Source organism: Tamandua tetradactyla, chromosome 12 (genome assembly GCF_023851605.1).
Source record: "Tamandua tetradactyla isolate mTamTet1 chromosome 12, mTamTet1.pri, whole genome shotgun sequence".
In the NCBI taxonomy this organism is placed as follows: Eukaryota; Metazoa; Chordata; class Mammalia; order Pilosa; family Myrmecophagidae; genus Tamandua; species Tamandua tetradactyla.
Genome location: NC_135338.1, coordinates 6,057,497 through 6,189,315, shown reverse-complemented (window position 1 = coordinate 6,189,315; position 131,819 = coordinate 6,057,497). Strand labels below are relative to the sequence as shown.

The window sequence follows — 131,819 nt, the reverse complement described above, 5'->3', positions numbered from 1 at the left end:
TGAGAATATGGCTCAGTCAAATGAACAAACCAATAGCTCAAATGAGACACAAGAGCTGAGACAACTAATGCTGAATATACGAACAGAAATGGAAAACCTCTTCAAAAATGAAATCGATAAATTGAGGGAGGACATGAAGAGGACATGGGCTGAACATAAAGAAGAAATAGAAAAACTGAAAAAACAAATCGCAGAACTTATGGAAGTGAAGGATAAAGTAGCAAACATAGAAAAAATAATGGATAGCTACAATGATAGATTTAAAGAGACAGAAGATAGAATTAGTGATTTGGAGGATGGAACATCTGAGTTCCAAAAAGAAACAGAAATTATAGGGAAAAGAATGGAAAAATTTGAACAGGGTATCAGGGAACTCAAGGACAATATGAACCGCACAAATATACGTGTTGTGGGTGTCCCAGAAGGAGAAGAGAAGGGAAAAGGAGGAGAAAAACTAATGGAAGAAATTATCACTGAAAATTTCCCAACTCTTATGAAAGACCTAAAATTACAGATCCAAGAAGTGCAGCGCACCCCAAAGAGATTAGACCCAAATAGGCGTTCTCCAAGACACTTACTAGTTAGAATGTCAGAGGTCAAAGAGAAAGAGAAGATCTTGAAAGCAGCAAGAGAAAAACAATCCATTACATACAAGGGAAACCCAATAAGACTTTGTGTAGATTTCTCAGCAGAAACCATGGAAGCTAGAAGACAGTGGGATGATATATTTAAAATACTAAAAGAGAAAAACTGCCAACCAAGACTCCTATATCCAGCAAAATTATCCTTCAAAAATGAGGGAGAAATTAAAACATTCTCAGACAAAAAGTCACTGAAAGAATTTGTGACCAAGAGACCAGCTCTGCAAGAAATACTAAAGGGAGCACTAGAGTCAGATACAAAAAGACAGAAGAGAGAGATATGGAAAAGAGTGTAGAAAGAAGGAAAATCAGATATGATATATATAATACAAAAGGCAAAATGGTAGAGGAAAATATTATCCAAACAGTAATAACACTAAATGTCAATGGACTGAATTCCCCAATCAAAAGACATAGATTGGCAGAATGGATTAAAAAACAGGATCCTTCGATATGCTGTCTACAGGAAACACATCTTAGACCCAAAGATAAACATAGGTTGAAAGTGAAAGGTTGGGAAAAGATATTTCATGCAAATAACAACCAGAAAAGAGCAGGAGTGGCTATACTAATATCCAACAAATTAGACTTCAAATGTAAAACAGTTAAAAGAGACAAAGAAGGACACTATCTACTAATAAAAGGAACAATTAAACAAGAAGACATAACAATCATAAATATTTACGCACCGAATCAGAATGCCCCAAAATACGTGAGGAATATACTGCAAACACTGAAAAGGGAAATAGACTCATATACCATAATAGTTGGAGACTTCAACTCACCACTCTCATCAAGGGACAGAACATCTAGACAGAGGATCAACAAAGAAATAGAGAATCTGAATATTACTATAAATGAACTAGACTTAATAGACATTTATAGGACATTACATCCCACAACAGCAGGATACACCTTTTTCTCAAGTGCTCATGGATCATTCTCAAAGATAGACCATATGCTGGGTCACAAAGCAAGTCTTAACAAATTTAAAAAGATTGAAATCTTACACAACACTTTCTCGGACCATAAAGGAATGATGTTGGAAATCAATAATAGGCAGAGTGCCAGAAAATTCACAAATACGTGGAGGCTCAACAACACACTCCTAAACAACGACTGGGTCAAAGAAGAAATTGCAAGAGAAATTAGCAAATACCTCGAGGCGAATGAAAATGAAAACACAACATATCAAAACTTATGGGACGCAGCAAAGGCAGTGCTAAGAGGGAAATTTATTGCTCTAAATGCCTATATCAGAAAAGAAGAAAAGGCAAAAATTCAGGAATTAACTATCTAGTTGGAAGAACTGGAGAAAGAACAGCAAGCTAACCCCAAAGCAAGCAAAAGGAAAGAAATAACAAAGATTAGAGCACAAATAAATGAAATTGAAAACATGAAAACAATAGAGAAAATCAATAAGGCCAGAAGTTGGTTCTATGAGAAAATCAATAAGATTGATGGGCCCTTAGCAAGATTGACAAAAAGAAGAAGAGAGAGGATGCAAATAAATAAGATCAGAAATGGAAGAGGAGACATAACTACTGACCTCACAGAAATAAAGGAGGTAATAACAGGATACTATGAACAACTTTATGCTAATAAATACAACAATTTAGAGGAAATGGATGGGTTCCTGGAAAGACATGAACAACCAACATTGACTCAAGAAGACATAGATGACCTCAACAAACCAATCACAAGTAAAGAAATTGAATTAGTCATTCAAAAGCTTCCTAAAAAGAAAAGTCCAGGACCAGATGGCTTCACATGTGAATTCTACCAAACGTTCCAGAAAGAATTAGTACCAATTCTCTTCAAACTCTTCAAAAAAATTGAAGTGGAGGGAAAACTACCTAATTCATTCTATGAAGCCAACATCACCCTCATACCAAAACCAGGCAAGGATATTACAAAAAAAGAAAACTACAGACCAATCTCTCTAATGAATACAGATGCAAAAATCCTCAATAAAATTCTAGCAAATCGTATCCAACAACACATTAAAAGAATTATACATCATGACCAAGTAGGATTCATCCCAGGTATGCAAGGATGGTTCAACATAAGAAAATCAATTAATGTAATACACCATATCAACAAATCAAAGCAGAAAAATCACATGATCATCTCAATTGATGCAGAGAAGGCATTCGACAAGATTCAACATCCTTTCCTGTTGAAAACACTTCAAAAGATAGGAATACAAGGGAACTTCCTTAAAATGATAGAGGGAATATATGAAAAAACCCACAGCTAATATCATCCTCAATGGGGAAAAATTGAAAACTTTCCCCCTAAGATCAGGAACAAGACAAGGATGTCCACTATCACCACTATTATTCAACATTGTGTTGGAGGTTCTAGCCAGAGCAATTAGACAAGAAAAAGAAATACAAGGCATCAAAATTGGAAAGGAAGAAGTAAAACTATCACTGTTTGCAGACGATATGATACTATATGTCGAAAACCCAGAAAAATCCACAACAAAACTACTAGAGCTAATAAATGAGTACAGCAAAGTAGCAGGTTCTAAGATCAACATTCAAAAATCTGTAGCATTTCTATACACTAGCAATGAACAAGCGGAGGGGGAAATCAAGAAACGAATCCCATTTACAATTGCAACTAAAAGAATAAAATACCTAGGAATAAATTTAACTAAAGAGACAAAAAACCTATATAAAGAAAACTACAAAAAACTGCTAAAAGAAATCACAGAAGACCTAAATAGATGGAAGGGCATACCGTGTTCATGGATTGGAAGACTAAATATAGTTAAGATGTCAATCCTACCTAAATTGATTTACAGATTCAATGCAATACCAATCAAAATCCCAACAACTTATTTTTCAGAAATAGAAAAACCAATAAGCAAATTTATCTGGAAAGGCAGTGTGCCCCGAATTGCTAAAAACATCTTGAGGAAAAAAAACGAAGCTGGAGGTCTCGCGCTGCCTGACTTTAAGGCATATTATGAAGCCACAGTGGTCAAAACAGCATGATATTGGCATAAAGATAGATATATCGACCAATGGAATCGAATAGAGTGCTCAGATATAGACCCTCTCATCTATGGACATTTGATCTTTGATAAGGCAGTCAAGCCAACTCACCTGGGACAGAGCAGTCTCTTCAATAAATGGTGCCTAGAGAACTGGATATCCATATGCAAAAGAATGAAAGAAGACCCATGTCTCACACCCTATACAAAAGTTAACTCAAAATGGATCAAAGATCTAAACATTAGGTCTAAGACCATAAAACAGTTAGAGGAAAATGTTGGGAGATATCTTATGGATCTTACAACTGGAGGCGGTTTTATGGACCTTAAACCTAAAGCAAGAGCACTGAAGAAGGAAATAAATAAATGGGAACTCCTCAAAATTAAACACTTTTGTGCATCAAAGAACTTCATCAAGAAAGTAGAAAGACAGCCTTCACAATGGGAGACAATATTTGGAAATGATATATCAGATAAAGGTCTAGTATCCAGAATTTATAAAGAGATTGTTCATCTCAACAACAAAAAGACAGCCAACCCAATTACAAAATGGGAAAAAGACTTGAACAGACACCTCTCAGAAGAGGAAATACGGATGGCCAAGAGGCACATGAAGAGATGCTCAATGTCCCTGGCCATTAGAGAAATGCAAATCAAAACCACAATGAGATATCATCTCACACCCACCAGAATGGCCATTATCAACAAAACAGAAAATGACAAGTGCTGGAGAGGATGCGGAGAAAGAGGCACACTTATCCACTGTTGGTGGGAATGTCAAAGGGTGCAACCACTGTGGAAGGCAGTTTGGCGGTTCCTCAAAAAGCTGAATATAGAATTGCCATACGACCCAGCAATACCATTGCTAGGTATCTACTCAAAGGACTTAAGGGCAAAGACACAAATGGACATTTGCACACCAATGTTTATAGCAGCATTATTTACAATTGCAAAGAGATGGAAACAGCCAAAATCTCCATCAACAGAAGAGTGGCTAAACAAACTGTGGTATATACATACGATGGAATATTATGCAGCTTTAAGACAAGATAAACTTATGAACCATGTAATAACATGGATGGACCTAGAGAATATTATGCTGAGTGAATCCAGCCAAAAACTAAAGGACAAATACTGTCTGGTCCCACTGATGTGAACGGACATTCGAGAATAAACTTGAAATATGTCATTGGTAACAGAGTTCAGCAGGAGTTAGAAACAGGGTAAGACAATGGGTAATTGAAGCTGAAGGGATACAGACTGTGCAACAGGACTAGATACAAAAACTCAAAAATGGACAGCACAATAATACCTAATTGTAAAGTAATCATGTTAAAACACTGAATGAAACTGCATCTGAGCTATAGGTTTTTGTTTTGTTTTGTTTTGATTTTACTATTATTACTTTTATTTTTTTCTCTATATTAACATTCTATATCTTTTTCGGTTATGTTGCTAGTTCTTCTAAACCAATGCAAATGTACTAAGAAATGATGATCATGCATCTATGTGATGATGTTAAGAATTAATGATTGCATGTGTAGAATGGTATGATCTCTAAATGTTGGGTTAATTTCTTTTTTTCCGTTAATTAAAAAAAAAAAAAGAGAAGGGATAATTGGAGATGAAGGGATACAGACTGTACAACGGGACTGGATATAAAAACTCAGAAATGGACAGCACAATACTACCCAATTGTAATGCAATTATGTTAAAACACTGAATGAAGCTGCATGTGAGGTATCGGTTTTTTGTTTTTGTTTTTTTTTGTTTTTTTTTCTTTCTATTATTGTTTTAATTCTTATTCTGTTGTCTTTTTATTTCTTTTTCTAAATTGATGCAAATGTACTAAGAAATGATGAATATGCAACTATGTGATGTTATTAAGAATTACTGATTGTACATGTAGATTGGAATGATTTCTAATTGTTTTGTTAATTCTTTTTTTAATTAATAAAAAAAAAAAAAAAAAAAGAAAGTAGAAAGACAGCCTACACAATGGGAGACAATATTTGGAAATGATATATCAGATAAAGGTCTAGTATCCAGAATTTATAAAGAGATTGTTCATCTCAACAACAAAAAGACAGCCAACCCAATTACAAAATGGGAAAAAGACTTGAACAGACACCTCTCAGAAGAGGAAATACAAATGGCCAAAAGGCACATGAAGAGATGCTCAATGTCCCTGGCCATTAGAGAAATGCAAATCAAAACCACAATGAGATATCATCTCACACCCACCAGAATGGCCATTATCAACAAAACAGAAAATGACAAGTGCTGGAGAGGATGCGGAGAAAGAGGCACACTTATCCACTGTTGGTGGGAATGTCAAAGGGTGCAACCACTGTGGAAGGCAGTTTGGCGGTTCCTCAAAAAACTGAATATAGAATTGCCATACGACCCAGCAATACCATTGCTAGGTATCTACTCAAAGGACTTAAGGGCAAAGACACAAACGGACATTTGCACACCAATGTTTATAGCAGCGTTATTTACAATTGCAAAGAGATGGAAACAGCCAAAATGTCCATCAACAGACGAGTGGCTAAACAAACTGAGGTATATACATACGATGGAATATTATGCAGCTTTAAGACAGAATAAACTTATTAAGCATGTAATAACATGGATGGACCTAGAGAACATTATGCTGAGTGAGTCTAGCCAAAAACTAAAGGACAAATACTGCATGGTCCCACTGATGTGAACCGACATTCGAGAATAAACTTGGAATATGTCATTGGTAGCAGAGACCAACAGAACTTAGAAACAGGGTAAGATAATGGGTAATTGGAGCTGAAGGGATACAGACTGTGCAACAGGACTAGATACAAAAACTCAAAAATGGACAGCACAATAATACCTAATTGTAAAGTAATCATGTTAAAACACTGAATGAAGCTGCATCTGAGCTATAGGCTTTTTTTTTGTTTATCTGTTTGTTTGTTTGTTTGTGTCTTTTTTTTTACTATTATTATTTTTATTTTTTCTCTATATTAACATTCTATATCTTTTTCTGTTGTTTTGCTAGTTCTTTTCCTAAATCGATGCAAATGTACTAAGAAATGATGATCATGCATCTATGTGATGATGTTAAGAATTACTGATTGCATATGTAGAATAGAATGATTTCTAAATGTTGTGTTAATTTCTTTTTTTTCTTTAATTAATAAAAAAAAAAATTTAAGAGAGTGCCAAGCACTCAGCCATCAGGGTAATAAAAAATATTTTAAAGATGCATTTTGAGAAGTGAAAATTTATACAAAAAAATTTTCATGAGAACAAAATACCAAAATTTTAAATAAAATAAAGACCATGTTATTGTTTTTTTCCTATTACCTCAGACTTAGTATGGCTCAACCCAGTTCTATTACAGCTCTTATCTTTCTTTTAAATTTTTCTACTTTATTCATAATAGATTTGTCTGCATTAATTTTTATTTTATTAAATATTGCATTAGAATATCATTTATTTTGATGACAGAATTTTTTGGTGCCCACCTCTTTAAAATTTGTGCCTCTCCCTTTAGCCCAGACCTGACCTGACCCTCTACTGCAGTGTGTGAAACACTCTGCATTCACAGAACCATTTACAGGATCATTTACTTTAACTTGATCCAGATTCATACACAGATCAGATTTCCAGAGGCATTTCCAACTCACTTTCCAAGTTCTCCTTTCTTTGACTTTATGACAAAACATAGAATAATGGTTAATTCATGGTTTGGAAACTGGTTGTCTTGATTCAAAATATGGTTCCACCACTGACAGGGCAAATTAGTTACCTTTTCTGGCTATAGATTCCTTGACTATAAAATAAAGAAAATAGCAGTTTCTCAGAGAATTAGTGTGAGATAATGTATAAAGAGTTTATCACAATACCTGACACATAGTAGTCATTAAATAAATATTATATCTATTATTATTGCCACTATTTTTACCTTCAGTTCTGATGAAATTTTGTCTTGCAATTGATGAAGTCAAACCATTTTTTATTAGATTATAGTTTCCTCTTTAGTTTCTGTTTGAAACTAGGCTAAAGTCACCCAAACCTTAATTTTCCTGGATGTTTCCCAAAGACTCATCCTTCTAGTCAAAAAATGAAATAAAATTCTGCACACCAACAGCCATTAATTGTTTTATTCTAAAAGTTTTTTCAAGAGCCTGTCTTTCTTTCCTTATTAAACTTTTTAGTATGGAAAGTTCAAACATGCAGAAAAATAGAATAACGTAATAAGCCCCTCTTTGAACCCATCACACAACATTTTCTTAAACTTATTTCATGTTTTCCCCCTCCCACCCACGCATGCTTTGTTTTCCCTGGAGTATTTGGAAGAAAATCCAATCCCAGACATCATTTTATTTCACCCATCAATGCTTCAATATCTGAAAGCTTTTTGAACTGAAATTCTTCCTGCAAAAAGTGTCTTTTTGGGGGGGCAGGCAGTGGAATAATCCTGGTGTTATGCAATGTAACACCAGGTAAAGCACTCTCTTTAACGCAGGCTGGGGAGTAGAGAACACAGAACAGCTGGACTTCTTCCTGAAGTTCAACAAATGGGACATTCAAAAACGGGTCTTAAGCTGGGACCCAAGCCAGAGAAGACCTGGGTAAAGTGAAAGTGACACTGGAAGGCGTTTCACATGGACATTTTGCAGTAGTGGGTAATATTGGACTGCCTAGGCAGAAATAGATGTATTCCATTTTTATTTCAATAAGAACAAATAGTTACAAAAACTCAGCTTTACAGAAGCTTCCAGACAAGCCGTAACAAAACAGTCACAAGGTTTTTTTGAAAAGATGATTCTACACTTGACATTAAAGTCACGGTGTTATTTATGAGGGTTCCGATGTTTGTTGATTGCTCCCATCTTGGTTAAAAATATCAAGCTTGTCTGCCTACACCATCTAAATAAAGGTAGACTTGACTAGAGTGTCTATTCTAATAAACAACTGATTGACTTCTCTTAGAAAATGCAGTAAGATCACTATAAAAGGGGGGAAGGAGCGCATAAAATTAAAACTACTTCCACCCTCAAAAATAAAAATAAAATAAAAACACCCATGCCCTTGCAGCTATATCCATCAACCACCTTCATTCATGGTGCTTTATGCTTAAACCATAATGGGGAAATGAATAAAGGCAGAGAGGAGTCACTATTTTTAAACGTTTCCTCTCCCAACAATCAGATGCTACTTCTAGCCTCTGCATTACAATAGTGGATCTGGATAAGTCATCGATTTGTTAATGTGTATTTAATCACCAAAGGACCAAAGATCCTGGGCTTTTGTTTTGTAAAGTTTCTAAGACTATGGTCATTAAATACAAACAAACTAAAAAAGAAGTCTTGGCAGAACTGGAGAAGTGATGCCTACTTGATAGTCAGATTGATTTAAATATCATTCATGGCATATAGCCCAGTCCATACATTAGCTGTTTCCATGGTTCAGCTTCCTTGGTCTTCCAGTTCTCCATTACATCATTTGCTCATGTGTCATCTGTATTGTGAGCACTTATCAGGGTCTAGATCGATAACAGAACTGTGGGGATCTGCAGTGATGGGGACCACTTATTTTTCAAAATATTTAAATATATTCTTTCTGACTTGTCTACATAAAAGTGATAAATTCTGGTGGCAAAACCAGACTTGAGGGGCTGCCATTTGGTGTTGTTCTGGAAAGTTTAAAAATCCCTCTTTCAAAGGGGGACTCTTGGGGGCCATCTATGACTACACAAAAATGACAGGTGTTTCTCTCAATAGTTCTGTGTTAGTGCCGGGAACTGGTTGTGCCAACCATTACTGGGTTTCCTTGATAATCCTGTGGGGCAGCCCACCATGTTGTTACACCCTAAGTTCAGCCTCTGGTCTCATCTGGGATGTATCCCATTTTAAGGAGGGTGATGAAAGACAAATTCACCAGGAACAAAGTAAGAAAGAAGGGGTTCAGGCAAAGATTTTATTTCAAGAAGAAACAACCACCCAGGTAGTGCTCAGAGGGAGCGACTGTGCCGGAGCGGTGGGGGACAGGGTTTTTATGGCTTGGATGCGGGGAGTTGGTGCAAAAAAAAAAAAAAATCTTGGCAGGATGGGCTAATGATAAATTTCTGTTCTGCTATGTGACATTGTTTTCAGGACAGGCTGACCACGTGTGGTCACAGGAGGTGGATTTAGGACTATGGCTTTCGATTCGACGTTGTGTTCAGGGCAGGCTGACCATTTGTGATTGCAGGAGTGGACCTAGGAGTATAGGTTGTGATTCCATTTGGTGACATTGTCTCAGGAGGTGGGGGCAGTTTCTGTCCTCCAGGCCCAACGTTCTGGTCTTTCTGGTGGGGGGGGATAGAGATGATGGTCAGTTTTCTGTAGCTGCTTCCTGCTGAGGCAGGATGTAGTTGTCTTTGAGGGGACAGTGGGGGCTTATGGGGTGTGTGGGATAAGACTATAAAGCAAGGGGCAAAAAAGGAGCTCTCGAAGCAGGAGACTTAGAGAGGTTATTAAGGGGAGAACCCATTGCGTCCAGGGAATAGAGAAAAGACTCGGGGAGTGTTCTGTGAGGGCTCTGGCTGGTTTTCTGAGTGCTTCTGCTCCTTCTCATACTGGAAGACACTGTTCACATATTCTTGAGTTTTTGATTATAAAACTCAATGTACGAACTGGAAGAGGAGCTGTAAGAGACAAGGGCCAAAAAGAAGCAGTAACAATAGTAATAATAGTGGTACTATAATGGCTAAAAGGATTGATTTTTTAGGAGTGAAGCAAAGTAAGAAAAAAATAAGGATAGCCATGACTGGTTCCTTTTCTAATAGTGGGATTTCTACAGACCAAAACAGGCTGCACAAAATGATGTGTCCTATGTCAGGTTTTTCTAGGATAGGAATGTCATGAGCATTGAATATGCAGAGGAGATTTCAAAAAAGAAAAGTGGAAAGATTTGGGGGGTCTTTTTGGGTTCTATTGAGCATATGATTGGCCCAGTAATTAAAGGGGGAGACAGTATACCCATCAACCCCCATGACAGAGATAGAGGAAGTGGGTAAACGAACTGAATATTCAAGGAGAACCAAATATGTGGTCCCCATCTCAATTAAAAAGGAGATCGGCTTCCCTTCAACCTTGATTGCAACCCTTGATTTGGACTTACTGATGGAGATATGAGGCCATTTCGAACCAGGGACCCATCCGTCGTCTGATGTCAATCCGATGAGGTCTGGAAAGGAAAATCCCAGCTCTGGGTCTGTAGGGTGTGCTAGAGGAACTTGCCTGGAAACAGGGTTTTCAGGATGGCTTGACTTCAATGACCCTCATGGCAGTGCACAGGGCACGGTCCCCGTGGGGGCCTGGGATCCCTGTCAGGACCGTCCGATTTCCAGTGACCATCATGATGACACACTGGACATCATGGATGTTAGGATCAGGGCAGGGACGTGCCCAATGCCCATTGTTTCCCCATTTGGAACAGGGTCTGGGCAGCCGCTGAAGAGCAGAAGGGTTAAGTTTCTGAGATTCAAGCCTGAGAGCAGCAGCTAGGAGAGAGGCTTTGGCCTGACCTTGTTTGTGTTTTTCTAATTTGGCTTCCTCCTCTCTACTGTTAAAGATTTTAGAGGCTGTTTGAATGGAGTCTTTGAGGGGGTTGAGGGCCTGACTCCGGTTTCTGTAACTTTTTCTTGATATCAGGAGAAGTTTATGTCATGAAGTGTATGGTCGACCACAGCCTGGTTCTGGGTCTAAGTTAGAGTGTTTGAGGAGAGAGTCCATCAACCTGTTCATCAATGCAGCCAGATTTTCACCAGGTTTTGTGAAATTTCTTTAGGTTTATCATGATGAATTGCCGTAAGGACAGTCTTTTTCGTGTCTCCTATCACGCAGGTTAAGAAGTGGCCATGTGCATTGATTCTAGGGTGAAATAGTGGCTGGAACCACTGTGGGGTGGGTCCTATGGGGATCTTGAGTAGGCATGGAATCTGCAAAAGTGGTAGCAGCAGCTCAAATGTGACCTTTTTCTTCTGGAGAGGTAGAGGAGGTAATGATAACACATGTGTCCTGATAACTGAGGCCACAGGAATGAGTGAAGTGTTGGAATTCTTCAATGGATGTGGCAGGGTTTTCAGAGAAAGACCCTAGTCGGTTTTCTATTTGACTTAAATTAGAGAGTGAAAAAGGAACATGTACTTTGTCCCTTCAGCTCCCGCTACGTCTTGGAGGGGTAAGAGGGGAACCAGCATTCATGCAGGTGGGGTGTTAGGGTTTGCTGCGTCGACAATGGGGTGGTGGTAATGCAAGAAGGGGGAGGTCGCAACCCTCATGAGCAGGTATGAGGAGGGGAGAAGGGTGGGGCAAAAGGCAGAGGTGAGCAGGGGAGGAGGAAGTGGGGATGGAGGGAGAATGGAGATTACAGCCCAGGTAGGTTGGAGGGAGGTTCAGGAGAAGCACAATCCGATGGATCCAAGTCAAGGTTTTCAGAGGATTTAGAGGAGGGGAGAGAGGAAGAGGAAGGTTTTTGAGAGGGTTTTTGATGTAGGAGAAGAATTTGGTAAGAAGAACAGGATTGGCAAAGAAAAGGATTGGTTACAAAAGTAAAAGAAAGCTTGAACGTGAATCTCAGACCATTTGCAGCTGCACTGGATGAAGTTCTCTAAGTCTCTGAAAATGTGAAAATCAAAAGTGCCGTTTTCCAGCCATTGACTTTCATTATCTAATTTGTGTCGTGGCCACACAGAGGTCGAATAGAAAATGAACTTTTTTGGGTCTGATGTCTCCTTTTGGGTACAGAGTTTTAAGGTTATGGAGGAGACAACTACAACTAAAAGGTGTGGTTTTGGGGGGACGAGATTGAGTCCCCCATTTTAGGTAGTATGAATGAGACTAAGGAATCTTAAGGTGGAGGAGATTCTGAGGGAGACAGGCGTCCCCGAATCAGTCAGGAATCTCCCAAGAAACAGGAGACCATGCTTGGAACCGGACATCTCCGGAGCCAAGGGGTCTTTCTCACAAGGATGAGGGCATCCCGCCCGCGGTGGCCCTCGGGATGGTGAGGATTGCTGACCTAGCACTAGGATTTTTGGTGGTTGTCCTGGGGTGGGGGAAACAGAGAGAGAGAGAGAGAGATCCTCTGGCAGAAGAATCCTTAACTCACCCTGCTGTGACTTGTGTCTGGTGTTGGATGGGTTTTGAGCAGTGGCAGGGTGGAGGTCTCTCACCAATCCATCCATCCTAACATGATCCCAGTACTGGAAAAGGGCCCTAGGCTTTTGCGACATGTCCCCCAGGGAGAATGGGACATGTACGCGACCAGGCCTTCTGTACCAGCTGCCTCGTAAAGTTAAGAGGGGCTGTGGGGTGTATGTGGGGGGTGGAATTGTCTGCGCAGGAGTGGGTTTTGGAAGGGGCTGGAGAGGGTGGGCGGTGAAGTTTGGGACTGGAGGGGGTTGGTCATCTTGCTGAGTTGGTTGCCTGTTCATGGGGTGGGGGTGGGGGGGCCCTGGTCGGGGGGGTCTAAGTCATCAGATGGATTAGAGTGAGGGGGAGGTTGGGTGGGAGGTGGGGCTGTGGCTGGGGGGGTGGGGGGGTGCGGGCTGTGAGAATGTGGTTGGTTGAGCAGGAAACACCCTAGAGTGAAGGGAAGAGAAGGCCTGAATATACGGAACTTTGCCCCATCTTCTGGTATGATGTATGAAATTGTCAAGGTCTCCGAGTATTTTGTAATTAAAACCTTTTTGGCCGTCGTGAGATATTGTCGAATTTTTATCGCAGCCAGACAGTATTACAGTAGGATAGGAGACGTTTGGGTCGAATCTGATCTCGGTAATGTCATGCTTTGTACCGCCTTCGTAGACACCCAGGGGTGTGGCGGGGAAGGGATTGCCCACACCCACGCCACCAATGAACGCGAAGAAAAGGTGCCCTTGCAGTCGGGCACCCCCAAACTCAAGGGGAACCGGACAGATCAGAGAGGCCTCCGGGATGGAACCTGCGTCCGGAGTTCCATCTGGGGACTGGGCTCCCCTCGATTGGAAGGATTGCTGAGGCTGCACCAGAGACAGACCAGTCTGCTAAGTGCATGGGGTTTTAGGGCGACAGGGGTAGGCGAGGTGGATTAGGGTTTGTTGAGGCGGGATGGGTGGAGTTGCCAGTTCCTGCACGGGTGGCGTGGCTGTCGTGGAAGGTGGAGTTTGAGGGTGAGTCCAGAGGCGCCCAAGGGCCCGAGGAGTGCCCCAGACCCGACCGCCAGGGTTGGGGAGCCAGCCAGCAGGACAAGCTGCCACTGCCTGCTGCTCCCCGGTTGCAGGGCGGAGTTAGTCCAGGTGCCCTTCACCTCGCGGATTCCCGGGTTTCAGCCCCAGTGGAAAGGCAAACGCACCAGGGTCGAGGCGAGAAAGAAGGAGGTCAGGCAAAGGTTTTACTTCAAGAAAAGGCAGAACCACCCGGGCAGGGCTGAGGGAGCGGCCGCACTGGGGTGGCGCGGGACCGGGTTTTTATGGCTTGGGTGCGGGGAGTCGGCGCGACAGAAATACTTGGCAGGGGGGACTAACGGTAAATGTTCATTCTGCTACGTGACGTTTTCGGGACAGGCTGATCGCGTGTGGTCCACACGTGTGGTGGGGGTGGACTTGGGACTGTGGATTTCGATTCCACCTTGTGCTCAGGACAGGCTGACGGTTTGTGGTTGCGAGGATGCATTTCCGTTCCACCTGCGGATGTGGTCTCGGGAACTGGGGGGAGTTTTTCTGTCCTCCAGGCCGCACAGGTGTTTATTGGTCACCAGCATGATGAATGATGTCTTGTTTGCGGGGAGGCAATGTACTGAAGTCAAAAGTCAGAGTTCTGCATATAAAGATGGCAGTGCAGAGACACATGGAAATTCCATTTAAACAAATACAAAGAGGGACACAGCCAGTTCTGAATGGAATAAGAGGATCAAGTGTGGGGCTGGGGCAGAGCCTGTGGGCACACTGGCCTCTTCCATCACATTCAGCCATAGGGCAACCTGCTATCAAGAGTCCACCCCCCTACCGCTGGGCCAGGGTGAGAATTAAATGCCTAAAATATGCACAGCCTAAAGTGAACAGCATTTCACCCTGACTCCATCTGCCTGATAGAGCTGAGGATGAAAAGCACAGGGGCTTTCACTGAAGGCAAATAAAGCAAGAACTGAATTTCACCAGTACCTCTTGCTTGTCAGAGCTTTGAAAGGTACAACCTTTGCAGTTAGTTTTTTTTTGGGGGGTGGGGAGGAGGGGGGAGGTGCATGGTCCAGGAATCGAACCCAGGTCTCCTGCATGGAAGGCGAGCATTCTACCATGGAACCACCCATGCACTCTTTTACCATTAGTTTTAATCAAAATTTGGAAGTGTGTCAGTCACTTGAGATCCAGTCACTGTTACATTATGGAACATATGTATATACACAAACACTGAAAACCTGAACTGGTGGTTTTAAGATCAGTGAAGCATTAAAAAATGTAGGATTCCAGAGTAAATATAAAGTTCTTTAGCTTGGGAATGAAAATCTGTTGCAGTATTTTGCTGAGGTTTGTTTGGTCACAACAAACTTGATTTTCTGTGTCCCATAAAAATTCCTCTATCTCCGTATTTTTCATGCTGACCTATTCCTATCACCCTTCTTTTTGCAAGATTATGACATAAAGGACATTCTTTCTCTTCATTTCAACTATAGTTTGTTCCCAAGTTGCAAGCCATTAGCATAAAATAATGATGCCATTTTTTTAGAGTTAACTTGAAAACAACTTCATTCTTAAATTAGTAGACCTATCCAGGCCGCTAAAGCCACAAGAGATCATCACTTGACCAACAGCCTTTACATGCTCCACTGGTAGCCCTTCCTCAACCTGCCATAGTCTCTAACTCAAGGGTATTGCAAGAGCCTCCTAACCAGTCTTCCTGTTTTAATCCTTTCCAGTCTTCCCACCTATTCTTAACAGAGCAACCAGAGAGATTCTCTTAAAACATTATTCATTATGGCACAACACTATTAAAAAAAAACCCCACACAGATTCCCGTCTCACACTGCATGAATCACACTAGCCTTCCTTCTTCCTGCTTCTTGTGTTACTGGACAAAAACCATGAATTCTTTTGCCCAAAGTGCTCAATAACCAGTTCCTGAGGTACTGGGATTTCAAAGAGGGAAAGAGTTTATTCCTAGGCATGTAGTAGAAGAGCACATGGCCTACTGACCCAAAATCTGTCTCCCCCAAGTTTATGGGGTTCGAGGTTTTTAAGGATTTTAGCAAGGGGAGATGAGGACATTTCGAAAAGCAAGTTCAAAGCAGAAAAGGAGGCTGTTATTGTTACCATTTCAATAGAAAAAACGTAAATTGAAAGGAAGGGAGGCAGAGCTATCACTTCAGTACAAAAGGTGTAAGCCAAAAGGAAGGGAGACAAGTTATCTTTCAATAGCAGAATCTAGCTGATATGATTTACAAATGTCTGGGGCTAAAACTAGTTAATGGCTGACTTCAAATTCTTCAGTAGCTTTAGGGTCGTTGTCTTACAAGAAAATGACCAGATCAAGGGAGGAACAGCTCTTATAGTCATAAACGCACAAGAAAAGGGCTTTTACAACATTTCAGATATCAGGGCAGCTGGATTATAATTTTAGGGATTTCAGGTATTCCCCTCAGTCTACTCCAATATCCCAAAAAACAAAAAGGAATATGATTCAGTAATCAAAGTCATCCCTTAAATGTTGATTTCTCGGTCACAATTCGCCTTTGCCCTTGCTGATCCCCAGCTTGGAGTGCTTGCTCCCTCACTTCTTTCAAGGCTTTGCATAAATGTCATCTTTTTAGTGCAGCCCACATTAACCACTATATTTAAAATGTCTCCTCTTCTTTAACTTACTCTGTAACACTAAACTATTTTACTTGTTTGTCAATTATTTATCGTGTTTATTGTCTATCTCCCTTCCCTGTGCTGTGAGCCCCACTAAGGTAAGCATTTTTGTTTATTTTTCTGTTCATTGCTGTATTTCCCAACACCTGAAACTTCCCTGGTGCATAGAAGGTGCTCGATAAATATTTGTTGAATGAATTAAATGGACATCAGCACCCATTAAGAGCACTATTTTCTTTAGGTGCATGGTCCGGGAATCGAACCCCGGTCTCCCATATGGAAAGCGAGCATTCTACCACTGAATCACCCATGAATTCCCAAACTTCTGTTTGAGAATTCTGTTCTGCAACACCCATAATATATCTAGGCCAGTTTGTAGGCTAATTTTGTTTACATGGTTTTCATAGACATGAAACTATTTTTTTTTTTTTGGTCTCATTTACCTTTCTTGAGGAGATGGCTCTAAATGTCCAGAATGTTAAATGTGGCCTCTGATTCTCCTGAATAATTTTGGGGAACTCAAAAAGATAGTTATCACAATCATGGAAATAATTTTATCCTAAGAGCAAGTGTTAAATTTTACACTCTTTCCACATTTTTATTTGTAGTTAAATGTGTCCAACTTTCTTGCAGTGGCATTTCCAAATTCACGTCTTTGTTGCGTATTTTCCATACCAGCTTTGTGGTGCAGTAGATTCTGAGGTCAAAGAAGCTAATCCATTCATTACCTTTGAAAACTTGAAGACTGGCTATTGTACATTTGCAATGATTTTTAATACATAAAAGTAGAGGAGCTTTCACCATCCTAGTTTAGAGAGTATAGCCTCAATCCGTTGAGTTCACACTGACATCTGGAGGTTGAAAATTGTCACTACATGAGAACTCATGAAATGTCATTTACCTATATGAGTAATTAGTGCTTCCATCCCTCTTTAAAATAAGTAAAACATCTGAAAAGTTAAAAACATTTTAAAATATTGTAAATGTTTATTTTGAACATGTTTGGTATCATCTAAAAGGATCTCTGTTGCCTGGGAAAAGAATAACAGTAAGATGGCTAACACTAGAGCTTTACTTGCAACACCTCATTTCATTTTCAGGCACCCCAGTAAGATAAGGGACTATTAGTGAGATAATAAAAGTTTCACAGTTGAGATTAAGGTTCGGAAAGTTTGGCAATTTCTCAAGGTCATTTAATTAGTACCGGCAGAGTGGAACTTGAAGCCAAGTCTCTGTACTCCAGGACCAGGGTTCTTGGAGATGACCTCAGCTTGCACTACTGCAGAGGTTCTCCAGCAGTGTTACTGTTCTGGGGTCAGAGGAAATTCCTGTGAAGAATAAAGTGTTCTAGGTCATTCCCACGAGAAGCCAAGGTTTGTAACTTCCTAAGTCATTAAACACTCAAAATATACCATCCAAAATATTTCTTAGGAGAAAATTTGGTGGGAAAGGGCAAGTGTGTCTCAGAAACAGTATCACCATTCACCAAGTAAGTCCAAGGTCTATTTGGGAAGTACTTTCTCAGGTTAAGTGAATTGGACCAAGCCCTATCTCAGCGGAGATCCTACCTTTGAGCCCAGAGCCACATATGTGAAGAACTGCAAAGGTGGATCTCTAAATGGTATATACTGATGGGAGTAAAGGAAGAAGATTATCGTTAGTTTTAAGCATGTACCCATTAACTTAGTATTCCACCGTATCACATATTATGAATAAATACATTTTGCAAATATTGTGATTATCTTTTATACTGCATACTTAAGTTGCATTCTATTTTTGCATTGAAAGTATTAATGTATTAAGTGTAGACATATACTTAGTGTTAGAGCTCTATTTTAGCATTTAAGAACTTTCAATATTCTAAGCATCTTGAAAGATGGAAGGGACCCAGTTCTCTTTTGCCCTTTTAAATGCCCAAGGTGGCCACCCCTACAATGCCACAACTGTGCTTAGAACATTTAGCCAAGAAAATGTTCATTTTTGCTTTAAAGACCCCTCTTCCCAAACTCAGCCTTCCTTCCTAGGGAAAAAGGACAATACATTCTCTAAAGCAGGCAGGCCTTTGGTGATAGGTCAGAGTACCTTAAAAGCTAAAGGCAAATTAGAAGATAATGTCTTAGAAGTTAGAAGAGGGTACTTTGATTTTGGAGTTTGACTGATTAAGTAATGAACTTCAACCAGAGTATATTTGCCTTGTGTGGTTCCTGTACTTGGCCAAAGGGACTTAGCTGACTTCAGTGTCTTCCAGTAATAAGTGCATACTTATTTTAGAAAATGCAAATTATGTTTTTGTTATATTCGGAAGGTGGCAATTAATATAAATCTCAAAAGAGGGAATGTTAGTGAACTTTTCAGGGAAAATTCCTTTCAGTACTGTCGAAACAGTAGACCCATGTTTTCTCTCCTCCTGTTTGTAGCCATATACCCAGCAATCATAAACAAGGGGGTTACCCCTTACACTTCACCCTTCCATGTCTTCCTCTGTTACAAACTCATCAGATCAATCTGTGGATAAGAGCAGACTGGCAAGAGCCAGTATCTGTCTACTGGCTTGGAAAAGGAAGGAAAATGAGGACTAAAACTGTCCACTTCTCAGAAACTGCATAGGCTGTTTCTGGGAATAACTGAACACATTCATTTTAAAGCCTTTTATGTCTCCTGTCCTGGGTAATGTAATCTTCTATTATCATTGTTTCTTATATAAGAATCAAGTGTAATAATGCAATAGTTGGGGTGGAATATGTCCATGCTGGAAACCTCAGTCATTGCTGACTCCTTGCGCTCCTTTTCATATACCCACCCAAAATTCACCCACAAAATATTAATTGGTCGCCTAGTCTTTTCTTATTCTTTTTCCTGAAAGCACTCAAATTATTCCCATATTTCCATCCACATTGTCAGTGATTAAGTTAATATTCTTTTTTTTTGCCTAGATAATTGTAATTGAGGTAGTTCATAAAAGGGACCTCAGTATTATTGCTGTATTCATTTACTGAAATGACTCTATGAATTTGTATATGCTCAAGAATGTGTAAAAAGCATGCTTTCTGGAAAAGATAGTGAAACAAAATGTCCACTGCATCTGCCCAGTCATATTCAAGCATGCCCAAGAATGTCCAGGCCTGCCTGCTTAGCAAGACGAAATGTCTACTGTCCAGATAAGAGAAATCAGCCCTGAGCCAGAGCTGATAGCACAACCCCTGTCTGTTCCCATGGTAACTCCCACCCTGCAAATTCTGCCTCTGCACTCTCCACTTGCTAGCTATATAATCTGGAAACGAAGGATATTTGGTGCTCAGATTTTGGACAGAAGTCCTCTGAGCCTGCCAGCAATAAAAAGCTCATCTACTTCTCAGAGGCTCCTGTGCTTTCTTGTGTGGTGTTTGGAGTTTTTCCCGACTTCATAATAGCCTACCTGCTTCCAGTACACGATCCCTCCAATGTGCCATCCATACCACAGCAGAATGATCTGGTGAAGGGTGGTTTCTCTCTTTTAAATAGATGCAAGCTTGATCTACAACACTGCTAATGACTAACTGCATAGCCTTGGGCAAGTTAGTTACCCCGGATTTCTACAGCTGTCAAATGTGAAGAACTGTACTTTGCACATAAGGTATGGCTGTGACGAATAAATGATGTATCAGGATCACAATGGGAAATAGCATCCTCAAATGGGATTACTGAGGATTATTTAATAAAGAAATAATTACAAAGTTGTGGGAAAAGACACTATATAAGATATGGTGAAGCACCTAACATTAGAAAAATCAAGGAGCCCTTGCCATCTTAGGCCAAAGGGGAAAAGGAAAAGAATGGAGAGCAGAATCCATAGGAAGCTGTAGTTGTAGGAGAGGGCCACTAGCAGCAGCTTCAACAGATGAATGCAGTTGACCCAAGGGGACCTGGCAGAGGTAAAGATGAGGGATTAAAGCATTCTGAAGTGGTGACTCCCAATTGCCACACCAAAAGCAAAAAGATCAGTACAACCTGCTGAGCTGGGCACCAAGTTCATTCTGCCAGGGGCTTGGAGCAAGGTAGAGAAAGGGGAAAAGCAGACCTGAAAGGAGTATCAGAGAACATCTAAAACGTAATGCTTCAAAGTTCTTAATACATCTGCTTCAAGACAGGAAATTCTTTATTGTGGTAAGAAGGACAAAGGGGGAAGAAAACGAAAGCTATGGTTTTCTGCGATGCTACTAAAAGGGCAGTGGACACAGGAGGTCCTGAGGAATGAATTAGGTTATCACAGAGGAATGGCAACTTTACCCTTGGGGCAAATGCAGATGTGCCTGGCTGAGGACCTGCCAAAAATGAAGAGACCTCAGCAATGGGGAGAGAACAGCTGAAACTTTAACAATAGCAGGAGCTGGTGGAACAAATCTGAGGATTCTAGCTCCAGGACAAAATCCTGTGGGCACTCTTTCAAGTTTGACCATAGGCAATTACAAAGGCTTTGCATGAGGAATAGTTTCCTATTGATACCAATCAAAAGCAGTGGGTTTTCTGCCCTTTGCTTTCACATGACCAAACCAGGGTTTCAAAGGGAGAAAGAGTTTATTGCTAAGCCTGACACAAGAGATCAGACAGTTGGTGGGCCTAAAAATCTGTTTCCCTGAACTGCAGTAATTCTAATAGTTTATAATAGCAAAGGCTGGGCAGGGTTTAGGATACCGAGTACAGTGATTTGAGATGATGAGTTTAGAGTTGATCTATTTATTGAGCATGTGCTCAATTGATTATATACTTAGTCACAGAATATATTTAAGAAAATAGTGGCCTTAATATGATGATGGGCATGGTTTTTAGTCTATAATGAGGTATAAGTCACCTAGAGGTTAAAGTTTAAGCTACTGGACATGTCAGTTGGCCAATTTTGGTTCTAGCTCCATCCAGTAGAACAGTTTTGGAATTGCTTGGGTTAGTTCTCGCTGACTCAAGGCCCTTCATTAATAAACATTAGGGGTTGACTTTTGTGATCATAAGATTTTAAAGTTAAAAACAGGATAAGGGAGTACAAGTGAGGGATAGCTGAGGCCAAGGTTTCCTATCCAGAGGCCTTGACTAAGATGCTTTTCGTTGACTCAATACTTTCTACTTCTAGACCTTCCTCTGCTACCTTTCTCTGGGCCCCTGTATCCATAAATCACAGGAAAGTTTTGTTCGGAGCTACTAGGCAGTGAGACTATCACCCTGTCTGCACCAATCCACTTGACCCTCACCCAGTGCCATTTTATGGGGGGGGAATGGAACTTTGAGGAGCTGGCACCTACTTTTGCCTCTTGCTCATATAATTGCAGTAAGTGAATAAAGGCTTGACTGTGGCTTTCAGTTTTACTTCTTTTTCTAGTTAATTACCTCACTATCTAGCAGCTTCACGAAATTAGAATTTGGAAGAGGCCCAAACACAAAAATAAATCCATTGCCCTGATAATTCACCCCTACCCGGAGAGTTTTGCTGAGGAAGCAGCAATGGATGAGGGGCTGGAAAGTCACACATTTTTAAGCATTCTCATTGTGCTAGAGTTCTGGGGTGAGCCCAAAAGTTTTTTAAAACTAATTAGGATTGCAGCCCAAGTCCCTCCCAGCTTAAATACTGACAGGATCAAAGAGATTTGGTCCTTGGGGCTTTCCTATGATCACGATTACAAGATTGTTGAGGACGTGGACCATCTAAAATGGTTGGCTTATTTAAATGACTTAGGATGCTATATTCTCTATATTACTGGGGAGAATCACTGGGGCAATGCCTGTAATTGTAGGCTCAGGGCACTTTCAGACTGCTCAGGACAAGTCCTGATTTAGTTTTTCTGGGCCTGGCAAGCCCGTCAATGTTGACACAGATGCCATCCTCAAAGATCCAGTAACAAGTCGTGTCTCTAACAAGAAAGCAATGAGTCATGAGTCATCTGGAGATCAGTGAGATAGACTAAGCGGAGATTTTTTTGAGAGGGAGACCCAGAAACAACTCATGAATTAAAATTTCTGGACTTCAAGGGATCATTATAGGCTAGTTTCTGGGTGACAGATATAGGATGCATTTCTGTTTTTCTCACTAGAGGACTTCTTAATGGCAGTGATTGACTGTCACATCCATCTTTATAACACTCAGTGCCAAGTAGTGTGCCTGGCCTATAATGGGTAAGCCATACTTTTCTATGGAATAAGTGAATGACGGTGATATTTGCATATAATTCCCTGTAAGTAACAAGCAGAATAACACCTTTATGCTGGTTTGAATTTGTCATACACCCCAGAAAATCCAAGTTCTTTAATCCTCACTCAATATTTCTGGGTGGGATCTTTTTTATTGTTTCCAGAGAGATGTGAACCACCCGATTGTGGGTGGTCACTTTTGATTAGATGGTTTTCATGGAGATGTGTCTCCACCCATTCAAGGTGGGGTTACTTACTGGAGCCGTTTAAGAGGGAACAATTTTGGGAAAAGCTTGAGAGCCACAAGAGTCCACACAGCCAGAGATCTTTGGAGGTGCAGAGGAGGAACATCCCCAGGGAAGCCTTAGGAAATGAGAAGCCAGGAGAGAAAGCTTGCAGAAGCCAGTCACATGCCTTTCCAGCTGACAGAGGTGTTCCGAACCAATCAGACTTTCTTGGATCAAGGTATCTGTTCTAGTTTGCTAGCTGCCGGAATGCAATATACCAGAAATGGAATGGCTTTTTAAAAGGGGAATTTAATGAGTTGCTGGTTTACAGTTCTAAAGCCAAGAAAATGTCCCAATTATAACAAGTCTATAGAAATATCCAATCAAAGGCATCCAGGGAAAGATACCTTGGTTCAAGAAGGCCGATGAAGTTCAGGGTCTCTCTCTCAAGTGAGAAGGCACATGGCGAACACAGTCAGGGCTTCTCTCTTGGCTGGAAGGGCACATGGCGAATACGGTGTCATCTGCTAGCTTTCTCTCCTGGCTTCCTATTTCATGAAGCTCCCCGGGAGGTGTCTTCCTTCTTCATCTCCAAAGGTCACTGGCTGGTGGACTTTCTGCTTTGTAGTGCTGCAGCATTCTCTGCTCTCTCTGAATCTCTCTGAATCTCTTTCTCCAAAATGTTTCCTCTTTTATAGGACTCCAGTAAACCAATCAATACCCACCCAAATGGGTGGAGACATGTCGTCCCTTAATACAGTTTAACAACCACTCTTGACTAAACCACATCAACCAGGGAGATGATCTCATTACAGTTTCAAATATACAGTATTGAATAGGGATGATTCTACCTTTATGAAATGGGACTTATATTAAAACATGGCTTTTCTTAGGGGGCATACTTCCTTTCAAACCAGCACAGTATCTTTTCCTGAATGCTTTAGTTTAGACATTTTCATGTCTGTAGAACTGTAAACTTGCAACTTAATAAATTCCCCCTTTTAAAAGCCGTTCGATTTCTGGTATATTGCATTCTGGCAGTTTTTACAAGCTAAAACAACTTAAACATAAAAACTGAATTCTTCTGTGCTGGTTTGAAAGTATCATGTACCCCAGAAAAGCCTTGTTTTCATCTTGATTCAATCCTGCATGTTGGAAACTTTTGACTAGATTATCCTCATGGAGATGTGGCATGCCCAATTGTGGGTGTAACCATTTGATTACATGGAGATGTGACTCCACCCATTCAAGGTGGGATTTGATTGGTCTACTGGAATCCTTTATAAGAGGAAACATTTTTGAGAGAGCTCAGAAATGAGGGAGCCAAGAGAAAGAGCCGACACAGATGTCAGCACTTGGAAAGTGGAGACACGAATGTTTGGGAATGCTTGGGGCCCAGCAGGCACCTCTTTAAGATGCCAGGCAAGCCAGAATCTGGGGGGAGCCAAGGGAAGCCAGGAGATGAGGGCCAGACTTGAAGAGCCAGAGTGGAGAACCCCCATAGGAAGAAAGTCTGGAGGCAGTGGAACCCAGGAACAAGGGACCAGCAGGGCCAGCCACATGACTTTCCAGGGTGTTCCTGACCCATCAGCCATTCTTGAGTGAAGGTAGCCTCTTATTAGTGTCTTAACTTGGACACTTTCACTACCTTAGAACTGAATTTGTAACTTAATTAAATTCCTGTTTTTAAAAGCTGTTCCAGTTTTGGTATATTGCCTTCTGACAGCTTGCAAACTAACACATCTTCCTTATTTTTATTTTATAATGAAGAATACTACTGGGTTTTCCAATATGACATAAAGACTCAATCTATATTTACATATGGAAAATATTTTTTCCTTTGAGTTCCATTATGACAGACTTAATGTTGCCAGAAATACACTATTTTTCAGTGATGTAGAATACATAAAAGAGGTCTTAGATGACAATAATTTAGTAGAACTATACTTCTGTGACTTGCTAATAAATATTAATGATCACAAGACAGTCCATTACTTTGAACTTCTTTACGTAATACATTTTGAAGAAACTTACTAACCCAGAATAAATGCATCTTTTCACCAGTATAAATTGAAAAGAAGGGAAAAAAATTTTTGATACAGAGGCAATACTTTTTCTTTGCATTTATTATGAAGCAAAATTATTTATTAGCTTTAGAAAAGAGATGTGGTCTATCATAGAAATATGAAGCAAAGTTTATTTCTTTTGTCAGTCTAAGCAGTATTTTCATGGAATTTTGTCTGAGGTTCAGGTGAAGAATGCTTATTAAATTAAAACTTCTTTTTTTTTTTTTTTTTTTTTGTTAAAACTTATGACTTTTTTTTTATTAATTAAAAAAAATTAACTAACACAACATTAGAAATCAATCCATTCTACATATGCAATCAGTAATTCTTAATATCATCACATAGGTGTATGGTCATCATTTCTTAGTACATATGCATCGATTTAGAGAAAGAAATAGCACGACAACAGAAAAAGAAATAAAGTGATAACACAGAGAAAACACAAATAAAAATAAAAAGTACAAAAATATATAAGAGAAAGAAAAAAAAAAAAACAAAAAAAAACTATAGATCAGATGCAGCTTCATTCAGCGTTCCAACATAATTGCATTACAGTTAGGCATCATACCATTCTACATATGCATTTTTTTTTAGACATCATACCATTCTACATATGCAATCAGTAATTCTTAACATCATCACATAGATGCATGATCATCGTTTCTTAGTACATTTGCATCGGTTTAGAAGAACTAGCAGTATAACAGAAAAAAATATAGAATGTTAATATAGAGAAAAAAAAATAAAAGTAATAATAATAAGAACAAAACAAACAAAACAAAACAAAACAAGAACCTATCGCTCGGATGCAGCTTCGTTCAGTGTTTTAACATGATTACTTTACAATTAGGTATTATTGTGCTGTCCATTTTTGAGTTTTTGTATCTAGTCCTATTGCACAGTCTGTATTCCATCAGCTCCAATTACCCATTATCTTACCCTGTTTCTAACTCCTGCTGAACTCTGTTACCAATGACATACTCCAAGTTTATTCTCGAGTGTCGATTCACATCATTGGGACCATACAGTATTTGTCTTTTAGTTTTTGGCTAGACTCACTCAGCATAATGTTCTCTAGGTCCATCCATGTTATTACATGCTTCATAAGTTTATCCTGCCTTAAAGCTGCATAATATTCCATCGTATGTATATACCACAGTTTGTTTAGCCACTCGTCTGTTGATGGACATTTTGGCTGTTTCCATCTCTTTGCAATTGTAAATAACGCTGCTATAAACATTGGTGCGCAAATGTCTGCTTGAGTTTTTGCCCTTAATTCCTTTGAGTAGATTCCCAGCAATGGTATTGCTGGGTCGTATGGCAATTCTATATTCAGCTTTTTGAGGAACTGCCAAACTGTTTTCCACAGTGGTTGCACCATTTGGCATTCCCACCAACAGTGGATAAGTGTGCCTCTTTCACCGCATCCTCTCCAGCACTTGTCATTTTCTGTTTTGTTGATAATGGCCATTCTGGTGGGTGTGAGATGATATCTCATTGTGGTTTTGATTTGCATTTCTCTAATGGCCAGGGACATTGAGCATCTCTTCATGTGTCTTTTGGCCATTTGTATTTCCTCCTCTGAGAGGTGTCTATTCAAGTCTTTTTCCCATTTTGTAATTGGGTTGGCTATCTTTTTGTTGTTGAGTTGAACAATCTCATTATAAATTCTGGATACTAGACCTTTATCTGATATGTCGTTTCCAAATATTGATTCCCATTGTGTAGGCTGTCTTTCTACTTTCTTGATGAAGTTCTTTGATGCACAAAAGTGTTTAATTTTGAGGAGTTCCCATTTATTTATTTCCTTCTTCAGTGCTCTTGCTTTAGGTGTAAGGTCCATAAAACCGCCTCCAATTGTAAGATTCATAAGATATCTCCCGACATTTTCCTCTAACTGTTCTATGGTCTTAGACCTAATGTTTAGATCTTTGATCCATTTTGAGTTAACTTTTGTGTAGGGTGTGAGATATGGGTCTTCTTTCATTCTTTTGCATATGGATATCCAGTTCTCTAGGCACCATTTATTGAAGAAACTGTTCTGTCCCAGGTGAGTTGGCTTGACTGCCTTATCAAAGATCAAATGTCCATAGATGAGAGGGTCTATATCTGAGCACTCTATTCGATTCCATTGGTCGATATATCTATCTTTATGCCAATACCATGCTGTTTTGACCACTGTGGCTTCATAATATGCCTTAAAGTCAGGTAGTGCAAGACCTCCAGCTTCGTTTTTTTTCCTCAAGATGTTTTTAGCAATTCGGGGCACCCTGCCCCTCCAGATAAATTTGCTTATTGGTTTTTCTATTTCTGAAAAATACGTTGTTGGGATTTTGATTGGTATTGCATTGAATCTGTAAATCAATTTAGGTAGGATTGACATCTTAACTATATTTAGTCTTCCAATCCATGAACACGGTATGCCCTTCCATCTGTTTAGGTCTTCTGTGATTTCTTTTAGCAGTTTTTTGTAGTTTTCTTTATATAGGTTTTTTGTCTCTTTAGTTAAATTTATTCCTAGGTATTTTATTCTTTTAGTTGCAATTGTAAATGGGATTCGTTTCTTGATTTCCCCCTCCACTTGTTCATTGCTAGTGTATAGAAATGCTACAGATTTTTGAATGTTGATCTTGTAACCTGCTACTTTGCTGTACTCATTTATTAGCTCTAGTAGTTTTGTTGTGGATTTTTCCGGGTTTTCGACGTATAGTATCATATCGTCTGCAAACAGTGATAGTTTTACTTCTTCCTTTCCAATTTTGATGCCTTGTATTTCTTTTTCTTGTCTAATTGCTCTGGCTAGAACCTCCAACACAATGTTGAATAATAGTGGTGATAGTGGACATCCTTGTCTTGTTCCTGATCTTAGGGGGAACGTTTTCAATTTTTCCCCATTGAGGATGATATTAGCTGTGGGTTTTTCATATATTCCCTCTATCATTTTAAGGAAGTTCCCTTGTATTCCTATCCTTTGAAGTGTTTTCAACAGGAAAGGATGTTGAATCTTGTCAAATGCCTTCTCTGCATCAATTGAGATGATCATGTGATTTTTCTGCTTTGATTTGTTGATATGGTGTATTACATTAATTGATTTTCTTATGTTGAACCATCCTTGCATACCTGGGATGAATCCTACTTGGTCATGATGTATAATTCTTTTAATGTGTTGTTGGATACGATTTGCTAGAATTTTATTGAGGATTTTTGCATCTATATTCATTAGCGAGATCGGCCTGTAGTTTTCTTTTCTTGTAATATCTTTGCCTGGTTTTGGTATGAGGGTAATGTTGGCGTCATAGAATGAATTAGGTAGTTTTCCCTCCACTTCGATTTTTTTGAAGAGTTTGAGGAGAGTTGGTACTAATTCTTTCTGGAATGTTTGATAGAATTCAGATGTGAAGCCGTCTGGTCCTGGACTTTTCTTTTTAGGAAGCTTTTGAATGACTGATTCAATTTCTTTAGTTGTGATTGGTTTGTTGAGGTCATCTATGTCTTCTTGAGTCAAAGTTGGTTGTTCATGTCTTTCCAGGAACCCGTCCATTTCCTCTAAATTGTTGTATTTATTAGCGTAAAGTTGTTCATAGTATCCTGTTATTACCTCCTTTATTTCTGTGAGGTCAGTAGTTATGTCTCCTCTTCCATTTCTGATCTTATTTATTTGCATCCTCTCTCTTCTTCTTTTTGTCAATCTTGCTAAGGGCCCATCAATCTTATTGATTTTCTCATAGAACCAACTTCTGGCCTTATTGATTTTCTCTATTGTTTTCATGTTTTCAATTTCATTTATTTGTGCTCTAATCTTTGTTATTTCTTTCCTTTTGCTTGCTTTGGGGTTAGCTTGCTGTTCTTTCTCCAGTTCTTCCAAATGGATAGTTAATTCCTGAATTTTTGCCTTTTCTTCTTTTCTGATATAGGCATTTAGAGCAATAAATTTCCCTCTTAGCACTGCCTTTGCTGCGTCCCATAAGTTTTGATATGTTGTGTTTTCATTTTCATTCGCCTCGAGGTATTTGCTAATTTCTCTAGCAATTTCTTCTTTGACCCAGTCGTTGTTTAGGAGTGTGTTGTTGAGCCTCCACGTATTTGTGAATTTTCTGGCACTCTGCCTATTATTGATTTCCAACATCATTCCTTTATGGTTCGAGAAAGTGTTGTGTATGATTTCAATCTTTTTAAATTTGTTGAGACTTGCTTTGTGACCCAGCATATGGTCTATCTTTGAGAATGATCCATGAGCACTTGAGAAAAAGGTGTATCCTGCTGTTGTGGGATGTAATGTCCTATAAATGTCTATTAAGTCTAGTTCATTTATAGTAATATTCAGATTCTCTATTTCTTTGTTGATCCTCTGTCTGGATGTTCTGTCCATTGATGAGAGTGGTGAGTTGAAGTCTCCAACTATTATGGTATATGAGTCTATTTCCCTTTTCAGTGTTTGCAGTATATTCCTCATGTATTTTGGGGCATTCTGATTTGGTGCGTAAATATTTATGATTGTTATGTCTTCTTGTTTAATTGTTCCTTTTATTAATATATAGTGTCCTTCTTTGTCTCTTTTAACTGTTTTACATTTGAAGTCTAATTTGTTGGATATTAGTATAGCCACTCCTGCTCTTTTCTGGTTGTTATTTGCATGAAATATCTTTTCCCAACCTTTCACTTTCAACCTATGTTTATCTTTGGGTCTAAGATGTGTTTCCTGTAGACAGCATATAGAAGGATCCTGTTTTTTAATCCATTCTGCCAATCTATGTCTTTTGATTGGGGAATTCAGTCCATTGACATTTAGTGTTATTACTGTTTGGATAATATTTTCCTCTAACATTTTGCCTTTTGTATTATATATATCATATCTGATTTTCCTTCTTTCTACACTCTTTTCCATACCTCTCTCTTCTGTCTTTTTGTATCTGACTCTAGTGCTCCCTTTAGTATTTCTTGCAGAGCTGGTCTCTTGGTCACAAATTCTTTCAGTGACTTTTTGTCTGAGAATTTTTTAATTTCTCCCTCATTTTTGAAGGATAATTTTGCTGGATATAGGAGTCTTGGTTGGCAGTTTTTCTCTTTTAGTATTTTAAATATATCATCCCACTGTCTTCTAGCTTCCATGGTTTCTGCTGAGAAATCTACACAAAGTCTTATTGGGTTTCCCTTGTATGTAATGGATTGTTTTTCTCTTGCTGCTTTCAAGATCTTCTCTTTCTCTTTGACCTCTGACATTCTAACTAGTAAGTGTCTTGGAGAACGCCTATTTGGGTCTAATCTCTTTGGGGTGCGCTGCACTTCTTGGATCTGTAATTTTAGGTCTTTCATAAGAGTTGGGAAATTTTCAGTGATAATTTCTTCCATTAGTTTTTCTCCTCCTTTTCCCTTCTCTTCTCCTTCTGGGACACCCACAACACGTATATTTGTGCGGTTCATATTGTCCTTGAGTTCCCTGATACCCTGTTCAAATTTTTCCATTCTTTTCCCTATAGTTTCTGTTTCTTTTTGGAATTCAGATGTTCCATCCTCCAATTCACTAATTCTATCTTCTGTCTCTTTAAATCTATCATTGTAGCTATCCATTATTTTTTCTATGTTTGCTACTTTATCCTTCACTTCCATAAGTTCTGCGATTTGTTTTTTCAGTTTTTCTATTTCTTCTTTATGTTCAGCCCATGTCCTCTTCATGTCCTCCCTCAATTTATCGATTTCATTTTTGAAGAGGTTTTCCATTTCTGTTCGTATATTCAGCATTAGTTGTCTCAGCTCTTGTGTCTCATTTGAGCTATTGGTTTGTTCCTTTGACTGAGCCATATTCTCAATCTTTTGAGCGTGGACAGTTATCTTCTGCTGCTGGCGTCTGGGCATTTATTCAGATTTCTCTTGGTGTTGGACTTAGCAAGGTTGTAATATTTTTCTGTGAAATCTCTGGGATCTGTTTTTCTTATCTTGCCCAGTATGTGGCGCACGTGGCACACGTTTGTCTCAAGTGTTTGGAATGGGTCTCCCCCAGTCACCGATCTCCGTGGCCTGGGGATTTCGGATCCAATTCTCTCCGTTAGTTCAGGGGCCGCGCGTGGTGGGGGCGTCAGCTGCCGCGGCTTGAGGGGACCCTGTGGCTGGTTGCGGGCTGCAGCGGGCCTGGGGGATTCCCCACCGGACCAGGAAGCCTCCCGTGGGGGGGGGTACCGCTGCTTGGATAGCCCTCCTATCCGAGACTCGCATCCGCGGACTGGAAGCAGAGACTCGAAGCTGCCCGCAAAAGAGAGGTGCCGCCTGCCTCGGCTTGGGAAACTTGCTTCTCCAATACTCTCAGCCGGCCCGGAAAGGAGGGAGGGAGTAGCTCGGACCACCGCAGCTGCCGCTGATCGGGAAATCACGCGCCGCTCGGGGGTCTCACCGCAGCCGAGTCTCGCAGTCAGTCTAGCCAGCCCAGACTTTGGATAGCCCTCTGATCTGAGATTCGTAGCTGCGGACTCGAAGCCGAGACTCGAAGCCGCCCGCAAAAGTGTGGCGCCGGCCGCCTTGGCTGGGAAGCTTGTCTCTCCGAGTCTCTCAGCCAGCCCGGGAAGGAGGGAGGGATTAGCTCGGACCGCCGCAGCTGCGGCTGCTCGGGAAATCGCCCGCCGCTCGGGGATCTCACTCACCGCAGCCGAGTTTCGCAGTCAGACTAACCAGCCCAGACTGGGTTACGCTGTGTGTTCATTCCCTGCTGTAGCCCCGGGAGCTGTTCTGTACTGTTTCTGTTCACCTATTAGTTGATTTGGAGTCGGAGGAACTAAGACGCATGTACCTTACTAAGATGCCATCTTGGATCTCCTAAATTAAAACTTCTAATCCATACTGTCATTTTTGTCCTTTCTGTAGAATAGTGTTTCTACTCATAACAACTTTATAAATTATTTTTTAAAGTCTATAAATAAATTAAATGGAAGAGCAGTCCAGAAAAGACCAAAGGTAGCCTAAAATAATGAAAAGGTGGTAAAATTTGAATATTTCTTGTAGGATTTGAACCTAAGAGTTAGAAATAAATGATATTCAAATCATCAGAGACTGAATTCTACTTCTGACTTGATCTACCCTTCATAAACTATAGGACACCAAACTACAAACTACAGTAGACCTCAAAAAATGTCACATATAAAAATATATACATTGGCAGTAGAAGATCAATTAGAAATGGCAATTCCTAGTTTTAAAGGAAAAACAACTTGAATTTCCAAAAAGGTAATTTATATACATTTTATTGAATATACTATTGCCTTAATGGATGTAGGTATTTATTGTTATTTATAGTTTGAAAAGTAGGCTTGTGAGTATATTGAGCTGAATCACTTGCCTTAGATTATTGGATTGTTGCTGCTTGAATATTTCAGTGAATATAACACTTTAATGCATATACCAAACAAACCAAGTTTAAAATTTTAAAAAGAATAAAATTTGATAAAAATAGATGAAGATGGAAAGTTTTTGCAATAAGGAATGAAAAAAAAGTACAAAAGCAATTCCAAATATTTGCTGATTACATAGTCATATCCAAAACATGAGGACATGCATTAAAATAATTTAAAGGAAAGCTAGACAGAAGGAAGCTGGTAGAGTTAATATCTAAATCATTTGATAAAACAGACTTTATTATAAAAAGCATTATTTGAAATATAAAGGAATATTCCATAATAAAAATAGTTCATTAGGGAAATAGAAAATTCTTAAATTTGTATGCACTTATAACATCAAAAACAGAAAGCAAAAATTGAAAGAACTACTGAAAAAAACAGACACACTCATAATCTAGTTGGAGACTTTAACACAGCTTTCTCAATAATAAATACAGAAAACAAAAATAAAGCAATAAAGGATTTGAATCGTGTTCTTAACAAATTTGATCTAATGAGCACACACAGAACATTTAACAGCTGTAAATAAATTTTTTCAAAGACACAGTAAAGAAAATTTGGAAAACTTTAACATAACAAGGCCAGAAAGCAAATATCAATAACTTTCAAAGGACTGAATTCTTTAAAAGGATATTCTCTGCTATATTATAGTTGTTAAAATACATAATAAAAAGATGATTTTAAAAATATCCCTATGCTTGAAAATTAGAAAACATACTTCTATTTATGTGTTACAGAAAAAATAATGACAAAAATTGAAAATATTTTCAAATAGCAGTAAGGAAAACACTATAAAAAAGGTCAATTCTCCCAAAATTAAAATAAAGATTTAATACAATTACAATAAAATTCCCCAGTGGGTTTTATTTGGGGGAGAGGGGGTGAGGTGTAGAGGAGTATGGAAGAAAATCAATAAGCTGATTCTAAAATGTATGTGGAAGATGAAAGTCCCAAGAAGTGACAAGACATTTCTGAGCAAGAAGAGGATGCAGGGACCTACCGTACCGGAGATCAAGACTTACTATAAAGCCATGATAATTAAACCATGTGATGATGGAATAGGGATAGACAAAATTGAATAAGTAAGCAAAATAAAAGGTGATCCTGACCCAGATCCATGCATTTATGCAAATGCTAGATGATAGAGGTGGCATGCAGTTTCTAAGGCAAAGAAGGACAATGTTTATTGTTCCATGGGCAAGTGGTTATCCAAATGGAAAACCATAGAGATGGATTCCTACTTTACATTAGATACACACATAAAATCTAGGTGGACCAAGGACTTGAGAGAAAGATTGAGCTCTTAAAACAAAATACAAGAAAATATGGGCCGCGGTGGCTCAGCGGGCAAGAGTGCTTGCCTGCCATGCCGGAGGACCCCGGTTCGATTCCCGGCCCCAGCCCATGTAAAAAAACAAACAAACAAACAAAAACTAATAAAAAATGATCTCTTTTAAAAAAAAAAAAAAAAAAATACAAGAAAATATCTTTGCCACCTTGGAATATGAAAGTATTTTTAAAACAAGATGAAAACTATGGTAATCATTTTTTAACAGATGAACTACATTATAATTAAGAGTTTGTGCTCATCAGAAGACACCGTAAATAGTGGAAAGATGAGCCACAAACTAGAAATGATCACTATAACAAACGTAACTGAAAATAGTCTACTTTTCAGAATTTGTTAAAACAAAATAAGTCCTACAAATCAATAAGTAGAAGACAACCCAGTACACCAAAAAAATGGACAAACTTCAGGAAGGGACAAGTTACAGAAGCACAAGGAGGACAGAAACACAAGATATTCACCCTGTTTAGTAATCAGGAATGCGCAGTGTAAAATTACAATGAGATATCATTTTATACCATTTTTGATGGGTAGAAATTTTTAATCTGGCAACAATTACAAGAGAAAATATGGAATAAGAGAAATCCAGATGCACTGCTGGTAAGAACAGAAGTTGGTTAAACTACTTTAGAAAATAATTTGGTAACTACATACCACCCACAGGCATGGAAAGCTGCTGCTTCCAGGCAGAAGGAAAGAGGATGCCATCAGAAGGGACACATGGGTAGCTTCAATGCTATTGGCATTAGCTGTACTTCATAAGTTGCATGATGAGTTCTTGGGAGTTTATTACTCTTTATAACTTAGGTGGTTACATAAATTATTTTAAATATATCAGATATTACATAATGAAAATGTTTTTAAAATGAAAAGTTGATAAGGACAGTGGAGATTATATATTTTTAAATAGTTTTTATTAAAATTCAAAATAAAATATAATAAAATTTCACAGTGGATGTGACACAGAAGGCAGGCTGATGAAGAAAATGTGTTTATGTTTTTACATCACTTTCCCCCATTATTTTACAAAAGATATTTGAGATGTATTTTTCATTCGATTATTCATGGTAGGCCAGAAATGTACAGAACTTTTCATAGACGGCAAGCTTTCTTTTTTGAGATAATGTCTTGGACGAGTCCAAAGTGAGTTTTCTTTCAGTGTTTTCCAAAGTTTTTGTAAACAAATCAAACAGAAGAGCAATCCAAGTAAGGCTAGTGACTATCCAAAGTAATATTATTAGTCGGTAAAGTAATGAATATTTCTTAGAAGGATTTATGCCTAAAGGCAAAAAAAAATCACATTTAAATCACTGGAAGATGGCTTTTGCCTCGATTTTCTCTTCCCTCTCATAAACCTTACCACACTTGTGTAAGCCCATTACATTGTCTACATTTAGAGTCATTGATTATTAAAGAATAACTAGAAATTAAGAGTAGCACCTCTGAACTGATTATCATATTCAATGAGAATATAGGATTATAGTTACAAAAACTTAGTTTACAATAAACTTTTTTGGAGCATATCTGTTACATGAAGAGTGAAAAAAAAGGAGTTATTTTTCTATGTATGGTATGGAAATTGTCTTTGAAAATATATTGAACTGAATTCTGAACATGTAAAACTTTGGGACATACATTAATAGGATCATTCATCTGCTTTCAGTATTGCTGGGGATTTTTAAAAGAAAAATAGATAAACTTAAGGGAGAAAAACCTTTTAAAGAAAGCTCAAATTTTGCCCAAAAGATGTTATGGCCGTGCACAAATATAAATCCCTCTCCTGCCACTGGTTTGTTCCTTGTGGCTACAAACATACCTGAGTATTTTTTTACCTAACTGGTTATTGTAAAAGGTGATTTGAAATAATAATCAGAAACAATAAAAAAAAAGTATTCATAATGCCAATAACCCAGAAAATACACTGTTTTTCCTTCAGGGAACGCTGGCAATCCAACTGTCAACGTGCATTTCAACAGTTGTAAATCACAAATGTGCCCTGAAGTCTTCTCGGCGTGACACAGAGAACACGGACTTTGAGACCAGAGTTAACCAAGTTCAAATTCCGGCTCAGCCAATTACCACTTATGCACTTTTGAGAAAATTACTGAACTGAGCTCCAGATTCTTCTACTCTAAAATGAGGTAAAATACCTTCTTCATAGACTGTTAGGAAGATTATGTGATGTACTACATCTAGTACTTATGATTGTGTTGACCCTATATTGGATTCAATAAACATTGTTCCATTTGCTCAACTTTTATGCTAGTTTTTCCCTCAAATTTCCTTAAAACTAATAATGTATATCAAAATGTGAGTAAGCACATGAACTTTGACCCCATTCTGAGATTTGCTAACAAACAAAATATATTCTTCAGTGAGGACTTGCCAGGAGCACAGGATAAACTTTGGCTATACAGCAAAAGAACACATTGTAACTGCATTTAGCATTTTATTGGGGCTGTTAACAAAATGTTAAATTAAACTGTTACATGCAGTTAAAATGTAAAAGACAAATAATGCAATTTTATTCACAGGGAATGAATGTTGAAAAAGCCTCAAGCCTCATATGTTTTTCAGTTTAAATTTGCATATTACTCTGTATAGGTATCCCACACTTCCTTCAAATCTCTACTTAAACACTGATGAAGTCTTGTCCAGGTAGAATGTAGAGGATATGGAAATTTTTTTATCTCATAGTAAAAGCAACCAAAAAAAAATTTTCAGTGGTGCTAGCAAAAAGCAATGGATAGGGGTACAAGGGTGGTTCAGTGGTTGAATTCTTGTCTGCCATGTAGGAGACCCAGGTTCAATTTCTGGCTCATGCAATTCCCTCCTACCCAAAAAAAAAACATTCAACAAATGGTGCTGCAATAATGGGGTAGTCACCTGGAAGAAAAATGAAATGTGACCCCCATCATACAGCATACAAAAAAAAGAATGGATAGGTGACATCATCAAGTTGATGACATAAGGCATCTAATGAAAACCTCTCAGCAAAAAAAAAATTCAGCAAAACAAGGACAAATCTCACTTGCTCAGAACTCTGGAGGAAGGTAAAGACTGGTGAAGGATCCCACAAATGCTGAATCAAAGAAAGAAAAATATCAGGTAGGAAACTTTTGTCCTGGACCAGCCCGTCCCCTTCTCTCCTCACTTGGTTCCATGCAGCTTGGGGCATGCCCAGAGGCAGTGGCTGGGCTTCCTCCCAGCTCCCATCAGGAATACCGCAGTGAGACACATCCCCACATGTATCCAGACAAAGAGACCCAAGTCCACAGGGACCCAAGCTGTGGGGGAGGGCAGAATGCAAAAGGTCACTTAGGAGGGGCTTCCAAAATAAATGATTAGGAAGGGAATGGTAAAATCTACTTCTTTCCCCAAAGCAGCAAGTAGCCAGGCAGAAATTGATGAAAACAACTGGTTAGGGTCCCGGGGGACAGGGGAGGATATTTCAACACCCAGGTCAGTGTGGGATAAAGGGACTGATAACATGGGGGCAGAGACTACAATTCTGGCCATGGCTCCTGGGGCTCCTCCTCCACCCCTGAGGGAAGCAGTACCAGGTTGCGGGGGAGGGAGTACAGAGGGGAACACAGCCCAACACTGAGCCAGACATGGAAGCTGCTGGGCTCCACAAGTAAACACCTTCTGAAGATGAATGCTTAACTAAAGATTGCCATCTGCTGTGCAGGCCAAAAAGTGAAGGGAAAAAATGAGCTTTTCAGGGCCCCTCCAGACCGTACCCCTCCTGGGCCATCAGAGCTGGTCTACACACCCTGCATGGGTACCTGGCCCTGGTGTGCATGGGAAACGCTGGCAATCCAACTGTCAAAGTGGTGCCCTGATATAAACCCAGGCAACAGCTAAATCATATACAAGAGAGAGAAACTGACCTTCAGAATAAACCCATCAAAATAACCAGATGACCAGATATCAGCAAAACAATCACAAGGCAAAGTAAAACAGAGAAAGATATGGCTAGCCAAAGATACAGATTAAAAAGATGGAAGAGACACAGAATTTGGAACAACTAATAAAAGACATTCAAACAAATATTCTAAATCCATGCAATGAGATGAAGGAAAACATGCATAAAGAGATAAAGGATATTATGAAGACACTAAATGAGCATAAGGAAGAATTTGAAAGATTACATAAAAAAACAGACATTATGTAAAATGAAAGACACTAATGAAATTAAAATATATTAGAGACAAACAACAGGAGATTTGAAGAGGGAGAAGAAAGGATCAATGAGCTAGAAACAGAGCAACTGAATTTGAACAGACAAAAGAATAAATAGAGAAAAAAAGTAGAAAAATTTGATCAGGGTCTAAGAGAAGTGATTGGCAATACAAAGTACACAAATAAACCCCTCATGAGTGTCCCTTCAGGAGAAAAGAAGGGAAAAGGGCCTGGAAGAATATTTGAGAAAATAATGGCTGAAAATTTTCTAATCCTTAAAAAGACATAAATATGCAAATCAAAGAAGCCTAATGTACTCCAAACAGAATGAATAGACCCATACTAATCAGACTGTTAAATGCCAAAGAGAAGGAGACAATTCTGAAAGCAGTGAGAAGAAAGAAATTCACCACATACAAGGGAAGCCAAAAAAGACTAAGTGCTGGTTTCTCATCAGACACCATGAAGGCAAGAAGGCAGCAGTACAAAATATTCATGATACTTAAAGAGAAAAATTGCCAACCAAGAATTCTCTATCCAGCAAAGCTATCCTTCAAAAACGAGAAAAACTTTAAAATATTCACAGATAAGTAGAAGCTTAGAGAGTTCGTTAACAACAGACCAGCCCTACAAGAACTACTAAAAGGAATACTGCTGGTTGAAAAGAAAAGACAAGAAAGAGAGGTCTGGAAGAGGGTACAGAAATGAAGAGTAATAAAGGATAAAAAGAAAGAAAAAAAAATCTGACAAATAAAAACCAAAGGATAAAATGATTGAAGCAAGTACTGCCTTTACAGTAATAACATTGAATGTTATTGGATTAAACTCCCCAGTCAAAAAACACATATTGGAATTGATTAAAAATATGAGCCATCTATATGCTACTTATAAGAGACTCATTTCACACCCAAAGATACAAATAGGGTGAAAGTGAAAGGATGGGGAAAGATATTCCATGCAAGCAGTAACTAAATAAATAAATAATTAATAAAGCTGGAGTAGCTATACTAATAACAGCCAAAATATATATTAAATGCAAAAAAATGTTTTAAGACATAAGGAAGAGCACTATATAGAAATCAAAAGGGGCAATTCACCAGGAATAAATAACAACCGTGGATTTTTATGCTGTTAATCAAGGTGCCCTTAAGTACATGAGGCAAACACTGGCAAAACTGATAGGAATGAGAGGGGGTGGGTCAAGACGGAAGCATAATGTGGTGTGGAGTTTAGTTTGCCATCCAGAGGAACAAGTAAATAGCCAGGAACTATAGAAAACAATTCCTGCAGGGATATCAGTGACCAGATGCACATCATACACCAGTCTGGAATGGGTTGAACAGCTGAGATCCCACACAGAACTGTAAGTTTCCTAAACTGTGGAGGCTGGCACTTTCCCCCACAGGGACAGCAAGCTCATTCCTTAAAGGGAAAGGAAACAGACTTTACTAGAGGCAAAGAAGTTAGCTTAACCAGCTCCAAAAATTCTGATTACTGAAAACAGGCCCCAAGCTCAGATAAACCTGGAGTAAGCACTAAAGGAAGCAGGAGTTTTTGCTCCAGCAGAGAGGGTGTGTGGCTTATGGGAAAAAGAAAAAAAAATAGGTTTTTTGAGTTGATAGCACAAAATACTGGAAAAGGGCTGAAAGCTAAAAAAAATAAAAAGTGTGAGGGACACATAGGGCCTGGGAACTCATGTACCAACTCTAGTTCTTGATTGGCAAACCTGGGGGATGGGATCCTGATCTGAAGAGGCTTTTTCCTCCTTTTAATTTTTTAACAGCTCATTAGATTGAACTGCAAGCCCTCTCAGTCTCTAGCACTGTCCCAGGCAAGGGTGGAATTAAGGCATGTCTGTGAGACAAAGTAAATAGATGAAAGGATCAATTCCCTAAAGGGTGCATCTTCTCCAAGAAAAGGGGAAAGGCCCAGCTCAAGTAGGGGTCCCCTTTCAGGGAATTCAGGCTCCAGGGGCTGGAAAAGAGAAGCAATCAAAGCCCACCTACCATCTCAGTCTTGGTCTCAACCACATCACTGGCAGGGGGGAGGCTGCTGGAATTAAAAGCACCACCTCGCTTTATGCCAGTGGGGCACTGCATGCTGACAAATGCAACATGCTGGGCAGGATAGGAAAAGCACAGAGATTAGAGGTTTCAAAGGAAAGTCTGAGAACCTTCTGGGTCTCACTCTCAGGAATCTTGATACTGGTGACTCTCTCCTCCTGAGACATGGTCCTGTCTGGTCTGGGAAAATCTGACTGGGGCTGATAATATCTGATGAGACCCTCCACAAATAAAGGCTCCACATAGACAGGGCAAGGAACAGAAAAGCAAGAACTGAAAAAAACTGATCAGTTAAACAGAACCTATGCTAGAGGTCTAGAATAAGTTGAGCAGAAAGCCAAAAAACAAACCAACCAAAAAGAAAATCCTAGGTAAAAGTGAGAAAACAATCTCCAGAATAAATGAATTAAGGAAATCAATGCATAGATAACAGCAAAAAATAATAAGCCATACCAGGAAAATAGAAGATATGACCCAGACAAATGAACTAACCAATATTTCAAACGAGATACAGGAGTTGAAACAACTGATTCAGTATGCTTAAAAAGATATGCAAGGGCGGGCCGCGGTGGCTCAGCGGGCAAAGTGCTTGCCTGCTATGCCGGAGGACCTCGGTTCGATTCCCGGCCCCAGCCCATGTAACAAACAAACAAAATACAATAAAACAAGAAAATGTTTAAAGATGTTTCCCTTTCTTCCTCCCTTCCTTCCTTCCATCCTTCCTTCCTTCTCTCTGTCTTTCCTTCCCTTCCTCCCTCTTTAAAAAAAAAAAAAAAAAAAAAAAAAAAAGATATGCAAAATCTCATGAGAAATCAAATAAACAATTTGAAAGAAGATATAAAGAAGACCCTTGATGAACATAAAGAAGAACTTGAAGGTCTGAACAAAGAGATTACAGAAATTATGAGTATGAGAGACCCAGAAGAAGAGATGGAAAAAACATTGGAGACCTACAACAATAGATTTGAAGAGGCAGAAGAAAGGATAAGTGAACTAGAGGACTGGACATCTGAAATTTGACACACAAAAGAAAATATGAGGAAAAGAATGGAAAAATATAAGCAGGGTCTCAGGGAACTGAATGATGACATGAAGCAAATGAATAAATGTGTTATGGATGCCCCAGAAGGAAAAAAAAAGAAGGAAAAAGGAGCAGAAAGACTAATGGAGAATATAATCACTGAAAATTTCCCATCTCTTCTGAAAGACATAAAAGATCCAAGAAGTACAGCATACCCCAAATAGACCTACTCCAAGACCCTTACTGACAAGATCTCAAATGTCAAAGTCAAAGAGAATTTTGAAAGCAGCAAGATAAAAGAACTCCATCATATAAAAGGGAAGATTTTGTGTGGAATTCTCAGCAGAAACCATGGAGATGAGAAGGCTGTGGTATGATATATTTAAGATTCCGAAAGACAAAAACTGCTGACCAAGAATTCTATACCTGAAAAACTGTCCTTCAAAAATGAGGGGGAGAGGTGCACAAGTGGTTCAGAGGTAGAATGTTTACCTTCCATGCAGGAGACATGGGTTCGATTCCCAGACATGCACCCCCCCCCCCAAAAAAATGAGGGGGTGGTTTAAAATATTTTCAGACAAACAGGCACTGAGAGAATTGTGACTAAAAGAGAAGCTCTACAAGAAATACTGTATAGGCAGACAGGAGAAGTCTGTAGAAAAGTGTAGAAAGGAAGAATATCAGTCAAGGTAAAACAAAGGTGAACAAAATAAGATATGACCTATAAAATTCCAAAGACAAAGTGGTAGGAGAAAGTACTACCTTTCAAGAAATATCATTAAACGTTAGTGGATTAAACTTCCCAATAAAAAGACATAGACTGGCAAAATGGATTGAAAAACAAAACCCATTCATGTGCTGTTTACAAGAGACTCACTTCAGACCCAAGGGCAAAAATAGGTTGAAAGTGAAAAGTTGGAGAAAGATATTTCATGCAAACAACAACCAGAAAAAAGCAAGAGTGTCTATACTAATATTGAACAAATTAAACTTCAAATATAAAACAAAAGAGATAAAAATGGATACTATATATTAATAAAAGGAAAAATTCAACAAGAATATGTAACAATCATACGAATCTATGTACCAAGCCAGAGTGCTCCAAAATACATGAGGCAAGCACTGACAATACTGAAGGGAGAAATAAACACCTCTACAATAATAGTTGGAGACTTCAAATCTTCACTCTCATCAGTGGATAGAACATTTAGATAAAGGATCAATAAGAAAAGAGATTTTTAATAATACAATAAATGAACTATACTTAACAGACATTTACAGAACATTACACCCCACAACAGGAGGGTACACATTTTTCTCAAGTGCTCATGGATCATTCTCAAAGATGGACAATATGCTGGGTCACCAAACAAGTCTTGATAAATTTTAAAAGGCTGAAATTATAAGAAGCACTTTCTTGAACCATATTGGAATGAAATTGGAAATCAAGAACAACCAGAGGGCCAGAAAATTCGCAAATATATGGAGGTAAACAAAACACTCTTAAACAATCAGTGGGCCAAGGAATAAATTACAAGATAATTCAGTAAATACCTCGAGGCAAATAAAAATGAAAACAAAGCATATCAAAATTTATGGCATGCAGCAAAGGTGGTGCTGGGAGGGAAATTTATTGCCATAAATGCCTATTTTAAAAAGGAAGAAAGAGCAAGAATAGAGGAATTAACTGTCCACCTGGGAGAACTAGAGAAAGAACAGCAAACTTACCCCAAAGCAAACAAAAGGAAAGAAATAACAAAGATTAGAGCAGAAATAAATGAGATTGAGACTATGGAAACAATAGAGAAAATCAACAAAACCAGAAACTGGTCCTTTGATAAAATCAATAAAATTGATGGACATTTAGCTAGGCTGACCAAAAAAAAGAGGGAGGATGCAAATAAATAAAATCAGAAATGGAGGAGATAATCTCTGTGGAGATAATCTAATCAAAAGTTCCCACCTACAATACTGAGTTAGGATTAAAAGAAATGACTGCTCCCACAAGGTTGGATCAGGATTAAAACCTGAGTTTTCTTGAGTACATAATACTTTCAAAATGGCACATTTAGTAATAGGAGGTATTTTATTAGACTTCACATGCAAAGCACAAGCAATGAAAGAAAAATAGATAAATGGGACCTCCTCTGACTTGAATACTTCTTTGCTTCACAGGACTTTGCTGAAAGAGTGAAAAGGCATCCTATTCACTGGAGAAAATATTTGGAAACCACATATCTGATAAGAGAAATTGGTAAATATATTGAGTCAAATGAAAATAAGAACACAATGTATCAAAACTTATGTGATGCACTGAAGGCAGCACTGAGAGGGAAATTTATACTACTAAATGCCTACATCCAGGAGACGCAAAACATCACTGTGGTCCACAAGTCAGAGTAGGGGTTATGGAGGTCAGGGGATCAATGGAATTTTAGCTCATGTCTGTTTCACAGTGGGTCCAGTGTGTCCCTGGATCCATTCTGTGATTATTTCCTCATATTGGAATTGACATACTCAGCAACTGGCAAAATCTGCACATTGGTCCTTGACATATGGAGCGATGGCTATTATGGTAGGAAAGTCCAAAGTGGAAGCCATCAAAACTGCCCCTACCTAGCAAAATAGTACATCAGAAGCAATACCGTATTCCTGGAGGGATTGCAGAAATTAGCGCCACTCTAAGGACTTGAAGGATTGGTGATTCCCATAACATCCCCATTCAACTCTCCTACTTGGCCTGTGCAGAAAACAGGTGGGTCTTGGAGAATGATGGTGGATTATCATAAACTTAACCAGGTTGTGATTCCAGTTGCAGCTGCTGTTCCAGATGTGGTATCATTGCTTGAGCAAATCAACACATCCCCTGGTAACGTATGTAGCTGTTGATGTGGTAAATGCCTTTTTTCTCAATAGGTCTTTGTAAGGATGGTCAGAAACAGTTTGCATTCAGCTGGCAAGGACAGCAGTATATTTTCACTGTACTACCTCAGGGGATATCAACTCTCCAGTCTTGTCATAATCTTGCCTGCAGGGACAAGGATGGTTTCTTACTCCTACAAGACATCACACTGGTCCATTATATTGATGAAATGTTGACTGGGCCTAATGAGAAAGACATAGCAAATACTCCAGACGTATTGGTAAGGCATTTGCATGTTAGGGGATGGGCGATAAATCCAACGAAAATACAGGGGCCTTTCACCTCAGTAAAATTTCTAGTTGTCTCATGGTGTAGGACATATAAAGATATCCCTTCAAAGGTGAAGAATAAGCTGTTACATCTGGCCTCTCCTGTTACCAAAAAAGAGGCGCAATGCCCTAGCTGGAATTTTTGGATTTAGAGACAAACAAATTTCTCATTTGAGTGTGCTACTCCAGCCCATTTACCAAGTGAACAGAAAACTGCTAGTTTTTAGTGGGGAAGGAACAAGAAGATGCTCTGAGATAGGTTCAGGCTGCTGCAAAAGCTGCTCTGCCATGTGAGCTATATGATCCAGCAGACAAAAATAGTGCTGGAAGTGTCAGTGGCAAATAATTGTCTGGAGACTTTGGCAGACCCCTTTAGGAGAATCACAGTGAAGACCCTTAGGATTTTCGAGTAAAGCCTTACCATCCTCTGCAGATAACTACTCTCCTTTTGAGAAACAGCTTTGGCCTGCTACTGGGCTTTAGTAGGAACTGAACCTTAACTATGGGGCCACCAAGTAACCATGAGACCTGAGTTGTCTATCATGAGCTGGGTGATGCCTGACCCACCAAACCATAAAGTTGGGCATGAACAGCAGCACTCCATCATAAAATGGAAATGGCATATAAGAGATAGGGCTTGAGCAGGTCCTGAAGGCTTAAGTAACTTATATGAGGAAAAGCTGCAAATACCCATGGCCCCCACTCCTGCCATATTGCCTTCTTTCTTCCAGCCCAGAGCTATGGTCTCTTGGGGCATTCTTTACAATCAGTTGACTGAGGTAGAGAAAACTCGGGCCTGGTTTACAGATGTTTCTGCATGATATGCAGGGACCACCCAGAAGTGGACAGCTGCAGCACTACAGCCCCCTTTCTGGGATGTCCCTGAAGGACAGTGGTAAGGAGAGATCCTCTCATTAAGCAGAATTTCAATCAGTGCATCTGGTCAATCATTTTGCTTGGAAGGAGAACTGGCCAGAGGTTTGTTTGTATACTGACTCATGGGTTGTTAATGGTTTGGCTGTATGGTCAGGGATTTGGAAGGAGCATGATTGGAAAATTGATGCAAAGAGGTTTGGGGAAGAGGTATGTGAACAGACCTTTCTGAGTGGGCTAAAAACATGAATATATTTGTGTCCCATGTGAATGCTCACCAGACAGTGACTTCAGCAGAGGACGGTTTTAATAATCAAGTGGATAAGATGATCCATTCTGTAGATACAAGTCATCCTCTTTCCTCAGCCACTTCTGCCATTGCCCAATGGGCTCATGAACAAAGTGGTCACAGTGGTAGGAATGGAGGTTATATATTGGCTCAGCAACTTGGACTTCCACTCACCAAGGCTGACCTGGCTGTGGCCCCTGCTGAGCACCCAATCTACCAGCAGGAGAGACACATACTCAGTCCACAATATGGCACCATTTCCTGAGGTGATCTGCCTGCTACCTGATGGCAGATTGATTACATTGGACCACTTCCATCATGGAAGGGGAAGTGATTTGTTCTAATTGGAATAGACACATACTCCAAATATGCATGCAATACTTCTGCCAAAACTACCATCTGTGGACATATGGAATGCCTTATCTACTGTCATGGCTCCACACAACATTGCTTCTGATGAAGGAACTCACTTCACAGGAAAAGAAGTGTGGGGATGGGCAGGTGCTCATGGAATTCTATGGGTTATCATGTTCCCCATCATCAGAGGCAACTGGGTTGTTAGAGGGTGGAAATGTCTTTTGACGACCCGATTGTGCCAACTAGAGGGCTGGGACAATATTGCCCAGGAGGTCGTGTATGCTCTGAATCAGCATCCCCTCTATGGTGCTGTTTCTCCCATAGCCAGGATTCACAGGCCCAGGAATCAAAGGTGGAAATGGGAATGCTTCCCATTCACAATCACCCCTAGTGATCCACTAGAAAACATTTTGCTTAATGTCCCTGAAACCTTAGGCTCTGCTGGTCTACAGGTCTTAGTTCCAAGAGGAAGAGTGTTCCTACCAGGAGACAGAACAATGATTCCACTGAGCTGGAAGTTTAGACTGCCCCCTGGTCACTTTGGGTTTCTCATGCCTCTGAATCCACAGGCACAGAAGTGGATTCCTGTGACTGATTTGACTTTCAAGGGGAAATAGGACTGAAATGACACAATGGAGGTAAAGAAGAGTTTTCCCGGAATACAGGAGATCCCCTCAGGTGTCTCTTATTACTGCCATGCCATGTGAGTAAAGTCAGTGGAAAACTGAAACAATCCAATCCAAGCGGGACTACCAATGGCCCAGAAACTTCAGGAGTGAAGGTTTGGTTCACTCCATCGGGCAAAGAGCCACGGCCAGCTGAAGGGCTTGCCGAGGGTAAAGGGAACATGAAATAGGTAGTGGAAGAAGGTAGTGATAAATATGAACAACAACTATGTGACCAGTTACAGAAATGTGGACTGTGATGGGATGACTGTTTCCTCCTTGTTTTGTTATGAGTATGCTTGTATTTGTGTATGAAGCAAATATTTTTTCTTCGTATCGTGATATACGTTATATTGCTCATGCTATGCTATTTAAGTTATAATGGCATAATTGCAAAGCAAACTTTAATTGATCTGGTGATGGTAAAATAAATATCAGACCAGTTTCTTTTGTGAATATAGATACTAATAGTTTCAACAAAACACTAGCAAACCAAATCCAACAGCACATTAAAGGAATTATATACCATAAGCAAGTGGAATTTATCCCAGGTATGCAAAGATGGTTCAACATAAGAAAACCAATTAATGCAATACAGTACATTAACAGTAAGAAGGAATAAAAAAAAAATGATCACCTCAGTTGAGGCAGTAAAGGCATTTGACAAACTCCAGCATGTTGTCTTGATAAAAGTACTTAGAAAACTAGAAATAGAAGGAAAGTTCCTCAACATGATACAGGGCATATATGAAAAACCCACAGCTAACATCATGCTCAATGGTGAAAGACTGAAAGCTTTTCCCCTAATCAGGAGAAAAGACAAGGACGACCACTGTCACCGCTAGTATTCTAGCCAGAGCAAATAAAGCAAGAAAAAGAAATAAAAAACATACAAATTGGGAATGAAGAAGCAAAACATTCCTTATTTATAGATCCTATATACAGAAAACGTATACATGCATATATGATGTATATATATATATAAATATATAAATGCATATATGATCTTATATACAGAAAATCCTTTTAAATTCCACAAAAAGGCCACTAGAACTAATTAAACAAATTCAGCAAAGTGGAGGACTCACACTTACCAATCTTAAAATGTAATACATTCTCGCCTGCCATGCCAGAGACTCAGGTTCAATTCCTGGTGCCTGCCCATGCAAAAAAAAAAAAAAAAAAAAAAGTAATACAAAGCCACAGTAATCAAAACAGCATCATTGCGACACAGGGTCAGAGCAAAGATATGGATTTTGGGGATTTAAACCCTCATATATGACCAATTGATTTTTGGCGAGGCTGCCAAGTACACTCAATTGGGAAAGAATAGTTTCTTCAGCAAATGGTGTTATAAAAACTGGATATCCTTATGCAAAAGAATAAAGGTTCTTGATTCACATCATATACTAGAATCATTTCAAAATGGATCAAAGACCTAAATATAGGAACCAAAACCACATAACTAATAGGGAAGCATCTTCAGGGCCTTGTGTGAATCTTCAGAATTTACACCAAAGGCATTAGCAAGAGAAAAAATAAACTGGATTTCATCAAAACTAAAAACTTTTGTGCATCAAAGGACTTCATCACGAAAGTAAAAGACAGCCTATAGAATGGGAGAACATATCTGGAAACTACATTTCTAGTAAGGGTTTAATATACAGAATATATAAATAAATCCTACACCTCAAAAAAAAATAGACAAAAACCCAATTTAAAAATGTGCAGAAACATGTATGTGGGAAAAACTTTGCTCACTGTTCTACCCTGACATGACGTAAGAGACCTCACACTGCTTTCTGTGTGGGAAGGCCTTCACTCGATTTTCTCCTGAGACAACATGAGAGAACTCACATTAGAGAGAATCCATATGAATGTCATCTTTGTGGGAAAGCTTCACTTATCGTTCTGCCTTTAGAAAACATGAGAAACCACTCTCCAGAGATACCATAACAATATCATCAATGTGGGGAAACCTTAGTTTATTTCTGTAACCTTAGACAACATGATAGAAACCAAATTGGAGAGAAACTGTATGAATGCCACATATGTGAAAAGTTTCAGTCAATATTCTGACCTAAGGTGACATGAGAGAACGCATACTGAAAATGTTTTGTACATGGAAGAGATTTCAGCCCTTGAACGAACATTTAAACATACTAGAAAACTCACACACTGAAAAAAAAACATTGTCATCAATCTAGTGGAACTTTTAGTCCTTGTGACTACTGTATCAATCAAAGCCAAATTATGCTGGAGAGGATCAATGTAAATGTCACGTATGTATGAAAGCTTTAGTAGATGGTCATACAACATGAGACAAATCATAATATATATGTAATGAAAGAGGAAGAGTCCATAGCCACTGCCCCATCTGATAGACAAGACTTCACTAAGGTCCTTGTAAAAGTACCAGATAATGCATGCTGGAGCTGTTACTCATGAATACATCACACACAAAAAAAATCATTTACTCATACAGAAACACTTGTGTGGTAAGTGTGAATTCACACTGTATAAAACTAATCAGTGTCATGAATGAAGGCAAGTCTTCAGTGATCACTCGTTTCTTAGCATTAGTATTCCTATGCTGGGGAATCAAGAATCCTAAAGTCAATTTAAGAAAATCTTCAGATGGAATTCACATCAGAAAATTCATAATGTTCAATGAAATCTTTTATATGGACTCTTTAGAGTTCAATACAGCAAAGAGTCAAGAATTTTGAACCCGATTTACTGTTGAAATTATGTATGATAACAATACAGAATTGTGAAGTGTCATTGGTGTTACACTAAATAATGAATTTTGTAAGAAGTAGAATGAAGTGAGAAAAATTCCATAGAATAACACTTGCATATTGTAAGCAACAAATATTTTTGCTGAAAATCTAATATGTTGGCCATATTGTAGTTTTGTCTTTATGCAGTTCTAAACACAAATATTTGAATCAATCAGAAAATAACTTTGAATGCTAATGCAAGCACTTAGAATAAAAAAATTATTATGATTCTTAACTATTATCTTAGTATTATATATGATCACGGCCAGGATGAAAACAAACTTGGATAAATAAAAATCCTTTAGAAGTAGAGTCTTATGGATACAAATGTTCCTCTTTTAAAATGCCATTTTATCTTGCCATCTAAATTTAGAAAATAATTTTAAAATGAAATTATTTTACATAAAATCAAACACATCAAACCATGGGGAAAAGACTTGAATAGAAATTCTTTCAATGAAGATATTCATATGGTCAAAAGCACATGAAAAGATTCTCAACATCATTAGCCATTAGTGAAATACTAAATACTAAATGAGAGGGGTAAATAATTGGGGAGGGGGACAAGGGTTAAGGGGAGTTTTGGATTTTTTCTTTGGTGTGGGTGTGTCCATCTGCTATTTTTCTCTTTGGAGTAATGAAATATTGTCTAAAATTGAGAATGATAATGATTGTATAACTAAGTGAGGATGCTGTAAAATTGTTTATTTTGGATTGAATATGTTATATGAATATATCTCAACAAAATCTTCAGATTCAAAATAAATAAATAGAAACATTCAATGGCTAGAGAAAATGTGGAGAAAGAGGTATACCTATTCACTGTAGTAGGGTAGCGAAATGGGGCAGCCCCTCGTGGATCCATAGGAGGTTAGATGTAGGATCACCATACATGCTGGTTTAAAATCATATACCCCAGAAAAACCATGTTTTCTTTCCTAATCCAACCTTGTGGGGGCAGCCATGTTTCTTTTAATCCTGATTCAATATTGTGGGAAGAAACATTGATTGGATTGTTTCCATGGAGATGTGACACACCTGGTTGTGGGTGGGACCTATTGATTGGATAATTTCCATAGGGTGGTGGCATGCCCAATTGTCAGTGTGACCTTTTGATTAGATGGAGATATGACTCTGCCCATTCACGGTGGTTCTTGATTAGTTTACTGTAGTGCTTTGAAAGGGGAAACATTTGGGAGAAAGCTCAGAGCCAACACAAGACCCACATATTTGGAGATGCAGAAAGAAAAAACTCCCAGGGAAGCTGTTGAAAACCAGAAGCCAAAGACCCCAGGAAACAACAGCCATGTGGTTTTTCAGCTGGTAAAGGTGTTACAGACTCTTTGGCCTTTCTTGAGTCAAGTTATCTTTCTCTGGATGTCTTAGTTTGGACATTTTTATGGCCTTAGAACTATAAGAACTTGTAACTTAGTAAATTCCTTTTTTAAAAACCATTCCATTTCTGGTATATTGCATTCCAGCAGTATTTAACAAACTACTAATACACCATATGATTAGGCAGTCCTAATACTGGAAATACAGTGAAAAGAACAGAAAGAAGGAACTCAAATAGACATTTGCACACTGATGTTTATGAAGACATTATTCATGATATACAATGGATGGAGTTGGCCAAAAGGTACATTGACTGAGAAGCAGAAGGGCAAACAGTGGTGTATGCATATAATGGGATATTAGGAGGCTACAGAAAGGAATGAAGTCATGAGGCAGGCAATGAAATGAATGAACCATGAGGACATTATGTGAGTAAAAAAAGAACAACAGGACGAATAACCGTAGTCTCTCTTCAAAAATACTTGTAAGAAAATTGGGGTATAGATTGTAACCTCTTACAGCAGTCACATTTATTCCTGACCTTTAAGTGTTATTTCTAAATACTGAGGTGTTGTGCTATATGTGTATAATCTGGTATTTCCCTGGACTTTGGGCTCCTAAAACTCAGAGTTGGAGTTCTGAAGCCCTGGAAGTCAGCATTGCAACATACAACAACTGTTAAAGAATCAAAAAAAGTGTTCAGTCTTCGATTATAGTTAAGAATGAAGCTTATGGGTGGGCAATGGTGACGTAGTGGCAGAGTTCTCTCCTGCCATGCCAGAGACCTGGGTTTGATTTCTGGTGCCTGCCCATGTGAAAAAATAAATAAATAAAGCGTATCTGGTTGAGACAAAGGTAAATCAGAATACAGGGTAAAGGATCATATTGTCTGCATTTTAGAACTTCACCTACTGTATAAGACCAAAGGAAGAGAGATTTATTTTGACAAAAACCTAAATTTTCTATAGAAAACAATCTAATTTAACCTATCTGGTCAGTTTAGTTAAACAACAAACACATGGAACCTAGAACTGGGAATAAGATCTTGCAATTTGTATGGCTTAATGTAATACCTGGGCACATTCCAGAGTATGTTGGGCAGAGAATTAAAAAGTATTGGCAAAGTCCCTTGAGGAGCTGAAAAAAATATGGAACTATTATACTTTCTTACCTGGGAAATCTCTGATACTCTCTCAAACATTAGGGACTCCCTAGTTAACAGGCCAAGCCCTTGATCTTGAGGCTTGCTCTTATGAAGCTTGTTTTTATAATGAAAAATCTAAGCCTACCTATAAATATGCCTGTGTTAGTTAGATTCAGTTGTCAACTTGGCCAGGTGAGCATAACTAGTCTTGTTGCTGCAGACATAAACCAATGGTACGTGAACCTCATCTGTTGCTAATTACATCTGCAGTCGGCTAGGAGGCGTGTCTGCTGCAATGAGTGACATTTGACTTAACTGGCTGGTGCTTAAATGAGAGATCACAACGCGATCACAACGTAGCACAGCCCAAGCAGCTCAGCACACCTCATTTCAGCACTCACAGCTCAGCCCAGGCCTTTGGAGATGCAGAAAGAAGTTACCCCCGGGGAAAGTTGTTGGAACCCAGGGGCCTGGAGAGAAGACCAGCAGAGACCATCTTGTGCCTTCCACATAAGAAAGAACCTCAGTGGAAAGTTAGCTGCCTTTCCTCTGAAGAACCAACAAAATAAATTCCCTTTTATTAAAAGCCAATCCATCTCTGGTGTGTTGCATTCCGGCAGCTAGCAAACTAGAACAATGCCTAAGAGTTACTTCCAGAGGACCTCTTTTGTTTCTCAGATGCAGACTCTTGCTCTCTCTAAGCTCTACACTGCAGGTAAAATCATTAACTTCCTACCTTGTGAGACATGACATTCACAGGTTTAAGTATCATTAGCAACATGAGACATGACTCCCAAGGATGAGCCTGGCCCTGGCACTGTGGGATCAACAAGGCCTACTTGACCAAAAGGGCAAAAGAAATGTAACAAAATAAAGTACCAGTGACTAAGAGACTTCAAATAGAGCCTAAAGGTCATTCTGGAGGTTATTCTTATGTAAGTTTAGTCTAGATATTGCTAACTGCCACAGTATGCAAAGTCCCAACCAACAGTCTTCCTGTAAGTCCTAAAAAATACCCAGGGCTCCATCTGAGACTATATAAAAATTTCACTCCCCAAGCTTATTTTTCAGAAACCTAAAACCTCCAAATGGTTCCTAGGCCAGATAAAACCTGAAACTCAGTTACCAGTCTCTCCATGAGCATCAAACAGTTGCAGCCACCTACCCCATAATGTTGACACCTCTTTTCAATATGAAAAGGTTAGAATGGTCTTTGCCCAGATATTCCTAAAGATTAGGAGAAGGATCAAAGGAAGGGAGACTTGGAACAGAGAAGATAGGATTTACCAAGTGAGAATGACTACTGAATCATTATATTGGCATCTTTTTGGTCTCCTGTGTCTTATAGCAGCTAGAAGAAAATACCTGAAATTGTGGAACTGTAACCCATACCATACTTTGAAATTTTTGCTGTAACTATGTGCTGATTTGCAATGATGTATATATCCTAGAAAAGCCATGTTTTAATCCTAATCCCATTTTTCAAGGCAGCTGTTTCTTCTAATCCCTATTCAGTATTGCATGCCTGAAACTGTAATTAGATCATCTCCCCAGAGATGTGATTTAATCAAGAGTGGTTGTTAAACTGGATTAGCTGGAGGCGTGTCTCCAAATTTCTGGAGTCCTATAAAAGAGAAAACACTTTGGAGAATGAAGGAGATTCAGAGGGAACAGAGAATGCTGAAGCACCACAAAGCAGAGAGTCCACTAGCCAGCGCTTTGGAGATGAAGAAGGAAAACGTCTCCCGGGGAGCTTCATGAAACAGGAAGCCAGGAGAGAAAGCTAGTAGATGATACCATGCTTGCCATGTACCCTTCCAGCTGAGAGAGAAACCCTGAACTTCACCTCCCTCTTTTGAACCGAGCATCTTTCCCTGGATGCCTTGATTGGACATTTCTATAGACTTGTTTTAATTGGGACATTTTCTGGGCCTTAAAACTGTAAACTAGCAACTTATTAAATTCCCCTTTTTAAAAGCCATTCTGTTTCTGATATATTGCATTCTGGCAGCTAGCAAACTAGAACAAACTACTTATTAAAATGTATTTTGAAATGTATCACTTTTTTGTATATATGTTATATTTCACAATAAAAATGGCTTAGCATGTTATGCAAGAAAAGCTCTCTGTGTGATACACCTTTTAGAATGGCTGTTATTTTCAAAAAAAAAAACAGAAAATTACAAATATTGGAAAGGATGTAGAGAAAAGGGAACACCCACTCATTGCCAATGCAGTCACTGAGTCACTGTGGAAACAGATTGGCAGTTCTGAAAGTTAAGTACAGAATTACCACATGATCTGTTAATCCCACTTCTAGTTATTTATCCAAAGAATTGAAAGGAGGGACTTGAGCAGGTAATTGCACATCAATGTTCATAGCATCATAATTCACAATTGCCAAAAGATGAAACTAGAGTGTCCACCAACAGATGAATAGAACAAAGAAAATGTGTATACACTAACAATAGAATATTATTCAGCCATGAAAAGGAAAGAAGTTCTGATACATGCAACAACATGGTTGAACCCTGAAGATACCATGTTGAGTGAAATAAACCAGACACAAAAGGACAAATATTATATGATCTCAAATTCATAGGGTCAGAAACTAGAATATAGGTAGGAATGGGGAGTTAATGCTTAACTGGTGCAGTTTCTGTTTGAGATGATGCAAGATATTGATAACAGATGGTTGTAATGGTAGCACAGCATCGTAAATGCAATTAACACCATTGAATTATATATTCGAACATGGTTAAAAAGGGAAATTTAGACTGTACATATGTTGCTAGAGTATAATTTTTTTAAACCATAGGGCAATACAACAGTGAACTCTAATGTAAACAATGGACTACAGTTAATAGTATAATTAAAATAATATTTTTTCATTGTTACCACACTAATTCAAAGTATTAAAATAGGGAAAACTGTCTTTGTGAGGGGGTTTATCTGGATACCTTGTATTTCCTGCAGGGTTCTTCTGTAAACCTACAACTTCCCTAATAAAAACAAAAAATACAAAATCATTCAACACTAATTTCTGAATGGTCGATAAACACATAAAAATGGAATCTCAGATTCCTTGGTTATCAGGAAAAAGACAAACTTAAATAATAGTGAATATTTAAGCTTGAAGTTCAGATTGGAAAAAAATTAATCAAATGAACAAAGTATGTTTCCAGATGTACATAGAAAATGATCTCATTAATATAAAAATATAAATGTGTACATGTAGTGAGTGTTGATATAAAGAGCTCAAAAGATAAATTGCAAATTTAGTAATGATTCCAATGGAGTGAAATTTGAGTAGGGAAAATGGTTGGAAGGCAGTGAAAAAGTTCTTTCCTGTTTTGTCTATAATATTTGGGTCTTTTAAAATAAAAACATAGTAAGTTATTCTTGAGTGGTTATTAGAATGAACTGTATGAAATTGTTCTTTGTAGGTAAAAAATGGTTAAATCGGCAACTTCATAGATTCAACATAAAAATATTATTAAGGAAAGAGACTTTAGGTCAAAATAATATTAAAATCACCTCTAGTGGAGATTATAGAAAAGTCCTCTACAATTGTACTTGTATTCTGCTGAATACTTCTTTTTTTCTCCAGTCCATCAGGGCTAACCTAGCAATCAAGAATGATTAGAGCTGGAGTAAAGTTTCAACAGCCCAAATAAAAAAGTACTGCTACTGAGATAGACCATAATTTCTTTGCAGTGTTACCTACTCCAAATAAAGGGACTAATAGAGATTATTCCATGTTGGTGAGCTTATGATCAAAAAACAAAAACCTGGATGCACATATGTATCTCTTCTGGGAAACTAATCAGAAGTTAATGAACCTTAGAGCATAAAAGGGTGTTGACACCCCATTTTTTGGTAAATATTCTTCCTGGACTGCTGCTTTGTCTCTTACCTATGACTGGCATTTACCTATCTGTTAAGCCCTTAAATAACTTCCAAGTTCAAAGGCATTTTCTTCTGCCTTAGAGCTAACATAGCATGCATTTGATTCAATTATGGTTTATTGCAGCCTGAATTGTAGCCAACTATTTATATCTAAATCCTCCACATGCCAATTTGTACTCCTTATGGACAAGAGGCCACATCTTAGTCATGTTTGATTACCCCGAAGATTTGCATGTAGTATAATAAAGCCTCGAGAAATGTGTGCATATTCATATACACTTTTGCATAGAAATGTAAACGTAGGAATGTCTCTCAGTGAATATAGAACATAGTAAAAATAAGGGAGAGAAAATAATGCCAGCCCTAAGATAGTCCAGAGGGTTGCCACATATGGTAATATGATTGCTAAATCGTTTGCGTGATTAGTTGGCTCTGTGTTTTCTTTCTGACAGAATACTGATTCTTCCACTCAGGTGCATGTGTGTTTTATCTATGAATACCAATACAATTCTAAGGTTAATATCAGTTGACTTACCTACTACATAGTCACCAAATCCAATAGTGCTTAAAGTAATGAGTGCAAAGTATAATCCTTCCTTGTAAGTCCAGCCTTCCACATTAATGAAAATTAATGGTGGTAGCAGGATGAAAATGAGAAGCCCAGTTACCAAGAAAAAGAGGAGCATGTATATTTTAACCTTTCTCTAATAACAGATGACAGAAAAAAAGAGAAAGAAGCAGAAGGAAAAAAATATATTAGTATCAACCCAATTGATTCAGAGACCTATTGTCAACTGAACCAACTTTTGCCCTTGACTTGTCCTTTCTTGACCAAAGGCATGTTAATGCCTCCTACTATGTTCTGATTCATAGGCTTCCCTTGCAGCTAGGAGTATTTCCAGGCTCTGCCAGCTGAATTAACTTCCTCTTCCTCTTGAAGATTGCTGACCTTCATTTCAGTTTTCCTTTTTAGTGCATTTCCTTGGACTTTACATTTACAACCTTTCCTTCCTGCCTGCCCTCCCTAGCTCTCAGACTATAATGTCCTTTTGGTTTGGGAGCTGCTCACTCCTTCCTCCAGCTCTGGATCCCAATATCTGTCCAAAGAGGTAGGATAGACAGTTGTCACCTGGAAGTTTGGGACATTAATTTTTTTTTTTAACATGGGCAGGCACCAGGAATCGAACCCAGGTCCCCTGGCATAGCAGGGGAGAACTCTACCTGCTGAGCCATCATGGCCCGCCTGGGACATTAATTTTTTGAGTTAAATAAACTACTCATATTTTACTCAGAGACCCTCTCAAACCTCAAATTATAAGAGAGAAAATAAAAGTATTTTCCCATTTAAAAACTGGAGATACAATTTATAATTCCTTATCACACATTAATTGATTAAATGCTCTCTATGGTGCAATTAAGTTCTCAGCAATGCAGTATACTAACTTTTCATCCATTCATTCAACACACATTTATTGAGCCTTTACTATTAGCACTGTGTAAGCTAGTAAGATGCAAAAGACAGTCCTTTCCACATAGTTCAGTGGGAGCATAGAGGAGGGGCACAAAATGGTAAACCAATATCAAAAACAGCATGTTCCTAAACTTTCGTTTATAGAATACCTCATATGGGAAAGACACTATGCTAAGGGCTTTATCTACTTTGTTTTAGTTATTATGGCATAGGGACATCATATAAATATATCCTTAAATTAGTGCTTACATAATATGCTACTACAGTGATTATATCAAATTGTGGGATTTGTGGTACTTTCTAAATTTGGTGGGATATGGAACTAATGTTATGAAATTCCAATATGTCCTCTTATTTCTCTGTAAATTTGGAAACAGAAACCCATAATTGATTTTGGAGATGCTCTAAGCAAGTATCTATATAAAATACCTGTAATAGGATAGAACAGAATTGAGAAAGCCAAAGAAGTAGATAGCTGACTCTTACTTTGCATTTTTAAACTTAAAGGAGATTTGGGAACAAGAGGAGATTGGTACTGAGCCTTTTCTTCTCTGTGGGAACTACTATTAACAGCTCCTTTTGTTTAACTTTGTAGGGCAGTGACTAATCTTTATCACCGGTATTACTTTATTTGGGTCATGCTTTTATTATCTAGTGCAGAGATGAATAATTCTGTTGGATATGTTTGTCTTGGCATAGCTAAGCATATTAGAGAAAATCCAGCCATAGCTTCATGCAGCCTTTGGAAGGCAGCATCCAAGAGGCCTCGAGTTTCTGAACTGCCCAAATCTTTGATCCCAGACATAATTACAAGGGTTGGTGACATATCTCCCAAGAAACAATGGGCAAAATCTTCTCAGATGTGGTCTTATTTTCTTCCCTGAAAGGGAAATCAACTTCTCTGGCTGAACTATTTCACAGAAGATTGTGGTTCCTAAGGAATGCACAAAACTCTCTGCCTCTCTTTCCATCCCTCTCAGAATCCACTCTAAGAGAGGCTTACTGGTAGGAATTGGTCAAAGTACAAGAACATTCGTGACTGCTCCAGGGGACTGTCAAATAATTTCCCACTTGTTCCTCTTTCTCTAGACTCCACTTCCTTGCAATTGGGGCAGTAACTCCTACCCAACAGTGCCTTCTGCTGAGAAAACCTGGAGCAACTGGCTTTGATGAGGCCTGTCAAGCTGGTCTTGGTCATCAAGCTTGGTCATCAAGCTGGTCTTGGGTGTGAGGTCAGTGGGAAAGGGAAGGAAGTGTCCTACCTCCACTGCAGGCTACATAAACTGGAGTAGCTTAGTATAAGGGGTCATTGATGAAATGCAACTTGGTTCATGAGAATACATTGGCATGAGGCCTCATAGTAGTAAGAGTAAACATTTGCCTGGCTTTCCTCTCTGCTTATCTCATTTAGGAGTATCTGAAATAGCAGGAATGCACTATCTATCCATGTCTTCTCCCTTTCCTTACTTTTCCCCAAGTCAACACAAATTTACCTAACAATTTTCCAAACAGCCTTTTCTAATTATATACTAAAGACATATTCATGTAATCTATAGCCTTAAATAATCTCTTGCTTTTAGGAGTGTTGAGAAAGGCATTGTGACAGAAAAGAGCTCAAAACCTAGGATCAGAAGAATTGAATGCAAATTCATAACTTCCTTCTAGAAAATCGGAATGTTAGATTTTATCATATTTACCTCATAGAGTTGTTCAGAGTATTAAATAAAATTATGGCTGTGAAATTGTATACTATAATATTCTACAAGTACTCCTTGAAATAAAATTCCTGCTTTCTGAAGAAAAATAAAGTATTCAAATTATTTTGATCTGAACACCCTTTTCTTTATTTTTTTATTTAACATTTGTTCCCCTTATTATTTATTTTTATTCCATATGTTCTACTCATCTGTTGACAAGGTAGATAAAAGGAGCATCAGACACAAGGTTTTCACAATCACACAATCACACTGTGAAAGCTATATCATTATACAATCATCATCAAGAAACAGCTACTGGAACACAGCTCCACATTTTCAGGCAGTTCCCTCCAGCCTCTCCACTACATCTTGAATAACAAGGTGATATCTACTTAGTGTGTAAGAATAACCTCCAGGATAACCTCTCGAATACATTTGGAATCTCTTAGCCATTGACACTTTGTCCCATTTCACTCTTCCCCCTCTTGGTCAAGAAGGTTTTCTCAATCCCTTGATGCTGAGTCTCAGCTCATTCTAGGGTTTTTCTCAATCCCTTGATGCTCAGTCTCAGCTCATTCTAGGATTTCTGTCCCACATTGACAGGAAGGTCCACACCCCTGGGAGTCATGTCCCACGTAGACAGGGGGAGGGTGGTGAGTTTGCTTGTTGTGTTGGCTGGAGAGAGAGGCCACATCTGAGTAACAAAAGAAGTTCTCTTGGGGGTGACTCTTAGCCCTAATTTTAAGTAGGCTTGACCTATCCTTTGTGGGGTTAAGTTTCATATGAACAAACCCCAAGACTGGGGGCTCACCCTATAGCTTTGGTTGTCCACACTGCTTGTGAGAATATCAAGAATTCAACTTGGGGAGGTTGAATTTTCCCCCGTTCTCACCATTCCCCAAAGGGGATTTTGCGAATACTTTTTTATTCACTGATCAAATCACTCTGGGATTTATCAGGGCTTCACTCTAGACAAACCAACAAAATCTCATGTCCTACTCAAGGCTGAACACCCTTTTCTTGATTTAGAAGTTACCTAAATGTAGGGCAAGTATTTTGGACTTGATGAGTAGAACATATGGAATAAAAATGAATAATAGGGGGAACAAATGTTAAAATAAATTTAGTTTGAAATGCTAGTGATCAATGAAAGGGAGGGGTAAGGGGTATGGTATGTATAATTTTTTTTTCTGTTTTTGTTTTATTTCTTTTTCTGTTGTCTTTTATTTCTTTTTCTGAATTGATGCAAATGTTCTGAGAAATGATCATGATGATGAATATGCAACTATGTGATGATATTGTGAATTACGATTATATATGTAGAATGGAATGATCATATGTTAAGAATGTTTGTGTTTCTTTCTTGTCATTTTTTTAATTTAAAAATTAATTTACAAAATGAACCAACTTAAAAAAAATTTAAAAAAAAAAAGAGCTGTGATACTGTTCTACTCACAAAGTTCAAGAATATGATGGTTAGAGGGATCCCAAGTAAAGCATAGAAACCACAGAATATCTGACCAGAAGTTCTGGGAACAAGTGATCCATAACCTGGCAGAAGATAAGAGACAAACATAATATCTGTTTAATACATCTGTTTCCTGAAGCAATAAACTCTTGATGCTTTGTTGCTGATTTGGTTGGGGTGTGTGCCCCAGCACATACATATTTTAAGGGGAAATATATGATCTAGTCATTTCACATCCGGGGATTTCTCCTAGGGAAATGATCAGAGAAGTGAGAAATGTGCAAGAATAGCACTAGAGCATTATTTACAAGTAAAAAACTGGAACTAACATAATGTCTTAAATTAGACGGGATTAGCTGAATAAAACAGCCCAATAAAATACTTTGCAGTCTTAAAAAAAAAATTTGCAGTTTTTAAGAATTACATTATAGAAGTACAGTCAATGATAGAGAAAACCATTCATTATATATTGCTGCATGAAAAAATCTTTCCTCAGATTTTGCTATACCCATAATTCCAATACATGGAGAGGAAAAATAAAAGTGGAAAAGTTTGCTACACCTAGCACGGAGTCAAGCTTGAAAAAGGCTTTCTACTACTGTTAGATGAACTGATCTCTATCACCAAATCTAATTCTAATTTATACATACTGCTTTGGGCTCCCTTAAATATATAGCAAGATTTTAACAAAATGTCCTTTCTCTAAGTCATGGATTTTGGGGGTGCTTTTGTGAAAAGTATTTTATATGCAAGCATACATATGCACAATTGATAAATAACTTTATCCCTTCTATGTTAACTCTTTTAGGGCCTACAAAATAAAGCTGTGTCTACTCGTGGCTAACTGGTACTTTGGTTTTTCTACCCTAAAAATTTCAGGACACCAAATGATAAAGTGATCAAATGGCTTCACCGCCCTTCAGTCCCTTTGAAGCAGGAACACTGAATGCTGCTGAACTGCCTAAAGGTAGGTAGGATTCTTCAGCAGCCCTAGAGCAGGAGCGGCCCACTGGGAAAAGGGGAGAATGCCCACCATTGGGGGGGGGGGGGAGTTTGAAAATCATGGATCCATGGTGAAATTCAGTCTCAACTCTCTTACCTCCTGTGGGCTCTTGAAATCCAAGTTCCTCCCCATTCTTTTAATTGAAATATAATAAGCCAGTGAGAATGGTTTCTAAAAAAATATGACAATTTTTCTGGGAATTTGTAAGCATCATATTCTCCTCCGTAACTATGATTACGGAGTCTGCTTTTCAGGAAGGGCAAATAGAACCGGCCATACTTGAGAATAACGGTCATCATTTATTAACCTCTTCTATTTCCATGATAATGAAAACTCCATTGCAGTGCCAGAGGTGTCTGGAAATCTAAAACGGTATTTCCCAGGAATCTCCTAAGGGTTTTAAAAGCTACCATAAGCTCTGCTTAGTCTTTTTCGTAAACCCCAAACTCTTAATTGATGAAGTGTCTTAGAATTGTCTAAAGTATAACAGCAATCTATGCTAACCTGCTGTTTTTAAGTCATGAAATTCTCTAGGCAAATTCTAGCTGAACTCCAGAGAAACTAGTAGACACTGAAGTTCTATCAGGAGTCCTAGAAAATCTGGTTGGTTCTAGTTTTGCCACTTATCTCACCACTGTGTTGGGAGTTCAGGTGGAGATGCCATGGCCATGACCATCCATCCACTAAAGACACAGAGACTTTGTTATGGAAGATGAAAATGACCTAAAAATACAAAACAAGAGGTACATGGCATAAATTGACAGAGATGCCATGTTAAAAATAAAAGCAGGGTCTGAATTTGCAAAGTAAAAGGCTCATGGAGACAAAGTTTCATGTTGCAAAAAAAAATTTTTAACAATTCACATCCTAAATAAAAAACAAAACTATATTAACTTTTAAAAAAAAAAAAAAAAAAAGCAGCCTACTCACCTATTGTGTACAATGTGGTTGCCACAAATAAAAGAGAGTTCTTAAAATCTCAATTAATGGCCACAGTGGCTCAACAGGCAAGAATGCTTGCCTGCCATGCCAGAGGACCCAGGTTCGATTCCTGGTGACTGCCCATGTAAAAAAAAATCTCAACCAATGAAATGGCTTTCATTTACTTCAGGGTTTATTCCTTTTTTGTACAGAAAAAGTCAACTTCTACATGTTAAAGCATAACAAAAAGAAACAAGCGTTAACTTGGTAAATTTTATGACCTTTCCCTTAGAGCAATATAGAAAAGTCAATCTTTCTCTTTTGGGTTAGTGGCTCATATATTACAAATTATAGACAATAACTTCATGTGCTTCAGTGATGGTCACTCACAAGCTGTGTGTTTATTCTTTTCATTTTTTAAATGATAAATGTCTACAGAGTATCAAGACTACATAAGTAAGCAAAACAAAGATTATTGCCTTTGTGGAATTTAGATTCTAGCAGAGAGAAGTAAACAGTAAACATATACAAGTTATATGTTAGAAGGTGATAAGTAAATAGAGAAGAGTAAAGCAGAGCAGGACTGTTGGTGAGGGGTAGTCAGGGTATGCCTCACTGAAAAGATGAGTTAAGCAGAGATTTGAAGGCAGTGAGAAAGTTTGTCAAATAAATATTTGGGGAGAGAGCATTTCAAGCAAAGGAAACAACTAGATCCAAGGTCTTAAGGTAAGAGCCTGGAATATTCTAGACCGAGCAGGCAGTGTGGCTAAAGCAAAGTTGAGGGCAGAGTATGAGGAGAGGAAGGCAGAAAAGTAATAGGGGAGAGGTACCAGATTATGTAGAACTTCTGTTTTTCTTTCTGAATGAAATGGGAAGTCAGTGGAAGGTTTTGAGCAGAGACGATGACTTACCAAATAGCAAAAGATTATTTAGACGGCTTTGTTGAGAAGAGATTATAGAGAACAAAGGCAGAAGCTAGGAGTTCCATTGGGAGAATGCGCTGAACTCCACCAGCTCTGAAAGAGATCTATGGTGGCTTAGTGACAGCAGGTGGAGGTAGTGAAGGTAATGAGAAGTAGTCGGATTCTGGTAGGTTTTGAAAGCCCAGCCAAGAGGATTTCCTGATGGATTAAAAGTGGATCTGAGAGAAAGAGCAAAGTCAAGGATGATTTCCAGATTTTTCACCTGAACAATAAAAGACTGTAGTTGTCATTAACTGAGATGGGGAAAACAGAAGTAGTTGGGGGTGGATGGCAGGTTTTCCTTTGGAAAGGAAAAGCACAGGTGTTCCTTTTTGGAAATGAAAAGTCTAAGATGTCTATTAGACGTCTAAGTGGAGAGTTCAAATAGGCAGTGCACATACAAGCCTGGAATTTAGAAAAAGGCTGGGCTGGAGGTATAAATTTGGGAGTTATTAGCATATAAGATATATTTGTAGGTCATGGCATAAAATAAACCATGAAAGGAGTGAGTATAAATAGTAAAAAGAAGAGTTCTGAGGGCTGAACCCAGGGACCCTCCAACACTAAGTTAGGGAGAAGAGGGAAAATGCAAAGGCAAGTAAGAAGGAGCAGCTGGTGAAATAGGAGGGAAATCAAAATCAGAGCATGGTGACTTGGGAATCAAGTGAAGAAAGTGTCTCAAGAAGAAGAGAGTGATCAACTGCATCAAATGCTACTGATGAGTTATATAAAATGAGATAAGATTGTGGACAAATTTTAATATTGACCATATTCTTGAGTGAGGCTACAGAAGGGATGTGTATAGATCAGTGCGCTGATTGAAATGGTGCTGATTGAAATGGTGCCATAATCATTTGTAAATTGTGTAGGGAAGAGACGTGAAGATGATGTTGGATATTTCTGATTTGAAGTGGTAGAATGGACTTATTCCTGCTGGACCACTCTAAAATTCTGTTAAAACACCAAAATATACAAAACAAAACAATATAGCACGATACTGAGAATCAAAAATCATAGGTAAGTCTGAAATTGTGAGGAATTTCAAAAAGACTAAAAGGAATGCACTTAGATTGTTAGAGAAACAGAAACAAAAAGTAAAAAAGCTGAAAAGAAAAAGAGGAGCAATCTGCCATGGGGGTGAATGCTTTTTATTATTATTATTATTAGAGCAGCACGAGTAGGCTTACAGAAAAATCGTGCAGTAACTACAGAGTTCCCATTTTCCAGTTTCCCTATTAGAAACATTTTGCATTAGTGTGGGACCTTTGTTACAGTGATGAAACAAAATTACTATAATTATACTATTAAATATAATCCGTAGTTTACATTAGGGCTCACTCTCTGTGTGGTAGAGTTCTACATTTTTTTAAAGCTTTTATTCTGGTAACACATATACAACCTAAAAGTTTCCGTTTTATCCACTTTCAATTATACAAACCAGTGGTGTTACAGTCACAATGTTGTGCCACCATCCATTACCACCTCTTTTACATCATCCCAAACAGAAACTCTGCACTAATTAAGCTGAGAGTTTCTTTCTGCATAAGAATCCCAAGGGAACTTCAAACTCAGTGTCATTCATTGGACACAGATCAGGTAGATATACAATAGTTATTAAAGGAAAGGCAAAAAGGAGATAGGGAGGAATGAGGAAAGGAAGGGACAAGGAAAGAAAGGAAGGGAAGGAGAGAGTTAGGAAGGGAGGAAAGGAGGATAGGTGAGGAAAGAAGGAAGGTTAACTCCCAATATTCTCTATAAGTCTCTCCTAACTCTAATAGCAAAACCAGATACAATTAACACAAAATGATGGTTGTGCAACCCTTTGACTACACTAAAAAACACTTTAAAAAGGTAAATTGGGTGTATGTAAATATCTCAATAAAACTGCTGTTTTTGAAAAAAAGAAAGCACAAAACCCATCATAAAAAATATGTGAAAAAATTAGTCATTTTCATCAGAAATGTTTAACAGAAAACTCATATTAAGACATTTCTAAATTAAGCAGTAGAGTTGACATAATTTAATCTAGAATATTTCAAGAGCAGAAGTGGCGGGACAAGTGGATTGTTGGAACTATGTGCCTAGTACTTTGTGCAAGATGCTCTAGAGAAAGAGACAGGTTAAGAATTCTGTTGCCTGACATGGCCCTGTGCCCTGTTAGACATCTTTCAGGCTCAAGACACCAAAACCTAGGGAAACAAAGGAAATAAACTACTATAAAATCACACTCTGGACATATTTTATTTTCTTCATGGAATTCTAGTATACCAAAGGGTGTGCTAATCTTTTCTAATGCAGTTTTATTGAGATATATTCAAGCACCAAACAAGCACCCTAGTAGACAATCACTGGTTCACAGTATCATCACATGGTTGTGCATACAACCCCGTGATCAATTTTAGAACATTTTTGTTACTCCAGAAGAGAAATAAAAACAAAAGAGAAAACCCAAATCTTCCCATTGCCCTTTATTCCCTCCCATTGTTGACCCATAGTATTAGTGTAGTATATTTGTTACTGCTGATGAAAGAGTATTAAAATAGTACCGTTGGAGGTGTGCAACATGGCAGCACAGTGTGGGGCGGAATTTAGTTCATCCTGTAGGGCAACCAGAAAACAGCTAGGAGCTGTATGGAATGCTGTTTGGGGGACCTCAGTGACACACATCCTGCACCAGTCTGGAATAGCAGACTGGCTGAGATCCTACGTAGAAATGTAAGTTTTCCAAGCTTCAGAGGCCTGTACCCTTCCCCCATGGACACAGCAGGCCAATTTCCTGAGGGATTGAGAAACCCCACTCTACCCAGGACCAGCCATTCTTCTGGGTGCCAACAATAGCCAGCCAGCCCTGTGCCATCTTGCTCAGCCAGCCCCCATAGTCGGAAAGAGGTAGGGCTAGGGGAAGAGGCGGTTCAAAAGCACCATCTGCTAGTGAGCCTCAAGTAGAACTGCATCCCTTTCATGAGATCTGGGCCTTGGTTTGGCAAGTAATTGCTGACAAATCCAGTGCCAAAGGGGACCTTCAAGGTAAACCCAAGCAAATACAGAACCTTAGAGAGGTCAAGGAAATCAACTTGCAAAATAACATTATCAAGATAAACAAATACCACAAGCACAACAGAAAATCACAAAGCAGTGAAAGTTCAGGCATATATGGCCTAGCCAAATGACCAAATTAAAATACCTGAGGGGGCAGAGAATTTGGAACAATTGATCAAGGATGTTCATTATGACATGAGGATATCAAGAAGACACTGGAGGAGCATAAAGAAGAATTTGAAAGAATAGATAGAAACATAGTGGAACGCACAAAGATGAAAGATACTCTAGACCAAACAAAAAATATATACTAGAGTCACACATCATCAGATTTGAAGAGATGGAAGAAAGAAAAAGTGAGCTAGAAAACAGGATGACTAAATTCAAATGCACAAAAGAACAAGTGGCAAGAAAGATGGAAAAATGGAACAGGATTTCAGGGAAATGATGGACAATATGAAGAGCACAAATATAAGAATCATCAGTGTCCAAGAAGGAGAAGAGAATAGTAAAGTGCTAGGGAGTTAGTTGAAGAAATAATAGGGGGAAATTTCCTAAATCTTATAAAAGACACAAATATGCAAATCAAAGAATCCCAACAAACACCAAATAGAATAAATCCAGTTAGACATAATCCAAGACGCATGTTAGTTAGACTGTCAAATGTTGAATAGAAGCAGAAAGTCCTGAAAACAGCAAGAAAAGTGATCCTCTACATACAAGGGAAACCACACAAGAACTGCCTTTTCAGTAATAACTTGGAATGTTAATGGACTAAACTCACCAATTAAAAGATATCAATTGGCAGAGCGGATTAAAAATATAATTTATCTATATGCTGATTACAAGAGACTCATCTTAGACCCAAGGATATAAATATAGAAAGTGAAAGGATGGAAAAAGATCTTCTTTGCAAGCTGTAACCAAAAGTAAGCAGGAGTAGCTATACTCATATCAGATAAAATAGACTTTAAATTTAAAGATGTCATGAGACAAAAAAAGGAAACTCGTATTAATAAAAGGGACAATTCACCAAGAAGAATTAGCCATCATAAATATTTATGCTCCCAATTAAAGGAGTTCCAAAGTACATGAAGCAAACATTGGCAAAACTGAAGGGAGCAATAGACAGCTCAACAATAATGGTGAGAGACTTCATTATACCACTCTCCTTAATAGATAGAAAAACTAGACAAAAGATAAACAAGGAAATAGAGAACTTAATGTGATAAATGAGTTGGACTTAGCATATATGGATAGTTACATCCAAAAACACCAGGATATACATTCTTCTGTAGCGCTTATGGAATATTGTCCAGGAAAGATGATATGCAGTCACAAAGCAGGTCTTTATAAATTCGGCAAGATTGAAAATCTTCACAGCACTTTATCTGACTACAATGGAATGAAGCTGGAAATTAATAACCACCAAAGAGCCAGAGCTCTCACAAATACATAGGTGACTAAACAACATATTCTTAATCATTGGGTGAAAGAAGAAACTGCTAGAGAAATACATATCTGGAGATGAATGAAAATGAGAATACAACATATCAAAAGTTGTGAGATGCAGCAAAGGCAGTACTGAGAGGGAAATTTATTGCCCTATGTGCCTAAATTTTAAAAAAAGAAAGAGTAAAACTCGAGGACTTAACTACTTACCTGGAGTAATTAGAGAAAGAACAGAAAACTACCCCAAAGTAAATAGAAGAGGAATAAGAAAGACTAAAGGAGAAATAAATGAGATGGAGAACAACAACAACAAAAAAAAACAATAGAAAGAATCAACAAAACCAAAAGCTGGTTCTTTGAGAAAATCAATAAAATTGATGACCCTGGCCAGATGGCTTCACAGCAGAATTTTATCAAACATTCCAAAAAGAACTAACACCAATCTTTCTCAAACTTTTCCAAAAAATTGAGGAAAAGGGAACTCTACCTAACTCATTTTATGAAGCTAATATCACTTTAATACCGAATGCATGTAAGTATAAGAAAGAAAAACTACAGGCCAATCACCCTATTGAACATAGATGCAAAAATTCTCAATAAAATATTAGCATATTGAATCCAAGAACACATTAAAAGAATTATACACCATGACCAAGGGGGATTTATACCAGGAACGCAAGGATGGATCAATGCAAGAAACTCAATTAATGTAATACAGCACATTAACAAATCAAAAGGGAAAACCACATGATCATCTCGATTGATGCTGAAATGGCATTTGACAAAATTTATCATCCTTTTCTGATAAAAAGACTCCAAAAGATAGGAATCAAAGGTAACTACCTCAATATGATAAAGAGAATATATAAAAAACTGATAGCCAGAATCGTACTCAACGGAGAGAGACTGAAAGCTTTCTCCCTAAGATCAGGAACAAGACAAAGCTGCCCACTGTCACCACTACTATTCAATACTGTGTTAGAAGTTCTAGCTAGAGCAATCAGGCAGGAAAAAAATAAAAGGCATCCAAATTGGAAAGGAAGAAGTAAAACTGTCACTGTTTGCAGATGATATGATACTATACTTGGAAGATCATAAGAAATCTACAACAAAGGTACTTGAGCTAATAAATTCAGCAAAGTGGTGGGATATAAAATTAATGTGCAAAAATCAGTAACATTTCTACACACAAGCAATGACCTAGTTGAGGAGTAGGTTGAGGAAAAAAGTTCCATTTAAAATAGAACTAAAAGATTCAAGTACTTAGGAATGAACTTAACTAGGAACCTAGAGGACTTGTACAAGAAAACTACATAACATTATTAAAAGAAATCAAGGGAGATGTAAATAGGTGGAAAGACATTCCCTGCTCATGGATAAGAAGGCTAAATATAATTAAGAAGTCAAATCTCTCCAAATTCATTTACAGCACAGCACCAATCAAAATTCCAACAACCTACTTTGAAGATTTGGAAAAGCTAATTACCAAATTCATCTGGGAGGGAAAGAGACCCCGAATAGCTAAAACCATCCTAAAACAGAATAATGAAGTGGGAGGATTAATACTCTCTGATTTTTAAATTTATTATAGACTTCTGGGTCAAGATGGCGGCTTAACAACGTGCGCATTTTAGTTCGTCCTCCAGTACAACTACTAAACAACCAGAAACAGTACAGAACAGCTCCCGGAGCCACGATAGTGACCGGACACAGAGCATACCCCAGTCTGGACCAGCTGGACCGGCTGCGAGCAACCCCCAGAACCCTGAGTTCCCAAAGCTGTGGCGACCAGCACCCCTCCCCCACAGGCCGCTTCCCAGAGGGGAAAGGAAAGGACTTTACCAGCAGCAGGGACTGGGCACAATCAAATGCCAATTGTGGAACTAATTAACAAATTCTGACTACTAAAAATAGGCCCCCAGCTTAGGTGAACCTGATCAAAGTGGAGGTTGCTCATTTTTGCCCCGGTGCCAAGGGGACAGGGCTGACGGAAAAAGAAAAAAAAGGGGACAGGGCGGATGGAAAAAGAAAAAAAAAAAGGAAACAGAGGTTTTTGTGGATGTTTATCTACAAAGGCTTAACTGCCTCTGGATACAGCAGGACTTTTCAGGCTGCAACTGCCCCAGGCATAGGCAGAAGTGAGCTCTTTTGGGGGCTTATCTGGAGCCTGTGCCTTCCCCAGGGGAGGGGTGAAGCCCCACCCAGATGGGATCCCTCCATCAAGGAATTCAGACAACAGGGCTTGGTAATTTGAAGCCATTAAAACAAGCCTACAACCTCTCCTCTGTCTCCACCATGCCCCCAGCAGGGAGAGTCTGCCAAAGTTAAAGGTACCACATCATCTTATGCTGGTGGGACCTGCACGCAGACAAGCGCCACATACTGGGCAGGATAAGAAAAACAGAGTCCAGAGACTTCACAGGAAAGTCTTTCAACCTGCTGGGTCTCACCATCGGGGAAAACCAACGCAGGTGACTCTTTCCTCCTGATAGGAGGACAGTTTGGTCTGGGAAAGTCTGGCTGGGGTCTATAATATCTAAGTAGACCCTCCTAAGTGTGTGTGGGGGAAAGGCACCACACAAGTAGGGCAAGAAACAAGAAAACAAGAACTGAAAAATTCTCCTCCGTTAAACAAAACTTAAGCTAAAGGTCCAGATAAAGCTGAACGGAATGTCAAAGAACAGATAGACAACAAATTCATCCAGCAAGAAAACCCTAGATAAAAGAAGTGAAAGCAATCTCCAGAATAAACTAATTAAGGTAATTAAATGCCTAGATGCCAGCAAAAAATAACACTAGGAAAATTTCCAAATCACACTAGGAAAATTGAAGATATGGCCCAGTCAAAGGAACAAACCAACAATTCAAATGACATACAGGAGCTGAAACAATTAATTCAGAATGTACGAAGACATGGAAAACCTCATCAAAAACCAAATCAGTGAATTGAGGGAGGATATAAAGAAGGCAAGGAAAGAACAAAAAGAAGAAACTAAAGTTTGAAAAAACAAATCACAGAACTTATGGGAATGAAAGACACAGTTGAAGAGATGAAAAAAACAATGGAAACCTACAATGGTAGATTTCGAGAGACAGAACATAGGATTTCTGAACTGGAGAATGGAACATCTGAAATCCGACAAGAGACAGAAACGATAGGGAAAAAAATGGAAAAATGTGAGCAGGGACTCAGGGAATTGAAAGACAATATGAAGCACGTGAATATACATGTTGTGGGTATCCCAGAAGGAGAAGAGAAGGGAAAAGGAGGAGAAAAACTAATGGAGGAAATTATCACTGAAAATTTCCCAACTCTTATGAAAGACTTAAAATTACAGATCCAAGAAGTGCAGCATATCTCAAAGAGAACAGATCCAAATAGACATACTCCAAGACATTTACTAATCAGAATGTCAGAGGTCAAAGAGAAAGAGAGGATCTTGAAAGCAGCAAGAGAAAAGCACTCCATCACATACAAGGGAAGCCCAATAAGACTATGCATAGATCTCTCAGCAGAAACCATGGAGGTGAGAAGACAGTGGGATTATATTTAAATTATTAAAAGAGAAAAACTGCTAACCAAGAATTCTATATCCAGAAAAATTGTCCTTCAAAAATGAGGGAAAAATTAAAACATTTTCAGACAAAAAAATCACTGAGAGAATTTGTGACCAAGAGACGAGCTCTGCAAGAAATACTAAAGGGAACACTAGAGACAGATACGAAGACAGAAGAGAGAGGTGTGGAGAAGAGTGTAGAAAAGAAGACTATGAGTAAAGGTAAAAAGAAGGAAAATTAGATATGACATATAAAATCCAGAAGGCAAAATAGTAGAAGAAAGTACTACCTATGCAGTAATAACATTGAATGTTAATGGATTAAACTCTCCAATCAAAAGACAGTCTGGCAGAATGTCTTAAAAAACAGGACCCATCTATATGCTGTCTCTATTCAAAGGACACCAGGCCAAGGACACAAATGGACATTTACACACCAATGTTTATAGCAGCATTATTAACAATTACCAAGAGATGGAAACAGAAAAAATGTCCATCAACAGACAGTTGGCTTAACAAACTGACATTTACATAAGATGGAATATCATGCAGCTGTAAGACAGAATAAAGTTATGAAGTATGTAACAACATGGATGAACCTTAAGGACATTATACTGAGTGTGGTTAGCCAGAAACAAAAGGACAAATACTGTATGGTCTCACTGATATGAATTGACATTAGTGAATAAACTTGGAATATTTCCTTGGTAACAGAGACCATCAGGAGATAGAAATAGGGTAAGATATTGGGTAATTGGAGCTGAAGGGACACAGACTGTGCAACAGGACTGAATATAAAAACTCAGAAATGGACAGCACAATATTACCTAACTGTAATACAATTATGTTAAAACACTGAATGAAGCTGCATGTGAGAATGATAGAGGGAGGAGGGCTGGGGCATAAATGAAATCACAAAGAAAGATAGACGATAAAGATTGAGATGGTGTAATCTAGGAATGCCTACAGTGTATAATGATAGTGACTAAATGTACAAATTTAAAAAATGTTTTTGCATGAGGAAGAACAAAAGAATGTCATTACTGCAGTGTGCTGAAAATAGATGGTACTTAATATTTTAAAATTTCAACTGATGTGTGAGACTAAAGCAAAAAATGTTTATTTGGTACAAATCTATACTTTGACTAGTGCATCTCCTAATATAACTTACGTAGATAGTTGATTGAACACCTTAAGTACATGAAACTTTGTATAGGACATGAGATTTTGTTGGTTTGTCCAGGCAATGCCCTGATGAATCCCAGAGTGATTTGATCAGTGAGTGGAAAAGTATTTGCAAAGTCCCGTTCGGGGAATGGTGAGAACGGGGGAAAACTCAACTTCCCCAAGTTGAATTCTTGATATTCTCACAAGCAGTGTGGGCAACCAAAGCTATAGGCTGAGCCCCCAGTCTTGGGGTCTGTTCATATGAAACTTAACTCCACAGGGGATAGGTCAAGCTTACTTAAATTTAAGCCTAAGAGTCACCCTCAAGAGAACCTCTTTTGTTACTCTCTCCAGCCAACACAGCAAGCAGACTCACCACCCTTCCCCTGTCTATGTGGGACATGACTACCAGGGGTGTGGATCTTCCTGGCAGCGTGGGACAGAAATCCAAGAATGAGCTGAGATTCATTATCAAGGGATTGAGAAAAACTCTAGAATGAGCTGAGACCCAGCATCAAGGGATTGAGAAAACCTTCTCCACCAAAAGGGGGAAGAGTGAAATGAGACAAAGTGTCAATGGCTGAGAGATTCCAAACAGAGTCAAGAGGTTATCCTGGAGGTTATTCTTATGCATTAAGTAGATATCACCTTGTTATCCAAGATGGAATGGAGAGGCTGGAGGGAACTGCCTGAAAATGTAGAGCTGTGTTCCAGTAGCCATGTTTCTTGATGATGATTGTATAATGATATAGCTTTCACAATGTGACTGTGTGATTGTGAAAACCTTGTGTCTGATGCTCCTTTTATCAACCTTGTCAACAGATGAGAGGAACATATGGAATAAAAATAAATAATAGGAGGAACAAATGTTAAAATAGATTTAGTTTGAAATGCTAATGATCAATGAAAGGGATCAGTAAGGGGTATGGCCTGTAAAATTTTTTTTCTGTTTCTTATATTTTTCTGTTGTCTTTTTATTTTTTTTCTGAATTGATGCTAATGTTCTGAGAAATGATCATGATGATGAGTATGCAACTATGGGATATTGTGAATTGCTGAGTGTATGTGTTGGGAATGCTTGTTTCTTGTAATTTTTTTTAATTAATAAAAAATTTAAAAAAAATTATTATAGGACTTCCGGAGAAGATGGCGGCTTAGTAAGATGCGCGGATCTTAGTTTCTCCTCCAGGACAGCTACTAGGGGAGTAGAAACGATACAGAATAGCTCCCAAAGCCACGACAGAGATAAAAAAGACAGCGTACCCCATCCTGGAACGGCTGGCTGGCTGAGAGAACCCACTCTGGTGAGATCGCTGAGGGGCGCAGGCTTCACCGGGCGGGGTGGCAAGTGGCCAGAGTCACTCCCTTCCCCCTCCCCGGGCCGGCTGGGAGAATTGGACAGGTGGTCCCCTCAAACCGCGGTGGCTGGCGCCCACACCACATGCGGCCCCCCGGACCAACTGAGAGAATTGGATTGGAAATCCCCAGGTCGCGGAGAACGACGACGGGGGGGGGGCCCTTCCAAACCCATGACTCCCCAGGAACGTGCACTCTCCCAGGCGGGCCGCTGCAGCTGGCGCCCTCCCGCCAAGCTTGGCGCCCCGGGCCGACTAGGAAATTCGGACAGGCACTTTCCCGGGCTGCGGCGGCCAGCGACGACCCTCCCCGCGTTCGGACCCCGGGCCGGCTGGCACTCTTCCAAGCCGCTTCGGCTAGCGAACCTCCCGGACGGCGAGAGTTTTCCAAAGTTAAAGGACCCACAGCACCTTTTACTGGTGGGACCCGCAGACAAACGTGTGCCACGAGCACCACCTACTGGGCAGGATAAGAAAAACAGAACCCAGAGATTTCACAGAAAAATCTTACAACCTTGTTGGGTCTGACACCCAGGGAAATCTGACTAAATGCTCAGATGCCAGCAGCAGAAGATAACTGTCCACGCTCAGAAGATTGAGAATATGGCCCAGTCAAAGGAACAAACCAATAGTTCAAATGAGATACAAGAGCTGAGACAACTAATGCTGAATATACGAACAGAAATGGAAAACCTCTTCAAAAACGAAATCGATAAATTGAGGGAGGACATGAAGAGGACATGGGCTGAACATAAAGAAGAAATAGAAAAACTGAAAAAACAAATCACAGAACTTATGGAAGTGAAGGATAAAGTAGAAAAGATGGAAAAAACAATGGATACCTACAATGATAGATTCAAAGAGACAGAAGATAGAATTAGTGATTTGGAGGATGGAACATCTGAATTCCAAAAGAAACAGAAACTATCGGGAAAAGAATGGAAAAATTTGAACAGGGTATCAGGGAACTCAAGGACAATATGAACCGCACAAATATACGTGTTGTGGGTGTCCCAGAAGGAGAAGAGAAGGGAAAAGGAGGAGAAAAACTAATGGAAGAAATTATCACTGAAAATTTCCCAACTCTTATGAAAGACCTAAAATTACAGATCCAAGAAGTGTAGCGCACCCCAAAGAGATTAGACCCAAATAGGCGTTCTCCGAGACACTTACTAGTTAGAATGTCAGAGGTCAAAGAGAAAGAGAGGATCTTGAAAGCAGCAAGAGAAAAACAATCTGTCACATACAAGGGAAACCCAATAAGACTATGTGTAGATTTCTCAGCAGAAACCATGGAAGCTAGAAGACAGTGGGATGATATATTTAAATTACTAAAAGAGAAAAACTGCCAACGAAGACTCCTATATCCAGCAAAATTGTCCTTCAAAAATGAGGGAGAAATTAAAACATTCTCAGACAAAAAGTCACTGAGAGAATTTGTGACCAAGAGACCAGCTCTGCAAGAAATACTAAAGGGAGCACTAGAGTCAGATACGAAAAGACAGAAGAGAGAGGTATGGAGTAAAGTGTAGAAAGAAGTAAAATCAGATATGATATATATAATACAAAAGGCAAGATGTTAGAGGAAAATATTATCCAAACAGTAATAACACTAAATGTCAATGGACTGAATTCCCCAATCAAAAGACATAGATTGGCAGAATGGGTTAAAAAACAGGATCCTTCTATATGCTGTCTACAGGAAACACATCTTAGACCCAAAGATAAACATAGGTTGAAAGTGAAAGGTTGGGAAAAGATATTTCATGCAAATAACAACCAGAAAAGAGCAGGAGTGGCTACACTAATATCCAACAAATTAGACTTCAAATGTAAAGCAGTTAAAAGAGACAAAGAAGGACACTATATACTAATAAAAGGAACAATTAAACAAGAAGACATAACAATCATAAATATTTAAGCACCGAACCAGAATGCCCCAAAATACGTGAGGAATACACTGCAAACACTGAAAAGGGAAATAGACTCATATACCATAATAGTTGGAGACTTCAATTCCCCACTCTCATCAATGGACAGAACATCTAGACAGAGGATCAATAAAGAAATAGAGAATCTGAATATTACTATAAATGAGCTAGACTTAACAGACATTTATAGGACATTAAATCCCACAACAGCAGGATACACCTTTTTTTCAAGTGCTCATGGATCATTCTCAAAGATAGACCATATGCTGGGTCACAAAGCAAGTCTTAACAAATTTAAAAAGATTGAAATCATACACAACACTTTCTCGGATCATAAAGGAATGAAGTTGGAAATCAATAATAGGCGGAATGCCAGAAAATTCACAAATACGTGGAGGCTCAACAACACACTCTTAAACAACGAGTGGGTCAAAGAAGAAATTGCAAGAGAAATTAGTAAATACCTCGAGGCAAATGAAAATGAAAACACAACATATCAAAACTTATGGGATGCAGCAAAGGCAGTGCTAAGAGGGAAATTTATTGCCCTAAATGCCTTTATCAGAAAAGAAGAAAAGGCAAAAATGCAGGAATTAACTGTCCACTTGGAAGAACTGGAGAAAGAACAGCAAACTAATCCCAAAGCAAGCAAAAGGAAAGAAATAACAAAGATCAGAGCAGAAATAAATGAAATTGAAAACATGAAAACAATAGAGAAAATCAATAAGACCAGAAGTTGGTTCTATGAGAAAATCAATAAGATTGATGGGCCCTTATCAAGATTGACAAAAAGAAGAAGAGAGAGGATGCAAATAAATAAGATCAGAAATGGAAGAGGAGACATAACTACTGACCTCACAGAAATAAAGGAGGTAATAACAGGATACTATGAACAACTTTACGCTAATAAATACAACAATTTAGAGGAAATGGACGGGTTCCTGGAAAGACATGAACAACCAACTTTGACTCAAGAAGACATAGATGACCTCAACAAATCAATCACAAGTAAAGAAATTGAATCAGTCATTCAAAAGCTTCCCAAAAAGAAAAGCCCAGGACCAGACGGCTTCACATCTGAATTCTATCAAACATTCCAGAAAGAATTAGTACCAACTCTCCTCAAACTCTTCAAAAAAATCGAAGCGGAGGGAAAACTACCTAATTCATTCTATGAAGCCAACATCACCCTCATACCAAAACCAGGCAAAGATATTACAAAAAAAGAAAACTACAGGCCAATCTCTCTAATGAATATAGATGCAAAAATCCTCAATAAAATTCTAGCAAATCGTATCCAACAACACATTAAAAGAATTATACATCATGACCAAGTAGGATTCATCCCAGGTATGCAAGGATGGTTCAACATAAGAAAATCAATTAATGTAATACACCATATCAACAAATCAAAGCAGAAAAATCACATGATTGTCTCAATTGATGCAGAAAAGGCATTTGACAAGATTCAACATCCTTTCCTGTTGAAAACACTTCAAAAGATAGGAATACAAGGGAACTTCCTTAAAATGATAGAGGGAATATATGAAAAACCCACAGCTAATGTCATCCTCAATGGGGAAAAATTGAAAACTTTCCCCCTAAGATCAGGAACAAGACAAGGATGTCCATTATCACCACTATTATTCAACATCGTGTTGGAGGTTCTAGCCAGAGCAATTAGACAAGAAAAAGAAATACAAGGCATCAAAATTGGAAAGGAAGAAGTAAAACTATCATTGTTTGCAGATGATATGATCCTATATGTCGAAAACCCGGAAAAATCCACAACAAAACTACTAGAGCTAATAAATGAGTACAGCAAAGTAGCAGGTTACAAGATCAACATTCAAAAATCTGTAGCATTTCTATACACTAGCAATGAACAAGCTGAGGGGGAAATCAAGAAACGAATCCCATTTACAATTGCAACTAAAAGAATAAAATACCTAGGAATAAATTTAACTAAAGAGACAAAAACCCTATACAAAGAAAACTACAAAAAACTGTTAAAAGAAATCACAGAAGACCTAAATAGATGGAAGGGCATACCGTGTTCATGGATTGGAAGACTAAATATAGTTAAGATGTCAATCCTACCTAAATTGATTTATAGATTCAATGCAATACCAATCAAAATCCCAACAACTTATTTTTCAGAAATAGAAAAACCAATAAGCAAATTTATCTGGAAGGGCAGGGTGCCCCGAATTGCTAAAAACATCTTGAGGAAAAAAAACGAAGCTGGAGGTCTCATGCTGCCTGACTTTAAGGCATATTATGAAGCCACAGTGGTCAAAACAGCATGGTATTGGCATAAAGATAGATATATCGACCAATGGAATCGAATAGAGTGCTCAGATATAGACCCTCTCATCTATGGACATTTGATCTTTGATAAGGCAGTCAAGCCAACTCACCTGGGACAGAACAGTCTCTTCAACAAATGGTGCCTAGAGAACTGGATATCCATATGCAAAAGAATGAAAGAAGACCCATATCTCACACCCTACACAAAAGTTAACTCAAAATGGATCAAAGATCTAAACATTAGGTCTAAGACCATAAAACAGTTAGAGGAAAATGTAGGGAGATATCTTATGAATCTTATAATTGGAGGCAGTTTTATGGACGTTAAACCTAAAGCAAGAACACTGAAGAAGGAAATAAATAAATGGGAACTCCTCAAAATTAAACACTTTTGTGCATCAAAGAACTTCATCAAGAAAGTAGAAAGACAGCCTACACAATGGGAATCAATATTTGGAAACGACATATCAGATAAAGGTCTAGTATCCAGAATTTATAATGAGATTGTTCAACTCAACAACAAAAAGACAGCCAACCCAATTACAAAATGGGAAAAAGACTTGAATAGACACCTCTCAGAGGAGGAAATACAAATGGCCAAAAGGCACATGAAGAGATGCTCAATGCCCCTGGCCATTAGAGAAATGCAAATCAAAACCACAATGAGATATCATCTCACACCCACCAGAATGGCCATTATCAACAAAACAGAAAATGACAAATGCTGGAGAGGATGCGGAGAAAGAGGCACACTTATCCATTGTTGGTGGGAATGTCAAATGGTGCAACCACTGTGGAAGGCAGTTTGGCGGTTCCTCAAAAAGCTGAATATAGAATTGCCATACAACCCAGCAATACCATTGCTGGGAATCTACTCAAAGGAATTAAGGGCAAAAACTCAAATGGACATTTGCACACCAATGTTTATAGCAGCGTTATTTACAATTGCAAAGAGATGGAAACAGCCAAAATGTCCATCAACAGACGAGTGGCTAAACAAACTGTGGTATATACATACGATGGAATATTATGCAGCTTTAAGGCAGGATAAACTTATGAAGCATGTAATAACATGGATGGACCTAGAGAACATTATGCTGAGTGAGTCTAGCCAAAAACTAAAAGACAAATACTGTATGGTCCCAATGATGTGAATTGACACTCGAGAATAAACTTGGAATATGTCATTGGTAACAGAGTTCAGCAGGAGTTTGAAACAGGGTAAGATAATGGGTAATTGGAGCTGATGGGATACAGACTGTGCAATAGGACTAGATACAAAAACTCAAAAATGGACAGCACAATAATACCTAATTGTAAAGTAATCATGTTAAAACACTGAATGAAGCTGCATCCGAGCTATAGGTTTTTGTTTTGTTTTGTTTTGTTTTGTTTTGTTCTATTATTACTTTTATTTTTTTTCTCTATATTAACATTCTATCTTTTTCGGTTATATTGCTATTTCTTCTAAACCGATGCAAATGTACTAAGAAATGATGATCATGCATCTATGTGATGATGTTAAGAATTACTGACTGTATATGTAGAATGGTATGATTTCTAAAAAAAAAAAAAAAAATGGACAGCACAATACTACCTAATTGTAATGTAATTATGTTAAAACACTGAATGAAGCTGCAGCTGAGCTATAGTTGCTTTTTTTTCTTATATATTTTTGTATTTTTTATTTTTATTTTTATTTTTTCTCTATTATTATCATTTTATTTCTTTTTCTGTTGTCTTGCTATTTTTTTTCTAAATCGATGCAAATGTACTAAGAAATGATGATCATACATCTATGTGATGATATTAAGAATTACTGATTGCATATGTAGAATGGAATGATTTCTAAATGTTGTGTTAATTTTTTTTAATTAATAAAAAAAAATAAAAAATTATTATAAAGCCACAGTGGTCAAAATAGCACGATACTGGCACAAAGATAGAAGCAATGACCAAGAGAATAGAATCTAGAGTGCAGAAACAGACCACCAAATCTATGGTCAACTAATTTTTTTGCAAGGCCCCCAAATCCTATGAACTGGGACAAAATAGTCTTTTCAATAATTGAGCATGGAAGAACTTGATATCAATAGCCAAGAGAATGAAAGAGGAACCCTATCTTACACCCAACGCAAGAATTAACTCAAAAATATAAGAACTAGCACCATGAAGCTTTTAGAAGAAAATGTAGAGAAACATCTTCAAGATCTAGTAATAGGAAGTGGCTTCCTAAACTTTACACCCAACGCACAAGCAACAAAAGAAAAAAAACAGAGAAATGGGAACTCCTCAAAATCAAATGCTTCTGCACCTCAAAAGACTTTGTCAGAAAGGTGAAGAGGCAGCCAACTCAATGGGAGAAAATATTTACAAATCACATATCAGACAAAGGTTTGATTTCCTGCATATACAAACAAATCATACAACTCAATAACAAAAGAATAAAGACCCCAATTATAAAATGGGCTTAAGATGTGAATAGGCATTTTTCTGAAGAGCAAATATTGATGACTCAAAAGCACATGAAGAGATGCTCATTTTCATTGGTTATAAGGGAAATGCACATCAAGACTACAATGAGATACCACCTCGCACCTAGAAGAATGGCTGCTATTAAATAAACAGGAAACTAAATATTGGAGAGGATGTGGAGAAACTGGGACACTTACGCATTACTGGTTGGAATGCATAATGGTGCAGCCACTATGGAAGACTGTTTGGCGGTTCCTTAGGAAACTAAATATTGAGTTGTCCTATGACCCAGGGATAGCACTGCTTGGTATATACCCAGAAGAGCTGAAAACAATGACACAAACAGACATTTTCACTCCGATATTCATAGCAGCATTATTCACAATTGCCAAAAAATGGAAACAAACCAAATGTCCATCAACAGTCGAGTTGATCAACAAAATGTGGTATATACCTATGATGGAATATTATGCAGCAGTAAGACAAAATGACGTCCTGAAGCACATGACGAAATGGATGAGCCTTGAGGACATAATGCTGAGCGAAATTAGGCAGACACAAAAGGATAGATACTGTATGATTCCACTTTTATGACCAGCATAAAGGTATAATCAGAGGCTTATAATACAAAATATAGGGGACTTAGCGTTACATAGAAGCTAGAGGTGCATGAACCATTAGCTAATGAGGTTGAACTCCAATGTGAGGGAATAGATAGGAGTGAAGGTGGTTTTCTAACGGGTGTGTAAGTAATATTACCATATTGAAGATGAACAAGTTAGAAAGGGGTTGTACAGACCTATGTGTCCCACTGAATAACACTAGAAATATGAATCAGTTCTTGCAAGAATTACTTCAAAGATAGGATTCATTTACAAAGAGTGCTTAAATCCAGGGTATGGGAGAAAACTGCTATTGCATGCTATAAGTTATGTTCAAAAGGAAACCATCAGCACTACCACAGCAACAGCAGAGGTAAATAATGGGGGGAGGGACAAGGGTTAAGAGGAGGTTTAGATTTTCTATTTGGCGAGGGTGTGTTTATTGGTTTTCTTTCTCTTGGAAACAATGAAATTATCTAAAATTGGGAATGTTAATGGACTGTGGACTTTGGGCCCTCTACATGATGCCCGATGAAGGCAGGTGGCTGAAGGATGCACTGACGGAGAAGTAGATTGGTGAATGATGGTGTATACTTATGAACGAAGGTTGTGCTGCTACAAAAAGGAACAAAGTCGTGAGAAATGCAACAATGTGAATGAACATGTGGGACATTTGGTGAAACAAAATAAGCCAGAAACAAAAGAACAAGAATGGTACAGTCACCTTTAGAAAATGCTTGTAAGAAAACAGGGGCTTAGATTATAAGTTTTAGAGCAGACACATTAAGTCCGGGTTGGTGATTATTATTTCTGGATTTTGAGAGCCTGTTTATATATATAACCTGATATTTAGAGATAAGAACAAAGCAGAACAGGTTAGGATTAAAGTAATTCAGAACATAGCGGTAAGGAAGACCGTGTCTGTATTTTAGAATCACACATACTCTTGGAGACCAATGGAAGAAAGGTTTATTTGGTCTGGAACTGAAATTCTCTGTACTGCATAATCTAATTCAACCTATCTGTATAGCTCATTTGAACAACTGAAACACAGGGAGCACAGAATAAGAAAGAGGTCCTTTAATCCTGTATAGATTATTGTAATACCTGGATATATCCTAGGGTATATTAAGCACATAATCAAAAAGCATTGGCAAAGTCCCCTGAGGGATGGGAGAAAGAATGTGGAACTATTACACCTCACCATCAGGGACTCCCCTGATACCATGTCAAACTTTAGGGACACCCAAATCAATAAGTCATGTCCTCAATCCTGAGACTTACTCTTGTGAAGCTGATATAGGCAGCAGAGACGCTTAGATGACCTATAGGTATGCCTAAGAGTTCCTTCTGGTGGGCCTCTTTTGTTGCTCACATGTGGCCTCAGTCTCTCTAAGCTCAACTCTGCAAGTGAAATCATTGTCTTCCCCCCTATATGGGACATGACGTCCAGGGGTGAATGTCTCCCTGGCGACAGGGGAGATGACTCCCAGGGATGAATCCAGGCCTGGCACCATGGGATCAACAATTCCATCCTGACCAAAAAGGGGAAAAGAAGTGTAATTAATAAAGTATCAGTGGCAGAGAGAGTTCAAATAGAGTTGAGAGGCTACTCTGGAGGTTGCTCTTATGCAACCATTCCAGCCAATCCTAAAGAACACGTAGGGCAATATATAAGATTCGACAAGGGTTCCAGGCACTAGAGTAACTTTCCAGAAACCTACAACCTCCAGATGGGTCCCTGGTCCAGATAAGTCCTGAAACCTAGCCCAGTCTCTGCAGAACATCAGATGATTCCATCTGCCTACCCCATATTACTGACAGACCCTTCCAATATGAAAAATTTAGAATTGCCATAGCCCAAACATCCCTTAAGAGAGGATGAAAAGATAAAAGGTGATGGTGGAGTTATACAGTGAAAATAGGATTTAACAAATGAAAATGAATGCTGAATCATTAAATTGATATCTCTTCTAGTCTCTGGTATTTTAGATCAGCTAGAAATGAAAACCTAAAATTGTGGAATTACAACCCATGTCAAACACTGAAATATGTTCTCCAACTAATTGTGGTACTACGCTTTGAAATTTATAGCTTTTTTGTATTTATGCTATTTTTCACAAAAAAAAAAGAAGGAAAAAAGTTGATTGTGATGATAAAAAAACATTTAAGCCCTCTAGCCTCCTAAATTCTGAAGCAGCTAGAAGGAAAATAGGAGAGGATTCTATGGTAGCCCATGACAAACTCTGGGATCTGTCCTGTAACTACTTGTTGAAACGTGCTTTGAAAACTATTGCTTTTTTATTTCTTTCCTTTTATATATGTTATACTATACAATAAAAATGGTTAAAAATCAAAATAAATTTTATATATATATAAGAAAACACCAAGGTCAGCTCATGTGTTCTCTTTCTTTCAATGATCATCCCCTTTGGGTCTCCCTGCTTTGCTTATGTTATGCTTCCAAGTCAGTATTTTTAAAAATGTTTTGTCCTACTTCACAATTGTTATCTGTGGGAGAGTTAGTCCAGTACAAATTATTTTTTTCTGGCCTTCACGATACCTTTTAGAGTTCCTATGCCTTTGCAATATCTGCTCTGTAATTTTTCTTCTTACCTGTACCTGTCTTTTACCCCTTTGCTTTCTCTTGACTGTTGTCATTCTCTGTCTTACCAGTATATGACCTTAGTTTACCTTTCTCTTTTTCTATCTCTCTTCAGATGAAAGAAAAGTGCTATAATTTAAATGCTATAATCATAATGCTATAATTTAAATAGGTAAGCAAGCATTCTATAAAATCTATCTACAGCTATATTTCACAGAGCAAATCCCTTTTATCTCTTACCTGCAAAAAGATTTCAAGTTCCTCCAGAGTTATGCTAGTGTCATGGTCAGGTTCATGTGTCAGTTTGGCCAAGTGGTGGTACCTGTTTGTCTGGTTGGGCAAGTGCTGGCCTGTCTGTTGCTATGAGAACATTTCATAGGATTAAGTCATGATCACATGGGCTGCATCCACAGCTGATTCCATTTGTAATCAGTCAAGGGGACTGTCTTCTTTAATGAGTGATGCTTAATCTAATCACTGGAAGCCTTTTAAGGATTCAGAAGAGACAGGCTCTCTTCCTGCCTCAGCTGGTGAGCCTCTCCTGTGGAGTTCATCCAGTCCCCCATCGGAGTCGTCAGCTTCACAGCCTGCCCTGCGGATTTTGGACTCTGCATTCCCACGGTTACGTGAGACACTTTTATAAATTTTATATTTACAAATATTTCCTGTTGATTCTGTTTCTCTAGAGAAACCTAGCTAATACAGCTAGCATAGTTCTTCATTACAGCTACTTTGGCCTCCAAAGTGGAATTTTTCAGCTCTTCATGAATATCTGTCTCCAAAATTTGAAATGTCTTTGCCACCATCAAGTGGTAGCCCACAAAAGCAATCATCAGTTTACACCTAGTGACTCAAGAAGTAACCGATTCTATTAGAAGACTAAAAAGTAGTGAAATGAGAGGCACAAGATATCGGATTATTTTAATATGAAATATCACCCCATCAAGAAAAATGTGTCTTATATTTAAACAAATATATAAAAGAAAAAGTTCTCAAATGTTCATGACAAAATAATACCTGAACTCCAATAGCATCTTGACATGAAACATCCTGAACAGTGAAAATGCAGGGGAAAATATCTATATCTGGAGGAATATTCGTCAGCATAAGAGTAGAGGAGGGGACTTTGTCAAACACCGCTGTTCAATCTCTCATATTTTACACTGGCCTCTTTGAGCCACATCAATCCAAACAACTTAGTCTTGGGAAAACATTTACCATAGGTTCCAAAAATGTATAGTCATTAGTTTGTTCAATCCCAGTGAATTAGGAAGGATTATCCAAAATTCTCTTTTCCTGACGATGAGTCTCTACTCTTCTCTGTGCTGCTTTGGATGAGGAAATAAAAATTACCTAGGGAGTAGAAAGATAGCTATCTTGATGAGGCCTGAGTCTAATATTGCATCAAGGTGGCCAAATAGCTGACTTGATTCTCAGACAAATTCTTTGGATCAGATGCCCTTAAATTTTATATAGCTGTCACATCAGATCAAACCCGCCTCCCTACCAATCTCTTCCATCTGGGAATTGGATCACACCATCCTCAGCAATAAGGGATAACTTTGCTACTGTGTAATTTGTAAAATGAAAAGAAAAATCATTATGCTTTGTCCATGTCATAGTCATAATATACTTTCTCAAATAAGTACATAATAAATTTAATATACTAATTGGAGTAACACTTTACCAAAATGCACCAATATATAAATAGACTAGATCGATATATTTCCATATACATTTTCTTCAAAGGACAATAAATTTAATCTAACTATACACATATAGCTCAACTATGTTAAAATAATAAAAGTGGTAACTCTTATTTTCTTTCAGATTAATGGTATCATATACTATTTGCTTATTGTGCTTAACTACTGAATAATATTAGTTTCCAAAAGGAACTTGAGTTAAGTAGGATTTATCAAAGGCTTTATAATTTATTCCACACTATGAACAAGGGGAAAAAAGTAAAACAAACCAAAAACATTAGCTCAAGACTAGGTCAGAGTTTATCCTAATAGGCCTTCACTCAAAGAGAATCTAAAACAATCCTACCTTTATGTGAAATTTTCTTATCCTCCTTCTCCATTGTGTGTGTAGGCAAGACTCCTTCAGCATCTGACTGGTAATGTAGAATCTTTCTAAGTGATTTCACCTTGACATCACAGTTCCTTCTGGAATCTTGGGGGTGGTGAATCCTATAGACAATCTTTTTTCCCCTTTGTTATGATATATTAGTTTGCCACTTCTGCTATAACAAGTTACCACAAACTTTATGGTTTTAAATAGCATGAATTTATGATCTTATAGTTCTGAAAGTCAGAAGTTCAAAACTGGGTCTTGCTGGCCTAAAATCAGGTGTCAGAAGGGCTGTAATCCTTCTAAAGGCTCTAGGGCAGAATCCTTTTTTTTTGCCTTTTATAGTTTACAGAGGCCACCTGCAGTCTTTAGCCCACGGGCTCTTCCTTCATCTTCAGAGCAGCACAGCATCTTCCAGTCTCCCTCTGATGCTGACTTTCCTGCCTCCCCTCTTCACTTAAAAGGACTTTTGTGACTACATTGGGCCCGCCTGGATTATTCAGAATAATTTCCCCAGTTCAAGGTCAGCAGGTTATCAACCTTAATTCATTTGCAATCTTAATCTCTGCCCCCCTTGCCAAGTAACATAACTCATTCAAAGTTCCCAGGGTTTAGGCGTGGACATCTTTGGAGGCTGGTATCCTGCCTATGACATACAATAACCCTCCAGTAACCAACACCCACAACATCATCCCTATGATTTAGTATTTCTGATTATGTGAACGTGTGCAAGTCACGATTTTTGCAAGCCTCACTTTTCATCTGTCATGGTAATAGTTCGAATCACACCCCTGCCCCTTTCTTGTGACATTAGGCAAGTTCTTAACTTCTGTAAGGTCTGTTTTTTTTAGCTAAAAAAAAAAAAAGAGAGAGCGAGAGATGAGGAAAAAAACAATGTTTAATACTTTCGTGTGAAGATTAAATAAAATAATACCCATGCAGGGGACCTGGCTTCAATTCATGGTCTGTGTACTTCCCCTCAAAATTCAACAAATGGTGCTGCAATAATGGAATAGTCACATGGAAAAAGAACGAAATGTGATCCTCACCATACAGCATACAAAAAAGAATACAATTAAAATCTTAACCCTAATTAAGGGCTCAATAAAATATAACTATTTTGGTATCATGTAAATTACCAACAGCAGGAATGATATGTGGTAGATGGTCACTAAATCCAACTATAACTATTAATAAAGGTAACCATCTTTAATCATAGCAATTATTATATGTGATACATATACACATATAATGCATCTTATGCATCTTAGTATTCTCACAATACTTTTACAGTGATACATAGTAGTTGATATACAATATATGTTTTCTACATGTATTAGTCAGGATTCATTTGGCTAAAAGTGATATAAACCCAACTTAAATTTTCTTAAAAAATAATAGGAAATTTATTTGCTTGATGTTCTAGTTTGCTAGTTGCCAGAATGCAATATACCAGAAATGGAATGGCTTTTAAAAAGGGGAATTTAATGAGTTGCTAATTTACAGTTCTAAGGTTGAGAAAATGTCCATAGAAGTCTATAGAAATATCCAATCAAAGGCATCCAGAGAAAGATACTTTGGTTCAAGAAGACCGATGAAGTTCAGGATTTCTCTCTCAAGTGGAAGGGCACATGGCAAACACAGTCAGAGTTTCTCTCTCATCTGGAAGGGCACATGGTGAACACGGTGGCATCTGTTAGCTTCTTCTCCTGGCTTCCTGTTTCATGAAGCTCCCCAGGAAGTATTTTCCTTCTTCATCTCCAAAGGTCGCTGGTTGGTGGACTCTGCTTCTTGTGACTACGTCATTCTGCTCTCCTCTCTCTGCATCTCTTATTCTCCAAAATGTTTCCCCTTTTAGAGGATTTCAGAAACTAATCAAGACCCACCCAAATGGGTGGAGACATGTCATCACCTAATCCAGCTTAACAACCACTTTTGATTAAATCACATCTCCAGGGAGATGATCTGATTACAGTCTCAAGCATACAGTATTGAATAGGGATTATTCTGCCTTTACAAAATGGGATTTTGACTAAAACATGGCTTTTCTAGGGGACATACATCCTTTCAAATCAGCACACTTGATATTTTTCCAAACACCTTCACTCTGCCTGTGGGCTGTTATCTGACTTTGTGAACAGACCCAGCCAGCAAGCAGTAGGAGCCAAAAATGTCACACAGTCAATGCTCCTGAAAGCAGCTACAAACCAATGACACATTGGGAGTTGGTGAATACTCCAGCTTTGTTTCCCATCAGACAGCATAACTCAGGGACACACCCTATACTGTGTCCCTGAGTTCCTCAGCAGGATTGAGCTCCAGTGTCCACAGTGGTAGCATGCCTGAGAATGTGTTCTTTTTCATTTCTTTCCCTTCTTAATCTCATTCCTCCAACCCTCCTACTAACAATTCCTGAGTTCACCTCCCAAACAAATCCCTTGCATTCAACTTCAGAGCATTATCCCAACTTTTGGACAATATCTGCTCTAAGTATTGCCTCTGGCTGGTGCCACAGGTCTTAATAAATCATCCCACCAGGTAGAAATCAGAAGCAAATAGGGATTTAGACCTGGTGAGATTTATCCTGATGTCTCTTTATCTCTTGAGGGTAGATGGATAATAAATTTAATTGTGGCATCCTTCTTGGGACTAGTATATTAAAAATCTTAGAAGAGTGAAATTAGGAATGTTGGAGAGGTGGGAGTACAAGCTGGGAGGAATGATCTTCCTAGGAGCATATGGAGTTCTGTGGCCATAACATACAGCCAGAAAGGCTGTGCATGACCCAACAACTCTAGAGCCCACCATTTACAGGGACTTGGGTATGAATGGCCTTGCCACCCCTACATCTGTTCATGAAGGTCCTATCTATAGCCATCCCTTAAATCCTGACATGAGAATTAAAGCTCAGAAAAGGTGCTCTCACCAGGAACTCTGTTAATAATAAAGGATAATTAAAACGTAGAAATTACATACTAATGGATAAAGCATTGGTTAAATGAGTTTGCCGAATCCACACAATGGGATCTTCTTCAGACTTTAAAATTTGTAACAAATCAATATATGGCTTAGAAAGAGATATGCATATGAAAAATGGAAAAAGAAAAATATAAAAAATGTGCTGATGTTAGGTTTACATTCATGTTTTTCAGGGTTGACTCAGAGTGACTGTGTCCAGCAGGACACCAGCAGGACAGAATTCTCATCACTCTATCTCCTGGTGACAATCTCCTAGGAAGAGGCCCTTAAAAACCTTTAGGAGAGGGTTTCAGTGAAGAACTGCCTGTCATCTGTCTCATTCAGGTCCAGGATCATGCTATGTATTTGCAACCAGACCTACTAGACAGTCTTAGACAGAAAGAATAAATATGGCAACTAGGATTAAATGTAAATACAAAATGTTGAGTATCTCTTACCATATGAAATAAGACATTGCCACTTCTGCCCTGTGAAGTCTGCTAGGAATTACATTGACCTTGTAACTGGAGCCCACTTTCTGAATTCTCCACTGCAGTGTACCTATCTGCCAGCCCTGGCTCCCCTTCTCAACAGTCCCTACAGCGGACAGCTCAGGGAGAGGTTTCATCTTTACATAATGGGGGCTGTACTGGTTTGAATCTGCAGTGGACCTGAAAAGCCATGTCCTTTAGTCTTCATTCAATATGGCTGGCTGGGAGCATTTTGATTGTTCTCATGAAGATGCGACTCACCCGATTGTGGGTATTAACTTTTGAACAGAGGGAGATGTGACTCCACCCATTCCAGGTGGGTCTTGATTAATTTGCTGGAATCCTTTAAAAGAGGAAATATTTTGGAGAGAGTCTCCTTTTAGAGCCATGGCAGAGGCCATGCAGCCAGAGACCTTTGAAAATGAAGAAGGAAACTGCCTCCTGGGAAGTTTTTGAAAAAAGAAGCCTGGATAGAAAGCTAGGAGACATTTCCATGTCTGCCATGTGCCTTTCCAGTTGAGAGAAAAAACCTGAACATCATCGGCCTTCTGGAATCAAGCTATCTTTCCCAGGAAGCCTTAGATTGGACATTTTGATAGTCTTGCTTTAATTTGGACATTTTCACAGTCTTAGAACTGCAAGCTAGCAACTTATTAAATTCCCCTTTTTAAAAGTTGGTAGCTAGCAAACCAGAACGCAGCCTTGACACAATGTCTCAATTTGGTTGCCTTCTCTCTATTTTTGAATTAGTGACTTCATCTCCAATCAACCTCCCCATTGCATCATGGCCAAGCTAACTCAAGCCTAGTTTGAATCACTGACTATTTTTCTACTTCCCTGTGAATGAGGAGATATAAGGTTAAAAAAACAATACCCATTTGCAGTACTTCAGCATATTCAAGAAGGCTGTGAAGGTTATGGACACTCAAAAATAAAAATTGGCATGCTAGTGAAAATTTTGGTTGTTCTTTTTAGGGGTGAACTTGAGGCTCAAGGGAGCAGTTTAATTGAAAGTTAATGGATTTCTTATTCTTGTTGGTAGGACGAAACAACAAAGCCCTTAAACAAATCTCAGCTGAGGATATGTAGGGGCTCTTATATGAATCTAAATGATGATGACAAATTTCACAGGCAAAAAAGTAAGCTAGCCTATCCTGATACCAAACAGCTGCTTTACAAGAAAACTTAGAAGAATGTCAGAAACTTGTTCAAAATATAACAGAGAAAGTTGATTTCTGAATTTCAAAATTAATGGGGAAAGTTCCATATTTTCATTGGTTTATATGTATGCTATAATTTTTAACGATTTATACTTAACATGTGTGTGTTAATGCTTGTTTGTTTTCAAAGACAAGTTCTTGAGTGTTCTAAAAAAACCTCTAAACTTAGAACTCTAAATTTGTATATTTAATGTAAACCATTTGGGTTTTAAGTAGTGTTTGAAGGTTTCCATGCTTCAAAAAATGTTTCTGTTTGGAAGAGATACTTTCCAAGCAACCAATTAAAATACTTGCAAATATAAAGCTTCCATTTATAAAAGGAATTGGGAAAAAAAACATTTTTCTTAAACTTCTTTTTGAAAGAACATATATAAATGTTTTGCATGGAAAAACTAAAATGGAAACTATTTCTCAGCTTCAAGATAAATTCCTAAGCAGTGAATCTAAGATGCTATTATAATTTAAAATGTTATAATTAATAATTTTTCTCAATGGAAGTTTATATAAAAAATTTAATTCCTATGCATTTAATAACAATGATCATGCCAAAATATGGTAGAATATAATCTTAAATATGTAAATTGGAATATAGGTTTGTTGTATAACAGGAGCCCCAAATAGTGTCTTCAATTAAGTTCTTTAGAAGTTTACTTCTCTTTCATGCACCGGTTTGGAAGTAAATAGTGCGATCTACTATTTATATGGAGTAGGGATCTACTCTATGAAGTCAGGAACCCAGACTCCTTCTATCTTACTGTTGCACTATCTCTGGGATACTGCACTTACTCTCATGATCCATGACAGCTCAACATCTTTTCTTCAATTGAAGCAGCAAAGTAGAAATAAAAGAGAATGGGGGACACACCTCTTACTACGTTGAGAGCACAAACCTGAAGTTGTACCCAGCACTACATTTACATCCCATTGGCCAGAGCTTGGTTTCCTGGCTACATCTAGGTGCAAGGAAAGCTGGGCCCTAGCGAAAATCTAAGATCTCTCTTATTACAGAAGAAGAAGAATGGATATCATGGACAACTCGCAGTCTCTCCCACAAACTGTCTATTTATCTACCCCAAAATTCATGTTTACCCAACTTACCAAACAAATCTCCTTCCTTTTTCCCCACAGGAGATATTCCCAAAGTCCCCTTCAGTTATGTCATCATGTTTGATGTCCAATATCTCTTGGGGATAGGCAGTTCTCTCCATTGCATGGTTCGTTTTGTCTGATCCCCTAACTTCTAAGAGGTTATTTTCCCACCAACCATAACGGAGTTGGAACAGAAAAGGGAAAAGATCCCTTTTGGAAGGGAATGCTATTTAGAAACCAAGATCTCTGTGCTATGTATACTCATTAATACTGGTATCATTTTTAAGCATTTTCGGTAGACAGAGTTGGAAAAAAAGTAGCTATAGAGAGAGAGATTAAGATACAGATAGATATATTCACTTTACGTACTAAGGGAGACAAATCAAATGTACATAAAATGGTAAGTTCATCCTGGTATTTCTAATTCCAGTCCGATCCAACACCACAGGGCTCTTCTTTTCCTTCCTCCTTTCTATATTTATACCTCCATAATCCTTCAGTAAAAAGCTGGTTTCCAACAATATCATAAATATGTATTGTTTTACTTTCTAGTCTGCTCAAGCAAATGCCATGAAATGGGTCAGATTATGAGACTTTATCTGCTTGTGGTTTGAGGCTGGGAGAAAGTCCAAACCAAGGTGTCATCAAGGGGATGCTTTCTCCCCAAACACTGGTGCTCCAGGGCTGGCTGCCAGTGGTCCTTGGTCCTTGACTTGTCACATGGGAAGTCACACCCTGGCATCTCCTGGTCTCTTCATTCTCTTCCAGATACCATTGATTTCAGCTTCTGGCTGCTGCCTCTGAGGCTTTCGCTTTGTCTGTATCAATTTCACACCACTTATTAAGGACTCCAGAAACAGGATTAGAACCCATCCTGATCGAGCAGGGGCACCCCTTCATAGCAGAAGTAACTTCATCAAAAGGTCCAACTTATAGTGGGTTCACAACCACAGAAATGGATTAAATTTAAGAGCACATTTTTCTAGGATACATACCACTCAAAACCATCACATGTACTCCATCTGCTCAATTCTAAAATAAATACGAATAATTTCAGAATTACTACAACATACGATTACTAACAAAAAACCAACTAAGTAATGTTTAACATTTCTTCATAGTCCCTTTTGTCCTTGGAATATATCACACTGAGGCTGTATCTCCAAGTACTATAATCAAAAGTCACTTGTGTTAATTACTTTGTTCCATGTGGTTATATTAATATATATTAACATATATTTAGGTACTTCTGTTTCTGTTCGTATCAACCTCAGGGCTGTTCCCCCATACTTTCTGATTTATCATTTATTTTTTATTTTATTTATTTTTTTTTTTTGCATGGACAAGTGCTGGGAATCGAACCCTGGCATCTGGCATGCCGGCATAGCAGGCGAGAACTCTGCCACTGAGCCACCGTGGCCCACCCTCAATTATTTTTAATCAGCAGAGATACCAAGAAAGAAATTTCCACAGCAAAGGAGATTATAAGGAATGGGTTGCTTTCCTTACTGTTTAATTTCACTTCTACAACAAGAAAAAAAACTGTAACCGAAAAATAGGCAAAAGACAAGAGCACAAATTCACCAAAAATGTATATCTAAATAGCCAATGAATTCATAGGGCCTCCTCACTGGACTATTTTAAGAGGAAAATAAGATATTGCATGTAAAGTAATTACCCTAGTGTCTGGGGGAAAATAAGGCCGGAATAAATGCTAGTAATGATGAGTGTGATCATTATTGTCAGGAGTAATCTAAAAATAGATTAAAACAATGAGGAACAATTTTTCCACATTTCAGATTAGAAAAGGTTTTTCATCATTTTTAATTTAATGGTGACCAGTAGTGTTAGTAGCAATATTAAGAAAACAGCTACTTTCACACATGGTTGCTGAAAGTAAACATTGTTATTTTCTCTTTGGAAGGCAATTTAACAATATCTATCAGAAACTTAAAAGTTTTGCAAGCTCTTTTACTCAGCTGTTCCATTTAGAGGCAATTATCATAAGGGCATAATTGAATAAATGTGACAAGACAAATATGCACAAGAATGCTTGCATGCCAAGAAACAAAAATTGAGCCAGAAATAAACTCAATGCCTATCTATAAAGAATTGGTTAAATGAATTATGGTACATCCAGCCTGTTCTAATTTTATTTAGGTTCCTAAATGGTTCAGCTTTTTAAAGCTCTTCTTACCACCACTTAGAAGAATTCTACTTATTAGATGTAAGAACAAAATGGAAACCACAGCTATTGCTCAGTTATAACACCCCCAAGCCCATACACCCTCATCCTAGTGGGAGACTTGTATGGGGCCAGGTATGTTTCCCTTCAGAATAGATGAATTTTACTCCTTCTGAGTTAGAACTTATCTGCTTAAGTCCACAGTTCCCGATGTGGAATGATCTGGAGGGAAGAAATGGGGCAAGGTTTCATGTCCAGCTGCAACCTCTCCAGTGTGTCCAGGGCTTGGAACATTTCTAGTCTCTCCAGATTTCTGTCCATCACTGTAGCTAGCTTTCTATTCACCAGTGTCCCAGTTCAAGGCTACTACAGCCGAAGGGCCAGTGGCAGTATCTCTCTTTGGAGTCTATTTTCCTTTAAGACCCAGAAGAGAAGACCAGGTCAGATGAACAGTGGCTCAACTGTTTTATCTAATGTAGGGAGACAAGTCTAATAAATAGAACCTCCTTCTGGCTGGATCCTGCTCCTCCTCGCAGAGTTATCTTTGAATTCATGAGGATTCTCATGATCTTAACTCTGAGCATGACTGTGAGTGACCCTAGTTGCTGTATTACCACAAGAGGAGGAAAATCATCTGGAGAAGGAAAGCTCCCACTTACAGGCAGAATCCAGTTCATCACTATAACTCCAAACGTCAAGTTAAAGCATTAGAATCAGAATGTTAAAAACTATCACTACGCCATGGAATAGAATTCTACACAGCCACTTGATAAACGATTGTGTAGGTTTATATCTGTTTCACACATTTGGGAAGTTCTTAAGTTAAATAAGTTACAAACCACTCTGTACGGTGTTACCCCATCTTTATGGAGAATCTTGAAGGCTATACTCCAAAATATTAATGGTATCTGGAACGTTCTGTAAGCTAATTATTTTTACTGCACTCCATATAAATGCATACTTTTTAAAACTAGTGGTTTTATTTCATAACTGTTATTGAAGGCTTGTTTCCAATCTTAACTTTTATTGTTAGAATAAAATATCATTCTATTTTATAGTACTTTATCTCACATTTCATCTTGTTTGTGCTCTTAGCTAATATTATGCCTTTATTTTTTAAATTACGATTGTTACATCCCGCTTTACCAGCTTGAAGCTACAAAATGAGTTAATGTCTCCTTTTAAGATTTCAGCTAAATGGTCTGAGCTGATATATTTCCTTTTTAAAGACTGTGTGTCCTTTACAGAGCTAGATCTTCAGTATAACACCTTGTATACATCCCTGGTACAAGCATGTCCAATGCATCAGACCTGAATTCTCCCACCACAGGCCAGAGCGGGAAGCCGTCCTGTGGGGTTCCTTGGCTCTCCTCATCAAAACCCAATTATTTCACTTTAACAGCCATTTCAAGAGAGGACAGGCACACTGATCCTAGCTCTTTCTGTCTTTGTGGTCATTTTGGCTTAAGGGTTTATTGCCTTTTCCTATCATTAGGTCACGGTAAGAGCCACCTGGCCCACTCAACAATTTCAGTTACTCTGCATATCAAGAAAAAGGAACTGGGATCTGGGTCTCTTTCTCCTGAAGCTCTGGAAATCCTCGGACAAATTAACCATTTTCTCCATCGTGATTCTGAGTTCTCTATCCCATTATTTTCTTCTAGGAAAGAGCATGTAAACTTCTGCCTGGTCAAGTACATTGCTATATAATAAGCTTTTTTATTATTCTAAATATCATGCATTCTCTTAAAAAAGAGTATATGCCATAAAGCAAAGTCCAGAGGGAAAAATAGTTAAATTATAATTAATTCCAATACTCAAAGATAATGAATATCTCTAGATGTTTTTAACAGATATGGATGAAATTCGATGTATATTCACTTAACATTTTCACTAAATTAATTTTACACTAATGTTCAATAGACATTCACTTAACATTTATATCATCAAAAGTTTCCAACATCATTTGTCTTCAAAACATGGTTCTAAATGACTGCATAGCATTCCACTAAGTGAATGTAACATATTTATTTAACGAGATTGGTTTTGTTAGATATCTAAGTGTTTTTTTATTTTTCTTTGTCATAAATAAAACTGAAATATTCTTGAATGTAAATCTCTTTTATGCATCACTAAATATTTCTTAGGATATATTGCCTTAAAGAAATTTACTGGGCAAATTTATTGGTAAACCATTTAGCATTCTCTTTTAGAGGAACCAATCAGAGAAGAAAGTACCTTTTGATCATCCAATAAACAGAGATGCTGCTTTTTTAAAAATCTGTGGCTCAGTATCTTATACTGAGATAATCCATTAGTAACTAGACAACCATTTTTGAAGTGTCTTTTTCAATCTGAAAACAAGTAAAAGCATACAAATCTTTTCCTTCACTAAGAAAAAACCCTTGCAGAAAGCAGTAATCTTTGAGTTGCAATCAATAAATGAAATAAGTTGGATTTTGGCCTAACCCTAATGGGTAGATTTAACCATAAAAAGTGCTTTAAAAAGTTAAACTCCATTTAGAGAAGTCATTTGATGATGGTTTACTTTAACCACAGTTTTTTTGTCTGTTTGTTTTTAACACAATAACTCTCTACAAACAGGGAAAATATTTTCTTCATAGAAGAACCTTAGGTGAAACTCCAATGCATGAAAGAGATCAAAACTCTCTGGATGACACCAAGCAGGGTTTTCTCCCTTAAAACTTCACTCATCCCTATTTCCAATCCGAGTGGCCCCTAAATCATCTGAGCACCCCTAAATTTAAAAACCACAGACTTTATACCAAAGCAAAATTTGGTTGGCCGAATTAGAACTGAGAGTTACTATCACATACCCAAATACATACATAAAGCATTCCCAGGCATTTTAACTAGAAGAAAAATCTTAAAATGTCAATTTGTTCAATTTATATAGCTGAAACTAATAATTAAATAAACAGGACATTTATTTTGTACATGCTTACACCCAGTTCAGTACAGCTTCAGTTAAGTGAGCACTTACTATGTGCTAATTAGCAGATTTTGTCTTGTTCTATGTGTTAGATAGTAACTGTGTCCTCTCCCATTGTCTCGAATAAGTCAGTCTACAGTTACTGTATTTGGAGCACAGAGAAATACTAAAATAAACATTTTTGTTTTATACTTGTGGTGGTCTAGAAACTAGACAGAGGTACACTACCCTGAAAATAAATACAACATTTATCCAGTACCCAACATTTTATGGGGCCACCAGCCTTGTTCCCTACTTCTGGAAAGAAATGGCAATGCAGCAAGGTCTTCTAGGCCTGGAATCTTTCATTTCTATTCACTGATATCCTCCTTCTCATGGGCAACTTTTAGGCATCAAACTATGGTACATACGGTTTGTTTTCATGAAAATTCTTAACAAAGCATGTTTCCTAAGACTAATACTGTAGTGTATATAGTTATAACTCAATTCAATTATACTTTTGAATTTAGGGCCAAACCACAAGATATGGACACACATTCTAATACATGAATTAAGTAGATTATCTCACACATACTGCAATGCTCTCAGGTTTAAGGGTACTAGAAAGAGGCACTCTTTAGTTTGTATAGTCTGATAACATCAGATAACTTTTAAGCCACCATCTCCTAATTCTGATAAATCCTGAATGTGCATATAAGAACCAAGGAACATAGAATCCCTGGAATCCTTATAATTCCTATTTACGATCTATCCCCTCTTCAGTCAACAAACAAGTAGCTGTCACAATTGGACGAAAAGTTGATTAACAGAACTATTCCAACAGACACAGTTAAAGCATTGTTCTAGTTTGCTAGCTGCTGGAATGCAACACACCAGAGATGGATTGGCTTTTAATAAAAGGGGATTTATTTCATTAGTTCTTCAGAGGAAAGGCAGCTAACTTTCAAGTGAGGATCTTTCTTACATGGGAAGTCACAGGGCAATGTCTGCTGGCCTCCTCTCCAGGCCTTTGGGTTCCAACAACTTTCCCAGGGGTGATTCCTTTCTGCATCTCCAAAGGCCTGGGCTGAGCTGCTTGGGTTGTGCTATGTTGAGTCTCTCATTTAAGCACCAGCCAATTAAATCGAACATCATTCATTGCAGCAGGCACGCCTCCTAGCTGACTGCAGATGTAATCAGCAACAGATGAGGTTCACACGCCATTGGCTCATTCCTGCAGCAATAGAACTAGGCACCTTCACCTGGCCAAGTTGACAACTACTTGAATCTAACTACTACAAGCATGTAAAGTGTTTTTAATGGCAAAGCACATAGAAACCATAGAGGCTGTGTCACAAAGCAGGTGACAACAGAACATGCTCACAAAGATACTGCTTCCCAGGTCCTCAACAGAGCTATCACTGGTGTTGAGGGAGCTTCCACTGAGCATGAGAAGTTATCCCAGCTCTTCTCAGAGCTTTTACAGCCCCTGCTCACCCCTACCTCCATCATACTTGCCTGCACGCTGCCAATTCTTCTGAAAACCAGGTGTTCACCAGGTACAAGTAATTGATACAAAACAACCCAAGCACATTTCTGAATGTTTCCTCTAAGACCGGGCAAATGAGAGGTCAATTTCCCCAGGCACAACATCCCCTAGAAGGCTCAGGCTCTACACCCATCTGAAGTTTAATGCTACGACATACAGATAGAATAAAATGGCTTTTAAGAGAAATGGCTATGTGTTCAAGCAGACAAAATAAGATGGATTTTAAGATGAGTCATGAGACGACAACAGGAAGTGCAGAAAATGATGGGCAATCTCACCCAACTTATTTTAAAGGTGGTGAAGCTTCTCATCATGTTGATTCTCTAAATAAAGGCCTCGCCAACTGGTTTGGAGGTGATATTTTTTTACATGTCTTAGCCCTGCCTGCAATATAAAATGAGTACTAAAACCAGATTAGCATAGCCCTCTCTATGCTTGTTTTGAAATCTCCACATAAAAGCAAGGTTTTAGAAAAAGTGACTACATAAATAACAGAAGGAAGAAGAATAAGATTTTACAAATGTATAATTTACCTTTCATCAGCTAATTAAAGGCAACATTTGAAATTAAGAAAAAAATACCACATTTCTAAGATCGGTCACAAATATTGGTTTAAAGGACAGATACAAACAAAAAACAGTTTTTCAAATTTAGCAAGGACTATGTGAGACCCAGGATTAATAACCAGGTAAAAATCCAACTCAGCATACAAAGGCCTGCAGTGTGGGGATTGAAGACTTGTTAGAAAGCAGTCCTGGGAGAACTAAGGAACCAATCTCAAACACCAAACATATTCCAGGGACACAATGTAGCACATACATAGTTGATTGTTTGCCCAGCTGGCTCTTGTATTAGCCTGCTGTGAATTGCTGCTGGGAATTTGTATTGGGCAACATACAGAAATAAACGGTTTATAGTATGTTCTGGAGAGAGCAAAGTTGCTCCTACCCAGAACTTGCCAGGATTGGTCTTGGCAATCCCAAAATGGTTAAAATCCAAAGTCTCCTGGTAACAAAGAATTACATCAAGGTAAAAAATTTTTCTTTCCCCCCCTTTTGCCCCAATCAAATGAAGTGTGTTTGTTTTGTACTTTAGGTCTCCAAACACTATTCATAAAACTTAATTTATCTCTGTACTCTGTGACTCATTGTTTTCAGTTAGTATCATTGGTTCTTCTGCTTTAATTTTTATTATTGTCTAGTTCAGTCTGGGGGAGCTAGTTCTCAGTCATTAGCATTGTAAACTTAGTGTTGGCTGAGACAGGGGCACCATTTGTAGGAAGTCTGCAAAGATTATGGAATATTATTGCCACCCAGCAGAGATAGAAGCATAACAAAATCTCCCAGTAAAACCTAACATTATTATGCCAGGACAAGCATGGCTTCTTACAGAGCGTCAGGCATTTCACACACCTTATTGCATCTGCTACTTCAGTGCTATCCTTCATACCACTTAAAAGGCAACCATATACCCCCTCACCCTTTTATGTCCCTCTTAAGAAACACAGTTTCCAAATATATAAAAATATCTCAAGAAAAGAAAACTCTAAAATATGTCTCTTCAGGTAAAATGATGACTCCCTAGAGGCATATGTTTAAAACTGGGCTGTAGCTAAACTTTAGAGAAGTGGGAAATCCCATGAGTTCGCTAATGTGGCTTCATCTAAAAGTAGTCAAAGGGAGCTCCATGAACCAAAAATGTGGCCATGAACCAATCACTTACTAAAATTGGGATAAAATGGCATAAACAATTGTCCTTGTCAGTTTTCCAGCAGGGCAGGGTACCCAATCATTTCATCTGCTGTGTAACTGTGACTATATAATGCTGTTTGTCCTGGGTGAACTTTCTAAAAGAGAATAATATCTCCTTTTTCTGCACGTAGCCTTGGATAATTTATTTATTTGGAGTGGGAAAGTCAAGTCTAGTTTTATATCTTTGGTAGGAAATGTCTTATAATGGAAACTACAGGCACAAAGGAAAATAATCCTTTTACACTATACCCTCCCCTCTTTTTAACAAAACGCTGCACGCCAATTTGCAAGAGAGGCTTTGAAAGCCCTAATTTTCATCTTTGAAGCCACTCCTGCCAAGGATGGTACTGGCAGATAGCTTCCCTTTTGCACACATGCCCCAGGTTTCCTCTCAATTGCTAGTGAACAGCTGGTATCCCTCTAGATCTATTTTAGGTCCATAATTATTTCTTTGCCATGTTAATGATTGCAAATATCGCTTTCCCATTACCGTACTTCTTCCAGACTTTTCTTTCTTTACTGTTGACATACCATTGTAAGAAAAATAAATACGACGATTCCTAATTCCATGGTTGGAATCTCTGCCTTGCAAAATGATAATCATCAACAGGAAGAATGGTTCGTAAGTAATGGTCTGAACCAAGTAATTTTAATACCAAATGTAAGATAATCGCTTTTCTTAGAAACCATCTATCTATTTTTCTATCTTCACTCTTCCCTGTGGATCCAAGATTCTTCCCTCCTGGGATATATTTGGCTTTCAATATTGTGGAAAAACATCTTTAATAATGCTAGTAATTTGAAAAAATACCACCCACTCTTGCTTTGCTTCCATGTTTTATCTTTCTGTTGGCGAGGCAGCCAGATTTCCAAACCAACATCTCACTTAGGTCTGGGAAGATGTTTATCCACAAGGGACCTGCCAACTCCTGACTTCTGAGTAATTTTGTTCCTTTAATCAACTGGGCACTTTCAAGATGAAGCAGGAGAGACTCTCCTTGTACATGGAGGATTATCTGCTGCATGAGCTGTTCAGGAATCACCAAAAGCCTTTTTATGAAGCTGTAGGAAGATTCTAGATTTGACCCGAAGGCCAGAGGAAATGTACCAAAAGTCAATATGTACATTGATATGTCCTTAGCAATAATAATAACCAAATACAAATTTTCGGATGGAAAACACTGAGATCTTACTGTGCCTGAGGCTGGCTCCTGGCTGACACCTGTGGGACATCTTTCCTTAATGATCTATTCTGATGTCATATGGGGGCTTCATGATGTGCCACTTTTCCTCAGAGGGTATCCTGCAAGCTGCCCCCACCTAAGTATTCTGTGATTCTTCCTTTCTCATGAGTCTATAATTAGACTAGGAAAAGAGTCGGGGACGTGTTAAAGAACAGGAACTGTGATTCTATCTCCCACCACTTGAAAGGAGTGTTATGAGGCCAGGGACCATCTTAGTCTGCCAGAGCTGCTGTGACAAATACCACACACTGGTAGGCTCAACAACCAGAAGTTATGGGCTCGTGGTTGAGGGACGCTAGAAGTTCAACATCTGGGCATTGATTTTGCTAAAGACTACCCAAAGTCTTTAGCAGTCAGGGGCTGTTTTGCTGCAATCCGTGGGGTTCCTTGGGTTACATCTCTGCAGTGACGATCTCTCTCTCTCTCCTTGTGTCTCCTCTTCTGGTTTTTTCAGACTTCCGGCCTTTTCCTGTGTCTTTCTTTGGTTTCTGGCTTCCCTCTGTGAGGCCTCCAATCAAAGTGATTAAGGCCCAAGGAATCTTAGAAGGTCCTATTCGCAAACGAGTTCCCACGTCAACTGATAAGACATCTTCAAAGGATCCTGTTTACGAATGGGTTCAACCCACAAGAATGCAGATTAAGGAGAAGAACATATCTTTTGTTGGGGTACATGATTCTATCTACTGCAGGGACTGTGTGCAGAAACTATGGTATCGCCAGTGCCTAGAACAGAGAGTGGCACACTGTAAGTGTTCAAAAAAGTATTTGTTGAGTGAAAGAACGAGAGGAGATTTTAGGATAATCTATCATAAATTGCTTTCTGTGTAGGGCAATAGATAAGTGTGATAGGAGTTCTGAGTATGAACTGAATACGTGGACTGGAGTGGCTAGAAAAGGCTTAGTGGAGAAGATAGGACTTAAACTGGCAGTGAAGGTAGAATACGTTTTCAGGGCGTAGAAGGCTCTGGGGAGAATTGGAGTGGGGCGGGAGATAAGAGCAAAGGATGGGAATAAAATAGGACCTGCAGGAGATGCCCCTTCTCTTCACCTCTGCACAACCTCTCACAATCTGGAGTCCTGACTGCCTATTACACCCCCATTTATAGCCACTTCCCTGGACTATTCCATACTGCAAGAGGGGCTCAGAGAAATATGCAGGACCCCCAGCCCTCCATCCCATCCCATACCTGGGAAACTCTCTTGTCTGTCTCTTTCTTGTTCTCAAGAACTTTCTCTCTCTCCTCCCTCTGGCCGGAGCCCCAGCATCTTCTTATGAATGGATTTGGCTTTTGTGATAGGTAAGAAAAGCTTCTACTACTTCTGGTTTCTCAACTACTGAAATTCCTGAAGTGGATTTGCAATAGGGCTAGATGATCTTAGCAGAATCAGGGAGAAGGGAAAATCAGGGGGAAAAACAAAAATAAATCATTCCATAAAGTGTGCGTCTATAATTTCTGCCAATGGCTATAGGATCTGTTTCTGCTTTCCTAGAGCACAGTAGGTATCACTAAATCAGTGTAAATTTTATCAAAAGAAAAGAGTTGGAAAGCAACCCAACATGCTGGTTCAAACCCTAGCTGTGTCCTCTGGGGAACTTGCAATCTCACAGAAAACACAGCAGCACAACTGTATTCTTTCTCATCTATGGCCTTGTTAATTAAATACCTTAACAGTGGCTGGTCTGGGAGTAGCACTACTTGTGAATAAGATAATTAAATTGAGGAAAATACAGACTGCACTGAAGGAAAGAGATTTGATTTCCTGCATGAGTCATCCAAAGAAAGTGATGATTTGCCTATTTGAGAGATGAAATTAAATGCCTCAGAAAATTGACACGTTGAAATTCAACACCATTGCTTTTTCTCTCTACAGCCTGCTGTTTAGTCCCCTGAGACCTCCCAGTATCCCAAAAATGAATACATCTTGCATGTACTATTATATTGCTAAGTTGAAAAAAAAAAGGAAATATTGTGTTTGATTTCTACAATAAAACCACAATTAGCTGAAGCACTTGGAGAATAGATTATCACAGTTACCTCAGGTTAGCTGGACACTGTTTTATAAAATATATTAGACCTAATGAACCACTTTCTTGTCTCAGTAAGGGGAGAATGGTGACTATAATTAAATTCCTTTTCAAAATAACAATAATTCTAAATAATTGCAGTCTCCTGAGAATATGTTTAAATGCTAACGGGACTAATCTGGCCCTGCTTCTTCCCCTCTCCACTAGCAGAACCCAGAGGGTTCTCCCAAGAATGTTGATAAAGGAGGGGATTCATGTCTCTTAACTTCAGTTCACAGATGATATGCTGCACAGTCATCTACTGTTCATATGGATTTTAACTAACCCAGGAAGTTTTTATAATCCCCAAATCCATCTATCCGAGGTTCTTTTGTAGTTTTCCAAAAACTGCAGAAAAACCCTTAAGTGAGAGCTCTAATTACTTGAGTGCCGGTTAACTAGGGTTTTCCAGTTTTCCAGGTCTCTCCATTTTCTCCATAAGGCAGCATTTTGTAGAACAACATGAAAAATCCATCTCCCCCAGATTTTAGCCAGAATGGAGTACTAGTAAACAAAAACTATTCATCCTTCGGTTCTAAAATCAAATAAGCACCATCTGTTAGCGTATTTTCTACTTGGTATTCTAGGAATCTTCTGTTCTTTATAAAGACTTAAATTGGGATGATTGCTACGTGCATTTTACTTGTTCTCATGGTGGCTCATTAGGAGTGGGGGTGTGTGTGTGGCTGATCTGCCCTTTGGACTGTACTGAGGTCAGCATTGTAGTAGGAAATGGTAGGCTGCTGGTGGAAGACAGAATAGAGCTGTCAACTGTCCAGCTCTTACATGGGCAGACATAAAGTCACGGTGTTTTTACACAGAGGTGGGGATGAGCAGATATGATAACTGATGCCCTCATTTCTCCCCAGATGATACCATTTCCCTCATGCTAGCACCCTACCTCCTATTTGTCTATGGGGCTTCCTGCTTTGGGGCTGTCATTCCTAGATCTTATTTTCCATTCCTCTTAGCCACTCCCACACTCTTGCCATTCAAAATGCATGTTATCCGGCCCTTTCTTATGGGAGTTTACTCTCAGCTAGTTATCCTTTTGGAGTGTGGTTTGCTAAAGCTAATTGATTTTAGAGATTTTAACTTAATATGTAACTTCTCCCTTGTAACAAATTTGAATTTCAACGAGAATTCCTAAAACAGGGTTTTAACCAAATGTGATGTGATGGTGGCAGATTTTTAGAACTCTCACTGGGGAAGAAGTTTGAAGGGAAAGGAGGACAGCTTTCTTGACATCCCTTGAATGTCAGCATGAAAGTACCTGCCTACTTCTGTGAGCAAAGCAGAGCCTCTGTAGCATTCCCCAACATTCGGACTTGCGCTGCCATTGTCATAGGATTTGTGGTTCATTTGACTAGTTGCTTTCCAGATCCCCCTCCTAAAATCTCAGAACCAGGAATAGCAAAGATGCAGTTTAATACCATGGAAGACAGGCGCTAGACCAAGATACTCACGTTACATTTTCTCTCACTGGTCTGCAGCCTGGTTTTCATCATGGTCATTTGACAATTGTTAACGCCATAGCAGGACACCAGAAATGGAATCCACACCTTGGCTAACCTGGGTAGAGCTAGGGTAACAGGGGATCTGTTATTTTAATTGATATAAAAATAACTCAAGCCCTGTTTACTGTCTTTGGTCATGTTGCTTAGAAACCTTGTTATTTTGACTCGAATCCAAGTTACAAATGGAACATTTGGAAAAACTATGGAAAAATGTTCTTGGAACTCAGTCATCACTTAGGAAACTTTTTTTCCACATTAACACTGCATATCTCTCACACATTTGTACAACTGCATAGATATAATTTTAAATTATTTATTTTTGGTTGTCAGTCCACATATCATAAAAGGCAAATATTTTCTTATTTTCCCCAAGTTTCTGCCTCATAAAATAAAACAGGCACTTCCACTAAATTGGTGATACTGAAAAGAAACCTTTCACCCTTCTCTTCTCCCTTCATTCATTCTCCTCAGGGAGGTAGGGGAACCAAATCTGGTGAGGAAGGAGTCAGTGTGTCAGCAACTGTACTGGTTTGAATCTGTTGTATACCCCAGAAAAGCCAAGTTCTTTAATCCTTATTCAGTGTTGCTGGGTGGGATCATCTTTGTGGTTTGCATGGAGATGTGACCCACCCAATTGTGGGTGGTAATTTTTGATTAGATGGTTTCCACGGAGATGTGTCTCCACCCATTCAGGGTGGGGTTGCTTACTGGAGCCCTTTAAGAGGGAACCATTTTGGAAAAAGCTTCAGAGCCAACAGAGCCTACAGAGTCCACACAGCCAAAGACCTTTGGTGATGAGGAGGGAAAGCACCTTTGGGGAAGCTCCATGAAACAAGAAATGAGGAGAGAAAGCTAGCAGATGTCACCATGTGCCCTCCCAATTGAGGGAGAAACACTGAACTTCATTGGCCCTTTGTTCGGAGTTAAGGTATCTTTCTCTGGATGCCTTAACTTGGACATTTTCATGGTCTTAGAACTATAAACTTGCAACTTAATAAACCCCCTTTTTAAAAGCTGTTCCATTTCTGGCATATTGCATTCCAGGAGTTTACAAACTAAAACAGATTTTAGTGTCAGAGAAGTGGGATACTGCTGCAGTTTGCAAATACCAAACATGTTGGAATGACTTTTTAAATGGATAAGGGGAGGATCCTGGATGAGTTATGAGGAGCTTGATAGAGAAGGCCTAGAATGCTTTGGAGAGACTGTTGGCAGAAATGTGGACTCTAAAGATACTTCTGATAAGACCTTAGACAGAGATGATGCATCTCTTACTGCAAATTGGAAGGAAGGTGATCCTTGTTTTGAAGGGGCAAAGAATCTGGAAAAATTGACTATTGGTTTTGGATGGCAGGCAGCTTTTAAAAGCCATGAACTTGAATATTTAGCAGAAGATATTTCCAAATAAATGTGGAAAGTGCAGCCTGGTGTCTCCTTGCAGATTATAGCAAAATGTGACAGGAAAGAGATAAGTTGAGAACTGAACTCTTGGGTTCAAAGAAATCAGAAATTGATGATCAGAAAATTCTGAGCTTCCAGAAAGGGAGACCCCAAAGAACAGTGCCTCACATGAGGGTTTAACCAAACATGGAAACAGTCCTCACAGGCCAAGCAAGGATTTGAGATAAAGTTATCCAGGAAGAATTTGTGTGTGTGTGTGTGTAAAGTCCTTTTGTCTGATGGGCATGATCCCAGCATACTGCATAAGAAACTAACAAGACTGTTGCAGAATGTGATTAGTGAAACCACTGCCAATCTGGACTAAAAGGGACAGAAAGGAGAAAAACTGAAGGAAAAATAGCTTCAGAGGCAGAACCATGGAAGCTTAGGTCTGAAGCCGAGAAACCTCAGGCCAGGAGAACAGACCCACCCAAGCACTTGGAGAGGGTGAGTTTGCTCCAGAGGCAGAGGACGGGCCCTCCACCTCGCTGTTCAGGAAGAATTGTACCCCAGGCCTTGGAGAGGGTGGGACACATTTCTTGGGGATTGGGGAGAGCCTGGCTGCTACCCCATTGTTTTAGATGGGTTGAGCATATGCCTCCAGAGATGACAGAGAGCCAGGGTTTTGCCCTGATGCTTGTCGAGGGTGGAGTCAAGAAAAGAACCCAATGTCTTCCAAGGTTGCAGACTCCACCAGCATTTGGAAAGAGCAGAGCTACTACATAGACCCTTGGAAAGGGGGGGACTCCCACTTTCTAAAGCTCCAAGGATAAATGACCCTCAAACTTTAAAATCCAATAGAGTTTGCCCTGCAGGTTTTCAGAACTGTATAGGTCCAGTGATCCCTGTTTATGTTTCAATTTCTCCCTATGGAAATGGGAACATATATCCTATGACTGTCCTTCCTTTGTATATTGGGAAGAGCTAACTTCTTCTGAGTTTCACAGGTCCAGACCTAGGACCAATTCTCCAGACCAAGGAGAATTCTTGGCCTTAGAATAAACCATGCCTGTAGCTGAGTTAATGAGATTTTGTTCTGGTTTTAACGTTGTATTGTTACTGAAATGTTTTAAGGCTTTGTGATATTGTGATGTGATGAATGCGTTTTGTATCTTTTGGGTGTCCAAAGGGTGGAATGGGCCATTTCAAATCTGTTATGGACCCCAGAAAAGTCAAGTTCTTTAATCCTCATTCAATATTGCTGGGTGGGATTTTTTTTATTGTTTCCAAGGAGATGTCACCCACCCAATTGTGGGTGGTAACTTTTGATTAGATGGTTTCCATGGAGATGTGTCTCTGCCCGTGAAAGATGGGGTTGCTTACTGGAGCCCTTTAAGAGGGAACCATTTTGAAAAATGCTTCAGAGCCAACAGAGCCCACACAGCCAAAGACCTTTAGAGATGAGGAAGGAAGCTCCCAGGGGAGCTTCATGAAATAAGAAATGAAGAGAGAAACCTAATAGATGTTGTCATGTGCCCCCTCAGCTGAGAGAGAAACTCTGAACTTCATTGGCCCTTTCTTTGAAGTTGAGGTATCTTCCTCTGGATGCCTTAATTTGGACATTTTCATGGCTCTAGATCTGTAAATTTACAACTTAATAAATACCCTTTTTAAAAGCCATTCCACTTCTGGTATATTGCATTCCAGGAGCTTACAAACTAAAACAGCAACCATTGCCCATGTGGAGTCTTTCTCTTTCTGGTTTTCTCTTGCTAGAGATATGTTCTACATGTGTTCACCCTTTATGCTTACTTCAAACCTGCCAAGAGAGGGCAGAGTAAAGGTCAGTTGTGGTCCAGCTGCTTTGTCAGGACTGCATTGGAAAGAGCAATTCAGGGGACAAGGAGTAAGAAGCATCTCTTGGATTCTAGACCAAGTGGCATTCTCCAGGCCAGACTACCTGTAATAAAGTTTTTATTTTGATTTCTTATTCCTATGTCTATTTCTCAATCAGCCCAGATTGCAAGAGAAGAGTATGATTAACTCAGGCCACAAAAGATTAGTATGAAGAAATCAAGGAATAGTAGCATCTTCACACCTAGAGGATATCTTAGAGATCATGAAGAACAATTTCTTTAGAGTCTCTTAGCTTGCTTAGAGTCTTTAGAACAAGACTCTAAGCAAGCTAGAATCTAGAGGCATTAAGCTATATGCCCAAAGTTTCACAGGTAGTTAGTGACCAAATGGAACTAAAACTCAACTTTCTGGACTTTGGATTCTGTGATTTTTTCCATTACTGATATTTTATTCAAGGCCAGTAACTGTCATAGGCATTTGAAATCATTTTACCTGTCTCTTGTTGTCATCTTGGGTAACTTAAACACCTAAAGATTCTCTTTAGCAACTAGGCTCTCAGTTCTGACTTAACCCCAGTGAACCTTCACCTCCACTTTACTTGTCAACTACTGTAAAAGTAGTTGCACAGACAATATGCACAGAATATTGTCAATAGCTGAAACTTCCCTACCTCCAAAACCCTGATTTATGTGCTTTTATTTTCTTCCTATCCTCCTGCCCATCAATCCATCTTGCTAGTGATGTCACTACCACTGCAACTATTCTTCAACCACATTGAGAGCTCCCCATTTGGCTCTATTTTCTCCTCATCTTTCATCCTCATCCTGCCTTCACTTTGTCAATGTCAAGTTTAGATTCCAGGGCCCTTCATTTCAATCACTCTTCTTATTTATTCCTTTGACCTTTTATTAGACCCTAATAAAACCTTAACCAGGGTGGATCTTTCTATTCCACTTATCCATTCCTGAATACTGCAGTTGAATATTAAGGAAGATTATCACACAGTCAGGAAAATCAGAACCTCTATAGATTCAAGGTCTCAACCTCTCCTGGGAAGGCAGCATTGCCTAGCAACCTTACTACATTTCTCTGATCATCTCATTGCCACATCCTTTGCAATGGCAATTTTTAACACTTCCATGCCCCTTGAACCTCTGATCCACTGTCTCCCCATCACTTTCAGGAGATGAGCTGGCCTCTTTCTTTAGATAAAATAGGCCTCTAGGTGAAAACTCCCCAACTCTACATGATCAGACTCATTCTCTTCTCATCACATTGGATGAGGCATGCCTCCTACCCAAAGCCAATCCCTCCACTGATGTTCAGGAACCCATTCCCTCACCTCCTGTAAATGTTGTGCAAGTGGTTCTCTCCTGGTAAGCCTTAGTTTCCAGGGAATTCTTTAACCCTTCACCCATACTGCAGGAAAGCTTATATTTGCTATGCCTAAAGACACACTATCATGGTGGAGTCTATCAGACAGAATGTCAAGGGATACCAGTCTGGCAATGTGGCACATTCTTGCATTCAACAGTGTGTTATCCCACTCATATAAAGCCTCTTACTCTGTAATGTATTATTTTCATAAGTATTTAAGCATGCCAAGGTTTCTACCATCCTAAAAATAAACAAATATATAAACACACAAACAAAAATACTCCCTCAATTCCACATTAATCCACTGCCTAGTACCCTATTTTCTCAAAAAGGTGTCTAAACTCTTTGCCCTAGGTTGGCAACTGGTTTGCTTTTCACCTACCTAACAATAGAGGCCAGGAAGTACAAAATGAATCACTCATCTGGTAATAGTTATGAGATAAATCAAATCTCTTGTTGAGTAAATTTAGAAGTACTATCCATGGGAAATCCAAGAAAAGGAAAGCTTTCCAGCAGGAAAGCTCAGCTCTCTAAGGCTTTATGCTATCTTTAATATTTGTCTCAGTTTCAAGTCTCTGACATTTTCAGTCTAAAGTGAGTATAGTGAAGTTGCTTTCAGAGATGTCAGCCAATGAAGACAAAAGAGTATTAAATTTATAATTCAGGGGATGAAGTGGGAAAAGTCTATTTTAGACATTTAGTATTACCAGATATTTCCCACATAGCAATCCAGTAAGACAGATCTAAGTTTTGTGTATATGTAAGTCCTGGAAAATGCCCTGAGATAGGCTCTGATAACCTGGTTACAGTCCAAGCTCTGGAAAATTACCAGCTTTTAATTGTGGACTGAAGATAATGCTCATTATACATGGTGGATCTGAGGACCATCTGAGATAAAACAAACATTTTGTTACCCACGGAACACTTACAAACATCTTCCATCCCCACTTCTGTTTCTGTATCATATCCTTTCCACCATCTACAGGTTTTTGTTACTTTTTATTCTTGTAACATACATATAACACAAAAATTCCCATTTTAATCATTTTTAAGGGTACACTCCTGTAGTATTAGTTATAATTCACAATACTGTGTTATCACTACCATCCATTATCAAAACCTTCTCACTACCCCAAACAGAAACTATACCTATTAAGCAATACCTCCCCATTCTCTTCTCCACCCATATCCCTGGTAACTTCTAATCCATTTTCTGTCTCTATGAATTTGCTTATTCTAGGAATTTCATGTAAGTGGAATCATACAATATTTGTTCTTTGTGTCTGGCTTATTTCACTTAGCATAATGTTTTCAAAGTTTATACATATTATAATATCTACCAGAACTCTATTCCTTTCCACAATTGAAAAATATTCCATTGTATGTATATACCATTTTTGTTTATCTATTGATTTATCAATTAACACTTGAGTTGTTCCATCTTTTGACTATTGTTAATAATGTTGCTATAAACATTGGTACACAAGTATCTGTTTAACAGCCTGCTTTCAATTCTTTGGGGTATATATCTGGAAGTGGACTTGCCAGGTCATATGGTAATACTATGTTTAACTTTTTGAGGAAATGCCAAACTGTTCAGCAGTTCCAATGGTTTGTTGGACTATAAAGTGGCTGCATCATTTTCATTCCTTCCAACATTGTACAAGCAATCCAATTTATGCACATCCTCACCGATGCTTATTCCTTGTCCATATCAACATTTCTTGTAGGTTTTTATTCTATCAAGAAATCCCCCTTTCTCCTGTAACTTATGACTCTCTATCATTGACTTATTTATTTGCTGAATTTACTGCATAACAGGGTACAATCTGATGTAGAGAAATTAAGTAATTTCATTAATAATTAACTTAAGTTGTGAGATATGATACAATGGAAATAATGATATCTGATGCTTTGAAAATGTAAGATTGGGAGACCTTACCTTGTATTTGGATCTTTGAAGGCTTTCCCAAGAGATTGTTGCTTAAACTGAAATGTAATGGATGAGTAAACAAAATTTGGGATCTTGGTGTTGGGAGAAGGAAGTGTTTCAGGCGGAGAGAATGTATGTGCTCCTTCAAGTGAGACCTTAAGCTGGGAAGAAGTAAGGCATAAAGTAAGTGAAAGACCCCAAAAAGAGAGAAAAAGAGTCTTATGATACAGATGAAGAAGAAGTCAGGAGCTCGGTCATCCCAGCAGAGGCTTATAGGTCAATGTATGTGGAAGGGGATGGCTGAGGAAGAAGAAGGTATATAGGGGAGTGGTCAAGAAACTAAGGCATCACAGAGTTGAATGGACCGTCCATATGAACAGTAGTATACCAGTGATGACAGAGTGGAGAGAAGATGGGTGCCAAAGTCTTCAGCGAATGGTAAAGAAGTTTCTACGGTGGCACCAAGAGTGACTTGGAGAGCTTTAGCTGACACCTATAATCTTTAGTAACACCATTAATACCCCCTCCAAAGCCACCGAAGTGACAGTAGTAGTAATAGTAGTAAAACTATCAATATAAGTGAGTAATCAGTTACTGTGTACTGGAGGCGGGAAGTTAGGGGTCTTAAATGCAAGATCATGTTGATACTGGGGTAAAGACCCAGTACATTTGATGATTCCCCTCTGTCTTTAGCTTCTCCCTTTCTATTGGATTCTCCCCATTTGCAGAGCAGTTTAAATCTTCCTCATTATAATATTCTCCCTTGACTCTGCATCCCCTCTGGCAAACATTCACTATTCACAACCAAACCTATTGAAAAGCTGATGTCAGTGCAAACAATGACTTCAGAGTTGCCCCTAAAATAAGGAGAAGGACCTCAGATGCCAAGAACCCCTGTGGGTTTCAATAAAAACATGTATTTAACTCAGTTTCTAAAACCAAGTAACATAGATTCACAGCTATGTAAGGAGGAGTGACAAATGACCCTGAATAGCCAAAACTATCCTGGAAAAGAACAGAGTTAAAATCACGCTTCTTGATTTCAAAACTTATTACAAACTCACAGTAATCAAAACAGCATGGTACTGGTACAATGGCAGATGTATAGAACAAGGGAATAGAACTGAGACTCAAATAGCAACCTTCACAGTTACAGCCAACTGAGGTTTGACAAGTTGGCAAAGACCACTCAACTGGGAAAGAATAATCTCTTCCACAAATGGGGCTTGGAAAATTGGGTCTCCAGTTGCTAAAAACAAACAAACAAACAACAAACAAACAAAAATAGGAGGAGTCCTACCTCACATCATATATAAAAATTAACTCTAAATGGATCAAACTTACCTCAATATAAGAACTAGAACTGGTAAAGTCCTAGAAGAAGATGTAGGGAGGCATCTTTCAGACCTTGTATTAGGAAATGGTTTCTTAGACTTTACACCCAAGGCACAAGGAACAACAAGGAAAAAATAAATAAATGTGACCTCATTAAAATTTAAAATTTTTGTCCTACACAGGACCTTAGCATGAAAGTAAAATGGCAACCTACACAATGGAAAAAAATATTTGGAAATCACTAAAACATTCATATCTGGAGTATATAAAGAAATCCCTCAACATAACAACAAAAAGACAAACTACCCAATTTTAAATGGTCAGAAGACTTGAATAGACATTGTCTCTAAAGAAGATACACAAATGGCTGGAAATCACATGAAATGATGCTCAACATTACTAGCCAGCAATGAAATGTAAATCATAACCGTAATGAGATTCTTTTTCACATCCATTAGAATGACTGCTATTAAAAAAAAGTTTTATTATTATATTAGATGAACCAACATGCTTGTTTTGTAATCCAGTCTGTAAAGAAAACCAGCAACTCTTATAAAATGCACGAAAGAAGAAAACTTACGATGTCACTTACTCTGTGAAGCTTTTCCTTACTCTCTACTATGTTAAGAGAGAACTGATGCCCTCTATGACCTACTTCTACTTCTTATAAATATTTATATATCACTCTATTGTAGTTGTTTATATATCGCTCTATTGTAGTTATCTGCTTATATACCTGTCTCCCCTACAGGACAGTAAGCTATTTAAGGAGAGATGGTCTTTGTACCATTTATCCTCTGTCTGCTCAAGCTTGACCCTATAACTCCCTGATGAGTTAATTATGCTAAACTGAATTAAAGAAGGACTCTTCCTTTCCTGCCAGAAAATGTTAGTAACACAGGGATACTCTAAGCTAAAGAAAAGGATGTGCATATATTTTATTAATTGGAAGACAGATACCTAATTAGAAGCAATGTCTCAAACAAGGCCAAGTTCCCTGACATGATTTTAAATCAAGTGTCTCTGTCTTTGGGAGAATCTACTCCAAATTCTTGCTTCCTTTATCTACTAACCCTTGGTGATTACTTAATGCCCTCCAGCTGTTTTCACTTCCATGCTTTTATTCTCTTCTTTCACTGACCAGAACCCACTGAATGGCTTATAAGAAAATGGTATTTTGAATGAATTATTTCTTATGTTTACCTCCCCACTTTGTCCCCCGCCACCATCCACTCTAGGGTAACCTCTCCTCTCTCACACAGTCTATCCATTATCAATCTGTGAATCCCATCACCTTAGATTCCAAGGTAACCAAGAATTCCTCTTTCATGCACCAGCTCAGCACACCCATCCATCCACAGGCTTGTTGGCATTGTAGTTTTTACTCTACATTCCAACATACATCTTTGATGCTGCGTATCACTGAGCAATCCATGAACTTAAATTGTTTATGAAGATACCACTAGAGAAACACAATCCATCAATCTTATACATGGAAAATCCTGCAGCAGAATTGACCTGAGGTATTATCGTTTAATTCCCCATGACCCAAAAGAATACATCCCTTTTCATGACAGAATATCTACCTATCCTAATAAAATCATATTATTTTTGCATATTCTGCTTGGTTTGGTTGGTCAAGTGTCAATGCCTGAAGAAAAGAGCAGAGATGTAGAAGTGATGAATCCGGCTTGGAACTATCTCTGTGGCCTTGGTCAAGTCACCTACTTCTTCAGTCATCATTGTTGATTTCCCAGACAAGCACTTGAAAGAAGCAAAAAATAAAATGCACTGAACCTATGTTAAAGGTGCTTTTATATAGTGGGATCTTGTGAAGGTACTGAGATTTTACCCTGTTGCAATCTAACAATAAGCCTGCCAGTTTTGTGGATGCTGGGAAAAGACATGAGACTCCCAGGTCAGAGAGCAAGGACTTGATTACTTGTGACATAGCAAGCAGCATGAGCATTATAATAGGAGCATATTACGTCATTTGCCCTTGACTTCCAAGTCCAACAGGTATGGGATAGATGTGCCCAGAAGGAGCCTACACACAGCTGGTGGCATTTCAGGAGAAGAACTCTGAATTTAGAGAGCCTGAGTCTTTAGTAATGAATAGTAAACATGTCTGATCTTTGCTCTGGAGAGAAATGCTAACTCTGTCTTCCAATGTTTTAAGTAAACCTGCTCTTTGCTTCAGAAGAGGACATTATCTCTCTTTTCTGAGGCTTTTGACTATACATTAAAAAAATAGTCTGGAAAAAAGGTAATAAAAGCCTTGCTCACAAGAAAGGCAGAAAATTGAAAGACCCGTGAAGACTTTTCTCCCAACATTTGGCAGTCTTTATATTAAGCAAGAATGTCATACTTATCTACCTCTTTAGTGGGAAAAGTATTGCCAAAAGGGAGATTTAATTATTATCTTTCTTTGGAATTTAAATTTAGTGGAATTTAAACTTAGTGCCTATAATAATATGCTTTTTCTGTAAGTCTCGCTTTATAAATAGACCTTTATTCTCTCAACCAACTAGCAATAGTCTTACAGTCCATGAATTTCATATTGAATTATCACATCAACCATTATTTAAGGTCAGACTCATATGGACCAGACACTGTGCTATGTATTATCTCATTTCATCTTAAAAAATGACTACAAGATAGATACTACTTTACAGTTGCTAGAAACTAAAGCCAAAGAAATGATCAACATCTGGGTACTTTTGCTTCTTGAAGCCATGCATTTTCCAGTAGTCTGTGGAGCTGGTTTAGTGAGCAAATATACTCCATGGACATTGAAGTGGCTTGACTCGAGGCATAGCTATTGACAGTTAAGTTTCACTCAGTGCTGCCTGAACATCAGTCACTCCCATTGTCTAAGTCAGCGCATCAATTCTTAGTATATATGAGAAATATCTGGGGAGCTTGTGAAGACGAAGATCTTGGGCCTCAGCCCAAGATCCTGATTCACTCAGTCTTTGTTAGTGCCTAGTAATCTATATTTTAAACAAACTCCTCAAGGAATGTCAATGCAGTTTGTCCTTGAACTTCATCTGAGAAACACTGAGACCCCAAACTATAAAAAGAGATGATAGAAGACGGTGGCAAGGTTGCCACTCTAGAACAGATTAGAGTTTCTCAAATGTGGGGTGCCTGTTGGAGAGCTATTACAGAAGATAGGTGTTCTAGTTTGCTAGCTGCCGGAATGCACTATTACCAGAAACGGAATGGCTTTTAAAAGGAAGAATTTAATGAGTTGCTAGTTTACAGTTCTAAGGCCAAGAAAATGTCCCAATTAAAGCAAGTCTATAGAAATGTCCAATCTAAGGCATCCAGGGAAAGATACCTTGGTTCAAGAAGGCCGATGAAGTTCAGGGTTTCTCTCTCAAATGAGAAGGCACATGGTGGACACAGTCAGGGCTTCTCTCTCAGCTGGAAGGCACATGGCGAATACGATGTCATCTGCTAGCTTTCTCTCCTGGCTTCCTGTTTCATGAAGCTCCCCGGGAGGCGTTTTCCTTCTTCATCTCCAAAGGTCACTGACTGGTGGATTCTCTGCTTCGTGGTGCCTGCAGCATTCTCTGCTTTCTCTGAATCTCTCATTCTCCAAAATGTTTCCTCTTTTATAGGACTTCAGAAACTAATCAAGACCCACTCAAATGGGTGGAGATATGTCATCCCCTAATCCAGTTTAACAACCATTCTTAACTAAATCACATCAACCCGGGAGATGATCTCATTACAGTTTCAAATATACAGCATTGAATAGAGATGATTCTACTTTTATGAAATGGAATTTATATCAAAGCATGGCTTTTCTTATGGGGCATACTTCCTTTCAAACCGGCACAATAGGCCAGGAGGAAAAGTGCAAAAAAATTTTTTTTAAATAGTAAGAAATTAAAATGCATTATTATCAATTAAATGCAGGGTTCAACTATGACAAATATCTGAAATATGTGCGTACAGAAGTGGCCTGATTGGTTACTTCATGATTTAAATGAAGGATTCTAGATTCTGATCTTTTCATAGAGAAGAGTTAGTTCTTACTTCCCCAAGAGTTTTCTGAGAAATAGTGGAGACTGCCAAAGCAGAGAAATGATGTGAGATTTGCAACCTCTCTGAGCCTCAGAAAAATGGAAATAATGAAGTCTCTTTCATGGAGTTGTTGTAATGATTCAGGCACCCACTATAGCTTCTGCAGACCCTCATTATGTGTGATTTTCTTGCTTTTCCCACCAGCATCAGAGGAGTAGGAAGGAATCAAGTGTGGCTAACTTCATCCTCAGTCAGGTTAAGTACTGTTTTGGTTTGCTAAAGCTGCCAGAATGAAATATACCAGAAACGGGTTGGCTTTTTCAACGGGGGTTTATTAGGTTACAATTTTATAGTTCTAAGAGAAAAATGTCCAAATTAAGGCATCAAGGGGGAGATACCTATTAGAGGAAAAGCTGCTTGGCATCTGAGGTTCCCCTGTCACCTGGAAAGGCACATGGTGACGGCTGCTGGCCCTTCTCTCCAAAATGTCTCTGCCTTTTATCCTCTCATAAAGGATTCCAGCAAGGGGATTAAGAGCCACCCTGACTGGGCTGGGTCACATCTCCATGGAAAGGGAAAAAGGTCCCACCCACAATAGGTCTGCACCCATAGGAATAGATTAAAGAGGCTTTTGTGGGGATACATAACAGATTCACACCACTGCACTCCACCGTCTGGACTCCAAAAAGACGTGTTCTTTCCATGTGCAAAATATATTCAACCTTCAGGGTTCAGAGAGAGCAGGGCCACTGTGTAAACCCTTGGACAGGGTGAGACTGCAGCTTTCTCAAGCCCCAAGGATAAAACATCATTCTTTAAGTGTTTCAACAGGTATGTGTTATAGATCTGAATACAAATCTTTGACATTTTATTTAATGATTTTATATGGGTTTTAACTGTAATATCATCTTGGCAACCAGTGATCTAATGCTAATGAAATGACATAACTATTTTATTTTAAGTGAAGGGTATGGATAAGAAATCAGAAAAATATATTTCATTGAAAATAAATATATAGGTTGAAATATATTTCAGGTTAATGTTTAAAGATTTTAGCTCTCTGCCAGAAAACTTCAATATGTAATCTCCTTGCTTTGTTTTTACCTTTCAAAGACTGTCTTCAATATACTGAGCTGAACAAAACCAATTCCTTTCATGCCCTCTGCTGGATATTTGAGGTTGAGCATCCATAACCCTATAAGGTAACTAAATAATAAAACGTGATCTTCAGAAATCTTCCTTTTTGTCTATCTTCTTTTAAACAAAAATTCAGCTGGGGTCCACTGGTTTTAGAATTCATTTTTCTGTGCCAAAAAATGTAGATTTCAAAGTTACCTCTCTGTTCTACTTTGCTAGCTGCCAGAATGCAACATATCAGAAGAGAATGGCTTTTAAGAGGGGAATTTAATAAGTTACAAGTTTATAGTTCTAAGACTGAAAAAATGTCCCAATTAAAACAAGTCTATAGAAATGCCCAATTTAAGGCATTCAGGGAAAGAAACCTTGGTTCAAGAAGGCCGATGACGTTCAACGTTTCTTTCTCAGCTGGAAGGGCACATGGCGAACATGGCGGCATCTGCTGGCTTTCTCCTGGCTCTACCAAAAGGCAATCGCTCCAAAATGTTTCCTCTTTTAAAGGATTCCAGCAAGCAACTCCACCTTCCATGGGTGGAGACACACCTCCATGCAAATCATCTAATCAAAAGTTACAACCCACAACTGGGTGGGTCACATCTCCATGGGAACAGTCAAAATGCTCCCACCCAGCAGTGTTGAATGAGAATCAAAGGACATGGCTTTTCTGGGGTCCACCATCGATTCAAACCAGCACACTCTCCCTAAAGCATAGGAACTATTGGTAGAGGGTAAAGAGTCATTACCGCCTTGGAGACATTTCAAAAGAATGGCTGTGTTATTTAAGACACTTCTATTGTATTGCTGCCCAGGGCCAAAAGCAGCATCTATAAGCAGTGGAAACTCATATTAGAAGGGGGGGATGGTGGAGCCTGTTACTAGAGAAATTATCCATAACAGGTGCTCCATCACACACCTGGAATCCATCAGAAGGAGGGGAAAGAGTGCTTTTCCTAAAGACCTGGCTGCCTGGGACCACCCTACACGTACATTTTGGGGATATCTGGAAAGATGCTCCTCTCCACCTAAATTTGCCCTCATCCCACCGCCCTGACTGTGGTGGTTTGAAGCTATAGGTACCCCCCAGAAAAACGTGTTTTTAAATCTAATCCATTCCTGTGGGTGTGAGCCCATGGTATGTAGGACCTTTTTATGGATGCTCAACCTCAAATATCCAGCAGAGGGCATGAAAGGAATTGGTTTTGTTCAGCTCAGTATATTGAAGACAGTCTTTGAAAGGTAAAAACAAAGCAAGGAGATTACATATTGAAGTTTTCTGGCAGAGAGCTAAAATCTTTAAACATTAACCTGAAATATATTTCAACCTATATATTTATTTTCAATGAAATATATTTTTCTGATTTCTTATCCATACCCTTCACTTAAAATAAAATAGTTATGTCATTTCATTAGCATTAGGGGTGAACCACCTCATTCAGGATAGGTCTCCATCCTCTTATTGGGGTACTATAAGTGGGATGGAATTCAGACAGAGAAAGAGAAAGCCATGGAAGCAAGAAGCTGAAATCCATGGAACCCAGAAGAGAAAGGACAGACTAGCAGATGTCTCCATGTGACTTCCCATGTGGCAGAGGAGCCAAGGATCAATGGCAGCCAGGCTTTGGGAAGAAAGCATCACCTTGGCGATGCCTTAGTTTGGACATTTTCCCAGCCTCAAAATAATGAAAAAATAAATTCCCATTGTTTAATCTGACCTGTTTTATGGTATGCAATTGCTTTGAGCAGCTTAGGAAACTAAAACACTCACCAGGCCATACCAGTTACTGAATAAGCGTTTATTATACAGCCCCTGTCCTAGGCTGCTGTATGTTGGTCCTTCACTTCGGCCACATAGTCCTTCCCTTGGATTCCTTGGACTTCCCCCAAGTCAAGCAATTGAAAGGTTGAGCCCTGGCCTACTTGCTCCAAGAAAATGTCTGATCCAGTCCACGTAGACTCCCTGATTCTTCAGGCGGTGGGCAGGCCCACACAGATTGATTCAGCAGAGCCAAGGTAGAAAGCAGGTCTTACAGCTGCTTATCTGTGATTTCCTCTCCACATAACAATAATAGCTAAGATTTATGGAGCACTTATTATGCACCAAGCTTACTATCCATTATTTCAATGACTTTTTAAAACAGCTTTATTTTACAGGTGAGAATATTCCAAAAACATTTACTGACTGCCACAAGATCCCTCTGCTAGTGCATGGGAGAGCTAGAACTTGAAGCAGATCTGATCAATACAAAAGCCAGGTGTCTATTTCTTTTTCACCCTATGCCGCAAACTTAAGACTAGTCAAAAGAAATACGTAGTGGGAGTCGAACCCGGGTCTCCTACATGGAACCACCCGTGCATCCTCGCCCCTTGTTGTTTACCATCATGTGTAAAATTATGTTTACTTGAATTAAAAAAAGTAAAATCATGAGTCTTATACAAATATAAAATGAACACGCACTAAAGATTACTTTTACCTCGTTAATTAAATGAGGGTACTGGTGAAATAAGGGCCACAAGTAATGATCAGGGCAAATAATTCCACACAAAATCCCATTAAAAAGATATAATGCTAGAGTGCACGGATAGTTCAGTGGTTAGAATGCCCACCTGTCATGCGGGAGACCCGGGTTCGATTCCTAGACCATGCACCACCCCCAAAAAAATATATAGTGCTATTTCTTGGTGCTTGACAGAATAAGTCTCCATTAGCAACCAGTTCAAAGGAAAAGCTAAAAAACAGAGATATTTACAGATCAGGAATATTTATATGAATTTTTAAATGGGCATGAAACTGGCTTTTTTTTTTTTTTCGAGGGGGGAGATGAAGAAGTCGATTAAAACCTCTACTGGACAGAATTTACTTATTTATCTATAGACAATAATTGTTTGCATTGCTATCAGTTTTCTGCAACTTTGATCTCTACACAATTGTAAAATAGTCTTGTCAAAGTCAAATGTGGATATCCATAGGCAGATAATCCCCAGCGGCTACAGTCTTTCCTTGAGAAGGTATTATTCTTGTTTGCTTTTTCCAGTGTCTTGAATGTTCCTTGCATAGGTCAGGTGGACAAAAAACGAATAAGAATGATGCATAAGCATTTTCCTTCCCTTCAGAGCAGCTGCCGTGGATTTTGGATTGGAGAAAAACAAAGGAAGATTAGGAAAATTAAAATTTACTCTTCAGCACCACTCACCAGCCGAGTGTTTCAGGGATGAACTATAAAACCAAAGATATGTTCTCATTCATTCCTGCCATGGAACTGGCTTATATTGACCCCTACTACGTGTCCAGCTCTAGGACAACCATGGGTTCACACTGGTTTCCAGAGTACTCTTCAAGTAAGCGCAGCACATTTAACATCAACTAAGACGAGCTGCAAATCTGAAAATCAGTGTGGAAAATCCTGTTAACTTGTCCATCACTTCAGCAGCCTGCTGACATACTTGCTCAGCCTTTTTTTTTTCATACCTGATACAAGTTGTCTGTGAATTCTTCACCGTACCCTCCCTCCACCCACTCCCAGCACCCCCAACCCAATACTAGAACATTCTTAGTCATATATAAAGTTATATCAGAATAACCTGGCATAAAAGTCTCCTTGGGGGACTGGGGAGAAAGGAGGAAATATTCAAATTCCCCATTTAGAGAATTCTCGCAAGCAGTGGGGCAAACAAATCAATGGCCAAGCCCTCGATCTTGGGGTTCACCCATATGAAACTTAATCCTGAAAAAGGATAGGCTAAGCTACCTAATATTAGTTCTAAAAATTTTATATTTTGGGCTGTGCGTTTTCTAATCTAATTTGTTTATCAGTTTAATTGCATACCATAAGTAAATGGAATCTTGAATAGGGCATGAGATTTTGTTGGGTTGTCCAGGTTATTGCGTGATGCCCTACATCCAAGAGCGATTTGGACAGTGAATAATGAAGTATTTGCAAAATCCCCTTGGGGGAATGGGAAGAAAAGGAGAAATAGTCAACTTTCCCATTTGGAGAATTTCTGATATTCTCGCAAGCAGTGGGGACAACCAAATAAACAGGCTGAGCCTATCCTGCAAAGGATAGGCTAAGCGTGCTTAAAATTAGGCCTAAGAGTCACCCCCAGAGAACCTCTTTTGTTGCTCTGATGTGGCCTGTCTCTCTAAGCTGACATGGCAAGTGAACTCACTGCCCTGCACCCCTACTTGGCACATGACTCCCAGGGGTGTAAATCTCCCTGGCAATGTGGGACAAAAATCCTGGGATGAGTTGGAACCCAGCATCAAGTGTTTGAGACTTCTTAACCAAAAGGGGGAAAAGTGAAAGGAGACAAAGTTTCAGTGCCTGTGAGATTTCAAACAGAGTTGGCAGTTATCCTGAAGGTTATTTTTATGCATTGTATAGATTTGCCTTTTTAGTTTATGTGTATTGGAGAGGCTGGAGGGAAGTACCTGAAACTGTTGAGCTGTGTTCCAGTAGCCTTGATTCTAAGAGGCAACTGTATAATAATATAGCTTTTACAACATGACTGTGTGATTGTGAAAACCTTGTGTCTGAAGCTCCTTTTATCTAGGATATGGACAGATGAGTGAAAAACATGGATAAAAAATAAATAAGTAGATGTCCACTATCACCACTATTATTCAACTTTGTGTTGGAAGTTCTAGCCAGAGCAATTAGACAAGAAAAAGAAATACAAGGCATCAAAATTGGAAAGGAAGAAGTAAAACTATCACTGTTTGCAGACGATATGATACTATACGTAGAAAACCCAGAAAAATCCACAACAAAATTACTAGAGCTAATAAATGAGTACAGCAAAGTAGCAGGCTACAAGATCAACATTCAAAAATCTGTAGCTTTTCTATACACTAGTAATGAACAAGCTGAGGCGGAAATCAAGAAACGAATCCCATTTACAATCGCAACTAAAAGAATAAAATACCTAGGAATAAATTTAACCAAAGAGACAAAAAACCTATATAAAGAAAACTACAAAAAACTGCTAAAAGAAATCACAGAAGACCTAAATAGATGGAAGGGCATACCGTGTTCATGGATTGGAAGACTAAATATAGTTAAGATGTCAATCCTACCTAAATTGATTTACAGATTCAATGCAATACCAATCAAAATCCCAACAACTTATTTTTCAGAAATAGAAAAACCAATAAGCAAATTTATCTGGAAGGGCAGGGTGCCCCGAATTGCTAAAAACATCTTGAGGAAAAAAAACGAAGCTGGAGGTCTCGCGATGCCGGACTTTAAGGCATATTATGAAGCCACAGTGGTCAAAACAGCATGGTATTGGCATAAAGATAGATATATCGACCAATGGAATCGAATAGAGTGCTCAGATATAGACCCTCTCATCTATGGACATTTGATCTTTGATAAGGCAGTCAAGCCAACTCACCTGGGACAGAACAGTCTGTTCAATAAATGGTGCCTAGAGAACTGGATATCCATAAGTAAAAGAATGAAAGAAGACCCGGATCTCACACCTTATACAAAAATTAACTCAAAATGGATCAAAGATCTAAACATTAGGTCTAAGACCATAAAACAGTTAGAGGAAAATGTAGGGAGATATCTTACGAATCTTACAACTGGAGGCAGTTTTATGGACCTTAAACCTAAAGCAAGAGCACTGAAGAAAGAAAGAAATAAATGGGAGCTCCTCAAAATTAAACACTTTTGTGCATCAAAGAACTTCATCAAGAAAGTAGAAAGACAGCCTACACAATGGGAGACAATATTTGGAAACGACTTATCAGATAAAGGTCTAGTATCCAGAATTTATAATGAGATTGTTCAACTCAACAACAAAAAGACAGCCAACCCAATTACAAAATGGGAAAAAGACTTGAACAGACACCTACCAGAAGAAGAAATATGGATGGCCAAGAGGCACATGAAGAGATGCTCAATGTCCCTGGCCATTAGAGAAATGCAAATCAAAACCACAATGAGATATCATCTCACACCCACCAGAATGGCCATTATCAACAAAACAGAAAATGACAAGTGCTGGAGAGGATGCGGAGAAAGAGGCACACTTATCCACTGTTGGTGGGAATGTCAAAGGGTGCAACCACTGTGGAAGGCAGTTTGGCGGTTCCTCAAAAAGCTGAATATAGAATTGCCATACGACCCAGCAATACCATTGCTAGGTATCTACTCAAAGGACTTAAGGGCAAAGACACAAACGGACATTTGCACACCAATGTTTATAGCAGCGTTATTTACAATTGCAAAGAGATGGAAACAGCCAAAATCTCCATCAACAGAAGAGTGGCTAAACAAACTGTGGTATATACATACAATGGAATATTATGCAGCTTTAAGACAAGATAAACTTATGAACCATGTAATAACATGGATGGACCTAGAGAATATTATGCTGAGTGAATCCAGCCAAAAACTAAAGGACAAATACTGTATGGTCCCACTGATGTGAACGGACATTCGAGAATAAACTTGAAATATGTCATTGGTAACAGAGTTCAGCAGGAGTTAGAAACAGGGTAAGACAATGGGTAATTGAAGCTGAAGGGATACAGACTGTGCAACAGGACTAGATACAAAAACTCAAAAATGGACAGCACAATAATACCTAATTGTAAAGTAATCATGTTAAAACACTGAATGAAGCTGCATCTGAGCTATAGGGGTTTTTTTGTTTTTGTTTGCTTGTTTGTTTGTGTGTTGTTGTTGTTTTTTACTATTATTACTACTTTTATTTCTTTTCTTTATATTAGCATTTTATATCTTTTTCTGTTGTGTTGCTAGTTCCTCTGGACTGATGCAAATGTACTAAGAAACGATGATCATGCATCTGTGTGATGATGTTGGGAATTACTGAGTGCATATGTAGAACGGTATGATTTCTAAATGTTGTGTTAATTTCTTTTTTTTTCTTTCCGTTAATAAAAAATAAAATAAATAAATAAATAAATAAATAAATAAATAAATAAAAGGGGACAAAGGGTAAAATAAATTGGGTAGATAGAAATACCAGTAGTCAGTGAGAGGGAGGAGTAAGGAGTATGGGATGTATGAGTTTTTTCTTTGTATTTTTTTTCCTGGAATGATGCAGATGTTCTAAAAAATGATCATGGTGAAGAATACACAACTATGCGAAGATTTTGTGAGCCGTTAATCGTACACCATATATGAGCTGTATGTGTGTGAAGATTTCTCAATAAAAATATTTTTAATTAATTAATTAAAAAAGAGGAAGAACCCAGCATAAACATATTTACGTGGTAGTAGGTCTTAAACCCAACGTCACAGTGGCTCTGGGTAAAGTTTTCGGAATCCTATTCCTTGCCTACAAAAGTACCAGTCTAGGGCCTTATTTACAGGCTTTTGACTGTCAGCCATCTTACTATGATATTATTTGAACTTGATTTAAAGTTTGCAAAACTCCAAACCAAATTAGGTCTGCGTTGGTGGGAACACAACAGATATTAATGGAGAGGAGTGTGTCAGGGGAAGGCTGGGAGAAAGGTGACATGTATCAACCAGAAGGTGGCAGTGTAGCTTCTCCAAACATCCCCCAGATCCGCCAGAACTCTCAATCTGAGGACGGAAACTCGGTGAGGCAGTATCTTTACTCATCTTCCACTTAATTCATATAAACCCTTTATAGAAGAGGATGTGGCTTAGCTCTAATTTGCGTTCACCACCCAAAATATATAAGGGGGTGAAATATAATGAGAGGATTTTTCATTTCAAGTACAAAAATCAGTCAACAAATATGTCAAGAGCCATCCCCAGGAGCTGAGTTCCCTGTGGAAAGTCCTTGGGAACTAGAAAGAAGTAAAGGAGCTAGCCTGCAAGAAATCTGGAATACGCTTGGAAAGAAGAGTCATATTCATAAAACATCAGAATTTCTCTCATGTAAAATTCTTACCCCTATGTAACTAGATGTTCCTGGAACTTCTCTCGTCTTGTACACTAAATTCATTTTCCATATAGTCCTTCATGACCATATTTTCTCTGTCCCCATCATTTGCTTGATTTGACATGTCAGCACCTCACATTTTTGAGGTGGAAGGCAAAGACCATAATTCCTGGGGCAGCCCTTTTCCAGTGGAAACAAAGGGGCCATTTCTCAACCCATCTTCTCAGACGCTCAAACAGCTCTGAACTCAGACCTCTGGATGACACCCGACTTGAGCGCTGCAATTCTCCAAAGGCTTCTTTGTAGACATATTTCCCACAGCAGCCTGACACATGCATCGATAAAACACAATAGCTAACACTGAAAAAAAAAAATGGCTTATATTCCCCTTAACTTCAACTATTTCACAAAATACATTTTAGGATCCTTACTGACATGTTGTGGGGGAGGGAATGTAATTAACCAGAAGCTATCTCAGCGTGTCTAAACCACAACAGCAGCGGCACAATAACATTTATCAGTTGTTCCAGGTCAACTTCTCTCCCATGCAAAGGCTCTTGTTTGGTTGCATGGAAATGAAAGTCACTGTATGAACACCTGCATTTATGTTATGCAGATGAACTCAGAAAGCTCATTAATCTTCAGTGAGTGTTTCTGGCATAGCTTTTCATAACTGTTGAGGCTTGGTGGGGAGGAGGGGTTACTTGTGCATCAGTTTATCATATTTACAGAAGTAAGAAAGAAAATAGTCAGCCATACATATCATCACTGAGCATCTGCTACTTCTTGTCTCGCCACCATCTCCCAGGTGTGAGAGTGTTTTACTAATTAAAGTTGGCTGCTGAGAACACAATGGCTGATGCTACTAGGGAGAAAATGCCAGGCTGCAAGCAAACAGTGAAAATCATATGGGCCTGCTCCATATATGCTGTTTTCATCCTTAGTGGAGTTCCAAGGCAAGTAGCAAAAAAGAAACAATGCAAAGAAAAATATGACCACAGCAAAAGAAGAAACTAAACTATGGCTCAAATCGAGTCTTCCTAGTAAGCATACATTTTTGGTGGAAATTGTCTCAATGTTTAGACAGTACTTTTCTTCATTGGTTATTTATTATGCTGTGAGCTTAGAAACACAAATTAAATGGGAAGGCCAGAGAATGGGATTTTCTTAACAATCAAAAGCTTTGCCCTATCGTAAATAAAAAGAAGAGAGCTGCATCAAAATAAATTAACATTAGATTTTTTAAAAAAACTTTTCAGAACCCATTGCACCATTTTCTCTTCTCCACAAGAAGCTCATTTTATGATGTTTGGTTTAATTGCGCCATTTTATTATTTAGAATGTGTGCGTAGCATAAAAACATTTGCATGAAATTAAAGAGCTAATAGTGAAATACCTTCAGCCCAATAAAAATAGCTTAAAACAGGGGGAGGACTGGAGGTTAGCCTAGAATTGGATCCCAGAGTAGAAAAAAGGAAAGGTTTGAGAATCCCAGATCTGAAGGTGGTACCCAGTCTGTTATGTTTATTCTTCAATGTAGGTTTTTCAAATGCAGACCTATAGACAGGCCTTCATTTCGGAATGTGAGTATAGGATTTCCTAGAAGAATATTACAGGTGATTTAATTTACTCTGCAGGGGACATCGCTGTAGGATTAAACCTCTGCAAACAAATTTTCTTGCGTGATAATGAGTAGCTGAGCTTGCTTGTTGAGCCTCGAGGCTGGACTATGATTTATTTCATTTTATATCTATGAAAAAAATGTTGTGGGTCTTAAAGAGGCACCCCAGCAATTCTGCCGTTTTCAGAGAAGCTAAAACCCATGCTTGGCTCTGTGTCCTGCAAGAATGGATTAATCACCACTTCACACTCAGGATAATCTCTAAAATTATTGCAAACATACTTAAGATGCCAGGAATGAATAGAAAAGCTGGGAATTTGTGAGGCAGCTGACTTCTCTTTTAGGAGGAGATCCCGTGAGTCACTCATGACCGGTCCCATGTCTAAAGAAGCTTTCCAAGTTCTGTTTTTACAAAGCTAAGAGATTTTGCATGACGTGGTAAATAAAAGGCACCAGACAAGGCACAATAACTGCCTTGAATGGCCTCATCAGCCAGTTAACTACCAGGAATCCTGGCTTTCTACAGGCAGCTAACTCAACCCCCAAGTTTACCAACTAAACAGGCAGGACTAGGCCTGGGTCCCAAATGAACACAGCAGGTTTGCTGAGAAAGGTGAACTTCTCCACTTAGCATGGACCTGACAGACTCCCAGCCATGCCGATGTCTCCCTTTTGTTAAGTTCATTCTTAAAATAACACCTTCCTGCCTATCAGGCCTGGGGGGCTATGACGTAATGCATAAAGCTGGAAGAGAGCGAGATAAGGGAGTGAAGCAATGATGGAATCTACAGGCACGATCATACCTCCAGAGACCTCTCCAAATGTGACTTTATCACACTGCAACTGGGCTGACATAACAAGCAGGATAATTGTCAAGACGGATATTTGGATCACCCAGACCACTCTGCTGTGTAGACAGAGAGTGAGGACTCTTTGATACTAGTCAAAACCATTTCTACAAGCATTCCTTAGCTGTACACATAGAATTCTATTGAGCAATATATGTGACACCCACAGTGTTCTTTTTTTTTTTTACCCCTTACCCCTCGCTTTCATTTACCACTAGCATTTCAAACTAAGTTTATTTTAACATTTGTTCCCCCATTATTTATTTTTATTCCATATGTTCTACTCTTCTGTTGATATAGTAGCTAAAAGGAGCATCAGACACAAGGTTTTCACATTCACAGAGCCTCATTGTGAAAGCTATATCGTTGTTCAATCATCAAGAAACATGGCTACTGGACACAACTCTATATTTTCAGGCAGTTCCCTCCACCTCTCCACTACATCTTGAACAACAGGGAGATATCTACTTAATGCATAAGAATAACCTCCAGGATAACCTCTTTGTGTGTGTGTGTGTGTGTGTGTGTGTGTATTTTTTTTATTAATTAAAAAAAGAAAAGAAATTAACACAACATTTAGAAATCATTACATTCTACATATGCACTCAGTAATTCTTAGCATCATCACATAGATGCATGATCATCATTTCCTAGTACATTTGCATCGATTTAGGAAAAGAACTAGCAAAACAGCAGAAAAAGATATAGAATGTCAATATAGAGAAGAAAATTAAAATAATAATAATAATAATAATAAAATATATATACATAAAAAGAAAAAGAAAAAAACAAAAACAAAAGATACAAACAAACAAACAAACAAAAAACTATAGTTCAGGTGCAGCTTCATTCAGTGTTTTAACATAGTTACATTACAATTAGGTATTATTGTGCTGTCCATTTTTGAGTTTTTGTATCTAGTCCTGTTGCACAGTCTGTATCCCTTCAGCTTCAATTACCCATTATCTTACCCTGTTTCTAACTCCTGCTGGTCTCTGTTACCAATGATATATTCCAAGTTGATTCTCAAATGTCGGTTCACATCAGTGGGACCATACAGTATTTGTCCTTTAGTTTTTGGCTAGACTCACTCAGCATAATGTTCTCTAGGTCCATCCATGTTATTACATGCTTCATAAGTTTAGTCTGTCTTAAAGCTGCATAATATTCCATCGTAGGTACACACAGTTCACTTAGCCACTCGTCTGTCGACGGACACTTTGGCCGTCTCCATCTCTTTGCAACTGTAAACAATGCTGCTATAAACACTGGTGTGCAAATGCCCGTCTGTGTCTTTGCCCTTAAGTCCTTTGAGTAGATACCTAGCAGTGGTATTGCTGGGTCGTAATCCATTCTGCCAGTCTATGTCTTTTGATTGGGGAATTCAGTCCATTAACTTTTAGTGTTATTACTGTTTGGATAATATTTTCCTCTACCATTTTGGCTTTTGTATTATATATATCATATCTGATTTTCCTTCTTTCTACACTTTACTCCATACCTCTCTCTTCTGTCTTTTCGGTTCTGACTCTAGTGCTCCCTTTAGTATTTCTTGCAGAGCTGGTCTCTTGGTCACAAATTCTCTCAGTGACTTTTTGTCTATAAATGTTTTAATTTCTCCCTCATTTTTGAAGGACAATTTTTCTGGATAGAGGAGTCTTGGTTGGCAGTTTTTCTCTTTTAGTAATTTAAATATATCATCCCACTGTCTTCTAGCTTCCATGGTTTCTGCTGAGAAATCTACACATAGTCTTATTGGGTTTCCCTTGTATGTGACAGATTGTTTTTCTCTTGCTGCTTTCAAGATCCTCTCTTTCTCTTTGACCTCTGACATTCTAACTAGTAAGTGTCTTGGAGAATGCCTATTTGGGTCTATTCTCTTTGGGGTGCGCTGCACTTCTTGGATCTGTAAATTTAGGTCTTTCATAAGAGTTGGGAAATTTTCAGTGATAATTTCTTCCATTAGTTTTTCTCCTCCTTTTCCCTTCTCTTCTCCTTCTGGGACACCCACAACACGTATATTTGTGCGCTTCATATTGTCATTCAGTTCCCTGATCCCCTGCTCAAGTTTTTCCATTCTTTTCCCTATAGTTTCTGTTTCTTTTTGGGATTCAGATGTTCCATCCTCCAGTTCACTAATTGTAGCTTCTGTCTCTTTAGCTCTACCATTGTAGGTATCCATTGTTTTTTCCATCTTTTCTACTTTGTCCTTCACTCCCATAAGTTCTGTGATTTGTTTTTTCAGATTTTCTATTTCTTCTTTTTGTTCAGCCCATGTCTTCTTCATGTCCTCCCTCAATTTATTGATTTGGTTTTTGAAGAGGTTTTCCATTTCTGTTCGTATATTCAGCATTAGTTGTCTCAGCTCCTGTATCTCATTTGAACTATTGGTTTGTTCCTTTGACTGGGCCATGTCTTCAATTTTCCGAGCGTCATCCATTATTTTCTGCTGGTGTCTGGGCATTTGATCAGATTTCCCTGGGTGTGGGACCCGGCTGGTTGAAAGGTTTTTCTGTGAAATCTCTGGGCTCTGTTTTTCTTTTCCTGCCCAGTAGGTGGCGCTCGTGGTGCTCGTCTGTCTGCAGGTCCCACCAGTAAAAGATGCTGTGACTCCTTTAACTTGCCAATCCGAATCTCGCAGTCGGCCCGGGAAACTGCGCGTGGAGGGGGGGTCACTGGCTGCCGCGGCTTGGGGGAGTGCCAGTCCAAATTGCCCAGCTGGCCTGAGACGCCAAGCGTGGCGGAGGGCCCCGCTATCCAACGTTCCCAGTCAGACCGGGGAGCCACGTGTGTGGAAGGGACCCCGATCGCCAGCCGCCCCGGCCGGGAAAACGTGCGCCCCTCGGGTATCTCACCGCAGCGGATTCTCCCTGCCCGTTCAGCCGTTCCAGAATGGGGTACGCTGTCTTTTTGGTCTCTGTCGTGGCTCCGGGAGCTGTTTCGTATTGTTTCTGTTTCCTTAGTTGCTGTTCTGGAGGAGGAACTAAGACCCGCGCGTCTTACTAAGCCGCCATCTTCTCCGGAAGTCACAGTGTTCTTAAAAATATAATAAAATCACAGTTATATCTTATTCTGAGTGATGCTATATGAGTGTGCTCACTTTAGGAGAATAACTGGGGTGAACTATCAACTTATAATTTGTTTCTATTTTAGGATATCTCAATGAAAAGTTTACTAAAATAATAATAATTAGGGATTGTCCTAAATCAGGGGGTTGACAAATTATGGTTCACGGGCCAACTCCAGCCCACCTCCTGTTTTTAGCATGACCTGTGAGCTACAAATGGTTTGTATACTTTTAAATGGTTGAGAAAAAAATCCAAAGTGAAATATTACCTTCGGTAGGTGACATTATATGAAATTTAAGTTTCAGTATTCCTAAAGTTTTATTGCAGCACAGCTGTGTTCATTCTTTTAATTACTGCCTGTGGCTGTTTTTGTGTTATGATGACAGAGTTGAGTAGTTATGGCAAAGAAACTGTGGCCCACAAAGCCTGAAATATATATACTTATATTATAATAATATTATAATTTTTATTTATGTTATAAATATAAATGCTTATATTTATATCTGGTCCTTTTCAGAAAATATTTGCTTACCCTTCCTCTACATTAAGGAGGAAAAGGACATAGGACAACCCAGTTACAATACATGAGTGTTGCACTAGATCAGAAAAAAAAAATTGCTATATGGAACATTTTGGAAATAATTTGAGAAACTTGAATATGTTCTGTATAGTTAAGAAAATATTTTTATAACAATGTTAAATTTCCTGGTGTGATAATAGACTTATGGTTATATAGGAGAATGTCCTTGTTCT

At 38.6% G+C, this 131,819-nt stretch overlaps 1 long non-coding RNA gene across 2 annotated transcripts; it reads right to left on the bottom strand.

The window, feature by feature from the left end:
• Positions 1-17,475: 17,475 nt before the first annotated feature.
• LOC143651752 (uncharacterized) lies at positions 17,476-86,154 on the bottom strand. 2 transcript variants are annotated; one of them, XR_013160183.1, is made up of 4 exons: positions 85,564-86,154; positions 61,768-61,858; positions 60,121-60,215; positions 17,476-17,832 (listed from the first exon to the last, which is right to left on the bottom strand). It is a non-coding gene; the product is annotated as an uncharacterized LOC143651752 (long non-coding RNA). The 2 variants fall into 2 exon arrangements; XR_013160184.1 differs by lacking the exon at positions 60,121-60,215 and having other exon boundaries at positions 17,477-17,832; positions 85,564-86,149.
• Between the last annotated feature and the right edge of the window lie 45,665 nt (positions 86,155-131,819).